Genomic DNA, 144,179 nt, shown 5'->3' with positions numbered 1-144,179 from the left:
ACTGTTGCACTTGCTGCCGTCGCTGCCACTGCCGCTGTTCGTCGCACGTCGCTGGTCGCCGACAGACACAGACGCGAGCAAGTCGCGTTGAGCAGTTCGGCGCAGCAGCAAACTCACCACAGCAGCTGCGGCAGCTGCGACGCCGGCAGAGAGCAGCGCACAGTTTGCTCGGCTTAATTAGACAATGTATGCGACGCTGACTGCGCCGCAAGCGTCGCTGTAAGTAGTTTTCATTTCTTTTTTTTTTTTGCTTCGAGTGAGCGAGAGTGTCTGTCTCTCGCTCTCTCACTGCACACGTGTGCGTGTGTGTCTGTGTTGAATTCACTCCAAACCGGTTTCTGTCTTCGCTCTTTTTAAGGCTTGCTGCTGTCTGTCCGTCCGTAGGCCGGCTGGAGCCTTGCCTGGCAGGATAACACGCATCAAATGCCACTACGCAGCCTCACATTATTTTTTTTTTCTTTTACATACTTACATATGTCTGTATATATGTTTGCTATCTATGTATTTATTTATTTTTATATTTCTTCTTTTTTTTTTTGCGCTTTCGTGTCCTTTGCGGTGGCCATAAACCAAAAGAGCAACGCCAACGAAAATTGCGTCGTCGTTAATGCTCTGGCCTGGCCCCGTATGTCTGTGTGTTTGCTTAGTGGGTGGCGGGGGGCTGGTCTTGGGTCTCGCAGGAGCACTTGGGCTTTAAAAAGACAGCATAACAGATTCTCTCTGTGTATGTGTGTGTGTGTGTGTGTGTGTGTGTGTGTTTGCCCACGACGCTTGCTTTATGTCGGCCACTGTAACTGGAGCAGCAATGCCAAAAATCTCGAAGAATGAATTTGTTCAAGACAAATGCCCACAGCTGATGTAAGCAGTTGGATGTTTATGTAAGAATGTACATAAATTTTCATTTTCTTTTATTTTCTACATATTTTTAAAGACAATTAATCAATGTTAGGCATTTACATTTATTACATAAATGGTATTTATACTGTTGTATTTAGCAAATTGTATATTAATAATATAAAAGCAGTTGTTAAACAGCAAAAAGAACAGTAAGTTTAATTGGTAACTACTCAAACTAAAGACTTAACAAGTAAATAACTTAAATAAACAAATTTCAAACTAATGAAAATGTTGTTTTATTTTTTGTAATATAAATAAGCAAGCTAGTTTTCTATATTCTAAAAGAAAATTAAAAACTTATAAAAATTATTGCTCAAATAATCACGAAAATTGTATAATGATTATTATTTAAATTAAGCTATTTCTTTTTTTCACAAACAATAAATAAATGACATACAAATATTTAAACTAAAAATTAAATAGTTGCCATAAAAAATAAAGAAATAGAGCAAGGCTAAAATAAAAGAACTTTCAATATTTAGATATATATTGTAGTAAAATGTTAAAAATGTAACAAAACTAAATAGTTTTATTTCTATATTTTATAAATTTGTAGACATTTTATATTTTATACTTGAGTGTGCTACAAAAAGTTACAAATTTCTGGCGACAAATTGAAAAATTGCTGTTGCAAATATGCAAGCGTTGAATTTCCAATTAATTTTTGCCAAGCGAGATTAAACAAATAAAGTGAATTTAGCCATTTAGAAAAATGAAGCGAAACATGCGGCAAGTAAATAAATGAAATGGTGTCATTAATGTTAAAAACAAAGTACATACAACAAACAAATAAAGCAAACAAGCAGACAGACTGAGAGACAGACTGACAGACGGACAGACAGATGGAGTCCAAAAATCAAATATGTATGCAGGCGAGAGGAGACGCTTTGGGGTCTGGAGCAGAAGCGTAAAGCATAGCACACATTAGAGAGCTACTAGCTGAGCTGAGCTGAGCTGCCGCAGCCGGCGTAGGGGAGCTGGAGAGAGAGAAATGCTTTTGTGAATGCCTTATCACACTATCGTGTGGCGGTCGCCGCCGCCGTCGTCGTCGCTGCCAGAACGTATGTAATGAATAAAATATGCAATAAGCATAAAGAGGGAGCCGAGAATATGCAAATTCGTTAACGACTGTGACTGAGGACTGCGACTGAGAGTTGAAAGCGATTGCGATTGCGACTGTGATGTGTCTGTGACTGCGACTGCGACTGCGACAGCGACGACGACGACGACGAAGAGACTCTCGACGTGGCGGTCTTGAGGTGTGAGCGAGTGAGATGGCAATAGAGCAACGCCCACTGTGCCGACGACCATTTTACATTGCGGCGCAGCCCAGTGGCATGGGCGGCAGAACGAGAGAGAGCGAGCGGCAGAGAGAGAGAGCGCGAAGCATTTGGGCTTGCCAATGCGTCGACGCAGTGAGAGAGCGCGCGCCGTCGACGTCGGCAGCATGCGACGCTGCTCGCACTCGCAGTGTGGTGAGTTTCAATTCCAACATTGTCAACTGTCTCACAGACGCGCACACATAGACACACGTCTGTGTGTGTGTGTGCGTGTGTGTGTGTGGGCAACAACAACAATGCGCACGATCGCTTTGTGGGCGGAGCTTGTCGCTTGTGCTCGCGTGTGCGAGCGAGACGCAAACAAAGCGCCGCAAACTCAAAGAGCGACAATCCTTACGCATCCTGCATTTTGTCACTCACACACACACACACGCGCGCACACACACATGGCGAGTGAAATGTTTATGTGACAGCAGGAGCCAAGTCAGCGGGCAGGCAGGACTCAAATCATTTTACGCAGTATCCTTGCCACACGCAGCTCCTGCTCCTGTCGTTTTATATTCGTTTTGTTTTATTTCATTTTGCTGTTGGCTTTATTTCTATTTTGGCGCCAAACATGACGCTCCCAAGCATTTACGTGTGGCTGTGTCTGTGTGAGTGTGTGTGTGTGAGTAATAAAAAAATATACAAAACTCAAATTGATGACAGGATCAAATGCTCAATTTAAGCGTAGGCAGCGGCATTATATGGCGCAGACTTTTATTGACAACAAATGCATTTATTAAATTATATAAACAATTTAATTTTTTTTTTAAGCTATAGCTAACAAAATGGCAGCAGTAAATAATACTAAGCTGTGTATGCAAAATAATTTGCTGTTATTTATTATTTGAAATTACATAAAACTAACAAAAATATTATCTATTGTTTATATATAGTTCATTTTACTTATAGTTATTTTTAATAATTATTTTCAAAGCTAAAATGAATTAATATAATCAAACTTATAAGCAAAGGTTGCAAATTGAAATTTATACAAAGCAATAAATATTATATAAAGCATTTCATTTGTTAAATTAGAACATTTCGTTTACTAGGCACTTTAACAGTTATTTGTTTTCAACAGTTTGTCAGGTAACAAAAAATAAACATTAATATTTCTTGCAAATATTTGTTGTATTAGTTTTGAAAATAAACATAAACTAATGAAAAGCACAAAAATATTAAACAAATATTAAAAAAATATATATATATATATGCATTTCTTTTTATAGCTTTTTTTCTTTAATAGTTTTTGGGCATTGTTTTGAGTTAACAGAAAATAAACATTAATATTTCTTGCAAGTATTCGCATATAAATAATATTAAACAAATATTTAAAAAATCATATGCTTTTGCTTTATTTAATGCATTGCTAGTTTATTATTTAGAGATTTAAGTATTGATTTTTGTATTACTATTTGCAATTGAAAATACGCCTATTAAATGAATTATTTAACATATTAGGGCACAACTAAGTTGTATTTGTAAAAGTGTTGCCTTTGGTTTATGAAATACATTGCTCGATTGTTAGGCAGCCTTACAGTTTTGGCAGCACTGCTGGCTGCTGGCTGCTGACTACAAAATGGCGGCTCAAATGCAGCTGCGCCGCTTGGAGAAACGCAAGCCACGAATATGAGAAAACGCAAACGCGCAAGTAAATGCTAAAAGAATGAGCTGCAAAATGAACTGTAAAATGTGCCACAATATGCAATTGTTGATAATGAGGCATGTGGCGCGTATCTGTGGCCGCGTATCCTGTGCGCTGGCGCCTGCGCCTCGCTGCGCTAATTAGTCGAAGCTGAAATGCGAATGGCAATGGGCATGGGCATGGGCATGGGCATGGAATGATCTTTGCATATGAGTTGTATTTGCTCAAGTTTGCATTAAATTTTTGGAGGCGCTGCACAGGCGGCGGCAATTAATTTGGAGGCGCAACAAGCGTTGAAAGCGTTGCAATGATGTGTAACGGGCCTGGGCCTGGAGTTGCGGTTGCAACTTGTCTCAAGGCGGTAACTGTACGGGTAGAAAGCGAGGCAGAGCAGACGCCGGGCCCAGTGGCATGCGGGGGGAGTTGCGTGTATGCAGAAGAGGGCAACGTTGTTTTCCCACCTTGCTGCTGTTGCTGCTGCTGCTGCTGCTGCTGTTGCTGGTGAATGGCTTTTTGGATGTGCGTGCGTGACAATCTCGCCGCCCTCCGTTGTTTTGGTCTTTTCCAGTTGCATCATTCAAGCATGACAATAATACACAAAAACCAGGCAGAAGACACAGACCACACTATTTTGTTGCTGTTGCTGTTGTTGTTGTTGTTGCTGTTGGCCAGACACTAGGCACAAACAAATTGTTGTAATTATGTTCGGTTGCGTTTCGCTTGTCGCTTCCCTATGTCATAATGTCGGTGTTTGTCTCCCGTTCTTCTTCTTGTTGTTGTTGCTGTTGTTATTGTTGTTGTTGTTGTTGTTGTTGCTATGGCCTGCAATTATGGTAAAAGTTGCATGAAACAAATGGCAACAACAATGCGCAACGTTTCATTTTCAGTTATGAATTGAATATAATTTCGTTATTGTTTTCGCAATTGAAAACTGTTGAGCAGCCCAAAAACAAAAACAAGCGAATAAAACAACAATAAATTGTTGAAAGTGTAGCAAGTCGCACTCGTTAATACACTAGAGCGAGCGTGGCGCACTCGTTACTTTAGAGCTGCCTAAGCAAACGCATTAGCAAATGCAAAGATTTTGTTCCACTCGTTGCTGTTACGTCTGCTAAGCTTACTCGCTGATGTTACTCGCTACAGCTGCTCGGAACTATTAGTTCTGTTACATGTTCAATTCGTTGGTATTACTTGCTTGCAGCTATAAATAAATTCAACTCGTTGCTGTTACGCCTGCTAAGCTTACTCGCTGATGTTACTCGCTACAGCTGCTCAGAGCTATTAGTTACTTTGCATGTTTAATTCGCTCGTATTACTTATAAATAAATACATTTTGTACTATTTATTGCATGTACTCGCTGAGTTAGCAACGAGAGTAATCAACAATAAAATAAACAAATTGCTTACAATTTAAATTCGCAGCGAGTATTTGTCTCAATTACAAATTAACGTAAAATGTATAAATAATTCTGCTCGCTCGGCAATTGTTTCTAGTTGCGGCACAACTGACGAGTGTAGCATGTGGCATAGCTGATATGCACATGCAACGTGCAACGTGCAACGGCTTTGCCACAGCGACATGCAACAAGCAGCAGCGACGCTGCCTTTGGGCTCAATACATTGGCCACGCATCTCTAGTCTAACCAATGGCAACTGTCGCTGCTGTTGCTGCTGCTGCTGCTGCTGCTGATGTTGTTGTTGTTGTTGTTGTTGTTGTTGTTGCTGCTGGTCAGGCACCCTTCGATGGGCTATTTTTATGATTATTAAACTGTCGCTGTGAGTCTTCAAAACGGCAACGAAGCGAGGAGATAATTATGAGATGCGCGTTGAGCTGTTTTGACCTGCAATTGCAGCAGTCGCTGCCCAAGTCGCATGAACAGCAAAAAGATTGTTAAAGCTTTCTATTTGGTTGCTGGAGTGGGAGTGGGAGTGGCAGCTTGGTCACAAGTGAAATGCAATTTAGCGTAAGTGGCTCTAGACGGCGACAATTGTCGTTAGCCCACTCGAGAGCCTGTGACCTGTGTGCGTGCCACATCATGACCCCATGTATTTCTTTATTTGCCCTCAAGGGTTCCAAGCTAGGGGATGGGGATGGGGTTGCTTACATATGCAAGTTCCGTTAACGCTTCCGCTTTGAGGCAGGCCCGAAACACCCAAAATGTCAACCAGGTCAGTCCACCCACCAACCCAACCACCCACTCACGTTTAAACTCTTGATGCCTGCGCTGCGTCCTTTGGCTGCATTGAGTGTCGAGTGTGTTGCTTGAGTGGCTCAGCACTTAACGCTCTAGGCTGCTGCTGCCTCTGAGCCTGAGCCTGAGCCTGAGCCTTGGCTCTCTAATGTGCTAATAATAATCATGGCAGTCAGTCAGTCCGCCTCGTCCGTCCCTCTAGCTCACATCAAATGGCATGTTAAATTTTCGTGCACCCGGAAATATTTTCCACTCGTTGCCAATGCAGGCAGCCACGGCGCATTATTAGCTCTCATTTAGGTAAATCCCATTACAACAGCAACAGCAACAGCAACAAAAAAAGCAAAATTCAAGCCAAGAAATTTTACAACACAATTTTATATGCACAAGCTCTTCTCATTGCTCACACTCTCGATTCTCGATTTGAATTTGCCGTTTGGTTGGCTCTGCTTCGAGGGTGTTTGAGTCGCCGCTGCCGCCTGCTCCGCTCCTTGCCTTTGCTAATGGCTGCTAACTGGCAACTGCTGGGCCTGCTGGTGGTGTTAATGCAAAGCCTTTTAACCACCCGGGCGGGCAAAGTCAGCAGCAGCAGCAGCAGCACCAGCAGCAGCATTCAAAGTTACTTGATTTCTCATTTTTCAAATATTTCACTGCTAACAACAACGCAAATTTTTAAAGCAATTGCAGCTCACAAATCTGCAGCGCTGTTCATTTTAAAGATTTAAATTGCAGCTAAGTTTATGCTATGCTTAAAGCTAATACTAATTACAATTAAAAATTAATATTAGAGTTACTTTAGTTAGCTTAAGATTGCTGCAGCAACAAAAATTGCCTGCAGCTTTAATATTTTATGCATAATTTGCTCAAAAAGTAATGCAATTGTTTAAATATTTATTTTTTTTATGCTCGTATTAGAAAAAAATTCACAATTTTAAATATTGCAGCGATTTGGAAAATTAAGGCAAATCAAAAATGTTTAATTATTTATTATTTTAAGCTCGTATTGTTGCTAGAAACAAAGTTGCATTATTTCATTTTGCAGCGATTTGGAAAATTTAAGCAAATCAAAAATTTCAAAATTTTGAAACTTGAGCGCAGTTTTATTTGAAAGCATAAAAAGTCATAAAACTCGCAGCTATGGCGTAATTTGGCTAATTTAGAGCTTAACAAAGTTTTGATATGTCACAGAATGCTGCTGTTTTATTTTACGCTTTTGTTTATAACTACATCAAATAATTTTTGAAAGATTGCATGTTTATACTCATTTGATTGCTATTTGCCACGCCCACTTAAAATGGCATAGCACAGCAAATTTAGATTTTTTTGTGCTAAGTTATAGCTGGTGAAAGTTGAAAATGTAGTAACAAGTTTGTGGGCAGTTTTGCTTATTTTGCTATAACTTTGCCAAAATAATTTTTAAACAATTGAAATAGCAATGAGCAGTGTGTTGAACAGTATTATGCGTATAAAGGCGCATAACACTTTATAAAGCGATTTTTTTAAGCTGAGTTAAAGTTAGCTGCACATAAAGCGAAAATAAAATATCAAACATTAAGCCAAGAATAGGCGATTCCTAAATGTTTTGCTGTTGTCACTAGTTTATATTAAGTTTATGGTTTAGTTTATATATTTTGCAAGGCATATGCATTTATATAAATATATAACTTATAATTTTTATAGCCCATCTAGCAACTGTAGACAGTTTGATTTTAGGCTGTGATAAGTTTGTCTTAGTCTTGGCCACTTGGCTGCAAACTGCGTGTACAGTTGTGTGTGTGTGTGTGTGTGGCTTGCCACATGTGCGTAGAGTGCGCTTAAAGCGGCGCGGGGGGCGTGGCATGTTGTGGTTGCAACAAAATTGCATATTAGATTCTTAGGGCAAACCTGAAATTGTGCAGTTCGCAGCCATAATTATTTTTACGGCACATTGCGCTACAGCCTGAAAGAAAGAGAAAGAGTGAGTGTGTGAGCGAGAGCGGGTTGCAATCTCGATGCGGCCAAAGGGGCGCATGCACAGCATAGAAAATAATAATAAAAATAATTATGCATATGCCACCGTTGTGGCAACATTGTTGTTGTTGTTGCTATTGCTGTTGCTGTTGTCGTCGTCGTCTGCTAATTTAGATGAGCATGCTCGACAGTAATTTGCATGCCAGTTGCAGTTGCAGTTGCAGCACTCTCGGTCTCCCAGTTCAGCGAGAGGTTCCCAAGCCCAAGCCCAAGCCCAAGCCAGCACCCTTCACTGTGTGTAGCCGTCCAAACAGCCATGAGCAGTGGCACTTGGCTTTTGCCTCTCTATGACTGTCACAGCGTTGACAAAGCCGCCTCCATGTGTCGTCCTCCTTGTTGTTGTTGCTACTGCTGCTGCTGCTGCTGTTGTTGAGGCTTTTGTGCATATGTCGTTGTTGTCTTCTAGTTGTTGTTGCCGCTGGCTGTGCCATGTCATTCACACACAAAGTGTGTGGCTCTGAGCTAAAATGGCATACACTTGCACACTTTGCTTTGATTCGCCCTCAATGACTGCGTTGACAGTCGCTGCAGTCGCTCAGTCGCTCAGTCGGTCGCTGGCTGATGCAGCCAAAGGCGTGCCACTAATTGAGGCTACAACCAACTGCCGCAGCAGCAGCAGCAGCAGCAGCAGTTGCTGTCACTACGATATGACTGCAGGCACAACTGTACTCAATGTTTTAACCTCAGGTCAAAGCGTTTGCGCTTTTCAATATGCGCAAATCTAACGCTCAAGCGACTCAAGTGCAACTGCCTTTGCCCATTTGTTGTTGTTGTTGTTGTTGTTGTTGCCCGTACAGCAAATGTCTATTAAGAGATTAAAGTGCCACAGCTGCTGCTGCTGCTCCGATCTCGGTTTGAATTTTAAAGCCGCTGCTGCAATTTAAGTGAAAACATTGCTTGGGTTTCAATTTCTTTTATTTTATTTTAATTTACATCAATATCAATGTATCAATTACAGCAATACAATATATAATATATTCTATATTTTTATTAAAACTTAAGCGTAGTAAATTTGTTAAACCGCAACGCTTTATTTTTTATTGTTGCAACATTTATTTTTCTTTAAATATTTCTTATTTTTTTTTTAACTTAATTTGACATTTGGAAATTTAAGTTTGAATGCTTTGCTTTCATTAAATGCTTGATTTAAATTTAAAATTATCGAACTCATTTTACTTTAATTTTTTTATTTTTTATTGTTGCGCATTTATATTTATAACTTGATTTTTTTTTAAACTAAAATTGGCATTTAAATTTGAGTTCTTACTTTCATTATATAAATGTTTGATTTCTATTCTAAAATGATGTAACTCAGTTATATAAATTTTTATGCTTGAAAGTCAAATATTTTATTAATTTTAAACAATAATTTAAATCAAAGTGTATAAAAATAAATTCAGTATCGCTTAAGTTCAAGACAAGCTTGAAATTGGTTTTAGTTTAAGAAATTGGAATTCTATGCTAGTTGACCTAACTAATATGTATTATTATTATTTATTATTTATTAAAGTTGTTGTCTCTCTCTCTCTCTCTCTCTCTATGAACTAAACGCAGCTACTAGTCAAAGCTATTAGGCACTCAATTAAAGCAACAACAATAACAAAAGCAAGCATTGAATAAAAGTTTTTTTTATCTCTGATTGAGTTATGTGTGCACTACTAAATTGTTGGCATTAAAGGGGCGTGCGTGGGTGGGGGCGTAAAGTGGGTGGCAGCTGGGGGAGGGGGTGGGGGATTATGGCTACTAAGCGTGCGCTTGGGATTGGCTGTCACCTAGCACAAAGAAAAGAAAAGCAACGAAAGAGAAACTAAAAAAGTACAAATTCTTGACAACAACAACAACAACAGCAACTAAAAAGTAGCAAAGCGAACAAAATAGAGAGAAAAAGAGTGCAAGAAAAAAATTGCAAACGACAGCAGCAACAAATCATGGCTGGTGGCAGCAACAGCAGCAGCAGCGGCGGGTGCAACGTCAACAAACGGAAGCCATGCCAAAGCCAAACACACACACACACACACATGGCACACACACACATGCACTTATGTTGTGCCTGGCTGCAATCAAACTGTAAACTATAGAGCAGACGCCATTGCTCTGATGTGTGTAGAGCGAATTTTACCGCCCAAAGTGCTGGCAGCAACGCCAACGACCAAAGCATACACGTATGTGTGTGTACCGTGTGTGTGTGTGTGTGTGCCACGGTCTGGGGCGACAGCTTTTTATGCCACTCAGCCGCCTCATTGTTGCTAGTTTCGTGTTTTTTGTGTTGCTGTTGCTGTTGCCTGCGTTGAAAGCGTTACAATGGCGTGAAATAATATGCAAAATACTTTTACACATGTATAGGTAAGTGCACCACACACATACACACATGTGTGTGTGCACTCCAATAGCGACAACGACAACGACAACGACGCCGGGTGACGAGTGGTGTTGATCGCCGCACGGTTGCTAATTAGGCCACTTAGAGCTCAGGCCAACAGCCAAGCGTGTGCTGCTGGCTGACTGTGCTGCTTGTGGGTGGTGGGCTGGTGTGTGTTTGCTGCAGCAACGGTGCACTTTTTACAGGAAATCACAAGCACACACAAGGCGGGTCTAAGCAGCAGCTAAAGGGGTTGCCCAAACTCATAATCATAATAATAATAAAAAAAAAAAACAAAACCCAAACTCAACTTCAACGTCCACCATTATTGCCTAGTGCCATGTAAGTGTGTCTGTGTGCGTGTTTATGTGTGTGTGTGTGCTTACGTGTGAAGGAGGTCAATGCATTGGCACTAGCCACTTTAACAGCAATGAGCAACAAAAGCTAGAAACGCAGCTCAAGCTTCAACTTAAGCTTAAGTAAAACAAATAGATTTTATTTATTAATTTATTTACAAAAATAATTACAAATTTAGTTACAAAAAAAATATTTAATTTTAAATTTAAAAGTATTTAAAAATTAAGTTTTTGTTTTTAAATTAAAGCTTATTGAAGTGTTAAGCAGCTGCAACATTTGTTGCAAGCATTGGGGAAAACCCAATCAGCTCTGGCTAGTACTAATTGTTAATAGTTAAAATAAATCACTTAGTAATAAAATCAGAGGCCGCTGTGTTGATAACAGAATAAAGTTTGTTGTAATCACTGAATAATTAGATGTTAAGTGATAAAGGTGCAAAATTTCGAGTGTGCCTAGAACTGAGAAATTTAGTTGACTCAACAAAGCTGAGCAGTCAATTTCCTCTTTAACTTATTTAATCATAAACATGACAGCTAACATTATTCGGCGTTTAGTCAACGATGGCATATTTTTTAACAGTAGTCTATTTGTATAAATAAACTTGATAAACTGCTGGAAACCAGTTAAAGCCTTGCAAAGCAAATAATAATAATTTTCAACAGATTCAAAACTTTTCTTTTGGTTCGAGTTTTGTGAAGAGCAAACACAAGCGCCATATTCCGGAATCGGACGAACAAGAGATGTATAAAGTAATTTAGTTGTGTAAGGGTCATCAAATTCTTTAGCACATCGAGAACTTGAATTGCCTTACTGACAGTTAGAGAAGCATGCTTGTCAAACTTTAGCTTATTATGGAGTAGCATACCTAAGTCCTTTACTTCTGCTAATCTATTCAGAGGCAACGCTCATCAAAAGCTAAGGCTAGCAAATTTTTGTATAATGAAATATTATATTTAATTATTAATGCTTCAAATTGTAGCTTTATTATTTTTTTTATTTGCATTTAATTTTCAGCAAATTATTAAAGTTACGTGTAAACTTTTAATCTGAATTTCTTTTGATTACTGCTTTATAGTTTATTTTAAATTAAGCAGCTTTATTTTTATTTCTTGCACTTATACGTTAAGAAAAAAATGATCAATGAATAAATTATTAGTAACTCTTTTGAAGTTTAATTTTTATTTGAACCCATTTAACGAAATGTTAAAGTGCAAAAATAAATTTCGCTTTCATACAATTTAGTCTCGATTATTTATTATTTTAATCAGACTATTCATAGGCTTTACATGACTTTTTCAATTAATTTAATGCAAATTATTTATTTATAGCATATTTTTGCTTTTTATATATAACAATTGAACGACAGCTGCTAATAACCTAATTAAGCAGCTATTGGCATCAAAAGCAAGTGACATAGATGGCTATTAATTTAGAGAGAGACACAGAGAGAGCGAGAGAGAGAGAGAGAGAGAGTGAGGATCGAGGGAGGCAGCCTTAGTTTTGAATGAAGAAAAGGGTTCGGGTTAAGCTTGCGGCGCTGCTACTTGCGCAAATGAATGAAATTCAAGCACAGGATATGCGGCGCTCTTTGATCCGCAAATTTGAGCAATATCGCATCATGGCTGCTGGCTCAAGAGTCAAGGAGAAGGAGCGAGGAGCGCAGCGCCAAGGAGAGCGCCGCGGTTAGCTTAGACAACAAGGCAAAAGATCTGAGACTAGCGACAACAGCAAAGATTCGTGTGTAACCTGAGAAGCGTCAAAAAAGGATAATGCACACACACATACAGCAACACACACACACACACACATACATGCATTGCATGTGTGTGCATAACAGGATAACAGAACTGGAACAGTTCGTTCAACTTGGTTGGGAGTCAAAGCTAATGAGCTTGCTAATCAAGTTGCAAAGCTGTGTGTGCCACGCCCACAAATGCAGCAAAGCAAAAGTGGCAAGTAACTTGATTTATTTCAATATTAGCTTTAATGTTTGATTATTCAAAATGAGCGTCGATATATTATTAAATAAGCAGAAGAAATGCAAACAAAGCAAGAACAATCTCAATCTCTTTCTTTTTATTCATAAAATTGTTTAAGTGACAGCAGTAAAGTAAAATTATATAAAGCATTTAATTAACATTTATTTTTTTTTGTTGCTGAGTTTGAATCTAAAAGCTAGTTTTAGTACTTTAAATGAATTGCAATCAAATCTTTTAAATGTTTAAGCTTGTTCCTTAAAATTGAGAAAATACTTAACTTAACTTTCGAGCTCACTATTCGAAATCAATATTAAAGAACTATATTATTTATTATTATTAACAAGGTCAATTATTATACAAACTAATATAATAACTGAAGATGGTGAGTGCTACCTGCATATATGTTATATATAGTTCATTTAATTTTCTTTTAATCAAATATTACAATTATTTTGCAAATAAAAACTAACAAATAATTCAAAGTCAAAGTCGAAGTTACTAAAAGTTATTAGTAGCTACCTCTTAGACTTGATAAGTGCGAACTTCAGGCACTTGCATAATTTCTGGTTAGTTGGCTGTGATTTAATAATATGAGATTATTATTTTAATGAGTAAGCAATAAATTGATAAATTTGCAGCGTGAAATTTACATATAAATTGTATAAACTTACGCATCGCTTTATTATTTAGATTTTAATTAATTTTAGAGCATAAAGAATTAAATAAATTTATATAGAAAATGCTTTAATTTTTGACGAAAGCAAAATAAATCAAGAAATTTGAAAATTGATTGTGCATTAGCCCCAAAGCTTAAGTTGATAACTTGTTAATCACAATTGTAATTAGTTGGCCAAGCGAGCGAGAGCTGAGGGCAAAGTTATGGGCATGGATTAGCGATAACTCTTGAGGTTGCTTGTTTCGATGGATTTGTGGCATGGAGCAAGTTACGAGCTGCTGTGGGGCGCGTACGGATGACGTGACCCTGCTGATCGGCATAAATTGGCGACAGTTGAGCAGCGTAGGGGGCGTGGCGGGGCTGGGCGTTTGCCTCTATGTATGTCAATTAAGGTTCAGCAGCCGCTGATTTATGCAATTGCCCAAAAGGCAGGAGGAGCTGCTTAAATCGAAGTTAGAGGCTGTCGGCGGGGCCACTTCCTTCCGTTACGCCAAGAGCAACCAAACCAAGAGCAACATTATGGAGAAGCAGCAGCAGCAGAGGAAGGCTGTAGGCAGCCAAAATATGTTTTTTGGACACTGGCTATACCCGCTAATTGGCGGACGTTGCGTACGACAACGAATCGTGCCCCAAAAACAGCAACAGCAACAACAGAAACAACAACAGCAGCAACATTAACAACAATGAGGCTTGATAATAACTTCTTCAACGAGCGCCATGAAGTGAAATTATTCGGGTAAACATGCACGCTAATTACAAAGCCTCAAACGACGAACAACCTGCCATGTAGCCCAAAAAAAAAAAACAAACAAGCTGAAAAAAACGAGCGCAGAATAAGAAAAAAAAATGATATAATATTTTATGAATCAATTCACAAGAGCGCCAAGTGGACCACCGTCGCTGTTGCTGTCATCGCTGACGCCGCCGCCGTCGCCGCTGCTGCCGCTGCCGCTGCCGTCGCTGCAGCCAAGACGAAGATGAAGATGGAGCTCTGTGGAAGCTCCAGACGGCAGGCAGGCACACGAATATCGCCAACGACGTCGTCGCCATCATCGCCGTCGTCGTCGTCGTGCAGTTAGCGAATGAGCCACTTAAAGAGCCACAAATAATAATAACGACTTTAACGACAAGCAGCAGCAGCAGCAGCAGCCGCAGCAGCAGCAGATCGGCTAACCCCACACACCGCAGCACGCACACATGCTGAGCATACACTGAGCAAAACTATGAGCAAGTACAGTCATAGAGCTATTAACATGCAACATATTTCGTATGCTGATTTACAAATTTATTTAAGAATTATTTTCATTCAAAACTCAAACATTAATAAAAAAAATATGTATTTATTTATATATATAACAAAGCAAAATGTATGAATTTTAGTTTATATTTTTTGATAATAACAAATTTTGTTTCAATAATTTATTTCAGAATTATTGTAGTTTATGTTTAAAGGATTTGTCATAGATATATATATTATTTACAATATTTAATTATTATACAAACTAAAACTAAAAAAATGTCACAGTGTATAAAAAAATATATTGACATATTTGTTATATATATTTTTTTTGTAAGTAAATAACGAATTAACGATTTTGAATTTGCAAAAATACTTTTCAGCTATTTTGTTTTTAAATTTTAATTCAGCAGTAATTTTATTTTATTTGTTATACTTAATTATTTCAAATTAAGTATTTGCACTGACTGCAAACATTTCGTGCAGTGTATGCTGCCGGCTACGGCCAGAACTGAGCAACTGGGCAACTGGACGACCGGCAGCGACTGGACAACTGGGCGGGAGGTTAGCGGGAGCTGCAATCAACAAAGTTGAAGCTTTGCGTCCGCCCGCTTATGACTAAAGTAAAGTTCTGTTCATTTTGTATATTTTTTGTTTTATTTTTGTTCTTTTTCTTTTTGATTATGAGCATAACGATGTTCGTTGCCGGCTGCGGCTGCGGCTGCTGCTGGTGCTGCCGCCACCGTCGATGATGATGATAATGATAATGAAAATAATGATAATGCTGATGTTGATGATGTGGCAAAAGCTGTGAGGGACGTGCCCAGTTGGCAATGCCGCGCCTTAACAAGCTTAAACGAACAGGTTTATTATGATATCGGTTATTGGCTGCTCGAGAGGCTGCTCACAGTGCTGCTCAAACTGTAAGGCGAGCCTGCGAAAGTCATTAACAACAAAAGCAGCAAAGCGATAAACACAAGTGGCACAAGCGCCACAAAATCGTGCAGCTATAGCACATAATTAAAACTGATCGCTAGACACATCGAGAGATCTCGAGAGATTGAGAATCCACACTGAGCGATAAGCGAGACACCAAAAGCGCTCAAATCACACTAGTCGCATTAAATGGCATTTCATTTAATAGAAATACAATAAAACAAGTGAAAAGTTTTATAAATAATTCTGCTACATTGAGCTTTAAATATAAATATTAGTCAGCATTAATATTATACGTATAATATATATATATATATTCAACATTAACTTGATCGCTAGGTATAGCGAGATTTTTAGATTGAGAATTCACTGAGCGATAAGCGAGACAGAAACTGCGCTCAAATCGCATTAAATGGCATTTAATTTAATAGAAATAAATTCTTAGCTAATAAAACAAGTGAAAAGTTTAATAAATAATTCTGCTATAGTGAGCTTTATATATAAATATTAGCCAGCATTAATATTATAAGTAGTAATAGCTTTAAAAAATATTTTTTAAATGAACAAAATTACCAAAAGTATTTAATTTTAATAAAGCTAAATCTTTCCTTTTAAAGGTAAACATAAGCTTTAATTTTGTTTGTTTTTATATGCATACAAATTAAACATTTAATTTAAAAATATTTAATATAAATACTAGCGCATACTCTTTGCGCTTTAATATGTTTAAAATATAAATTATTAAATTTAAGTTTAAATAATGTAACGTATATTTAAATTCTTATGCAATCAAATTGAAATTGAATGAAATTGAAAAATAATTCAAATGCATATGTTGTTCGATTTTATTGATTAAATAAATATTTATTACGCTGTGTAATAAATAAAAATATTTTCGCTCACTCGCTCGCGCTTTAGTTCAAATATTTAGCTGTGTGCTTAAAATATAAAGCGTTTGGTTTAACAGCTCGTGGCTCATATTGAAGTCGAATTCGAAAATTGTTGCAGTTGATTAAACATTACACCTGCACTTGATATGCGGCTGTCAACAAATATTTGCAACATCGTCACCTGCCCAAACACGCTCAAAGTTGCCGCGAGGCAGCAGCAGCAGCAGCAGCGACATTCTCGCACCTTTACACACACACACACACACACAGAGACGGTTGCATAATCATTTGCATAATCGCTCAAATCAAGCGTAAGACTTTGGCAAGTGTTTGGCGGAGCTTTAAGTGCAATTTGCTTGGGCTGCCCAATCAAAGCCAAAGCCAAAATCCAAATCCAAATCCCAAATTTGCTGCTCGTAAAAATTGCTGTGCGTCATTTAACGAGCTGTGGCCCCAATCTGTGTCATGCTCTGTGGCACGTTCTCTCTCTCTCTCCCTCTCTCTCTCTATCTCTAGCGGGCAATAGACTCATCACATCCGCGCCTAATAAAAAACACGCACGCACTGTCGACACCCGAAGCATGCGTCAGCTTGTTGCAGCATCCGCTTGTCGTTGCCCCACCCCCACCACCCCTCTAGCCGCTGCTCATCTAATCAAAAATCAACGATCAACACACGCGCTGCTTCCATGTAGGTCCAAACTTATTTAGCTGTCCCCCTTCCCTTTGGGCTACGCCACTGCCTTGGGGATTGCACTTTACTTTGGCTGCTGCTGCTGTTTGGAGCTTTGCGTGTTTGCTCATTTGTAACACCTAACGGTTGATTTCTCTAATCGTTTATTTGAAACAATATTATTAACATAAGCTACTTAACTGCCGCTGCTGCTGCTTCTCTGTCGTGCCACAAGCTTTGTCTGTTGCATGTTCTCTAATCAAGATTCATTGAGAATTAACCCATTTTCCACTTTCAAAACGTTTGTGCATTATCATACTTAATTGAAGGCTAGTGTGTGTGTGTGTCTCTGTGTGTGTGTGTGTGCTCTGCTGCTTCTTCTGCTCATTTATAATTTGCATAATTATTTGCTGCAGCTTTAGCTTGCATTTCCAATACTAATTATTTATTTACTTAATGTCAGCAGCACGAAATACAATTTAAATATAAATTAAGCATATAAAATTTGTTTAAAAATCAGGTTAAAAAATAAATTAAATATGTGCACTTTCTTTAAAAAATAAATATATGTATTTTATATACAATTTAATGCCCTCAACGTTTATTAAATATTTAAAATAAGTTGACTATATTGCAATATGCAAATATTTTATTAGGCTTCATTTCTGTTGTTCATTTAAATTATATTTCAATACAAAAATACTTGTATGAATATAAAGTAAATTTATAATTTTTAAGGAATTTATATATTATATTTTATATTAACAAATACTAAAACTAATTTGAATGAATCCAAATTTTGTTGCAAGCTTTTGCTTTTGCTAATTTTAAGACGTGCAGACCACCCGCACTTTCGAAATACACAAAAAGCTAAGAAAATTGTCAACAATGTTGTTGTTGTTGCTGTTGCTGCTGTTGAAACAATCGACGAATTTTAAGCAATGTGCAGTGGCCAGCGGCGGCATGTGGCAACTAGCTGGCAACTTGCAACAAGCGGCGACGGCGGCGGCGTCAGTGGGGTGTCTATTGAGCAGCATTGGACTCAAGCAAGAAGCGGAATTGTTGATGTGAACAGCGAGCCTAGAGTGAGCGACGGAGCAGCAGCAGCAGCAGTTCGCCCACCCACGCCGTCAACGGGGCGTATGAAAAACAATTTTCGAGCGGGCTTCAGTGCAGTGCGAGGGGCAGCAACAACAGCAAGTTGAACAAACAGCCATTGTAGTTGTTGTTGCTGTTGTTGCTGTTGTCTTTCAACATTTTGACTTGTTGTGATTATGGCGGGCCCCGTCATCATCGTCATTGTCGTCCGCTCGTTTGTTGATTTCATAATCTCTTCCGTTGGCTGTTGCTGCTTGCTGTTGTTGTTGTTGCTGTTATTGTAGATTTGTGGGTGACCGCGCACTCTCTAAAAACGTCAATCACTCAATTAAACTTAATTATAATTGCGAAGCGATGATGGCGGGCGGGCAGTTTGTTGAATAAATTCAGAAAAGAGCTAAGAAAAAAAACAAAAAATAAAAACTGTGGGCTGTAGTTGAAGCTTAAGGGTGAACTGTGGATCGACTTGTCAGGCGACGACTTGCAGCACTTCTCGCTCTCTGGCTCTCTACGTTGAGATTTCAAGAAATTCGCAGAAAATTGTAAATGCACGACAATGATGATGATGATGGCGATGGCGATGGCGATCGCCTCCACTTTGGTTTCAAATTTTTGTTTTTGTTTTTTGTTCATTGCTCGTTTGGTTTGTCTGCTAGTTGACTCGTGTGTATGTGTGTGTGTTTTGATTGCTCTGGCCTGAGAAAATGAAAGAGCAGCAGCTCAACATGCGCGCTTGTCGCGTTATGCAAAATGCTGCCAACAACAACAGCAGCAGCAGCAGCAGCAGCAGCAACAGCACGCCAGCAATCTGTGCTGTGCCCACCCAGAAGATGCAACACTGGCCACTGACCACTTGGAGACAGTTCACAAGTCCACAACGTACTTTCACCCAAGCTCAAGCACTTCAAGCGTAACATTGCTGCTGTTGTTGTTGCTGTCGCTGGCTACGCTTGTGATCTTTCACACACTGTGACAAAACGTCTCAAACTGTCGCTGGGCTGTTCGGTTCGGGGGGTGGCTTCTCATTATGTAAAGCGGCTGTGGGCGTCAACTGCAGTCGGCCACTGGAGCGATAAGCTCACAACTAGCCACTGAAGCGAACTTGCCTTGTACGCTTGTCACATATTTTTACGCTTTTGCGATTTGTTGCTACAGTTGCTGTTGCAAAAGTAGGCACATATATAATTAGGGGCGACTCTGTTGCCATTCGCAAGACAAACGGTTGTGCAATTTGAAATTGTAATTGCAACAACAGCAAAAGCAGCAGAGGATGAGGCAACAATATGTCTAAAGACATATTGAAATACATTCAATCAATTCAATCAAAGCAATACTTAAGTTACGAAAAGTGGAAGCAACAATTGCGAGAAAGTAGCAACTATCTTCGTCGTTGCAGACTTTGCAACACTTTTGCCAGATTTTGAAATTGACTAGATTGATGAATTCGATTTAGAATTAGCAAAAAATTAAATGAGCGTCAAAACTCATGTGAAGAGCTAAACAAAAAAAGCTCACAGAGCAGTGAAATTATTCATCAAATGAAGGCAATTTGCCATATTATACATATATATTGATTTATTACTTTAGCAATATATTTAGCTGCAAACCAACACAATATTTTGCATATATATTGTAGACTTTATGTATTTTATTTAACATGATGTAATTCTTCTGCTTAAGCCTCTATACTTAATTATTATAGCTGGAACTATTTTTTGGCATATCAAATTGGTATTTGTCTTTATCTGCAGTAAATCTATGAAATATTTATGCATATTATTTTTTATAAACTTTACTAAATTGTTAAATTATTAAGCTGCACATTTTGATGCTCGAGCGCTTGCTAAATGAAAATCAAAATTAGCAACAATTGGCAGCATGTGCAACCTTTTATATTTATAGCAGCCTAACACAAACATTTGTTGCCACATGTGGCAAGTGTGCGCTTATCAGCGCCGCTACTGCCGCTGCTGCTGCTGCTGCTGATGAACGCCGTCGATAGCTGCCGCAGAACATTTGTGGCTAATGGCGTGCGGCAGTCAATGCCGCTGATAAGTTACAGTTATGGCTGAAGATACGAAGAGCTAAAGCCAATTGACTCATTAGTCTGAGCAAGTTGTCAAAATATTTACAGAGCGGTGCGAGGTTGAGGGCGATGGCGAGGGGAGTTTGCCACCCACGCCAGGCAGCGCATTTGTTGCATGACTTCGAGAGCTGGCAAACTGGCAAACTGACAAACTGACAAAAGAGGCCGCCGGCTGGCCATTGAGATTTAATTGCAGCAACGGCAGTTGAGCAATAAAATTTATGACCTACAAATAATAGGTCTTGTTCAACGAGACAACGGCCTACCAACCACCCAACCACCCACCACCCGACACAGTCAACTGCAATGTCAATCGAATGCAATGGGCTTTGATGAATGGCAGGCCGACAATCGTCGTCGTCGTCGTCGTCGTCGTCGTCGTCGTCGTCGACGTCGTTGAGCTCGATGTGCGGCAATTACGCGTAAAGTGCCACAGTGGGGTAAACAAGCAGCAGCAGCAGCCAGAACAATGTGGGGCAGGGGTAGCTGCTGCACACAAGCGCCACCTGTGAGCTGTTTTCACAGACACACACACACACACACACTCAATCGCTTGCTGCAGCTGCAGCTGCCCCTAAGCTAAGCTGATTGCTGCCTTAAGTCTTTGTTTTTCTTATTGTCGAGGGAGTGAGCTCCGATGATGATGATCATCATCCATCCATCCAGCCAGCCAGCCAGGTAGTCCTTGCTCTCTTCTCTTTTAATGGGCCCAAACACGATTACGTTTTTATTGTTCCTCGACCTGCACCCGTACACACAATTTTAAATGCCAAACATTGTGTGCTCGGCTCGGCTTTGTCCTAACGCTGCTGCAATTGTAATCGATAGTTTTTCGCAATTGAACTCATTGGGAAATTGAGAGCGCAGATAAGCGAAACATACACACACAGCACACACACAAAGCCAAAAGCAAAACAACAACAAATAATAAAACATAAAACGCACAAAAACGAGCATTTTTCGTTTGAAATCAAATGCGAATAGAGAGGGCTGTCTGCAATTAAATCTACTTGACTGCATCGGTTCCAATTGAAAACTATACTAGCTGCTTGCCCCACCACCACCACCAGCACCAGCACCACCATCAGCAGCAGCAGCAGTTGCACAACCCCCACCTACGCGTTTAGCCATCAAGATCAATTGAACGGCAGCTGCTGAAATACCAAAAAAAAAATATTAATAATAATTACGAAAATCTTATGTTGAGCACTGCAAGCAAAACTTAAGATTAGTTTGGAATAAACTTTAAGAGTTTTTTAAATTGTAGCTCAAAATTTGTAGATAATGCTTAATTGATGATTTGACTATTATAAATATAAAATATTGCAATTGCTAATGATTGCAATTTATTTATTTTTTTTATTTAATGTCAACTATGAACAGTCGACGCAAAAAAAGAAAATGAAAATGACAAAAAATATCTAAAAATCCATTTAAAAGTATTTAAAGCTGTTAAGCTTATTTGATAGTTGGTAATTGTAATCATTTCTTATGCATTTATTTATTAACTTAATTATTAAACAACAATTATTTAATAACTAAGGCTGATTGTTCTAGCTGAGTAATCATTACTAATTAAATTATTTGTATAATTTGCAATTATTTTGCGAAGTTTTGCTTATGTTTTTCGATTATTTTCAAATTTATTTGCGTAATTATTTTTTAGCAAGCAGCCAAGATACGAAAACAAACTTCAAATCTTTTAGCTGCAATTTTTTTAGATTCAAAAACTTGCTTGTTATTTTTGTTTACTCTTAGCAAAGGCTTTAAAATTGTTGCATTTGCTACTAACTAAAGAATTTCTTAGCTAAAACCTAATTTGTTTTGCTGCTGCTGCTGCTGCTAGCAATAAATTTGGAGAGCTCTGTGTGCGATTGTCAAACTGAGACTTAGAGTTTAATCTGTGGACCACTTGAGCTGCTGAGTCGAGGGCTGCACCACACCCAGGCCAGGCAATAAAGGCGAGCGTTCCCACAGTGCGCTGTGCCCTGGCGCTACGTGTTGCCATCATCAGGTGAATGGAGCGGGGGCAGCAGCAGCCACAGCCACAGCCACAGCCACAGCAGCAATGTGGCAAGTAGCATTTGGACAAAGTCAAGCCTTTGATAAAAATTCAAATGCTGTGGGGGCAAAGTGGAGCAGGCGGCAGAGCTGTGATTCTATTAGCAATTCCAGAGAAATCGTCGCATACATCTCGCCAAAACCGTTATGGGGACCAGCTCGAGACCGAGAGCGAGAGCGAGAGCTGAGTGGAGTGTCATCAAAGGGCAGCGCCACTTGGCGGTCGTTCCGAGCCGTCAGCGCGCTAAGCGCTTCAACGAAAACAGTAGCGCCGCCGCCGCCTCCGACGCTGACGCTGACGCCGACGCCGACGCCAGCGAAAACAAATGCGAAAGTTCAAAGCCTAATGCGAAAAATTCGCAGAAATCTGTCATCGCCTTGTCAACGCGGCGTCATCAGCCAGCCAGAGAACCAGCCAAAGAGCCAGCAGGAAGCTGAGACCCAAAAGCCCTAAACAGCGCTCCACTTGCCCCTTTAGCGCTGAGCTGCAAGTGTGGCGCGTAGCTGTTGCAGCAACAAGACAAGCAAAAATATTGTTCCATCAAAAATCAGTGGCAGCGACAGCCACAGCGACTGAGGCTGCGATCATATCAAAAACAGCGCAAATTTCCTGCCAGCGCCACTACCGAGATAAAGCAAAATACACAAGTTGGGTGGAGGGGGGCGTGGGAGGATTGGGCGGAGCAGTTGCCTGGCGGCTGCCACTGACGTCCCATCAGCAATGTCGTCGCTGCTGCTTGTCTTTGCCTGCATTTTATTTTATAAAAAACAACAATTCATTGTGTCCTTGAAACAAACAACATCAAAATTGTCTATAAATTAATTTGCTATTATTTCAAACTATTAGTTTGCCAGTTGTGCTGTTTGTTATTTAATAACTTTATTTCTTTAGCTATTGCATTTATTTACAATAAATAAAGAGCAGCCTTAGTTATAAACAAATGCATGAATTAAAATAAATATCAATTTACAAAGATAGACAAATTGAATAAATGAAAATAAATCGAGAACAAACTGCTGCAAGTTCTAATTTATATACATATATATATCTATATAGTTGTAAATGCATCGCTTTAATGTAATTATTGTAACAAATATGTGCACATAATAAACAAATGAATGTATATAAAGTTACAACTTTTTAGTGCAAAAAAGCAATCGAATGCAATTAAATAATATAGTTTAAAAAAGTATTAATTGTTTGTATTTAGTTACAAAATAGCTTAGAATTATTTTAGTAATTTAAATTAATTTTAGTAAGCCTTAAAACTTTAAACGAATATTAAATGCATTTTTACCATATCAATAGCTAATGCTAATATACAAAATTATTTTTACTAAACTTAGCTGACCAATAAAATTATAAAATATAATTGTATTTTGTTACAATATAGCTTATAATTATTTTAGTATTATTTATAACATTAACTTTAATAATATATATTTTTATATATTAAATTTAATCAATTATTTTTTTACTAAACAAAGCTTAAAGAGCTTACTTTATTCATTAATTTAAAGCAAATATAAAATCTCTATAAATGTTTTGAATGCTAAAATTAAGCAATAGTTATTAAACAAAACTGTAGCAATTTTTAGTAATTATTTGAGAGCATTAATTTAATTTGAAACAAACATTTTGTGGTTGCTGCTTGGCTCCAAATATTCAAACAAAATTTTCGATTCAACTGACTAAAGATTTATTTGTAATTACTTTGACTAAACTCAATTGAATTGCGTTTGTTGCTATAAATAATGAAATTGCAATTAATTGAATAAATAATTAATTTAAGTGCTTAAAGAGTGTGCATAAACCGCATTGAGAGCAGCAGAGCGTAGCGACTCTTTTTTGACAAGTTGTCAAAAGGCAAAAAAATGTTTGAATTTGTTTTATTTATTGTGCTTTGTTGTTGTTGTTGCTGTTGCTGCTGTGGCCTGTTGCATGTCATTTGAGGAATACGCTTGCCGCTATTAAAACTTCAAAAGGCGAATCGCAACTGGGCGCAGAGCATTTAGCGCCAAAATTCCGCAAGAAGAACAAACGTCAAGAGAGTGGGAGAGACAAAAGGCAGGTAGCTGGCTGGCTTGCCACCGAGTGGGGCAAAAGCTCTGAGTCAGCCAAATGCCACAAATTGTTGTCGTTAGATTTTTGTGCGCTTAATTGCCGCAATTAGCGTGGGGGCGCTTTGTAGTGATGCCACGCTGCAAGTGCAAATGGGCCGCTAAATTTATGTTGCCTGCCCCAAAAAAAAAAAAAGAAAGAAATGAAAAAAATAAAACTCAAAAGTGCCCAAAATTAATTTAGCAAAATGGCAGCCCCTAAGAGAAGCAGAGCGCGCAAGAGATTGGAAGCTCAGCTTGTGTTCACACGAGTGCCAAAAATGTGGCCAAGAGCCCGAGAGTTGAAAGCTGAAAGCTGCAACAACAACTGGCAACTGGCTGTCAATATAATTTGCGTCTGGCGCTGGGGCATGCAACCGCTGAGGCGACTGTCGTGGCCGATCAATATCAAATGCGTCCATGGCATTGCGAATCAATTGCCAGCTTCAAGTTGAGAGATCTCCGGCTGCATTTTGGGAGCAACAAGCAGTCCGTCCAGCCGTCCGTTCGTAAACGGTAACTGGCTGCAGTCTCGTTCCGCTGAACAGTCGTCGATCAAAGACTAAATCGCGGCATGCCACAGGACAGACGACAATGCTGCAAGCTCAGCCGCAGTCGCAGCCGCAGTCTCCGCTCTGGTTGCTACCTTTGGCTAGCTTGCAGCAAAGCGATGAAGACGACGTTTTGCTTTTTTGGCGACACTGACAAGCCGCGCTGACAGCCACACAGCCATGCCACAGTGGCAACTGTCGTTGGTGCCAGCGACAAGGGTAAGCAGCTAACCATATAAGTTGCATTTGGCTTGGGCTTGGGCCTTGGGCCTTGGGCCTGGGGCTCGCTTGTATTCAAATGCAGCTCAAACTGTAGTTGCCCGCAGCCCCGCCGCGTCCCGCTGCTCGTGGCGCTTACAAGTTGATCGATGAATGGGCATTCGCTTCGTTGGGCCCCTGGAAACAAGCGGCGGCGCCGCTGCCGTTGCGAATTCAAGCGCCGCTTTTGAGCTGGGGGCTCACACAATGCCCCAGACAACACACACAGAGCGAGATGGGAGCGAGCGTGCGAATGAGATAGCGTGCTCCTGAGCTGCTTGTAAGTCGAGCTAAGCCAGTCAAACGACTCAATACTCTTTGCTCGAGCTGCAGCTTGGTCAGCAGCATTAAGTGTTGGCATTAGGCAAAGGATTAGCAGCACTTAATGATGTTCGTTACAGTTATAGTTGCTTTGTTTTTGTTATTATATTTTATGCCTGCATTTAAGTTGGCTGAACTTAAAGCAAAGTAAGCGTATCAAATTGTCTGTATAGCAAAACTTTGCGCGCAGTTGCTTTTTGCTTGCTCCTGATCCAGCGCCAAGGTTAAGCTTTGATCACAATTTGTATGCGCTACCAAAATATATAGTTGATTATTTAATAATATAACTAGTTATAGGTTTATAAGCAGCTTATATTATTTAATTAAATGCAACGTATGCAAATGCGCAAACATTTTGTAGCCTGAAGAAAACAAACAAATGTATTAATTACTGCTATAAATAATAAAGATTATTAATCTTTCTTTAAAGCGAAATCATAGCATTAATAGCTAAATTAATAGTTCTACTTAATATTTATGAAATAAATAAATGTAGCTTTAAATTGTTAGCTCAAAGTTATAAATTTGACATGCATATTTTCTATTTAATTATTAACTGCAACTCTTTAGTGGATAGCAGCTGAATATAAAATAATAATTAGGGCTCTAATTCTAATTCTAATGTGTGCGCCCATTAGTTGCGTTCGCTGCTATAAATTAGAAACTATTTAGAAACTAAATGTAGCGCATCACATTTGGTTGACTGACCGAAACCCTTTTGGGTTATTTTTATTTATTTGTATTTTGTTGGTTTAGCATTTGCTAAATGAAATGCAGCCCATAGTCATGTCCACTTTGTTTGCCTCCAAATGACAGCTGATTGCTCTCTCTCTCTCGTTCGCTCTCGCTTGCACTTGGTGTGGAGTGCGGGATTCGGTTTCGGTTTCGGTTTCTTGAGTTTCTCAGGTTTTGTGTACGCCGGCGCCTTTAATTGGCATTTGAATGATGTGCACACGCCGCACCGCGCGGCCTTGCGCGGCTTAGAGCCGAAACGTGAAGCCGCCGCGGGGCAGCAAGAGCGAGAGCGAGAGCGAGCCTGTGTGATCCTCTCAAGGCTTATCACTGAGCGCGCCCAGCGACTCAGCGCTGGCGTCTTATCAAACTTGTCGATCGGCTCTCTGGGGCTGGAGGCTTATCTGATGCTCGTTTTGGATAAACGCATCATTATTACTGTCGCCGCAACGGCGACGCCACTCGACGCTGCTGCTCGTCGTTGCAAGTTCGTTGCAAATGGAGCGCCAAATAAAAAAAATAAAAAAAAGGGTTAACCAGTCGGTGGTCGATTGCTGCTTGTGTTTTCAGTTGTTCTCTGTTGTTGTTGTTGTTGTTGTTGTTATCATTCGATCTCAATCGCTGCTAATTAATTTCTAGGCTATTTCAGTTAATTTACATACACAAAACAAATGCTCGAACATGCACCCGCGTACAACGGACAACAGCCAATGGCCAGCCAACGGCCAAGCTGCCACCAGCTGCCAGTTCATGCCACATGAGCGACGCGACGCGACGCGACGCTTGCAACACACGCATAATGCGTAGGCGACGCTGCCGCTGCTGTTGACGCTGTGGCAGCTTAGCTGACTGCGCTTAATTTTGCTTAATTAAAGCAAATGTGAGCAGCAGGGGTTGGCCCTTGCCCAAGCCAAGCCGTGGGCGCAAGGGCGGTTCATGCTCCGGCTCTGGCTCTGGCTGTAGCTCTGGGGCAGTCAGTCAGTCACTGCTCAAAGTGGCGGAAAAGCGTTGCAATTGACAATGCCACGAAACGTTGCAAAGGGGCACGGGCACACACAATGCCAACGACAGCGACAGCGGCATCGGCATTTGATTTCCGTGTCATTAAACAGGCAGCAAATGCTTGCCACAAAAATCGCACTAAACGTTGCACCAACCAACAAATGCGCAACGACCATGCGAAAAATTCTAGTTATACCCACTACCAAATTAGATCTGTTCCATTTAGCTATTCGGTATAGAATTTTGTTGCTGTTAAATTGCGAGAAGAATTACTAATCAATTAAATTATTTTGCATTGCGACTATTTTCCTAAAATAATTTAATTGATTATTAATTCTAATCCAAAAATAATTTAATTGATTAGTAATTCTAATCGCAATTTAACATATAATATAATAATAGTTCGCTTGTGAAAAATGTATGTTTATTTAATGATTACGATTGCAAAAAATCAGAAATAATCTAAAATTACCACAAAGCTTTAAAAATAATCAGAAATAATCAAAAATAATCTTGTTTGGCAGTTAGATTATTTTAGATTATTTATATTTGTTTAAACAGTTAAAGTTACTACTTTACTACTAGACTTGATTATAATTTTGCATAACTTTTGGACCATAAGCAAATAAATTTACCAACTCTTATAAGCAGATAGTATATTTAAGTATAAATATAATAATATAAATATGAACATATACCATACACTTCAAGCTTTAACTTAAATCAAGCATCTTGTAGTCTGATTTAAATAAAAGTAAGCAATCTTATTAGTGAAACTAAATTAAATGCAAGCTTATGGCTTTTGCTGCTATAGCTTAATATATAAAACAAACAATTTATTGTATATAAAATATTATTCTGTTAGCGTATAATAAGTAAGAAATAAAATGATCAGACCAAAGATAATATAAATATCTTAGCTTGAACTCAATATTTATTTTAGGCATTGGCAAAATCCCAACAGATTGCAATCTTAGTATTTAACATTTTATATATTTAGTTTGTGTAATAATGGAATGTAGCTACATTTTATAATAACAAAATATAAATAAAGTTGCTCAAAAGTATTTGATTATAAATTTTGCAAGCTGCGTTTGTTATTCTTTTTTGTTGCTCTACGGACAAAGTGTATATTAAGTTGGCAGCTTGCTAAAAATACAGCTTAGTTTGCTAAGAAACTCAACAAAACTTTGGCAATTGTTGTTGCACGCTCAGCTTACAACACTTGCCACACAATGTGGCAAGAAGGCAAAGGCAAAGGCAAAGAAGTCAAATGCGTATCAAATGCAAGGCAAAAATATTATTCATTTCATTGTCGAATAACATTTTGCCGCTCGAGACAATTTGCGATAAAAACTTAATAAATAAATTGACTTTATGGCTAAGAGAGAGAGCGAGAAAGAGAGAGAGAGTGACTGAGCTTACAGCGTGCCGCTTGCCATGACCGTGTCCTTGTTTAATGCCGCTCGTCCTGCCGCTTGTGCCTTTTGTGTTTGCCACAAATAAAACCATAAATAAAACGCAAACGACGGTCCAGGCGCAAAATGTATTCATGAGTAATTGTCACGCGGCAAGCATGCCAAAGGGGGGAGGGGAGTGGGTGGATGGGTGGGTGGGTGGACACACAATTCAAGTGTTTTGGCTGTTTTCACAACAGCATGCGGCTGGTGGTGCGATGCGATGCTTGGCAATGGGATGTGAGCCTGGTCGTTTGGACGGACGGAAGCTATCGGCTGAGCGGAAGCAACGGCTGCAGTTGGCGTTGCGCCACGTGATCGGAAGGAAGCGCAACTTGCGAATTGATACATCCGATGCAGACACACATGAAGTTACATTTTGACTACGCTACAGATACGCAGATACAATATCTTTAACGTTTTGACAGCCACTCCTTGCCGCGCCTGACAACCAAATTGTCAGCTAATCTAATGTCCCCAGTGTGTGTGTATGTGTGACGCTGACTTTTCACTTTTCACATTATGCGCATCCGTTTAAGCCAACCCTGCCCCTCCCCTACGCGCTCTTAAGTTGCCCACAATACGCCAAATTAGCGCTGTATGTTGCCACAGTTTGTAAGCAACTGCAGCTCATTGCAGTTTTGCAGCCCAGACTCAGTCTCTCTCTCGTCTGTTCGTCTGTTCGTGTGTGTGTGTGTGTGTGTCTTACTTTTATCTTTTAGTTTCGCTCGCTCGCTGGGCTGTGGGTAAAAACAAAAGCAGCTAAAGCAAATGTTTGACTGGCGCCACTTGGAATAACTTGACGACATCGCTGGACGCGAACTGCCGCCTGGACTTGGAGACTTTGGGTATGTTGTTGTCTCACAATAAAGAGACGAGATCCAATCCGAAAAAATCGAACGAGTGCACACTTAAATGCAAAAGGACATGAAAAGAAACACGACTTAAGGATTGCCTTAGCCGCAGTTGAATTTTTATTTCTTTTTGTTGTTTTGCCTTCGATTTGTTTTTGCTTTTATTTCTGTGCGTTTTTTTTTCTTTTTTTGCATTTTGTTGGCTGCCAACGCGCTTTTGTTTTAGAGCTCAGTTTTGTTTGTTTGTCTGTTGTTGTTGTTGTTGTTGTTGTCGTTGCTGTTCTTGGGCATTGAAGGCGGCCGCAAGAGCCGCCGCCGTTGGTCGTTTGATCAGAAGCCGCCGCAAGCAGCTTCAACAACTACGTCTCCAAGTTATGCGCCCGTGCCTGTGTGTCCGTGTCCATGTCCAACTCCATGTCCAGTGCCTTTTGTCCGTGTGTGTGTGTGTGTGTGTGTGTGTGTGCAGCGACGGCTACTTGAGGCGCCATCAGGCGGCGGCGGCAGCAGCAGCAGCAGCATCGTTGTCCTCCTATACGAAAAATATGCTTGCTCGTCCGTCTGTTTGTTTTCAGCGGGTTTTGCAGCTTTTGCTTTCGGTATGGGATTTTTAGCGACGCTGGCGCTAAGCAGCGACGCAACGCAGGCCAATTGGCGTCAGGCCTTTATACCTTTAACTGCGCGATGGATGGGCTGCGTGTGTGCTTATGCTTGTGTGTTTTGAGTTTACAGCAACAACAGTAAATCAAGCAGCCGCCAGCAGCAGCAGCAGCAGCCACAGCTTCGACAGCAGCAGCAGCATCGTCAGCGTCGGCAGCAAAAACCTATTCGGTGGTCTCCAACTGGCGGCGGCATATTTCTTGTTTTCATTTTGGCAATTTATTATATTTTTTCTTGCTTGCGATTATTATTATGTTTTATTAGCCTGGCATGCGTGTCTGTGTCTGCCTGCTGCTATGTATGCGTGTGTAAGTGTGTATGTGTGTGCTTGTGGGTGGCATGGGTATTTTTTTGCATTAAAAGGCTTTACCAGCTAGCAGGCAATGCGAGCTGGCAAAATTATTAAATGAAATCAAAATTACAACATATTTATATGAATATTTGTTTATTGCTCATCAATTGCACAAATATACATACATGCGCATGTATTGTATTGATTGTGAATAAAACATTATAATAAAAGCGCAGCAACTGTGTTTAACATATGTAAACGCAGCTTAGCACTGTTAGCTTAACAGAATTGTTCATATGGACACACAGCTTGATCGAAAGAGAGAGAGAGAGCTAGCAGTGCAAATGCAGTGTTAGAGCTAGAACAGCTGTTAATTATACGACAGTTTTGATAGCGCTGCGCAGTAAACACTCGCATAGTTTTGAATGCACTTGACTGCACATGAAAAAAGCACAACAATGCATTTTATTGCGTTATTTGCATAATATTTCAACTTTTAGTGCACTTTAATGCTGCCGCCTATACTAGTTAAGTATTTTTATATATATTAATCAAACAAAAACTTAGCTACAGCCACTTTAAGTCTAATTTAAAGCGCCTGGCATAAAAATAAACTGCTGTCGGGCTTACAAGCCGCACACATGGGGCCACATGCTGTGTGTGGTAGTACGTTTGATAATTTGCCCAATTGCCGCCAGGATGCATGCAACAGCAGTAGCAATTAGAAACTTGACACACGTACACAGCAAACTGAAATTCATAGCTTAAGCTGAACTAAGCAGCTCCAAGCGGCATAAAGGAAGCGCAGGACCTGTGCACACACACACACACACACACGCACGGACACAGGCATATACATAGACGAAGCTAGAATCAGGTCAAGTGCTGCTCCAAGGCTTCGGCAGTGGTTGAAGCTGTAGCGACAGCAACATCTCGGTGCAAATTTCCAGCCCCATTTGACAAGTGTGCCCATTAGGCAATGACAAAAACAAAGTGCACACACACACACACACACACACACATGGACATGGACACTCATACATGGAGCTAAGACAACATTAAGTGGTTGATACAGCAACAACAAACACAACAACAAGCATGACAAACAACCATGACATGGCTTGAAAGTTTGACAAGCGCTGTCCGGCAAGGAAGCAACGCCCACTGGCTGAAAAATGAAAATCCTCAAGCAAGCAGCGACTGTGGCAGGGGCCTGAGACTGAGACTGGGGGTGGTAGCTCTGTGCTTGAAGCTAGCCTGCAGCTGAGCCCAGTGCCACTGTCACATGTTTACATTCAATTAGAAGTTTTGGCGCTGGACGGCAGCGACTTGGCCTGGCCTGGCCTGGCCTGGCCTGGCCTAGCTTGGCTTGGCTTGGCTTGGCTCGGCTTGTTTGCCAAGGCAGCTGGAAAACTGGAGCAGCTGCTGTTGGCCAAGTGGGTGGCCCGAGTGCAATGAACCAAGCTGCTGCTGACTGCCCATTGCCGAATTGAGATATTAGCCGTGGCCAGCCTCGACTCTGGTTGCGGCTCCGTCGCTGTGGCTGTTGCTGTTGCAATTTGGACAACACTCATTCATTAACTTGGACTGCAATTGCATTCAATTTGGTGGCAAGCCAGACAGCCGATCAACTGCAACTGCCTGCTGGCTCCAGAGCTAAACCACAGTTGTTGATGAGATCTCTCGCGCGCTCCCTCTCACTCTCTCGCTCTCGCTCTCTCTCTCTCTCTCTCTCTCTCTGCCAACAACTAGACGTCGTCGTTGGCTTGACCAACGCTTAAAGTAAAACGTCCAAGACACGAACCACACCAAAATCGATATGACTCGATTAACGTGGCTGGACCATCAACGTCGCCGTCGCCGTCGCCGTCGCCATCGTTGTCCACTCCGTCTGCAGTGTCTGCAGCTTGGTCGGTCGGTCGGTTGGTGGTGCTATTGATGGCCTGTTGCTGTTTACTCTGCTCCGCTTGTGGGCACCAAAAGCTCTCGTTGGTGGCGCCACATGGGCAGCTGCAAGAGTTGCAAACAAAACAAAAACACGATCTGTAAGTTTTTAAACAATTTATTCAAAATATAAAAATATAACAATAACTAAAATAATTGAAAGTATACAAAAATATATATAATTTACTAAATTGCTTGGCAATAAATAATTTTAAAAAATAAATATAAATAAAAAAAGTAATCGAAAACAATATATAATAAATAAATTAGATTAATTTATGAAATGAATAACAAATAAAATAAATAATTCAACTCAATATGTTTTGAATAAACTAAATAATTAATAGAATGGAACGACTTTAAGCTATATATGACTATAATATAAGATCTTCGACTGCTCTAACGTTTTGGATAACTTTGCAGGTGAACCTCGTCTGTGTGGTGAGGCACAGGCCAGATCGCAAGCTGCAGACGGAGACGCAGACGCAGACCAAAGATTGAGGCACTGTGTGGCAGCTACTTCTACTTCGCGTGGTCGCGTTCATCATTTTGGTGTCTTGTTTTGTGGGTTTTCATTGCTTTTTGTTGCTGCACTTAAATAGCTGGGCGGAACTTGATGAGATGATGGGCAATTATCTGCGGGAGGTCCGCACACAGAGACGCTCGTAGTAACCAAAAAAAAAAAAAGAGCAGAAGAACAACAACAACGAAATATGTCTTACAACGTTTTGGAGGCCTCAGATGGGATGGGATGGGATGGGATGGTCGGCAATGTGATTTTGCGCATGCGCGCCAGCTTCAGCGCCATCGCCATCAACGCCTCAACACAGACGCAGAAAGTGTGTGCGCGAAGGAGTGAGAGGGAGAGCTGGACTGCAAGCAGTGCAAGAGGCGTCCAACATGTGCGAAAGAAACGCAAGCAAATCAAATGTGCAACAAAATGAAATGAAACGAAACGAAACGAAACGAGACAAGTGCAGTTTGGGAGCAACAACAACAACGGCAGCCAATCATTGCCTCAAGGCCAATTTGGGGAATGGGGCATGCGTAGAAATATTTTGCGAACACGACGTTGATCACGACGACGACGACGACGACGACGCAGCAGCTCAAGCTGCAACTGCAGCTCAGCTTGCCCCACGAGCAGCAGCAGCAACAACAACAACAACTGCGGCAACAGCCATCGTGTGGCGTCGGTGGCGGCTCTGACGGCGGCTAACCAAACACGATGAGGCGTTGTTGGCGTCATGAAACTACAAGCAGCCCACGGTGCAATTGACGCTGCAAGCAACTTGGGGCACGTCGACGGCGGCGGCGACGCTGGGGCGACAGACAGACGACGACGACGACGACGCTACACGCTGGCATTCGATAATTGCTTTAGAAAGTATGCGGCTCTCGCTTCGATTGGCTGGCCTGGGCCCATTACAGAATGCTGCGACCAGTGACTGCCAAACAGTGACTGCCACTCACTGAATGTGACTGCGACTGCGAATTCAGTTGCTGCCAATTAATTAACTATTGTGCAGACAGAACGAACTGCGAGCTGTGAGAAATGATTTCATTTCGCCAGCGTCTGCTAATTACTTTTGTATACGAAGCACTCAGAGTTGGTAGCTTGGTCCAAAAGCTGCTTCAAATTATTGCGAATAAGCAACAATTGTGTATTAAGCATTAACTGCTAAGCCTAAAAGATCAATCATAACATTAGAAACTAAACTTAGAAGTCCCACAGTTGTAATAACAAAACTTCTGCTTAAATTATGCATATCAAATGATTTATTTATTTACAATACAGTACAATAATGTAGCCAGAGCAACTTTTTTTTATATTTATTTATAATTTATCTGTTTTTGTCTATTCTACTTATCTTGTATTTAATTTTGTAACATTAATATTAGCAGCAAATTTATTAACTTAAAGTAATGCAGAACTAAAGTTTGGCTTGACCCAACAGATATTAATAAGAATACAACTTATTAAACTAAAGTTAAATGTAGTCTAACTTTAAATTTGAAACAATTTCGGTGTCAATCAAAAAAGTTTTTATTTGATTAATTTTTTTATTAATCTTTTATTTATTGTAATTTAGTTGCCTAAGGAAATTTTTTTTTTATGTGAGTGCTTATAAATTCTAAAATAGTTTTCTAATAAAATGTTTTTATTTATTTATTACATTTAGCTTGTTTTATATTTTTTTATTTATTTAATGTCAACTATAAACAATTGTCAATAAAAGAAAATGATTACAAAAAATATATAAAATTACGTTTTTGTTTTTAAATTTGATAAGCTAAAAGATGGGAGTTTTAAACAGACCCAAAATTCGTTGCAAGGATTGGAGAAAACCCAATCAGGTTTGGGTTTGTGTTAATTATTAATAGTTATTGTATTTCTTAGTTAGATAATTTCTTATTTAAATTTATACGTCACATTTTCATTTTATTTAATATATTATAGCTTATTACTTATATATTATATGTATTTCACAATTAATTGCATTCATTTTTATGTTAGCACTTTTAAGTTTTAGCATATATTTTCAACTTAAGTATTGCTCATTTGCATTTAAAACAAAAAACATTTGCACAGATTTTTGGCCTTTGGCAACGATTTTGTTTGTTTTTAATTTGATTTAATTCCAATTCAGGTAATTGACAAATCAAATGAAAGTAAATGCAGCTAAGTAGGCAATTGAGAGATCTTTCAGCTGAGCAACATTGAAGGGGCATGCTGCAAGTTTAAGTGCGGCTTAGTTGGACTTATCTGCGGCATCTGTGCGGCGGCGGCCACTCAGGACTCTTAAACTCAATTAGTGCACGCTAAACAAACAAAAATTAACAAACAAGGAACAGCAACAGCAACAACAACAATAAGCGGAGAATAACAAAGCCAACGCCACTTGGGCAAACACTGGCTATGGCTAAGGCTATAGTTGCGACTATGGGCTTACGGCCAAGCCCTTTAGGATGTCAACCCGAGAAGAGAAAGGCACAGAGAGAGAGAGAGAGAGAGAGAGAGAGAGAGAGAGAAATGGCAAATGTCGAATGGTAATGGGAATGGGAAGCGGTAACCGGCAACGTTGCGGTCTTCAGTAGTCCGTTGTTGCAGCCGGAAACAGTCGAGCTATATGATGGCGTTGCCACCGATGCATACATCCTAGAGACGTCGCAAACGTACGTCCGTCCGTCTGTCCGCCTGTCTGTCCGTCCGACTGTCAAGACCATTCATCACTTTTGCAGCGACTACTACCTCAAGTGTGTGATTGCTATCAACAGCTTGATTTTAATTTTTGCACAAAACAAAGCCATGCAACTCGCTCGCTCTCGCTCTCTCTCTCTCTCTCTCTTGCTCTTGCGCTCTCTGTCTTTTCACTTCCTTGGGCTGCAGTGAAGCGGCTAAGCCGGCGCATAGTTCTGCAGCTAGCTGGAAAAATCAGTAGGAAATGGAAATGCATGCGGCATAGTTGCTGTTGCTGTTGCACAAAAGGATTCAGGCCTGCCCCGAGCAGGATGAGCAGGTATAATTACTTTTGTGCCATTATGCGATTAGTTTATAGGCCAATAACTCTCTATGCCTTTCCAGCTTGATAACATAATTCATGCGCTGCAAGAAAACAAAAGCGACTGAGACGGCAGCAACTGTAAGTGCAACAACAAAAGATTCGCTAGCTTTAGATTTAATCAAATGAATTTCAACCAAAAGCATAAATAATTCTACAACAATGCGTGGCAAATCGCTGCTCATCAATAAAAACCAATCAAAACTGGCTTAAGCTATAGCTGTGTGTGTGTGTGTCTATGTGTGTGTGTGCGTGTTGCGGGTGTTGCTGCCACCTGCAACTTGCTGCACTGCTTTATATTTTCACGCTCATAAAATAAATGTCAAGCATAAACCGTAACTAAACTTGCTAACGCTAACAAATTACGAAATAAACGCCAAATCGCCATGAACACACACACACACAGCTACATATGCATGTGTGTGTATTTGTATAGATAACTATTTAGATTGGCGCTTTAGATAGCGGTAAACGTGCAACCGGAACAACAATTGGCAATGGCAATGGAAATGGAAATCAAAATGCGCAAATCATATGTACGCATGTATGTGTGTGTGTGTGTGTGTGTGTGTGAGCAGAGTAGATGAGGAAATTCTTATGAAACCGCAGTGGCGTAGCAGAAGAATGTTTTTAGAGGGGTGGGTGAGAAGAAAATATAATGTAAGCAGCACAAATAAATTTATGCAAAGAATCTTATTGATAAAAATAAATTCATATATATATATTGTGCTACAACTATTATAGAACATAAATATATATAGTATAAGTTATAAATATATTTGTAGATAAGGTAATATTTTTTTAAATTCCAATTTATTCAGATATGTATTTTTGTTTTCCTTAAATTAGTAATAAGAATTTGTAAAAATGTATAGCGCCTTATTTACATCTTTATTCATCACTTATATATAAAAAAAATTAAATAAATAGATACTTAAAGAAAATATAAAAAAATTTATACATGTACTGTAAAAAACGTAAATGCCAAAGCTAAAATAAATATCTATATGTATGCATATAAATAATTATATAAAAGTAAAGTTAATTAGAGCAGCATAAGAAACTAAAATTGTAAAGTAAAATTAATTGTGAAGCGTAAGCAAGTCAAATTTAAATAAAAGCCTAAGAAGAAACTTAAATGAATTATGAAAAACTAACTTAATCGCTATAAAGTTGATTGTAGAAGCAAAATATATGTTATATACAAGACGTAAATGATACGATTTACCTGCATACAATACAATCAATGTACTTATGTTTCATTATTAGCTTTACTTTTATAAAAATAAACTTAAAAATAGATGCAAATAAATAATAAGTATCAACAAACAGCTAAATGAAAATAAGAAAATATTAAAAATAAGCCTCTATATAGGAAAGCAATTAGTTTATTAGCCGATTGCTAATTTATAATGTATCGAAAAAATACTAAAAAAAATATTTGGAATTTATATTCATTTGCACTCCTAAAAGTGTGCTACAAAATTTGTTATATGAAGAATGCCTGCAGGAGTCGAACTTATTTAAATTATACTATATATATATTATGTAAAATGTATGCGATAAATGAAGTTGCAAGTTAAGCTATTAAAGTTAAGCCTTAGCTTTAAGTAAGTGAACTTAATGCCGACGTTTGTGGCTGGCTGGCTGGCTGACTGATTGAGCTGTGGCAAGTGTAGTGTAGTGCAGTGTAGCGTAGTGTAGTGTAAGTTAGTCACAACCACCGGGCAGGCGGACAGGCGGTCACCCTTATATGTGCTCACTTGCCCGCACATGCCACATGCCACATCCCGTCGCATACGAAATGTAAATATTTAATTTTGAAACAGTGTAGCTAAAGGGATTTGAAACGCGCGTGGACAGCAGCGAGCACCCAAGTGCTCATCCTGCCTATAGCAATTGTTCTGCTGCTCAACTGATTGTTGTTGTTGTTGTGAAATCAACGGAACCCGCAGCATTCGTTACGGTCCATTCCATGTCCTGTCCCGTCCCGTCCCGTCCTGTGCCGTCCCGGCGCTGGCCCTTTTACTTTTCTTATACAATAATTCCTTTGGCTTTTTTTTTCAATTCTTTTTTGGTTTCGGGTCTTTGCTTGAATCTCTTCTCCTTTTTTTTCTTGTTGTTTGACTTGACCGGCAAGTGGCACGTGTGTCCGTGTGTGTGTGTCCTTGCCACAAGTCTGGCTACATTACAACATTTTGCATGCCGCTTAAAGGCAAACACCCAAGCCACCCACTCAGCCACCCAACAAACGACATGTGCGCCAGTTTTCTTCTTTTTTTTCATTTTATTTTGTATTTTTATTGCAATTTAATATCAAGATAAGCAAACTATAAAAGATGCTAAATACTTTGCTACCCCAAGCGTCCATCTCAATTTCAACTGCGGGCACTCCCCGGGGCGTGCTTCAGCGCTCTATGTGGTCCACCCCCCGCTTCTGTCATTCTCAAACTGTAAACGGTGTTGCCTCGATCTTTGTTTCAAATTGTGCAACTTTTTAATCGATTGATTGTGTTTAGTTTTTTATGCGGGACCTGCCCCCACCCCAGTCCTTTTGTGCTACTTTTGCTTCTTATTGTTAGTTGCTTGGATAAGCATCGCCAATTGTAAATTGGATGCGTGCTCTGCCTTAAACAAAACATTTTACTGCTTCATACTTAGTTAACAGACATTTAATAGCAAGCAACAAATTTTACTAAAATTTAGTTCAGTTTTGTTTGCTTCAAACAACAACAATATTTAACAAATTATATATTATTTAAAAAAAAAATGCAAACATTGCATATATAAAATGCAATGCAGCTGCATTAAATTAAAAAACAATATGAAACAAACAAATATGAATTCAAAAATACTTATTATATTCATTATTATAAAATGATAGCTAACAATTAGAATAACAAATTTGAACAATATTAATGCTTAACAGGAAAGTTTTTGCATATTTTATTTACTACTAAAAACAATCAACAGATTTTTACATTTTGATTTGAATTTTCATAAGACTCTTGCTCTTGTTTTTCAAATAAAATACAAATTTTGTTAACATTTTTAATAACAAAAATTAGCAATAGTAAAAGTTTAAGATAGGTGTTGCTTGCTGATTTGTATATAAAAATGTATTTATTTTTATAAACCTATAGCACAATTATTAATAAAAGTTTATGCTTTACAGGTTGCCCACCAAAATTATATCTGGGATCAGCACTTGTCTCTATTTGTTCTGGATTTGAGCTCAAAGAGTAAATGGAAAGTCAAGCCAAAAAACTAAAATATTAATTGTGCCATTTTTAGTTTCAGCCAAGTGCAAAATCAATGCAAGTTATGCTGCTGGCAGAAACTTGCTGCGGCGGCGGCGTCGGCCACTTGGTGTGGCATCTATGTTGCTGTTGCATGTTGCCCCTGCTTGGCATTTGGCTCAGAATCCAGCTGCGTGTAATCTTAACCACAATCAAATGTTAAACAAAATGCCTCCGGCCGCCAGCGCAGCGGGTGCTTGTGGAATAACAATAACAGCAGCAGCAACAAAAGTGACAATAGCAGCAGCAGCAACAACAACAGCAACAACAACAGCAACAAGAGCAGCAGCAACAATAAGGGCGACAGGTCACACCTCTTGCTCGATTCTTTCAGCGCAGCTAGGCTAATGTCTATGCAAATGGCTTCGGATGGGGGGGTGGTGGGTGGGGGGTTTGGGAGGAAGCACGGCGCGCATTTAGTTAATTTTGCATGCGGCTGCCACAACGACAACAATTTAATTTCCAAAAGCCATAAAAATGAAAATACAAATTTCAATTGTCTGCATGCGTGAGAAAAGTAGAGAGAGAGAGAGAAGGGCGGGGGTGGGGGTGTGGTGTGTGGAGTGTGGGGAGGGTAGTGAAGAGCAGTTAACGCTGCCAATGACAGTGACACTGACAGTGTCATCAGCGCCAGTCGCTGCGTCTTGCCAACCCCAGTGGCTTTAAAAGTGTGTGTGGGGGGGTGGGGGAATTGCTGTTGGGTGGCAACAGCATCGCATCCTGTTGACGCCTGCGACTGGCTGCTGGCTTTTTGGCTGCCAACGTAAAGTTCGCTTTTTTTTTAACGTCTTTTTGACTATTCATGCCCCCCGCCACCACCAACGCCGCCTCTTCGAAAGCAGTTGCAACCCTCTCGCGCATAAATCACGAGACAAACTCGTCGCATGCAAAATTCTCGCTGCCACCCACACACACACACCAACACACACACACACACACAGACAGATAAAGTGTAGCTTGACTTTGTGCCTGGGCAATTGAGTTGATTTTGATTTTTTTTTTGCACTTTGCTTTGGCAACACCCAGCGAATTGAAATGCAATTTGCTTTGAGTGCCGCATAAAAGTCGCATAAGCAAATTTTGTGCCTAAGTGCTGGCTGGGTTGGTGGCTGGATGGTGTGGGTGGTGCGGCTTGCCAATCAAAGGCTTAGGCTCTTAGCCACTAATCATCAGGCATCAGCTCTCAAGTGTTGAACTTGCGCGTGTGGCAGCGACAAGCTGGAAAATTCTAATCCCATTGCCATTCCCAACGCCCGACCGACCGCCCGCCTGCCCGCAGCTATCAGACTTTAAGTATATATGTATATATTGACAGACAATCAAGCACTTGAGAAATCAAAGTCAAGCCACAAGTTATCACAGCTTTTCATTATGAAGCATTTAAGCTTCATCGTCGGTAACCCTAAGCCGCTTTTTGTGGTTGCAACAGCCAACGAGGGTTGTCTTGTTTTTTTTTTTTCGTTGTGTTTTGTTGTCTCTCGTTCTCAAATTAAATTAGTTGCTTAATATGCAGCGAGCGTTTGCGTTTCATTTGCTTTGCGGCTAGAAAATCAACGTGGAAAATTAGGCAAACAAACAAAAAGCTTGTCGATGTCGACCGCATCGACAAAATACTGCTGCTGCTTTTTACTTTCGGCCTGGCCAGTCACAGCCCAAAGCCCAAGGCAAGCGTCAGACACACGACCGAAACGACCAACCACCCAAACCACTCCAGCCACCCACTAGGCTTAGCCTCTAATGAGACGCATTACATACGCAGCAGCGGCTTGGGCTCTGGTCTCTGGTCTCTGAGATTTCTGACATCATTATCCACATTGAAACTAATCGCATCGCTTGCTCTCTCCTTCGCTCCTTCAATCGAGAGCTCAAGTAACCGTTGTCTCGATGGGGGAGCAGCTATCCCTTTTGTTAATTTCGATGTAAACATTCGATACAACGAATTGACCAGCGGCAAACAAATATTTGGCATTTTGGCTCTTGAGCTGCATCTCAAATCGCTGGAGAAAACAATTTCTCTCTGCTTGAGCCGTAGCATTCATTGCTAATTTCCAAAGCGTATTCAATCAACAATTGCAAACAACAATAAGCCATATGCTCTCTGTTTCTCTTTCTCCCAAGATTGTCTTTGATTTCACTGCAAATTGCCTAGAAAACGAAATTGATTTGCCATATATCATTTATTTGCTATTTCAATTTCAATAATTATTTACGTTTTCGAATAAATCTCTCATATAAATATCTCTACTAACAATTTATATGCTCCAATTCTAATCCAAGCAAATGAGCTGCAAGTGCATTATGCATTCTTTAATTAGCTCACTTATTATTATATTAGATCATGATGAACAGCATGACTGAATGCATTCTTATCAACTCAACTGGAGACGTCCATGGGCAGCAGCCGGCGGTAACCAACAGCTCCAAGATGCTAGCTAGCTGGCCAAGGAGCAGCAGCTGGACGCACAGACAGGACCTACACCTCAATAGAGCAAGCAACTTGGCTGCTACTTAAATTTATTTAACATTTATTTTCATTTAACACAAATGATTGTAAAGTATTTTGATTTTCAAAGTTGTTTTAAATCTTTGTAGCTGTAACAATAATTTGTACAAACAAATTTTATGTTTCAATGCTTATATATTTATATTTTAATGCTTAACAAAATGTAATTTATTTCAAAATTAAGCTTGTAAATTTATAATTATATTATATTTACTTCTTCAGACTTTCTTTTAGCCAACAAAACTTTGTTAAAACAAAAATTGTATTAGTAGTTGTTATTATTTATTAACAGTTGTTAGTGCTTGATCTAGAGCATCATTTGCCATGATCCTTATCCTGTTGCTGCAAAGGACATCAGCGTTAATTAGAGCTATCCTGCATAGTAAATTGGACATATCCTGGCGTATTTTAAAAGTTTTTAGTTCGCCACACTCACAGGACGAGGCTCTATCGATGCAAATTCTAATGATGCAACATTGTTGCATGCAACAGTTAACAGTTGCACAATCGTCTGACTATTGGCCAAGTTATGACTTAAAAACTTATGCCGCAGGCTTGAGCTGTCTTAATTTCAAGCTTTGGGCAGCTATAACTCAGCGAAAGGATGTACGATTGAAATGTTTTATTTTACTTTCTGTGGGCGTGGTAATAACAATTTAAATGAGTAAAAAAATGTATGATTTTAAATGATTTAAGCAAAGTTACACACAAAAGAGTAAACAGAGCCAAATATTTGCTAGCTTTGATAAGCTCTAACTCAACAAAAGGATGTGCGACTTCAAAGTTTTATGGCTTAATATACTTATGAGAAGCCTTTTAATTAAACTGCATTTGAAAGTAAGAAATTAAGGCATAAAATTGAAAGTTTTAGAATCCAAAATGAAAGCAACACTTTAAGTTAACAGTTGCATAATCGAGAGATTATTGGCCAAGCTATGACTTTAAAACAAATGCAGCAGACTTTACATTTTCAACTTTGAAAACTTAATAAATAATAATTAAAATGCAATTATATTCATCTAAAATGTACAAATCAAAACAGTTTAATCATACAGTTAGTTAATAAACTAAAGCTTATATGAAATCTGCAATTGATTTCTATAACATTTTTAGCTATAAGTACTTAGTCGTTATATAAGTTAAGCTGTAATTCTGAACAATTCTTTATCAATAGTTGCCCATAGTTAGTACGTAACTGTTGGTTGGTTGGTGAATTGACAAACGAATCGTATAATTGCCGTATGGCATAAGAATATACAAAACAATGCATGCAATGTATTGTATGAAGCATAAAGTTTTTGAAAGCCAACAGCTGGCCACAAATTGACCTTAGACAGTTGTCGGATAGTCGGTTAGAGTCGCTGGTCTGGTAGGGAGATTGGTTGTTGGATAGTTGTCGGTCGGTCGGTTGGTCGGTTGGTCGCTTTGCTGGCAACGTCATATGCAAATATTTTGAGCCGCATGTTGAACTGGTCAACCACAAGATGAAATGCGGTAGGAAAGCAACCACACAATAAATGGGCATAAATTACAAAACATGATGAAGCCGCCATGGAGCAATGGAGCGATGGAGCGATGAAGCGTTGAGGCTAGGCCCCGACCCAACTGGGCAGGCAACGAAGGATGTGAGAGATGTGATTGTGATGGCCAGTTTTGAAAATTGATAATTTCTTTGTAAGCCAATGGACTCTGGGGCTGTGGCTCTGGCTCTGACCAACTCCAAGGCATAGGCCTGACTGACTGTGTGGCGCCGGCGAGTGCGGCGTTGCCACTTGAATTTTTGATTTAACAAATGCTCATTTGTAAAACGGTCCTTCCCAAACAGTAGGAGCCCACAACACTGAGCCAAAATTCAAATGGGCTACAACAACAACAGCAATCAGTGTGTAGACAAGCCAAGGCACAGCAGCAGCAGCAGCAACAGCAGCAGCAGCGGCAACAAGATGTTTTGGTTTTGAAAAAGTGAATTGGGGAATGGGCAACGCTTAGAGACAGATAGATAGAGAGAGAGCGAGAAAGAGAGAGAGACTGTGCTGTGGTTGCTGCTGCTGCTGCTCGAACCGACAAAACTTTTGCACAACTCACAACACAAACTGGGCAACAATAATAATGTCACGTTTATCGTGTGCAGCTAATTACTAACAAAAAGATAGTTTGTAATCCTACACAGTTGAAGTTGGCCAACTTGGCCAAGTCAGCCAGTCAGCCAGGCCGAAAGCTAACCGAGCGTGGCCAAAAGTGCCCCCAGGACAAGCAAACAACCAACCAAAACAACAGCAACTGTTGCTGCTGCCGCTGAGGAGCAACAGTAGCCGCTTGTCTATGTTGTCCAAGTCTTGTGTGCTGCCCCCAGGGGGGTGCTGTAGTGGGTGGGTGGTGCATGTGCACCAAAAGATCTTTTGGGGCAGCCAAGTTTTCGAGCATTAGCACACGCCTGAATTTCTTGGCTAAACACAAGTAAGTACTTGGGCTAACAAACACACACACACACACACACACACACACACAGATAGAGAGAGAAAACTAAGTTTTAACTTTATGCAAATCAGCGCAAAGTTTAAGCCGCTTGCTTATTGGCCAACAGCTGTGATTTGTATAAACAAGTTGATTCTTCTTTTATTTCGTATTTCATAGTTTGTATATAAATATATATTTTGTATATAATATGCTATATAAATGTTAACAATGCATATAAATCGTTGTCATAGTAGGCAATATAAAATATATATATTCATTTATTTATATTTAATGTTTAAGAGCAACTCGATTCGTTTACATGTGCGTTTATTTTTGCGAATATCAACAACAGTGCTGCAACTTTTAATTGTTGCAAATATTTATGGCCCCTGCTAAGCAAGCAAAACAGCCGCAAATATTTGGCCTAAAGTAAATGTTACGTTAGTTTGAAATTTTGGCAGCATAAGTCCAATAATTTTACAATTTTTAATTGACAATGACAAAATGTTAGAAAAAAAGTTACAGCAAACAAAATTAAATACAAACTATTTACATATAGATTGGTCTAAAATACATTTCATTTCAAATATATATATATATATATATCAAAGCTGTTAAATAACTATAATAAGTAAATAATGTTTAAATTATAAATATTTTCGCTTTTGTTCAAATACAACTATTGAAAATTATTACAAGAAGTTATTACAATTATTATTTTTAACAGCATCAACTATTTGTAGACATTTGTACATACATATATTAAAATATTTGTTTTGTATCACAATCAAAAATAATTAACAAGCATTTGACATAATTATATTGCGAATTAGTTTTCACTTATTTGTAATTGTAGTCATAAGTAATTGAAAATATTTATAACGCTTATTTGCCAAAAAGAATTTCATTGATTAACAATTTGAATTGCAACTTAACAGCTATGATATATATATATATATGGTATATATGTGTGTGTATGTGTGGTGTATATAAATATATATATATGTGTATGTATATGTGTGTATATTGAGCAAACAATGTTTTTCTCACTCAGCTGAACTTTCATCCTTTTAAACTAATATCGCTTTGCAATTGAGACTCAAACGTACAAACAACCAACAACAATAACAAACAAGTGTGTGTGTGTGTGTGTGTGTGTTGTGTGGACGGCTCACTGTGGCGTCATCGTTAGGCTTGGACTAAACGAGAGCAGATCTGCCTGGTCAGGTTTGTCGCGCGTCGCATGGTAGGCCTCACGCTCGCGATCCGGAAACTTGGTGGGCAGGTTGGGTGAATGCAGATTGACCTTGGCCTCAAAGCGCACACCAGCCACCTCCACCTCATAGTGTCCGGACAGCACGTACTCATTGCTTACGGGCAGCTCATTGCCCTGTGCATCGATATTGCGCACAAATCCCAGGCAGACCTGCTTCTCAAACGTATAGCCATAGCCAGTGGTTGTGGTCATGCCCACATAGACGCCATCGCGATAAATCGGCTCACCGCCCCAGCACCACATGTCCACCTCATGATCGTGATCGTTCAACAGCAGCTGCACATACATCCGACGAACGCCCTCCTCCCGCTGCTTCAGCAGCGCACTGCGGCCAATGAAGTCAATCGGTTTCTATACCCAGACACAGCAGACAGAAAACAGAAAGTTAAGACAATAAGCAGCCAAGCAGTCAAGCAGCCAAGCAACGTGCTTAACTTACATTGAACTTGACGCGCCAGCTACGCCCGCACTCCAGCGGCGTGGTAAACGTATCCAGATCCTGCCCCCAGAATGCATAGAACTTCTCAATGCGCAACGCGCGCGTTGCATAGTAACCTGCCAAAGGCGATTAAACGAGATTAAGCAAACACACTTGTCTTTAAATAAATATATATATATATATATATCTATATATATTCACCTGCATGCTGTATGTTGAACTTCTGACCCGCCTGGTAGAGACGCTCGTAGACATGAAGGGCATACTCATTGGGTATATAGAGCACGTAGCCCAGCTCGCCAGTGTGCGTTATGTTTAGCACGCGTATGCCATCGGCCAGGCCCACATCCAGCTCCTGTTTGAAACACACAAAAGTTTTAGTTGACTATTTCACAATTTGATTGAACTCTGATTTCAATTGGTTACACTTTTCCCAACAATTGTAAGCCTGTTATAGTTAGTTTTGTTTAAAATTTAAATTAGCATGGAAAGTGCTTGAGATTTGAAGCTTAATACGAACTGCAAATAAAATTTATAAACTTATACTAAATGTTTCAGTAAGAATTGAAAAAGGAAATTTTCAGAAGCAGCTTGCAAATTTCACAATTAATTATAGTAGAGAATACAAAATAAATATGTTGAATTTTGAGAATAACTCACTTAATATGATTAATTATTAATGCTAAAATAGAGTTAAATGTATTTGAATTGTCAAAGTAATGCAAGCAAAAGCATAAATAACTAATAAGCTATAGCTGTTAGTTTGTTTACAATAAATTAAATGATTTTTGCGAATTATTAAATGATAAATATTGACGCTTCTGCTTGCTTACTCTTAGCTTAGATTCTTAGAAGAAGCATTGATAACATACAAAGTATTTGAAACAATGTAATATTAAATATTGCAAACTGCCTTGGGTAATAAAAAAAATAAACATTAACTTTCCTATTTTCTTGATTTAAAGCTTGTCTTATTTTCTAACGTATTTTTGCACAATTGGAATGGAAAGTGCAAATATAATATTTTGAGTATTTACAGTTTGGACTAGGAAAAGCTTGCGGCATAATTTTCAACTGTGCAGCGATTTAATGAATATAGTATGAATTTGTGGCAAGAACTGTGCTGTGCTAATATTTTTGCCCCTATGGGGTAACGCTCAGTCTAGAAGGACTAAGTTTACTTGGGCAGCTCAGCGACAGTTAGCAGTGATCCAACTCTCCAGCAGATGGCCGACTATGACTAGGGACGCTCACCTTGTACGTAAAGAAGGGAAAGCTCTTGGGTGTGAGATCAGTGTCTGTGAGCTCCGAGAGCAGGATGCGCGAATAGGGTCCGAGTATGCAGATGGCCGTATACATTGATGTCACATCCGCCACATTGACCTTGGGGCGCAGATGCGCTGGCATATGCTTGCGTATCCAGCACATGGATCTCGTCTGTTGTATGGTGGGCGCAATCATCATATAGCTGTTAGATATGAAATATATTTTAGTTTAAATTTATATACGCATATGCATAAGCTGAAAGGACTCACTGACGCTCAGACAGACGCGCTAGCGAGCAATCGTTTTCATAGCCGCCATTGTGATTCTGCATGCCCGTGTGTATAATGGAGCCCACGGCAACGTCCACATCATTGGAGCAGAGATACTGCAGCAGCTCAACCACCTCATTGCCCTTGGACCAAAAGTCGTACTTGGTGAACGAGCTGTAGTCGGCAATGCCTATGCGCTCGCGGCACGCCTTGTACTCCGCGGCCACATGGTCAAACCAGGGCGGCTTGCCAAAGGTGCGCGTCTGAGCGATGCGAAAACGCGGCAGTCCAAACTCATCTGCAAGCAAAGGAAGCATTAGCAATGAATAACGGCTCAGTTTTTAAGCACAACCCTCACCCTGTTTGTCGTGCAGATCAAAGTAGTTGGGTCGCTCGTAGCCCATGGACTGGCCAAATACAGCGCCCGCCTCTTTCAACTGCGGATAGATGGGCGACATGCGCAGATTGCGTCCTGTTTGAAACTCTTCGAACGGATAGTTGATTTCAAAGTGTTTGCCGGGCGCCTCCTTGCAGCGATCGCGCAGAAATTTGCGATTATTGTGCAGGCCCAGAAAGCGATTGATGTCAAGAATATGCAAATCCAAATAGGTGGAGCCTTTCGTAATGAGATCGGTGAGCACGCGTCCAATGCCGCCTGAAGCGGACACGCCCATCGTCTTGTTGCCCGCGGCCACATAATAGTTTTGAATTTCGGGCGCCTCGCCCAAAATCCATTTGCAGTCGGGCGAGAAGACCTGCAGCGAGTTGGTCAAGCGATCCAGCGAAGCCTCGCGAAACGAGGGCGCACGCTGCAGCAGCGCATCGAGCAGCTCGTGAAAGTGATCCCAGTCCGGTGGATATTGTCGCGCCTCCTGCGAGAGCGGCACAATGCCATCTTCGTAGACCATCTTGGCCTCGCGCTCGTAGCCGCCGGCAAGTATGTGTCCCTCGCATTCGCGAAAGAATATGCGTCCGTCAAAGTCGCGCACAAAGGGCGTGTTGGGATCCAGATCTGCTATGGGCTTTGTGTGCAGATAATGATGCTCCACCGCCTTGAGCGGCACCTTCACCACCGGCTTGGACAGCGTGCCCACCTCGCGCGCCCAAAAGCCAGTGCAATTGACAAAGTAATCGCAGTCCAAATCGCCCGCTGTCGTCTCCACGCGCGCCACTTTGCCATGTTCCGTGTGTATTTTCTTTACCGCACAGTGATCGATAACACGCACGCCCAGGCGACGGGCCTCATCTATAAAGGTCAAACATACCTGGCGCGGATCGCATACACCGTCCTCGGGTATCCACAGGCCACCCTCAATGCCCTCCAGCGAGATGAGCGGACAGCGCTGTTGGCATTGCTCTGGCGTTAAAATCTCACAGTTCATGCCCCAGGCCACTGCCAGCGATTTCATGCGATGAAACGAAGTCATGCGATCAAAGTTGCGCGCTAGATTCAGGCTGCCCACCTGACGAAAGCCTGTGGGCAGTCCACGTTGCGTTAGCTTCTTGATCAGATCTATGGAGTATTCTGCCAGCTTAAGCTCCGTATAGCTCGGCTCGAAACGCCCAGCCAAGCCACATGCGCTCCACGGCAGCTCACCGCCCACGCCGTCCTGCTCAATGAGCAGCGTTTCACCGCCCCAGCCGGCCAGGCCCAGATGATAGGCTACGGATGCGCCTGTTATGCCGCCGCCGCATACCACAACACTTGCCTTGCTCGGCAGCTGCACAGTGGGCTGCTCATCGGGCTCCACGGCCTGTTGTGGCTGGAACTTACGCTTTCTCAACACCTGCTCATCGGCCGCATCCTGAGCGGTCGACACCAGACGACAGCCCAGCTGGCGACGTGCTATGGCTCCGCAGCTGGCGGCATGCTGGCATGCAACGCCGCGGAGTAGTTTATGCATTCTTATGGCCTCCGCTTTGCTGCTTTAATTCGCGTGCTTATTTTTTATTTTGGCCAATTGCGAAAGTCGCTTATTTACTTTATTTATTTAACACTGCTTCTTTTGCTCACTGCTTATTTGCATATGGCCGTATATCGAGCAGTGTTATCGATAATCCGCCACAACAGCTGTTGCTGCTAGCGCAAGATGGCGCTCGCGAGTCAGCTGACTTAGTGGGATTTGAAAATGAAATGCGCGCGCCATTTAAATCAATTATGCAATTTATTTATACGCTATGTAAATATAATTTGTTCACAACTGTTATATAATTATTTCATTTTGCATTTTGTTTTCATTTATTTGTTTTGTTTTTCCGTTTCATTGTTTTTGATTTTAAAGCAGCAATAATGCTCTCAACAATTATCTTTATCAATCAATTAATTAATCATTACTGTATAATTCACACTGTTTTGGTTTTCTTAACTTCTTTTTCATTTTCATTTTCATTTTCATGTAATTGTAATTTGGTTTAACTACAGCTACATAGACGACATATGTGTGTAGATGTACGCTGGGTTTGCCTTAGATCTTATGAGTTTAGAAATGTTAACAAATGTACAGACTTATATTGTTATTACAATAATTATTATTATATATGCATTGAAATGTTTAACAGGATTTTGGAGCAAAAACAAAACGCAAGACGGCATTGCTTTGTTTTGGCTAAGGAAACCAACTTCTTTCCGCTAAGGAAACGCCAAGAAGAAAAAGTTTCAAAAAGTAAGTAAAAAACAAAAAACTTGTTACAATTACAGCTTAAATTACTTAAAAACGGCGTTCACTAAAATTCGTCTTGATCTCGCTTACTATATGTGTCGATTAAATTTTAGTTTTATATATTTGTTTTTAAATCGTATATAGCAATGCTGCTCCTTGGAGTAAATCTGTTAAGTAAGAAAGAGTGCTAAAACGTCTAAACACTTTTTGAAGTTTGATTCTTTTTTTTTTTTTTTGAATTTTTCTTTTGCATTTTGTATTACATACGTTTCTTTTATTTTATATTATCATATATATATATACCATTTTGTGTTTAATTGTATTTTGTTTATATTCAATAAGAAATATAATTATTATTTGTTTATATTTATGTAAGTATGTAAATACCTGCCCAAGTGCTTGACGCATTTATTTGGTAATTCTCAGTTATGATCTCATACAATATAATGTTTTGGTGTATTTAAAAACTATTTTGGCCTTATAGTTGAGACACTACACTACAAACTACACTACACTCTACTTGCTGAAACATTTCGATTCGTGGCACCCTACAAGACGAAAAAAAACACAGTCAAAACACTTGTTATAAATACAGACCGACACGGCTTAAACAATTGATTTGCTTATGACTTGTGGTAATTCAAATTGTATGCTTGGCGCCTACTTATTAAGTTTAATATTAATCGTATATATATAATAATTATATACAAAGGTTACAGCGCTTGAAAGGCTGTATGAACTAATTACGGTGTTGGTTGTTAACTTGTTTCAAAAATTGCATGCATTTTACTAATAATGCTTTATTCATTGAGCGTAGTTTTGTTATGTGCAACAATTTGTGACTATATATGTATATCTCATGTATATAACTGTGGAGGGAACTGCGGAAAAACCTGCACGCTTCTGCTTCTTCTTCTTCGGGTTGTTGAAGTGAAAAGAGAGTTTAGTATACAAATGCTTAAGTGGAATGTGATTTAGCAAGTATTTTTATATTAAGTGCAACTTACAACTTTTTGGCTGCATGCGTTAGAAAGAGCAAACTAGCTAGTTAGAGCGAGAAAGAGATAGTGCGTGTGTGTGGGGGGAACTGTTGATTGCTGGTGGGGGGCGCGTGGTTGAAGAGCGGGGGCGAGGTAAACATTTTTTTTCTGTACAGCTGCAGTTACTCTATATAGACTATATATGCAAAATATTTGCTTTTAACAACATTTGCGAAAATGCATCTAACTTCGGGATATTGCTAATGTTTTTTCTCTTCACATATATATATATGTATATGTTTCTATGTGTGTGTGTGTGTGTTTGTTTTATTTGCATCTGCACAGCAGAGAGATAAAATTTCTTATGAATTTTGAATATTTTTTGTCGTTTGTTTAGTACGTATGTAAGTATTTGTGTTTAATTTGAATTTATTTAAATGCTACTCTTCATTAAATATATAATTTGTTTATGCTATTATATGGCTGTGCTCACTTTACTGCTTTACGCAATTTATTAACTATTATTTGTTTATATACATAATTCATCATTTGTCCATGCAAATGTCAATGTTGTTCTTGTTCTTGTTGTTGTATTGTTTGTTATGTTTGTTTATGTATAAAAAGAGCGCAATATCATTAACGTCTAACAAATTGATTTCATTTAAATGCAGTTATTGACCTGAACATTTGTTATTAATTATTAAATTGGTGTTCAATATATGTTTATGCCTATATATGCTTTGCTTTTATGTACTATATGTCTTGTATATATATATATATATCTATATATTTGTTTGATTTTGTTTATAGTATTTGTAGGTATATTGTTTGTTAGGTTAAAATAGTTTAAACAATTGTATGCAGAGTTTATGGCTTTATGCTTATTTTTTTCTCATTAACATTATATCGTGTGTGTATATATATATATATATATATATATATGTTTGATTTGATTTTTAAAATGCAATTAGGCGTATTTTGTGTAAAATGCTCACTACAATATTTGTTTGTTTGTTTGTTTCTTTGTTTGTTTGCAGCTGTTTGTGCTTTATTTGTATTTTGTATTTTGTTTCTTTATGTTCTCTCTTAGCTTTCTTTAGATTTCTGACGTCACAAAAATTACGAACTTTCAACGCTTTTGTTGTTGTTGTTGTTGTTTGCTGTCTCGCAACGGATTTTCAAATAATAAACAAATTCAATTATGCGCTGGTGCAACTGGTAAAATGATAAATGAAAATTTCGTTTTCTAAATTTACGTTTAATCGAAGTTCTTACAATTAGTACAATGCGCAGTCGAGGAAGGGGGGAGTTGCTTGTTTGGTGGGGGGAGGGGCGTAGGGCAGGCGCTGTTGGCATTTGTGCATAAATAAATAATTCAAGCTTAAATGTTAACTTAACAAGACTTAAATGCAAAACATAAATTTATGCTTAATAGTTGGTTACAATTAAAAATAATAAAAAAAAAACGTTATTACAGCTTAAAATATATATATATTGATATTGTATATATAATGTTATATACGTTTTTTTTTGTTAATTACAATGTAACAATAGACAACAACACGGAGCAAAGTTTGTTTGTTTGATTGGTAAGACGAGCAGCTGCAACAAATTGCTGCAACTTCAATGGCTGACTATATATATAATGGTTCTGGTTCTGGCAACTGCAACAAATATACAAAACAAGGCGACACAGGGCGAATCAATGTGTGTGTTTGCATGTGTGTGTGTGTTTCTGTGTGTGTTTGTGTGCATTTGCATGAGGCACGGCTTTTTGTCTGTTCTGGGCTGCAAAATTACAACATTGGTGTATTGCATTTACATTTGCACTTAATTAAACAAATGATTCACCAAATTGGCGGCAATATAAATATTTCAAAGTACACTAACATGGCTTTTTGGCTACTAAAGGTCAAGGGTTCAAGGTTGGGCAGTTGGCTTACCAATTGCTAATTGCTTAAGGGACCGCGTTTCGAATTCGAATTTTTACAATGGAAAATTAATTAGCGAGTTCGAAACTTAAATTTGAGCTGCCAATTTGATTTTTGTTTAAAAACATTAAATATTATAATAAATTACAGCATCGAAACTTAATTATTTGTGCTTTTTTATAAAATTACAAAAAATGAAGCGATGCGGCGGTCCCTGGACATGCAACATAGAGTACGGGGCGCTTGAATTTTGCGGTTTTTTGGAGGGGAACAAGTACGTATTTTGTAATTTCTTATTATTTAGAAAAATCCGCATTGTTAGCTGGACGACGAGCGCTGCTGCTTGCTGCTGTTGGTCTAACGCGTGCGTCTTCTACGCACAACGCTCTGCTTGCTGCCATCGCTGCTGTTGTTCTGCTGCTGCTGTTGCTGCTGCTCGTTGCCAACTTGTCGCGGGCTGGGCAATTTTTATGACGTCTCTAAAAATCATACTTTGAAAGTCTTTTCACGCCGCTGTTGCTGCTGCTGTTGTTGCTGCTGCTGCTGCTGCTGCTGATGGTGACTGCGATGCGTTTGACCATTGGCTGCCAGCACGCTCATGGAGCCGGCACTGCATAGCGCTTGAACATCCTCGCAGGCATAGCTGGCAATGCGATGATCGCTGCGCGAACGCTCGCGATCGTGTGTGCGATGATGTGGCTGCTGCTGCTGCTGCTCGCTGACAACAACAGTTGCTGCTGCTGCTGCTGCAGCGGCGGCTCCATTGCGTTTGGCTGCTGCTTGCTGCGAGCGACGATTGCCCAGACGCTTTAGCTCATAGTCGCGTGCATCGGCAACATCGAAGGTAGCAGCACGTTGCTGTTTGCTATGACGATGTTGCTGCTGCTGCTGCTGTGCTTCGAATTGCTGCGGGCAGTACTCATCGTATTCATGCTCATCGCAAATGTTTGCATTGCAAGGCTGCTGCTGCTGCTGTTGATGATGATGTTGTTGTTGTTGTTGTTGCTGCTGCTGCTGTTGTTGCTGCTGCTGCGAGCGATGCTTTTTGGGTGGCAGTGTAGGCAGCGCTTGTTGTGTGTTGTTGGTTGAGGCTGCCGCCGTCGCTGCATGCAGCGCCGTTGATGCTGTGGCCGAGGCGCAGCTTGTGCCGCGCCGCACAATATCAACGCCGCCGCCGCAGCAGGCGCACTCCTACAATTCCGTTACCGAATACAAATCGTTGTTGATGTGAGCGACCGAGACGCCCGCTGCAGCAGCAGCGCTGCCAGCGCTAGCGCCACGTTTGAGCGAGCGATAGAACAGCGCTTGCTGCTGCTGCTCAATGAGCAACTGTTGCTGTTGTTGCTGCTGCTGCTGATGCTTGCTGCCATGATAGTTGTTGTTATGCTGATGTTGTCGCTGCTGCTGCTGTTGCTGGTAGTACGCTGCCTGCTGCTGCTGCTGCTGCTGCTGATGATAGTTGCTGTCGTAGCTGTGCTGCTTCTTCATGCTGCTGAGCATGGGCTGCGCTCCATACGCTTGCTGCTCAGCATGGCTGCGCGCATTGTCGAGCGTCTCGGCGCGTCGGGGTCGCTCACGTTCTCGCTCGCGTTCGCGCTCACGCTCGCGCTCTCGCTCACGCACGCGCTCGCTCTCGTAGCCAAAGCTTGCCGCTTGCTGCTGCCGCAGACTTGCCGACTTGGGTGGCAGCGTCTGCATGTGATTTGCATTGCTGACGTCGCGCGAGTTCTTGTGACGATTCTTGGGCGGCAACGATGGCGGCTGCTGCTGCTGTTGCTGCTGAGCGGAGATCTGCAGCTTTGCTGTTGCATGCGGACGCTGCAGCGAGCGATACTGACCCAAGTTGGCAGCGCAAAGCGGCTGCGAGCTAATCTTGGACTGCGCCGTGTTGCTTGTGGGCGATTGCACGGGTATTTCGGGCAGCGGCTGACTCACAATGCGCGGCAGACGCGGCGCTGCTTGTGGTGGTGCTGCTGCTGCTGGCGTTGACTGCGCTGCTGCTGCTGTTGGCGGCGGATAAACAGCGCTACTGTCAATGCTATAAACAGCCGATGGGGGCAATATGTGCGTTGTCGGTGGATGATGATGTTGCTGCTGCTGCTGCTGTTGTTGTTGTTGCTGCTGCAGCTGTTGCAGCGCCAGCAGCTGCTGCTGCTGTTGTTGCTGCAGTGCCAGCAGCTGCTGCTGCTCCTTGGCATAGCTGCTGCCGACGCCAGTGGTGCCTGGAATTTCGGTAAATGTATTGACTATCTTTGGTTTGGGTGGCGGCGGCGGCGGCGCAGGTTGTGGCAGCTGCTGCTGCTGCTGCTGTTGATGTTGTATTGCTGGCTGCTGCTGCTGCTGGTGCTGCATTTGCATGGGCAACTGTTGCTGCTGCTGTGAGGGCGGCGGCGGTGGCGGCGGCTGCGCCACTGAGCTCGCCGCATTGGTCACCAGCATGTCCGTGGAGCCGCTGGCGTAGACTTGGGGTATGCAGTCCGGCTGCTGGCAATAATCCTTGGAGACGGTGGCTATCGAGGGCGCCTTGGCGCTGCGCAGATTGGGCGAGGGCGAGGCGCCTTTGAGCGAGCCGCCGTAGCGTCCGACGTGGCGCAGCGTGGCGCATTTGTTGGCTGTGGCGGCGGCCACGATGTTGAGATTGTTGTTGCCACGCACCGCTTTGGGTCCGATGCTGATGTACTTGGGGTCGAAGCGATTGAAGCTGTTGTTGCTGACGTCACGCGGATCGCGATCATCGCTCAGGCCGTCGCCGTCCAGGCCGTTGCCCTGCGATTTGCATAGAGCATTGGCCGTCTGAGCGGACAGCACGGAGCGTATGGAGCTGCCCGTGGAGCGTGGCAATGTGGCGGATGCAAATATGTTCTTCAAGGTGCTGCTGCTGCTGCTGTGATGTTGCTGATGCTGCAGCTGCTGTTGTTGCTGCTGCTGCTGCTGCTGCAGCTGCAGTTGTTGTTGCTGCTGCTGCTGATTGATGTTGCTGCTGTGCTGCGTGTTGTTGCTATTGCCTGCATACGTGCTGCAGGCAAGCGAATCTCAGTAAAAGTCGTTCGATTCGAGCGTCTTACATTGCTTGCTAAGCGTCGCGTATTTGCCATTGTTGGGCCCCGGCAAATAGGCCGAGGATTGCTGATGATGCGACGGCAATCGTCCGAGCGTATGATGGCCGGATCTGCAATCAAGCAAGTAATTGTTATTAATAATTGTTCCAGACCAATTAGCAGCAATTATTCAGTTAAGAGCAGAGAGCACAGCTCAAGCTGAAGCTGAAGCTTAAGCCAACCAGCAGCATTAGGGGTATTCAGCTAGAAAATTTACTTTTTGTTTTTAATGCTCGGATGGCCTCAAAATGTTCAATTCAAAATGTTTAGCTTCATTAATTTCATTTTTCAATTGCAATAGTGCAAAAATTTGAATTCAAATAAATGTGCGCCAATTTTATTTGCTTAAATATTGAAATTGAACTGAATTTTATTTTTTTGTGTAACTTTTTTCCCAATTATTATTTTATATTGTACTCTCAAACAAATTTAAGATTCTATTGCTAATAATTAAAAACATGAGTTCAGAATTTTTTAAAGCGTTTAATAAGCAAAGACGCTCAGTCAATATTTTAATGTGAGCAACGAAAATTTACGCGCAATTAAATAATAAGACTAACTAAGCTAAGAATTAATTATGGCAATTTTGAAGCCGCTGCAGAGTTTGATAGAAGTTGAGCTTAATTTAAGTAAATAAAGTGGCGCTGATTGAAAGACTTGAAGTTGGGGATATAGCAAGAGATCGAAGCTTGACTACCACTAATGTTATGGCTGCTTTAAGGGCGTAGTGGGTACAGTTAAAGTTGTAGTTATAGTTATAGTTATAGTTATAAGTCTTGTTGTCCTGGTGAGTAATTAATTTAGTTAGGAATTTGAACAGTTACTATGGCTAACAGTGAATGCGTGTGTGTGTGTGTGTGTGTCTCATGCAGTGTAGGTGGGCGTGGTCGTGGGCAGAGGGCACACAGCAACAACAACAAAACAAAAGCCAAAAGTTTATAAAAAATAAATTACACAGGACAAATGAAACAGGAAGAAGTGACTACAAACTAAGTAGAGGGAAGTGGACTGGGCTGGGATGGGGATGGGGAAATCAAAGTTGAACAAATGAGGTAAAAAGAAAAGAATCATCATGCCTTGTGCCATGCACCAAATCATAGCCGGGCGGTGGCGACGGCGAGCGTCGTCCACCCGCAGTGGAACGCGAGCCCATCGAAGACGCCGCCGCCGACGCCACTGCCGTCGAGTTAGTTCTATGCTGTGTATTGTAGTTGTGGTGGTGGTGGTGGTGGTGTTGTTGTTGTTGTTGTTGTTGTAGTTGGTTGTATGTTGATGTGGATGATGATGGTGATGCCAACCCTTGTCGCAGTCCCGCCGTGCCATTCCGATAGGGACCAACGCCATTGGTGCCGGCCAAGCTGCTGCCACTGGGCAGCGTGCCCGTGTGTCCGCCAGCGCCAACTGCAGCGCCCACGCCGCCGCCGCCTTGCTGATGATGCAAGAGCGTGCGATTGATGGTGCCCGTGCTCATGGGCGCTGTAGGCGAAATGCTGGCGCTGGGCGCATTCGAGGCTGAGAAAAGCGGCGCCGTCTCCGATTTGTCGCCATCCATTGGCGGCCTGCAAATGCCCAAGCATTAATATAATATAAAATATATTTGCTAGCTACCCAATTACCGCTTGCTCAAATAAATCCACGCATGCGAATCAGCATAGACCAGAATGGTCAACAAAAAGGATGTAAGCAGCCCGGCGACCATCATCAGACTCAGGCCCAGCAAGCCGCCGCCGCAAAGTCCCTGCAGCGCCTCCGAGTAGTGTCGATCAATGGCGCGTCCATCGAGCGTGGCCGACAGAGTTGTCAGATTCTGCATCGTTGTCTGCAGATCGTTGTCCATGGCCTTGAGTGTGCGTGATATGTCGATGCGTGGATACGTCTCCTCGCTCATGCTGCTCCCAGAAAGAAAAAGCACAGAAATTAGTTGAATTTATTTCGCTCAGTTAGCGAGTGCGACAGTTAATTAGCCACGCCCACAGCATTAAGCGTTCAAGTCTGGCTAAGAGTTGATTTTTTATTGATTGAATATTTAATATTCAAACTAATTTATTTGGCTGGCAAGCTTAATTGACAAATGAAAAATTCATAAACAAATTTAGTGCATGATTTAATTATAAGAAGTTAACTGTCACATTGATAGCCCTAATTAGTTATATCAATATAGTAAATAAATAAATAATTGTCAGCTAAACTAATTCAAGCCATTCAAATAGCTGCTGCTTGATGAATTGTCTTGAAATATTTGGCTATTTAATAATTCTAATTGCAAACTGCAATACTTGAAGCAAATTGGAAATTAATTTAAGCTAAATAAGTGCACACAATTCATTTTATACAAATTAAAGCTTAAATTCATTTTTGGCATATTCTATGCGCTGCAAAGTTATCGATCCTATTGCATCCCTGTTTTTAAGTTTCTCTGTCATCTCTAATAAAAAACTAGGGGAAATTAAACCGTGAATAATTCCTAAGTTATGTATGTGTATTCTGAAATTTTCGGCATCGCTCGAAAATATGACTAGGCATTTTTTTGATTTATTTCAGAGTTTTAAATATTTTTTAATTGCTTAAAATAGTTTTTTTTTTCGTTTTGCGAGGGAGGAAATAAATCTAAATAAAATAAAAGCGTTCGGGTTTGGATATAGGAGCAGCTATATACCAAATTAGGTTGCTCTAGCTCTTATAGTTGTGAGACAGTAGATTAATACGACGGACGGAGGGCAGAGGCAATGGCTTAATAATTTTTCGACTAGTTGTCGTGCTGATCAAAATATATACTTTGTTAGGGGTCTGCACGCTCATTTTGGGCTAGTTACATACATTTGCACAACTTCATGACACCCTTTTTTTACAAAAATGTCAAAGTGTATAAAAAGTGGTTAAGTTGCTGGAAATGCGAAGAACGCAACAGATATAAATAAACAATAAGTCTTATTATTTTTATCACTATGCCTAACTTGCTATGTTTTGTACTATATATACTATATCTGTATATTGCTATATAAATATTTTAATTTTGCTATGCTTAAATAATTCAAAATATTCTAATAAATGCAGCTAACATTTTAAACAATAATCTATTCTGTTATACAATTTAATAGACTTTTTGCTGTTTGGCTTATGTGAAGCTGCAACTGTTGCTTGCATTGGGCGTTGCTAAACTGCTGTCGCCCACTGTCTGCCACTTACCGCTGCATGACATCGACGCTCTCCCTGGCGCGCTCCACCAAGTCGCGCGATTCGTTCAGACGCAATATGAAGCGATTCCGCAGCGTGCCACAGTTGAGGAAATAGACATAGGGACTGCGCTGTAGTTGCCACAAAATAAAAGAGAAATTAATCATTTAAAGCTTGGCTGAAGATTACGACTGCGACGGGCTTACCATGCCCACTTGGCGGCACATGTACTCGTGTGGGCGCATGCAAAAGTCGCCGGCAGCAACGCTGGTGGCCAAGTAGACGCCGGCGAGCAGCCAGCAGATGATGATGCAGAACAGTCCAGAGACCGAGAAGAAGATCAGCGTGCAGCGGGAGCGACGAGCGACGCCAATGACCAGCACCAGGCACAGGAAGAGCAGCAGTGTGAGGAATGCCAAAGTCGCCGGCCAGCGTATCGACTCGCAGAGCTCGCCCAGCTGGAATGAGTGAGAGAGCGAGTTATTTTTAGTTGAAACGTCTGCAGCAACGCCTTTGCCGCTCTTCCACTCACATGCAGAATGCCCATGAGCGAAGTCTCGTTCTCGCTGCCCTTGGTCTTCATAAAGTAGAGCACCATGTTGTCCAGCGAGGTGACCGCTCGCGACGTATTCTCCCGCACCAGACGCGACGTCTCGATGAGCAGCATCACCGCCGTCTGATTGTACTGCGCCTTCTCCACCTGGTTGACCACATTGTGCGAGGCCATCTTCGTTTCCAGATCATGCTTGATGTTCTCCGTCTGCCAAGAAAAGATTCAAATTTTAGTATAATTAGATAAACTACATATTTGCAACTTATATAAACAATAAAATTACTATTACTATGCCGCCAAGTGTTGATGTTGTTATTTTATAAACAGGCCATAGAAATTTTCATTATTTTCATTTTCTCATTTATAGCTACAGCACTTAATTCAAATTATATATAAATGAACTAGCTTCGACTTTAAATTGTATTGAGTTTTCAAAAAGGGACAAACTTGTCTTAACATTATTTAAGAGCATTACTGTACTCTAAAGTTCTTATTTATTTTATATAGCAAAGTAATTTTTCTGTATATAAAAACCTGCTCAATAGCAATATGAATTTAAAAAACAATTTTTTATAATTTTGTATTTTTCATAGTTATATTTTACACTATTTTGAGCTGCGCCCACGTTTTAATTTGTAGCTCAAGCATTACAGTCTTATTTAGTTGCTGATTTAGGTCAAATTAAATTTATAAAATTGGTCAAGCTTTGACTTGTATTGAAATGAATTTAAAGTTTCATATAAATTCACATTTCGTCTAAATTTACAATCCCTGCATGCAATTTAAAGCATATAAAATTTTAAATTAAAACAAAACTTAAATTAAAGCAGCAGCGACTTAAAGTTAATAATAAATTGCATAAAGCTTTAACAAAATAAATCATTTAGGCATTTTCGCTTAAATTGCATACTAATTAACTTATTGCTGAAAGCAAATTTAAAACAAATGTTCGGCCAAATGTAATCGACGCTAGTTTTGTGGATATTCAAACAAACAAAATCCGATTCAAAATGCATAAAGCTTTTCGCATGTGTGTGCATTGGCAGAAAGAAATTCTCTACAACAACAACAACAGCTATAAATTCCAACTAATTCGTCAAGGCTTAAAGCAGTTCAAATGAAAGCCAAACAAGCAGCCCCGCTTGGGTTTGTTAAAATGTTCATTGAAATGTTAGCCAAAGGGGTTAAGTTGGAGTTTGGCGCTTTGGCAGTGTCCATTACTATAACTGTAACCAGTGCTGAGTCACAGCAGGTGTATGTGTGTGTGTGTGTGTGTGTGTGTGTGGGTGAGTTCAGTTCAAAAGTTAATGACCAAAATGGGTAAAAGGGGGAAATCCCCTATAAGGCAAAGACAACGGGGCAGAGACTGATAGACTGAGTGCCGAGTTGCCTGCCACAGACAGACGGGACAGACAGACGAACGGGCGGACATGCATTGCTGGCAAAACAGGAACAAAGGATAAAAACGTTGCACACACATACACACACATATGCATAAATATAGTTCGTACGTTTGCTGTTGCTGCTGCTTTTTTTTGAACTCAAACTCTACTCTTCATTTGCTTTCTGGCTGCAGCGTAATGCTTTTGCTTCCGCACTTATCCTTATGCAAGGATATAAGCACACACATACACACATGCAACTAAAAGTGCGGCTGATAGCAGCGCAGCAGACACAAAATAAGTTGCAAGTGGGGGTCATGCATGCGCCTAAAAGCCGACTACACACACACACACACGCACACACACACACACATGCGTGTCAGGATAATTAATAGCGTTTTGCTTAAGAGCCTAAGCCATCTGTTTCACCCAACTCGCTCTGCCCTCTGCCCTCCCCTTCGCCTTTTAGCTTTGACTAACTTTTGTAGTCTCTGCTTTTCTCTCTTAACCTTTTGCCTTATCGGCTGCTTTTATGTTTACACACACACGCATAAACTCTCGCATGTGTGTGTGTGTGTTTAGCTTTATATATAAATATATTTCAGCTCAGCTTTGTTGCCTTGCCAACTATTTAAGTCTCGCTCTCGCTCTTATCTAAAGCTGGATTATTATTGATTTATAAAATTTATATATATATTGCTAACTTTAAGCCTGAATGCTCAGCTCTCAGCTTTGAGTTGCATTATAAACATTTTCTGCTAGCATAAATACTTTAGCTGCAACTTTTCCCTTTTGTTTACTTGCCTGGCATTAAATTTAATTTGATTCAAAGCCAAAGCAAAACTTACTTTGGCATTAACTACACTGAACGCTTTCAATAAACGAAAGAAAATACTACGCAATTTTATATTGAGTAACAAAATAAAAAGCATAAATCATATTAAATTAATTTTTTAGAAACTAAACAATTTGAAGTACAACTCAATTTGAAGTATTGTTTTAGAAAATAAAATTTAACACAGCAGTTCGTATAACATAAAATTTAATACAAAAAAAATTGATTTTAATATTGAGATATTATTAAAAAAATGTAGCAAATTTGTAGAAAATTAAAATTACTATTCGCTTGCAAGAATATGCAAAAATATTTTGGTAATTTACTATAGGATTTCATATTGATTGCTTAGCATTTTTAATTTGCAACTATTTTATTTTTAAAAAATATTTTAAAGATTTTTAAGAGATAGAAAAAGAATAAAATAACACTGAACCTGTCGGTCAGTTTTATATTGAGCGAATTAAACAATTCAATATAAATAAATAGTATTAATTAGTATTAGTCTTTGATTTATTTAAGAGTAATACTTGCTATAGTTATTGTTTTTATCTATTTAAATGAACTCGTCATTAAAACTACTCCCAGTTATCATAAAATTCATGAGCAGCACAAAGTTTGTGGCGCTTTGTATGCCAAGTATATGGCCAAAGCATATTTATACATAATTGCGGCTTAAGTTTGCGATATATATACAGTATAGCATAAGAATAAGCATAATGCTGAGTAATTGGTTAGATGCAGGGCCACTCACCTGTCGTTTCAGATTGAGCACAAGAGTCTCCACGTGCTTGCCGGAGCCGAAGGCTTGCAGCAGTCCATTGTGGAAGTCATCGTTGCCATATAAGCCTGCAAACAAACAAAAAATGAAAAATGAGAAAAACAAACAATGAGACGTTGAGAAAAAAACATAAATTAATGCAAAATTGTTGTAAACTGCATGTGGCGCGATCTACATTGTGCGTCTCGCAACAATTTGTGGCATGCTTTTGTAATTTGATTGGCGGCACATTTAGTTCTTTTTTAATTATTTTTTAAGTCAATTAAGCGCGCTAATTAAATTATTATTTTTTTGTTTTTGTTACGGCTAGGATGTGTGTTTGGATGGGGGGGGGAGGAGGAGCGGATTATGACTCAATTTGACTTTTGAGGCCGTTACCTTTGGCCCGCTTTGCGCGTAGAATAAAAGTTTATGCTATCTAATGTTATTGATAATATTTATATTAAGTGTTCAGAATTATAAAGCAATTAGAGTTTTTAGAGCATAACATTGCCATTGGACAAATATAGAATGCAACACAGGATTTGCTAGCTGCGTTTGTTATCAATACTATCGATAATATTGCGAGTACATGCTGTAGATTATAATTCAATTAAACTTTATTTAGACATACATAGCAAGTGTTTGTTATCGATACTATCGATATAAATATAAGCGAACATTATGATTGAATTTGACTTATGAGAGCGTTACTTTTGAACTGACATATATACAATGGCGTAGAATAAGTGTTTGTTATCGATACTACGACTACTATCGATCAAATTGAAATCACATATTGAGGCTTATGATTGAATTTGACCAACGAGTGCATTATTTTTGCCCTGACATACATACATATGTAGCATGTATTAGCGTAAAAATGTATGTTATCGATACTATCGATAAGATTTATAGCAAATAATTACTTATTTGAAGCACATAAATGGGCCTTTCGCTACATATATACTTGATACTATCAAAGCTCGCGATGATCATCAGCATGAACACCCATAAATCCAATCCAAATACGTGCCAAAGCGCAACCGGCACACGTAATGAAGCAGTGCAACAAACGAACGGACGGACGGACGGACACAAAGTCAACATCATGATGTTGTGCCCGCCAAGCTAGTAAGTCCACTTTTGGCTAATTGCCAAGTTAAACACGCGACGGCGACGTGCTTTGGCTTTGGCCTGTGTGTGCTTTTTTTTTTTTTGTTGGGGCGTGGTCTCTCATTTCAGGCTGGTGTAGTGGGTTCAATGCGGAATAGCGCAGAGAGAGTTCAATGCACTTACCTAGTCCAATGGCCGCGCAGGTCATCAGCGTTATGATGACCAGCGAGCAGCTTTGACAACGCTGAGCGCTCGGCTTGCGCTGCTTGCGATCGCAGCATCTTGTCAGCAGATATAGAAGCAATCCCAGCAGCGATAATATAAGCAGGCCAGCGGGTATGGAGGCGAGTATGCCCAGGCTCTGTAAAAAGACAGAAAAATAAGTTAGTTGCAGTTTCAAAATATATAGAAAAATCTTTGGAAATTAGTGGTAGTGCCAAAGCTAAAGTAATTCGAGTCTTAAGCTCGCTGTTATCGATACTATCGATGCTGTAAATTAGACTTTTAGGGCAATTACATTTGCCACTTTAATATACATACAAAGAAAGTGTTTGTTATAGATACTATCGATAAAATCTAAATAATATAGAGAGCATTATAATTGAATTTGACTGATGAGGGCGTTACTTTTGAGCTGACAAATATAGAATGCAACAAAGTAAAGCTGAGTGAATTTCACTTTAGAATTATTTTATATTTTATTTGTGTAGTAGCAATGCTAAAATAATTCAACTCTTAAGCGCAATGTTGGCTAAAAATTAAAGTTTGCTACTTATAATATTTAAGAGCAGCATTACTTTTAGATAACAAATGTGTAAATAGCTAAAGAAATCTTAAAATCTTGTTACAGCTTCAATTTATCAATCGCGCGCGCTTTCATTGATAAAAACATTAAAATAGTTATTGTCATAGTAAAATCGCTTAAGGTAACTTTCAACTCGTATAATAGTTAAAACGCACAAGCAGCACTCAATGTGAATTCTCGATTCATATGCAGAGAGACGACTTTAATTTCATTTCAGGCTGGCAAAGTAGGCGAGAGAGCAGCAGTTTAAACTCGTCAAACTTTTAATTGAATAACTTGCAGCTCGTTTTTCAGCTGTTTGAGTTCTTCTTTAACTTTTACCTCTCCTCCTGCACATCCTCGTTGTCCTGCGCGTTGTTGTTGGCAAGGACAATAACGAGAAACCGTAGACGAAAAGGCAATGCGTAAAAAACTACGTTGGCCAAAGTTAAAATTCTTAATTTTTTCCACCCACCCACCACCCACCCCACGCACTGGCTGGTTGGGCTGGCTGGCTGGCAAAATTTAATTGGATTGGCAACACTACGGCGCAAAGTTCTGCATACAGTTGTCCTGGGTAACGTGCGCCCAGCCAAAAGAGAGAAAAGGCAACAACAAACTGCAAAGTGTAGCTGAGTAAATTTCACATTGACAGCCATTAGAATTATTATCAAAAAAAAATAGAAATAATAAGAAGCGACTTATTTGATCAAATTAATAGGCAAGGGCTACGAAAAAATTAGCTGCACAATTTAACTGCAAAAAGTTTACAGAGGCTGTAAAAATGTTTTTCTAATTAAATTTAATTCATATTTGTTTGCAAATAATTAAATAAAAAGAATGCAGGCAATGAAAGCTTTAAATTGAACTGACATGAATTAATTTGCTTTAATATAGTTTAAGTACAAATTACAGCAAAGAGTGCCTAAAGTTTAAATTAAATAAAGTTGCAGTTCAAAAGCAAAAAATTTCTTTACAAATAGTTAAGAAAATTAAAATTTCTAAGCAATGAGCGCCTAAAAATTAAATGAAATAAAGTTTGAACAAGAAAGTGCGCCTAAGACTTAAATTAAAATTGTTCAAACTTTGTGTAATGTACATAAATTATTACAAAAGCTAGCTAAACAAAAAGAGCAACAACATGTTTTATAAATATTTTAAAATGTAATATGTAATTTCAACCTTCGGCTGCGAAAATTCGAGCAGTTTAGCAAATATTTATTGTATAAGTGACAGACGGTAAAATCAGATAAATTACCTAAACACAGACACGCACACATACATGAGTGTATGAGTGTGTGTGTGTGTGTGTGTGTGCCGCTCGAGTTACAAAACGTTGCAGTTATTGGATACCAAAAGCAGCGAGAAATATAAAAAAAGGGAGAAACGTCTGGCAATGACTCAGCAGCGATCGATCCCCAACTTAGAAGCAACAATAACAACAGCAAGACAAACAAGCCAAGTTAGTTGTTATTTGAGCAGTCAATCAAGTGTGCATGTGTGTGTGTGTGTGTCTGGACGCTGGCGAGTGTCCTTTAAGTCAGCTGAACAGCTAAACAGCAGTTGGCCTTTTTTTCTTCTTCTTGTTTGCTATTTATTATTTATATGTATATATAGCTAGCCCGAGTACGTGCAACATGCAAATAATCATTAAAACTATGCGAACGACGCCTGCTTATTGTTCTTGCCACTTGCGCGACGCTTGCGTGTCCTCGCAGCAGTTGAATGACACTTGAGCTGCCAGGGCTGCAGCGCTAGGCACACCTTTTGGAACATATTACATTTGCATTTACAACAAAATATAATTTCCACCCAGTCCCCAGCACGAGTGGAGCACGTAGTGCCCTTTTTTTTGCCTTTTGCCTTTGCTTTTGTTGCGGCGCTAAAAATGGCAAATGACAGCCGTTGCCAAGGCAGCGACGCCGTTAAATTGAATTAAATCAAAGCAAATTGCCATCAACATCAGCAGCAGCAGCAGCAGCAACAGCAGCAGTAATTTTAGTAGCTAAACTAACATAGAGCATGCCTCTGTTTTTGCTCTCGCTCTATTTCCTTCTACACGCTCAAGCAGCAGCAGCAGCAGCAGCAGCAGTAGCAATATTGTTTACCCTTGCCACACAGCAGCAGCAACATCATTCAATTGAGCATATTTAGTTGCACGCTAACTAACTATTATTTGTTGGCTTCGGAGCCGAGCAGCTCAATCAGCAATTTGATTTGCTGCAAACATTTTATTTGCTTTAAGCATCAACTGCCAATTAACAACGTTCGAGCCATAAACAAATAACAATTAGCTATCAAAATACTATAGTCAGCTCATAAAAAAAATGCAGTTAAAAATGAAATGTAATAATAAAATAATAAAAATAATAATAAAAAATGTAAGCTTACATTGTATAACTAATATATGCAAATAAGCAACAAGCACTGCTATTATTATTATGTATTAATTATTAGTAAGCATTGCTTAAACAATTATTATAAAAATGACTCAAAATTCAAACGAAAATGTTTTAAATTAATAATTAAATTTTTTACCATTTTTTAATAATTGTTGTTTAACAATTAACTATTTTATATGCGCAAACTAAATGTCAAAACTCAAAATGCAACAACGTATTAAATTTAGTTAACCATTTGCTTTTATACTTTGAGTTTATGCTCAAATTAATAAAAAATTATAATTAACTATTTCATATAAACAAATTTACAAACTTGTAGACCTTGTCGCGTACTTAATGTTTCAACAACTTTAAAGCTTTAAAGCCTTGAGTTGTAGGCTAAGCTAAAATATATTTTAGGTTTAAATTGTTAAGCAATTAATCTATGCTTAAAATTATTATTGAGCGTGCGTTTAAATATGCATAACAAAATAAATTGCAACATCATTTTGCAGCAAGTTAAAAATGCAATCAAAGCAGTTTATCTACTGCTTGCACTGCTTGTGCTTTGCTTTCTATTTATTCACTGTCAACTGCAATTTGTTTCAATATCCATTTGCTATTCTCCTGCGTTGGGAAAGTTTCCCAACTGACTGAGCTGAACTTGCCCGAAGAGACGCAGAAACTTTCATAATTGAAATGCAACATGGAGAAGGAGAACCCCAAGCTGTGTCTATGGATGTTGTGGGCGCAGCAGCAGCGTCTGTCTCTCTCTCTCGAGTATGTCAACTGTTTGGCCTGACTGCTAACCAAGCATAGCCAAAAAACAGAAAAAATTAGAACGTAACGTAGGCCAAATGGAAAAACCAGTTTCCCAAGCAAATGCCCTTAACCAAAATACAGCAAGAAGCAGCAACAACAGTTATGAGCATAAGTATGCGCACACACAGCTAGAGAACTGTCTATATATGAAATATGTTTATGAATATCAAAGCTGGCCTTAGACAACTCATGCCATAAGCATTAATACAGAGTGAGGGAGGGCGCGGGGTGGGGCTGGGACAGACACGCCGCTTCCGGGGCAAGTTGCAACTGCAATCAGCAATTGCTATGCATAGCGATGATATTTGCAGGCGTTGATTATAGCAAACTGAATCAGCACACAGTGTGAAGTGTGATAAAATAAAAATTGCAGTCAGCCATGTTGCCAGCCATGTGGCATGCAGTTTGGCTGGGCTGGCTGCAACGGAAGCCTCATTGTCTGGCCACAGGAAGCAGCAAAGCATATTGGAAAAACTAACGTCGAAGCAAAAGTTAAGGCTTGACCATCGACTTGGCTTGGCAGACAGCTCAATGAATAAATAACAAAAGCAACAGCAACAACAACAAATCATAGGCAAATTATTGTTAGCCCAGAGGAAGTAAAGGAAGCAGCAACAGAATGTGGCAGTGTTAGAGCGAGAAGGCGATAGAGTGTGTGTGTGTGCCCATAGGGAACTGGATTATATTTAAGTTTTGGGGGCTGTTGCTGCGCCGCGCGTTCCAAACATTTCATATGCAAATCACGTTACGTGACGCAGTAGCAACAGCCATAAGCAAAAACAATAACAAAAGAATAAACAACGCTGAATAACAATTGCGCAATTGCTAGGAGAAGTGCCAGAGATCTCGCCATACACATATATATATGTATATATATATATATATATATATTGTTAATGCATTTGCATATGCATAACAAACAGCATGCAATTTATTTTTGTTTATAATAAAGTTAAGCATGTTGCCAACTATATAAAGCATAAACTTTAAATATGTTTAAGTTTATGTTTGTCTAGGCTTTAAAATTTAAGTATTAGCTAGAAGAGATTTTGGCTGTACGTTAATAAACTATTTGGTTTTAAAGTCTTGTGACTTCTTTTTATAAATTATTTTTTGCAATAATTTTAAATTAATTTAAATCATTTTTTAACTTATTTATTTCATACATTTTTTCAATTAGAAAAATATATATATATATGCAATTTAAGCTGCAGCTGTTTATCAAATTTATATAAATGTTTGCATGAATTTTTGCAATTAATTTACTAAGCAGCTGCTTAAATGAAATTAAGCCTTTAAAAATAATATATTTTTTTTAAATAACAAATATTATTTAATAGCTGAGCACATTTAGTTGTATTTGCTTTATTTATATTTATATAAAAAATGAAACAATAAATAATTGCAATGCTTCGAAACTATTTTTGGTAACAGAAAATTTGTAAACAAATGTTTCGAGTATAGAATAGAGAGCCACGCCCATGGCTTATGCCTAACGGCAATTCGTCATCATTTCCTGACACTTACAACATTGCAAATGTAATCAACTGAATTGAAATCAAATCAACAGCTGAATTTGCTGTAATTATCTCTCGATCTTTAGCCAACTGACATACATATGATGTGGCCTGTTCGTAGTTCCATCCAATGTGCCAATTAACCGAGCAAACATCAGATGATCGGACGAAAGTCAATTATGTGGATTGTGTTTGTTTTTGTTGTAGCCAAAGGCGGAGATCATTAAAACGCTAAACGCATAAACAAATATCAAGCAAAGAAAAAGAGCCAAGCACACAAATGTGTGTGTTTCTGCTTTGGGGGCAACAGAAAAACAGAAATCTCTGATGTATACAACGCCCACGCTTAGCTTTCACACCACATAAAAGAGCAAGACCAAATACCAGACGCGGCCACCAGAAATAGTAAACCAGGCAGCCCAAAAAGTTGTTAATTCTCCATTGGGGACGCCCACAAGAAGATCTTGGCGAGGCAACGAAATCGAAACCAAAGCAATTCTGAACTTGAACTCAGTTTCTCTCTACACCTCTTAAGCTCTTGTTTTGTTGGCTGACTCACACTTATGTGTGGGCAACGGACGCAGCAGGAGAGCAGCAGAGAAACCTGAGTTTGAGTCTGAGTTTGAGCACTGCAGTTAATTTCCAATTGGAGATTTTTAGTAACTCTCGGGGCGCTGCTGCTCTCATGTGTGTGTGGTCGAGTTAACAAGTTTTTATTTTTTTGGTTTTATTTTGACTGCCTTGTGCATAGAATTTCAAATATGCCAGGCGCCCTTATATAAAACTTTGACTTTGTTTATTTGCTTTTTATGAGCGTGGAAATCAAAACGAAATTAGAGCAGAGCAGAGCAGACGGATCGAGCGAAATAAAATAAACATGCGGCTGATTCGTCGCTTCCAAAGTCGAAGCAAACTCCAGTGCAGGCCAAAGGAGATAAACAACAACAACAACAGCAAGCAGCAGATCGAGCTATGACTGATACGCTATATCTGCAAACATATGTATATATCTGCTGCTGCTGCTTCGTTGCAGCAGCTGTAAGACACATGCAAAGTGATTGGAAAAGCAAAACTTTTTTTCTTTTTTATGATGTGATGCGAGCCCTAAATGCGACAGCTACAGATACAAATGTATCTGCAAGCTGTATTTTGTATCTGGCAAATGCGAGGGCAGCTGCCACACAATCCGCTGTTGCTACATTTCACAATGTGGCAGCAGCCGCAGCCGGAAAACTATCTGCCACTAGCTTGAGTGAGTGCGAGCAGCGTCTGCTACATGAGGGTGCAACAACAGAACAGTACGCGTTGCAAGCAACTTGCGGCTTGCAACAGAAACCCAAAATGAAAGTCAGCCACTCAACAATTGACAGCCAGACAGACCGACCGACAGACAGACAAAAAGACAAACGAACGAACAGACAGAAACAGCACAGAGAGCCTGATAATTTGCTACGGATATACAGGAACAGACAGACAGACAGACTGAGATATATATATATATATATCTGAGCTAGCTCTCCCTCTCTCTCTTTCTCAACAGCTGGCCGCGTCTGGGGAAATGCCGAGGGTTGCACAAACTGTTTGCATGCCCCTGGCAATAGTTTTTCAGCTGCAGCGAATGAGTCAGAATCAGTTTATTTAGTTTTCAAAAGTTAAAATATGTAATTTTGAATTAAATTAATATTTACGCTAACTAAATTTTATTTCAGATAAATGATTTTATTTAAAAGCATATTTTATTATATGCATACACTTTGCTTTTGACTTTGCGCTTTTTTAAACCAAATATTTATTTAAAATTTGTAGATTTTTGCTGCCTTTTTAATTACTCAACTAGCTTATACACTTTGCATTTAAGCTCGTGTTCTCATAATCATTTTTTAACTTTATAATATGTTTAATATGTTTAATATTAAATTTATTGCAAATCTTTAGCTTTGCTTACTCAACTATTCTATACACTTTGCTTTTAATTTCGAGCTCTCTCTTAATTGGATTTAAAGCAATGCTGCCCCAATATTGAATTTTCCTTAATTTTGCATCCCGTATATATTGCTATTTATAACAATAGACAACAACTATAAGTGCAGAGGCTCATCTATTATAAAGTGCAATGCGTATGGCCCACTCTCAAATGAATCAATCATTTCAATTTGGCACATGCGGGCGCAACAACTCGTTCAAACTATTTCAAATGCTTTCAAAATGCCCGAAAATCCAACGATAGCGAATAGAATAAATAAAATTCTAGTTCCCCTTGGACGAGAAGAGTGGAATGGATTGTTCTCGGCTCGCTGCTGCACCCGCACGCTTTGCATAGTGCGTCATCACCTTGAGCGCGCCATGCAAGAGGAAGCGACGGGGTGGAGGTGTAATTTTTATTGTTTTTGTTGTCTAGTGTCGCTAGAGCTATTTTGAAGGTTAAATTCATCATTATGAACAGCAGCTTGCAGCTTGGCCCACGGGGCGAGCACACCCCCCACAAGTGTACGAGTGGGCAAGACAAACGACAAGCGTTGATTAAATGCAATTTCTTCAATTTGCATCCAAAGTCTGTGTGCGACATATGGATGGGATTTAAAGTCGGAAGAGGATGATGAGACGCCCTTACACACACATAAAGGAAAATGACAATTAAATAAATCTTTTGCGACTTTCAATAAGTTAAAGCACGAATATTCCAAATTTCTTCCATTCCAATCTCTATTGAGCTGGCGAATATTTAAGATTTGTTGTTTTGTATATTGATTCTATAGGTGAATTTGCTGCTTTCTTGGGAAATTCTAAATGTATATGCTTCATAATATATATTATGCTATTTTTATCATTATAGACTCGCGCTATATTGTCATAATTCTACAGTTGTAGTCATTAAATATAAGCAATAATGCAACTAAATTAAAAACAAAGACTTGGGACTTCCATTCTTCGTTTTGACTTCATTCCATTCTCCGTTCTGACTTCATTCCGTTCTTCGTTCTGGACATGAACTAAGTATAAACGAAAAATGCTCAAATTTCTTTCTTCGGACAAAACTGTATACAGTTAAGTTGGGCTGCATTTGATTTAATATAAATAATATATAAAAACAAAGAACATTTCTTGGAAAAATGAATGCCAACTATGATTATATATGCTATTTTTATTAACTATATATCCTGAAGCAAAGATCTTTGACCTACAATTCCTTACACTCTTACCCTCGCTCACTCTGCTTTTGCTTCTTTTGGTGATTACTACTTGCTTAAGCTTTAGCTTTTGTGCTTTTTTGAATGGCCAGAGAGCGTTGGTGAGTCAATAAGCGGATTAACTTAGTGGGCTCATTTGCCAGTCGAGCGCAAAAACGAAATTGGCTTAAATGTTCGCCCATTGGCAGTTTTTTCTCTCACTCTTCTTCTCTCTCTGTCTCTCTCTCTTCCTCTATCTATCTGTTGTGTACGTATGTTGTAATCCGTAATGTGATGTATGCGCTTCGCCGGCTCAACTAGCTCGGTTCAGTTGCAGTGCAGCCACCTGTATTCTGCCCGCTGCTCCTGCTTCTTCTTTATCCTCTTCTTTTACCCAGCACTTGGACTCTTTTGCTGACGCGCGTCATATATATTGGTAGTAGTAGTAGTTGTTGCTATACGACGCCCAGTGCATTGCGCCAGCTGACCTACATCCGTAGTCAAGACACACACACACACTCACACACAAAAAGAGTTCAAATTAAAACCGAACCGAGGCGGCAACGAGTTCGCTGCTGCGGCTGCGGCGGCTCCGCCTGACCTCAATACAAAGCCAAAGCCATGCAGCGGCTGCTTCTGCTCCTGCTCTTGCTCCTATATATATTTTTTTTACTCTTTTTTTCTTCTTTTGGCTAATTTTAATCAAATTCAGCAGCTGTTGAAGAACTTTTTAGTCAATTGCATTGATATCCAACTGACGCACACACACACACACACACACACACACACACACATTATGCGTCAATGCTGTTGCCGTTGGGGCGTCGTCCTTGCGCTACGTGTGCAGCATGCCCCATTGGGTGGCAGGGTGTGTGTGTGTGGCACTGCTGGGAGTGCTTTGGCTGGATAATTGATGTTGACGTCGGTGCGGCCTTGTACAAAATGGCGCTGACGTTGCTGTCAAACTTTTGAGCACATGTACCTACGCCTGCCTACTCTCATTATTATCAAACAGCATGAGAGCGAGCATGAGAGCGAGCGAGAGCGCGAGATAACCTCGAGGGCATAGGACACAGACAAAGGCTGCATATAAGTGGGCACATATTGCCGGATATTGCTGCTTAGTTGGGTATGCCTAGGTACTACCAAGTGATAGCCAAAGCGATAAGATTTGGGTTTGGCCTGTGCATTGATCTTGCTCCCCCCAACCCCCGGCCCACGGCCACGCCGCTCAGTTGCGTTCAAAACGCAAAGCAAACAAAAAAATAAAAAGCATAAGAATGAAGCAAAAGGCGGAAGTGTCGTTGCCTACAAAAGCAAAGACGCTAACGGCAACATTAACGCTGACTGCGACGGCGACTGCGGCAGCAGCTGAGGTGTAGTAGCAGCAGTGTAGTTAAGAATCTGGGCACATGCAGCGCGCACATGGCAAACCAAGCGCCGCCTTGGAACGTTGTGGAAATGAAACGTGAAAAAAAGGGCTCGACAGAGCCAGCCGCAGACAACAAAAGGCGTAAACACAAGCCAACGAAGAGGTTTTCGAAATTTATCATCCAACCAACATCCCAACGTCATCATCGTCAGCATTAAATGCAATTGCAGCTAAGCCAAAGCAGCAACAGCAACAGCCAGAGACTGAGTCAAAGAGAGAGCACGCAAGCAAGCAAGAGCGAGAGCGTGAAGTGCGTGAGAGCGCGCGCACAACAACAAAGGCACACAAAGCACTTAGAGAAACTATTAGAAATAAATCAAATTTGTGTAGGAAAGTAAAAAATAAATAAACAAAACTTCAAATGCAAATGCAAGAGCGGCACTTCAACTTTTTTTTTGTTATGCTGCTGCTGCTTCTTCTTGCTCGTTTAGCTGCATTTCCCGGGAGCAGCACTTGAGCCACTTCGGCTAACAACTACGCCAAAAAAAAAAAGAAGTGCTGCTTAACATTCCAATATAACACTTAAAATAAGAGTAAATAAAAAAGAAGAACGCTTAACACTTTCAACTTGACTGTGTCTGTGTGTGTATGTGTGCATCCTAATGGGATTGCATGTGCTGGAACTTAGCATAGTAGTATTAGTAGTAGTAGTACTCACCTCTAGGTAAACAGCATTATCCGGATTGAAGGTGTCATTAACCCGACGAAATGTATAATTCACATGCGGTATTGAATGCAGAATTTTAACGAGTATGCTCGGCTGTTCCATTTTTATGCTCCTTTTCGCTCACACTCTCTTAGGCACGGCACACACTCTCTTTGCGGGCCTCTGGCTTGCTGGCTGCAGCAGAAGCTTGTTGGTTGGGTAATTGTCGTTGTGTTCGTTGTCGTGTATTTTGGAATAAATTCCTTTCCTTTCCTTGCCGTTGCTTGTGTGCCGTTATATTTGTTATTATTTTCGTCAGTGTGCGTGTGTGTATGTGTGGCTGTGTGTGTATGATTGGGGGTGTCTGTCTGTGTATGTGTGTGCGTGTGACTGCTTCGCTGCTTTTGACGTCACAACGCCGCTGCTGGCTGCTCTGCTCTGCTCTGCGACGACGGCGTCTCGTTTCAACGCGAATTCAACTCGAGAGTTTTAGCTAGCACATTACACTCACACACTGTGCTGTAAATAAAGGCAAAAAGGAACACACATTTAGTTTTACGCACGCACGACTTACAAACTCACGAGAACACACACACACACACAAAGAGAGCGAGAGCGTAAGCGAGAGAGCGCCTGCTGCGGGGGTGTTAATGTGCGTTTGCTTTACACGCTGTGCCAAATTCCAAATTGTAGCGCAACGCAACGCATGCTCTCCTGTCTGGACACTACAATAGCTCGCGCTCTCGCTCTCTCATTCTTTCTCTCTCGCTTTCGCTCTATGCTAGCCGCTTAACGGCTGCCATCCTGTACGTGCGTATTCTGTATATGTGTGTGTGTGTGTGTGTGTGTGTGTGCGATCCCTGCGCTAAATTTTCACTTTCACTTTTCACACACACCCAAAAATAAAAAACAACAAAAACAGCAGGCAGGCCAACAAAAAAAAAAAAAAACAACAAAACACACAACTGTATGCGCTAGTATCTAAGATTAATTTATAATAGCCTCTGCAGTCAATTTCAGTCAAAGCCACTATTTATGAATTTTGTTTTGATTGCGCTTTACCGCTCACCACGCGCTCAGCGTAAAAAAAAAAAGAAAAAATATTACATTTGGTAGCTTGCAAAAAATCAAATTTATTGTGCGCTTATCAATGCCGTTATATTATATTTGTTTAACTGCCGGGTCAACAAGGGTGCACAATTCTTATATAAAAATTATTAATTTAATTGTTGTTGCCGCTGCAGTTGACGCACGTAGGTTATGAATTTAATTGAGTTTTTAGTATATTCCGTTTCTTTTTTTTTTTTTGCTCTGTTTACCGACACACGTTGTAACGGGCCACGGGGCGTTGTTTCATTTACCGTTTCGTTTCGTTTCGCAACTAGCCGTTGTTGCCGCGACTGCGGTTCAAATGCGAATGAAAATGAATTTGAAAAACCTGCGCAGCGTTTTCCTCCGCCTGCCAGAGCCCAAGCCCAAGCACCAAGCACACAACACACACACAAGAAGAAAAATGAAGTTCTAAGCGGCGACTGCGACGCCGACGCCGACAGCGAGAAGAACGAAAACGACAACGAAACTCGTATGCGCTACCCGAGATGCCGCAGCCAAAGCGCATGCAACAAAGCAATGGCAAATGCCATTCAACTAAGTGGCAAAAACTATCATCTTAACAAGCAGACAATTTATAACGCATCTATATCTGCATAGCCTAAGTTATTGCCAGTTTTTATAGAATTTCCCGACAATTTTCAGCTCCATGTATTGGTGTTGGCTTCGATTTCATTAAGCGCATGCAGGCAGTGAGTGTGGCTGGGTTTTTTTTTTCTTCATCTAGCGTTGTGTTCTCTCTTAGGGAAGAAGGCGAAGGCGGCTTTGAGCAGCAGCGGCAGAGTTTAGGTTAAGGGAATTTTGAATGCAACTTGAAGCAGGCCTCTTGTTACTTGGCTTTTCAGCTGAGTTTTCATTTTTTAGCTTTTCTTTCTTTCGTTTAATATGTGTGCCACTTTTATCATAGTCAGCGATAAAACGAGTTTTCCATACAGTCAACAACGGCAACAGCAGCAAGAACAACAACAACTAACGAGAATAACCGCTTTAAAACACTTTACTAGTTTTGCTGACTGGCGCGGACTACGGTGACAACCAAGGCGCATATCTAGGGACACACACACACACACATGCATAGATATAAATGCACTACATATATATATGTATATACATATATATCTATAGCCATGCATGTAATCTGAGCAAGCATTGGCAACGCAACATATTCTTAAGCTGGCGTCAGCGTGTTTTATCGCCGGCAAGCAGCAAATGGAAACGAATACAAAAATTAGTAATAAATATTTGTTCAATGGCGGTGACTAGTCGTTGTTGTTGTTATTGCTTTTCTTGTTGTCATTACACATATCTTGTTTCATGAATCAAAAAGCGCGCTACGGGCGTTGTCGGCAACAAATATATATACATACATATATAAAAATAAGCAAACACACGTCTAGCACAAGGGCTGCCTTAGTGGGGGTAGTGGGGGGTTACGAGCGGTTACGAATTCTGGGCACTTTATCAGCACATCTACATGTGAAAAGTAAATAAGAAACAAACAACAACAAAAAAAGAAGAGATACATGTGGAGTGAATGTGCATTGCAAGAGCCACAAACTGGACTTGAACTTGTCCGCCACACACACACACACACCCACACATACAAGCTACATAGTTGCAGCTTAGTTAGAAGCGTCTATTTAAGCCTTTCAGAAAATGCACTTCACACAAACACACACACATACAGTTGCACGTTTTGGCGGCGCTTTAATGTTTTCAGTGTTTTAATCAAAATAATTTACATACTTTACAAGCAATTGCACAACGAATTTAATGTGTCTGCGTTACGCTCGTTTGCTGGCAACATTAACATTTATTTCACCTTGTTTTTCCATTATTATTATTCGTTATATTATTATTATTTAAACGCCCGACCGCGACACACGTCCGCCCAGCTCCACCGTAAAAAAACAATAACTGTTGTTATCGCCGCCTCAGCCTCTCTCTTTCTTTGGTGCGAGCAACGCAAGTGTGAGAGCGAAAGATCCGATGGTTGCAATTGATATTGTTGTGGATGATACTTGCGTAACAAGGTAAACACGTATTATCCAAAATGCCCGCTAAGTGGCGATGATGCTAAAACGGTGACTCGCTTAATTGGTAAGCTTGCCAAACTGTAGCCCGCTAAAAGTAGTAGGAGTAGCATAGCAGCTTTAAAATAGCTAACTTGAGCCCAACACTGCTTGTGACCCGCTAAAAAGAGCTAACATGCCCAGCGCTGTTTGTTGTGTTGATAATATTGAAAACATTGCCAAACGCTTTTTGATTGGAAAAAATAAATTATAATAATTTTCTGCGAAATTAACTAGAAGAAGCACAGCGGCAACATGGAGTCGGACGATGAAAACTTTGAGCCGACGCCGAAAAAAATAAAGCGCGATTGGCTCAATAGCTATTGCTATTCCAACAAGGTCATGGACATGATGAAAAAGATGGGCTACGAGGATGACAAAGGTCTGGGCAAGAGCAAACAAGGTCGCCTCGAGCCGGTCATAGCAGTGCAACAGGATGGCCGTCGTGGCTTTGGCCTCAAGATCGACACCACACAGTGGGCGACCGACAAATGGGATCCGAACATGGAAAAGATAGAAATACCCGAGACCGTGGAATGGCTGGTCAATCGGGGTGAGACGTGCGACAACTGGACGCTGCAGCAGCTGCAGGAGCAGATAATGAGCGGCGATCGCAAACTCACGCTGGACGATGAGACACTGTTCTGTGATCCTGTGATCTTGCACACGATTCTCTGCGCCAAGACCGTGTTCGATGATTTGAACGATGCAGAGAAACGTCGAGCACGTGCACGCTGCAATCCCTTCGAGACCATACGTGGTTCCATATTTCAAAATCGGGCTGCTGTCAAAATGGCCAACATTGATTCCATGTGCGATTTTATGTTCACACAGCCCAAGGATCCGGCTGGTCACTCGCTGCTCAGGGAGCATGATTTGCTCTATTTTGCCGACATGTGCGCGGGTAAGTCGCTTATCCGAGCTTAGCGCGTTGCTTAGTTGTCTCACACACAGGAAGTACAGTAAACACTGCCTGTGCTAACAACCAAAGCATAGATCTGATAATTACAGTAATATGGCTGCAATATTTATGCATGAGTATAAGTGATCCTTGTATGAAATTCTAATAGTTGTAATTATAGTTTGTAGTCCATAGATTTAGTATTAATTGTATATTTGAATAACTTTTAGCGTATGCATATAATAAAATGTAAAAATTTCAGCAAAAAGCTAAGAAAATGCAGAATATTGGCGCTTAGCTCATTTTCTGCGATTGATTGATTAAAAACAATTGAAAACAGTAAACTAATCAAATATTTATGCTGCACCCACCGCTGATAAGCAAAATTAACTGATAAGAGCAACTAATGACACATGTATACATATATCTTGCAGGTCCTGGTGGCTTCTCGGAATACGTGCTCTACTGCAAGTCCTGGCAGGCCAAGGGCTTTGGCTTTACGCTGCGCGGCGCGAACGACTTCAAGCTGGACAAGTTCTTTGCTGCCTCGCCGGAGAGCTTCGATGCCTACTATGGCGTCAAGGAAGATGGCAATATATACGATGCAGACAATCAGCAATCGTTGAATGACTATATACGCCGACATACGCCACATGGCGTGCACTTTGCCATGGCCGATGGCGGCTTCAGCGTCGAGGGGCAGGAGAATATACAGGAGATACTCTCGAAGCGTTTGTACCTTTGCCAGTTTCTCATGGCCATGAAGATATTGCGCGAGCATGGCAGCTTCGTTTGCAAGCTGTTCGATGTCTTCACGCCCTTCAGCGTGGGTCTGGTGTACCTGATGTACAAGAGCTTTAGGCAAATTTCCATAATCAAGCCGAACAGCAGTCGGCCAGCCAATTCGGAGCGCTATATTGTCTGCAAGCATAAGCTGCGCCAGACGCAGGTCGTGGTCGATTACATGAGCCACATCAATGAGCTGCTGGAGGCGAGCGCTAACAGCGACATGGATGTGCTAGAGTTGATCAGCGCGCAGGCGATGCGTGAGGATGAGCAGTTTATGGATTATATCATAAAATCGAACAATGCCATAGGCAATAAGCAGATTGTCGGACTGCGCAAGATTGCAGCGTTTGCCCATGATACCGAGCTGAAGGAGACTTGCCAGGCCGAGGTGCGCGCGCAGTGCTTGGAGCGCTGGCACTTGCCGGATAAGCTGCGCCAGGCGCCGGAGGTGAAGACGACGGAGCGCCTGTTGGCCGAGCTGCTGCAGGATTGGTTTAAGGAGCGCAATTGGCTGCAGCTGCCGGCGCTGGAGCTGCTCAGCGAGCAAACACTCAAGGCCAATATACAGAACGTGGCCGACTGGCACTTTATGCCCATTGGACGTGGCGAGCTCAATGGCTGCACGCTGTTTCTCTGCAAGAGTCGTGGCCACCTGCTGCGCTATAGCGAGCATCGCAAATGGGATTTGGTCAACTCCGGCAGCTTCAATGTGCCGGCGCGCTCGCTGTTCTTTGGCGAGATCGTCTACGAGCAATGCGGCGAGGGCAAAACATCGCAGTCCGTGCCCGCGCTGCATATTATGGATGCCATTTGCTTGGGCGGCATCGATGTGCGGCGTCGTCCCTATCTAGAGCGCGTGGCCATGTGCATCAAGTTTGCCCACAGCGTGAACAAGCCATTCAAACGCGATTGCAACTACGGCGCCATACGCGCCAAGCCGCTCTATCGGCTGGAGCATCTGAGCGCGTTCTTCAACCGCATGCGGCGCTATGTGCTCAAGGATAACTCACAGCGCTATGGCTATATGATGGATAGTCAGAAGTTCTTTGTACCTGGCGGCATTATGCTGTTCTGTGAGCTCACCTCCAATTATGTGACGGCCTTTTCACGCTCGCGCCAGCAGATTTATTACTTCAATACCACCACCAAAACCTCGCTGTATAAGGATCAGATACAGTCCTCGGAGGTGTTTGCTTCCTTTAAATATTGCTACTCACGTCGCCTGGTCTGGAAATGGACGTCCACGCTGCAGGTGGACGAGAGTGCCAGCGAGGAGCTTCCAAAGATTTTGTATCGCAGCGAGTTTGAGAACTTCATACAGCGTCGACTGCATCCGCAGCCGCAGCCACAGCCGCATTAGTTGTAATACTCCATTATTTTAGACACCACCCACCCACCAACCACCACCCACACACTCATGCACACTCACACTTAAGTTAATTCACAGCTTGCTGTTAACTCGTTTAAATTTTAAGTTCACATTGTATGCAGGCTTGATAGCATTGCAAGCCGTACAATGCGCAGTGCTGATAACAGCGCGTTAACATTTTAATGTAGACATCACAGTCACGCTAACGTGCTGTTATCAGCATTAACAGACTATTTTTTTTTTTTATTTTTACAATTTATTTGTAACGCTCATACATACACCCAATCAAAAACACACACACACAACATGCATGCAAACTATTTGTTGTTCAAATCTGTTGAGCAATGCTGTTATATCTTAACTGTTAACGTATTAACTATAATAAGTTTGACTCGCACACACACATATATACTGAACGCAATATCTTTATTGAGTAATTTTCCATAGTGAAATGTTATATTTTAAGTAAAACTAAATGTCATGTTATTCTTCAATTGGTTGTTAGACAAAATATGTTAACCAAAATTACGTTTAAATCTTAACTAATAGACCTCTTGTACTTTTTGGTACAGTAACTAAATTTTAAACATTAAATTGTTTGTCAAAATATATAGAGCAATGTGTGAGCTAACATAAGCAATTTTTAAAACTAAACTAAAAAAGCCTTGTATTTCTTCTTTTTTTTTTTTTTGGTAACTTAATTAATTAGACCCTTGTAATTTTTGACAGCGTCTACATGTTTGTTAAAATCTTAAATTAATTTGCTTAAAATGATATACAGCTTTATATAAAAAATATATAATTATAGTGTGTCTGTAAATAAACAAAATATTTAAATGCAAGAAATTTCTGACATTGAAGTTCCACTTTAAATTCGTATTTTGTGATATTCTGACTTATAGTTTGTTTTTTTTTTTTTATATATATAAGTATATAGCGTACAGTTACCGTACTTTACTGCGTACTGTTTATCGCAGTAAATGTAAGTTCTTGACATATTGGTGCACTACCTCCTTTTTATAGGGCTTGAGAGCAATACAGGTGGGTATATTTTCCGGCTGCTCTATCCATAGCTTATGCTCAATATCATTCTCTTCGAGCTTCTCGCTTAACTTGAGCAGCGCCCCCTCATTCTTGACCTCGAGCACCACCTTGTGCATGTGATCCATATCCTCCAGATAAGTTTTCGTGTCTGCATCTGTGGCAAACATGCTCATCGTAGCTGCCGTGGCATGACAACATTGGGCTATAACAGCACCCAACGGCCAATTGAGCGTGGTGCGCAAATCACCGCGCAATACTATATACTGCACTATATTGGTCATTTGGTGAGTTTTATTTACGTTTTTGCAAATTGAATACACAAATTAATAATTTTCGCAAACTGCAAAAGCTTCAACAGCTGTTTTTCTGTCTAGGTCTCGATTAAGAGTGACCAGAGTTAATTATGCATTTAAAATGTGTGCCCATTGCTGGCATTCCTGTTTGGGCAGTCTGGCAGCACTGTGGTGCTTGTATATTAATTTGAATTCAAGTGGCCTGGTCACACTACGCTGTAGTATGCTAAATTGTATTTAAATACTTTTGCATGGCCTGGTAACACTGCGCGCCAGCTTGAATTTGAATTCATATTTTGAATGTAAGCCCTAACTGCAAGTTTATAGTATCTGTTTGTTCGACTGAAAAAAGAAAAACTAAATTTATTCCTGCAGCATTATAAATCATACAATGCGCTAGCTTTAAAGTTGTATAGCCAAAACTCTTTAGTTTGTGCTGTCTGTCAGCTGGTCCTGGGGATATCCTCGCAACTGCATAGTTTATATGCTGGGGGCTGAACTTGAAGTGCACTTTGGCGCGCATAGTGTCCATGACACGCGCACGTAATTAACGTGCCATTTAAGGGTTAGATTATCCATAAATAATTGCAAAATGCCGTTACACTCTACACAAGAACGACAGTGGACTGCAACTGCAGCAGATTGATGATGGCCAAGCAAATAGTTTTTCCCAGACATAAGTGAGAGAGAGAGAGAGAGAGAGAGAGAGAGAGACAGGCAAATATATGGAGTGTGGAGAGCTTGGGATCGAGGGCAGTCTGTGCACTAACGCTGTTTGGGGGGAGGGTTGGGAGTTGGTTGGTAGTGTAAAAACTTTGCTAATTGCTTTTTTGCCACATTGGCCAAAAACGCTGGCGACGACAACAGCGCTAAAGGGCAGCAAGTGATGAGGAGTGGTCCGCGGAGTGGACAAGGGGCTTTGGAGTAGGTAATGTTTATGGCAACAGCTTCCAATAAAAAAAGTAAATGTCATTTACTGCATGAAACTGTAAATGAGCTATGGCCTGTTTGGACTAAAGTTACAATTATTTAAATAATATAATTTATATTTTAGCGCAGACAGAGGCTTTAATTTGTTGTTGTCGCCTTTCGACTTTTAGTAGTACAGGGTATTTGAGAATTGCTGCTGCTCCTAGGTGCAATCATAACCCAAAAATCATTTGTCTTTTGACTATAAGTTGTGCATTTTATTGTGGCAGCCTCTAAAGCGCCAAGTCAGCAAAAGAATTAATTACAATTTGAATAGATAGTTTCATTTGTGGTGTGGGGAGCGGATTGCGTGGTTGTTCCATAAATTTCTGCACTCGGTGCTCGCTCTAGATTGTCAAAACAAATTTGCCAAATGTGGCATTCATTCGTTATGAGATTAGGGCATGGGCCCATGTCCACGCTCCCCAAAGGTTCGGCGCGTGAGAGCCTCAGCTGCCAGGACAATGGCCATGTGAATGAGGACACACACACAGACTCTCCCAACTCCCAACTCCCAACCGAATGCAAATGTCATTTTGTGGTCATTCGTCTGAATAAACGAAATTAAATGCTAAGAAAAATGCGAGCAAAGAGTTTGAATGGCAGCCCAAACTAGCTGACCACGCCTTCCAACCATCACCATTCACTCCAGGGAGCACACATCAAATTTGGGTTTGACTGCAAAACGCATCGATCTGTATTGAATTTTGTATTGTTGCTATTTTTGCTGGCCTTAGCCATTAATCAAAAATACAACTGATAAGCATAAGGGGTCTCCTTACTGGTCAACCCCTTTGTCATGCGTTTTATCAGTACCTGGCAGCTGGCATATTTTTGAAAGAAATCCATTTGGTAATTGTTTTGCTTAGCTGGCTAATTGCTTAAGTCAATTAGAGATTAAAGCAACGCTATTACGACTGTCAAAATTCAGGGCTATATTCAAAATATTCCATTGATAATTGTTATATTTTTTGAGGCTTCCAATATTTTGTACTTAACCTCACTGTTGTCAAGTCAAGTAGAGCACTTATTAGATATTACGTGAACTTAAACTAAAGATAGCGCTTAGTGTTACGAGACCTTACATTTGGGATAAGCAAGATAGTCAGCTCCTGGGGGTCAGGTTGATTGAGGTCATTTGCTGGGGTTAGACAGTCGCTTCGTATTAGGCCAACTGTCATCCAGAACGGGGGCTGTTAATAAGGAGGGTTGTGTGTGTGTGTGTCTCTAGATTCGATTAGCACAACGAGCATGTCTGCGTGTGTGTGGTAAAACTCGATGAGTTTTATTAGTAAATAATGGCAAATCATTTGGCAGTTGACACCCGGCGAAAATAAGCACAAAAGCAAAACGTCAAGGCAAAAGTAACACTGCTGCTAATGAGCAACATTAATGAGCGCTATTTTTCACTGAAAGCACAATCAGTGTGGGTGTATGTGAGACAGAGAAAGCAACAGAGCGAGAGAGAGAGAGAGAGAGAGAGAGAGAGAGTGCGTGGGTAGTGACCAAGTCTCTGGGGTATTTAAACGTGCAGCGTGTAGCAATGACAGCAGGTGCACACACACACACACACACACACACATGTAGTCGCCCACTTTGTTTAAGCCATGCTGTCATTGTGGCTATGAAAATTTAATACGACTGCCTAAAAGTAAGTCAAGACCTTTGTAATTAAATTAAGCATTTAGTCTAACTTTGTTTGGTTTAGTAATTAAAAATGACATTTCGTATAATTGCAGCAGTATTAAAATTGAAGTTTAAAAAAAACGGCTGAAAGCTGTAAAAGGCAAACTGAAGTGAGCTACGTTGCGAACTACTGATCGTTAAGTTCAAATGAACTGCTTGCCTTCGATAATTTTATTTATCGAGTTCGGTGTCGTGAATTTTGTCCGTCCACGCATGTTGCTTGTGTATTTTATTCTGTTGTGTATTTAATGTGTGTTAAAAAGAGTTAATTTATAAGCAGGCATACGTGCATGTTAGTTTGCAATAATAATAATGTCAATTATGTTGTTAAATTGAGTTCTTTGTGTTTGTGCACTTTGCGCTTGTTGGCTTAGGTCATGTGCACCGCCGATCTGCAATTTGCTCTTTCTCTATCTTTCGCTCTCTCTTTTTTTTTTGTTACCGTTGTAAATGTTACAAATTATATTGTGCGTTTTTTTATCATTTTTACTTCTGTTTTATTGCGTGTGCTTTGCAATAAGCCTTAGTACTTTCTGTCTCGCTCGCACATGCTGAGCCTGCCTAGAGCACTGTGTTCTCTCAAAATGATGACTATGGCTTTCTAAACAAGATGTATGCTTGTATATATTTAATTAATATTAAAAGCAACCGTTCACATTTCTAAATCACCAAAAGCAGTAGGCAGCAATTGAAATTTTTAAAATCAACGCGCAATTAGCAAACATGAAAAACACTTGACGCTGCCTGCAGCAGTAAAAACACACACACACACACAGAGAGAGAGAAGCGTAGATGTGTTTACATATACACGCACAGGAACTCGTTGCGTTGTCAGCTTGGTTAATAAGTTACTTTCGAGATACTTTATTACTTCCTTGCTTACAAGCGACAGTTGGCAGGCGTGTGGGTGGGTGGGGGGTTGTGGTGGTGCTAGCGAATTCTATAAAAAATATATATACAAAAAGCAGCAGTAGTAACCAAAGGGTTGCCAGACTGTCTTTCATTAGACACCCACACACACACATACATATGTATGTATATAAAGAAATAGCTGCATGTGTGTTTACAGTTTTTTAATTTATGCGATTTTTGACTGCGCGTGTAAATTACTTACTTGACTGACAGTGGGCAGGGGCGTAGTGCGTAGGGCGGGGTGCGTTGAGTGCGTGGGGGCTGTACACGCGCACACAAGTAGGCAATAGTTGTTGCTCATGTGTGCGTTGAATTTTTATTGCTACTTTTACTTGTGGCACTCAAACATTTGACAACAATTCCAATTGACTTGACGATATACATATAAAGAAATTTAATGCAATATTAGCGTATTTAAATATAACATAATATTTAAATACATATTTAATATTTAAATGCAAATTTTCGATTGGTTAGTTTTACAGTATGACGCATTTAATGCTAAAATATTTCTTTAAAAATTATAAAATAATCAAAATATATTTTATAGAGTATTTTGAATGGTAGCAAGAGAATCTCGTTCGTAGAATTTTTTTTGTTACTTATGTAAATGAAATCAATGCTTGTTGTGCGTAGGTGTGTGTGTGTGTGTGTGTGTGTGGGCAGGCGTAGGCGTATGCATGTTTACATATGTGTGTGTGTGTGTGTCAAAAGAATAGAATTTTTCATTTTAAATTATACACCCAACGACAAATCGTTTGTGTGTATATATGTGTGTGTGTGTGTGTGCTGAAAGAAAACTTTTGCTTGTGTAACTTTTGAGTGAAGTCTGCACACACACATACATGCATACATATATATCTATATAACCCTTAGCCCAGCCTCAAAAACTCGTAACATGTGTACGCCCTTTGGCACTCGTTTGTTTTTTGTTTTTTTTTTTTGTTAGCCAGGCCAAAACGCTGTCGAACCACATTAAAGGTAACTATGCAAATATTTTTGCGGCTCACACGAACAAACAAAAGTCAGAGCAAACCCTTTTTGCTCGACCACACACATGGACACACACAAACACACACAGGCACACACACATATGTACATATCGGGGTTTTATAGTAGTTGCAGTTAGCCTCGAACGTTTAACAACCAAAAATATGCCAAGCTGGTCAATAACAAAACTACTTTTGAACACACACACACACACACACACACTTAGATCACAAAGCAAAGCAAAGCGGGGCCTTAACCCTCGCTTGCCTGCCAACTTTAACCCCTTTGCGCGTTTACTAATTGTGTACGCTTTTAGTTTTTGGCAATCACTTAACTTATTTTTCAGCTCTCTCTCTCTCTCTCTCTCTCTCTCGTTCTCTGAGTCTCACTCGCTTTGGAATGTCTAATGAAGCCACATAAATCAAGTGAGCGCGTAACCAAAAAGCAAAAGACCTAAAGCAATGCAGGCCCACAAAAGTCTCGCTATTCTATAGCCCCCAACCCCCCTACCCACCCCACACTACTGTGCTTTTAATTTTAACTTGACCAGTTAGCCCACCCCGCTTAGCGCCCGTTGGGTAAGCATTGGTGTCGCCACACTAATTGAAATTAAAAACGTTGACAAAAAAAAAAAAAACGAAGAGAATAATTCGATTTGCACTTGACTTATGCAAATATTTACAATAATTAATTAATATATAAAATATTTGTAAATGATTTTAATTCAATTATGATAATTTTGTATAAGCTATATATGCAATATTATTGTCGATCATGTTAGCCAATTGCTCAAAAAATAAATTTATTCCGCAAGTTGCAAATTGTTAAAAAAAATTCGAAATGCTTTGCATACAAAATAAAAGTGTTTTAATTTAAATAAATCCACTCTGAATATGCAAAAACCTAAAACTTTATTTCAAAGTAAACAACTTTTTTAAGTTTATGCTTTATTTGTATTTGAATTATTTATTTCTTGTAATATTAAAAAAAAAAATGACAATGATCACATAAAATATTTTGTTGTAAATTACAGAATTCTTTTTTGTTATACAATACATATTACATATATGTATAATTTATATAATATACGCATATATTTATATTTATAGGTTATGTTTCATTTTTGTTTTGCAATTTTTTTTTTTGTAATTTATTTTTTTTCATATATTAATAAATACAATAATTTTTGTAAGCCTGCTATTTTTTTGTTGTTGTTTATTTTTATTTGTTTTTAAAATTCGTCTAAATTTCCATTGCGGATTTTCAATTTTCGTATTTGTAAGAGTGTGTGTGTGTGTATTTTTTTTAACGCTTTACGCCATTTTTGGTTGCTATACGTTATATAGTATATATACGTAATAGCATACAAAAAAAGAAAAAAAATCCGACTACTGTTACTTAAGTATTACATTACATTTTTTTGTTTATAATATATTGCACTGAAATATTTTTTCAATAGTTATTTTTTAACTTATGTTGCACGATACATTTATGTATATATATATTATTTAATTTAACATTAAAACTTAGATTGCCCAGTTATATGCTTGTGTGTGTGTGTGTGTGTGTATATGTGCTTGGGTGTGTGTGTGAGTGTGTGTGTGGGTCTCTAATTATAACTGTAGTCAAGTTTGTATGTCTAGCATGCATTTAAGTTTTTATTTTTTATTTTTGAGCCTCAGTTCGACTCTTGTGTTTACGCGCTAAAATGTTTTTAATTTTAAAGAAAAAAAAACACTTTATTTAATTTTAATATTAGTATTATTAATAATAGTGTTGATTATATTTGCATGTTTACTCCGTTGGTGTTAGACCTTTCTTCTTGTCGTACAAACTAAGTATGAACTAATCTTTGCTGCCATTAGCTTATATATTTTTCATTTGTTGTCAGTTTAAATACAAAAATTGACCAGACATTAACACCAAACAAATGTCCTACTTTATACGAGATGCTAGTTTAGTATTTAATACAGCTAAAATAAAAAAAATGGGGAGTTCTTTATGTAAAGCGCACATTAACTCGTGTTTCGTATTATGCTAAACTATTTTCCCATAGTTTCTCATTTGTTAATATTTAATAGTTTTTATATTTATACACTTTTTGGTTGTTTTTTTTTTTTTTTATTAACACGAAAAGCCTAGGACCTAAACGTGAAACAGCTCAATTCTACGCTTATATTCGAATAAAGAATTATTCATTAATTTATATTCATAAAAAAAAAAATGTTGTAGTGTATTTGAACAAAGGACTTGCTATAAAAAGAACTTTAAAAGTACAAAATATGATTTGAGCTATTTATAAACAAAGTGAATCAATTCAAAATCAATTCGAAACATAACGACTCCAATCGAAACTAGAAACTATAATGAATCCAGTGTGTATACTTACGAAGACAGACATTTACATATACAATGCGTTAGTGTATACATTTGAATGCAATGATTCGAATCATATGATTCGCTGCTTGCGAGTTATGCCTAAGCGCTGCATAATATGTTGCCAATAATGAATGCCAGATGATTCATATGACTCAAATGATTCATATGATTCATATGACTCGAATGATTCAATCACGCTACAGCTCTCTCTATATACATAGACGCGCCGCTTAAATAGGCGTCGGCATTAGCTTGCCATATTCCTGATGCATGCTCGGCTTCACCGAGTTGTAGACAGGTCGTCCTGCATCCTCGGGCAGAGCATACACATCCGGTGGCACACACAACGACTGCAGCTTCGATATATACGAGTCAAAGTGCTCGTGTGGATGTGCATGCGGATGACTGTGCGGATAGCCGCCCGGATGATGCACCGTATACGCATGATGATGCGGCGGCGGCGGCGGTGGGGCACCACCCCCATTGCCGGCAGGTCCTGGACCACCACCGCCCTGATGACCATACATGGGCGCAGCGTTGCTGCCAACGACGGCTGCTGTCGCTGACGGCGGCGGCGGTGGTGGCGGCAATAGCGTGGAGTAAGCAGCTGCTGCTGCATGCTCGACGCCGCCGCCGCCGCCGCCGCCGCCACCGACGATGCAGTTATTGTCCATGGCGGACTGCAGGCCAACGCTTGTGGCGGTCGCTGACGGCGGCGGCGGTGGTGGCGGCGGCAGACGCACATGCTCCAGCAATGTGATGACATTATTGCGCAAGCTCTCATAGTAATTGTTCAGATTGGCATTGGCGGGCGCAGCGCCGACGTCAGCGCTAACATGTGGCGTAAGCTCAGCGCTGCTGCCGCTGTTGTTGTTGTTGTTGTTGTTGCTGACGACGACAGCAGCGGTGCTGGTGGTGGAGCTGACGCTGGCGAAAGGTGATTGTCCGCTAGGCGAAGCCAGGCGATGTTGCTGCTGCTGCTGTTGTTGCTGTTGCTGCTGCTGCTGCTGTTGATGATGTGCGCTTAGTGGAGAAGCTTCCTGTGTGCGAAAGAGAGATAGAGAGAGAGAGAGAGTATAAGCGCAATGCAATTGTTAGTTTGAGTGCTGCCTGGTCATTGGCTGTCATATATGTACATATGTCTATATATACACATGTTGCTCTGCTATATATGCATTGATTCATTGATACATTGTACTTCAATATATTTTATGTATATATATAAATATATAAACGCCTGTCAACAATTCAAAGTTCCAATAAGAACGCGCTGGCAAAAAAAACGTGAAACAAACAGTTATACCACGAATCAACAGCCAGCAGCAACGACGACTGCACACACACACACACGCATACACGCACACACGAGTGTAAGTGTGAGCGTGAGAGTGAGAGAGCGAGCGCCAACGCCAACGCCTACTCTCGACTGTTGCTGCAGCTCCCTTTTGAATTTTTTTCTTCTGCTCTGCGCTTGCTAACATTTTTTTTCGTGTGTGCGCCGACTGCGCTGCCGACTGCGACGCTGTAGCACAGTTTTGGCATTTTTAGGAGCTAGCTGCGCTTTGCGATTTGCTGTGGCACATCGTATAAATTTTGGTGCCGACAAACGAATCGTTGACAGAGCTTTGATGTGGGGGCAGCTGCGCATGACCACATACATGTCTCTCTCTATGTGTGTGTGTGTGTGTGTGTGTGTGTGTGTGTGTATAGGGAACCAGCCCATGCTTATTACTCCCCGGGGTAGGGCGTACTTCTTTTTTTTTTGCTTTTATTTTCTATTTTTTTGCTTTCTGTTTTGCTGCTTTTAGGGGTGTTCTCTAGTCTGTCGCTCTCTGCGCTGATTCGTCGCTCGATGCAAGTCGCTTCGCTGCTTGCTGCATATGCAACGCCTGTCGATTGGCTGCTGCGCGCGCCATTTTGTTTATAGCTGCAATAATTCATTGGCCCGAAAAATGCCCCGAAAAAATTAAACTCTACTATTTTCGTTTTAAATAAAGTGTTAACGTTTGTTAGTTGTAGCCCAGGCCCATAACTTTGACCGCCGCGCGTTAATTTAAATATAATAAAAGTTTCTTCTTCTTTTTCTTTTACTCGTTGTTGTTGTTGTTGTTGTTTTTAACTGGGGGTAGACGTCGCCTAAGTTTTGCTTTTGAGTTAAGAACACACGCCGACGACGGCAAAGTTTTTGCTGCCTGTTCGACTTAAGCGCCGACTTTTGCTTGATTTCCCATGTTTTTCTTTTTTTCTCTGCTCTCTACTTTCAAACTGTGTACACTTTTTGTTTTTGACTTTCTTTGTTGTTTTCGCTTTACACTCGCTTTATTATTGCTTTGGTTTGGAGTTTAGAGACGTCCTTGAAAACTGTGCTGTGGCCACAGCGAAACTTAGAGCAGCGAGCAGCGAGACGAGCGCGAGTTGCTCAGGTGCCAGAAACAAAAAACAAAGTATAATAATAATAATAATAATAATAATACAAAAAAATAACATAAACTTTAGTTGCAACTTTCGCCTGCCATTTGTTCTACTCAATTATCAATTATGCACGCTTAGCCTAGTTGACAAGTATGCCGCTAAGTTTTGACTTGAAATATTTAAGAAAAGTTAATTTATGCTCACATTTAGCTTAAGCTGTAAACATTTTTTTGGTCTAACTAAAGTTAAAATTTATTTTCTATAACTTTAATATATTTTCTTTTATCGTCGACTGTTCATAGTTGACATTAAATAAATAAATTTATACATTTGATACTTTGGTAATATGCTCAAATTTTAAGCTCAAATGCAATTTTGAAATTAACATTATGAGTGCAAAATAATGTTTTGAATATTTGCATGAAACCCAATGCATATACATATATAGCAATATTTAGTGATTTAGTGGTAAATAGTGTTAATAAAATTACTCAAAATTTGTTGCAATCAACGAACCTGAGCCTACGTACCCGATCGCTGGTGCTCAGTTGTGATTCCATTGCATTGATATCCGATTTGAGACGCATCATTTGAGATTCGACGCGTGCGTTCTCTCGCTGTAGTTCCGATATTTCCGCTTCGAGGGTATTGAGATCATCGCTGCCAGCGGCATTGCTGCCAGTGACGGTAACATTGACATTACCGCTAGCTGATTTATCGCTGGCAACGCTGCTGCTGTTGCTGTTGTTCATGCCAGGCGGCAAAGGTACGCCCACGCCCACGCCCACACCAACGCCCACTCCGCTCATGACAATGTCCAAGCCACCGGCGCCTTATAAATAGATAGATAATAGTTTGTGTTAGTTGTGGATGCCAAGCTAAGCAGCTGCTTTGATTATTGCCAAAAGCTTAGCTCGATTTTATAAAAGAAAGAAAAGCTCTTCACCGTTGACTTTTGTGCGCGTGTGCTAGCAACTTAATTGTAGCTTACGTGTGTGTATGTGTGTGTGTGTGTGTGTGTGTGTGTGTGTGTCTGTTTTATGTGTATGTGTGCGTGTGTGTGTGAGATAGCAGATAACACAGCTTACCTTGTTTTTATGATTTGCAATTGTTTTTGTGTAACTTTTGTTGTTGTTCTTGCTGTAGTAGTTGTTGTTGTTGTTGTTGCTGTTTGTTTGTTTGCTTATTTATTTACATTTTACATTTATTTATTTATATATATTTTTCTGCTTCTATTTACAGTAGATACTCGGCACCGATACAAAACGTCGCGTAATCTAAAAGCAAACGCCGGAACGCAAAAAACGCATGAAACGAAACGGAAACAAGTGGAAAGAAACATTCAATTAAAATTAGAAAACAAATTAGCAAACACACACACATACACTCGAGTGTGTATGTGTGTGTGTAATTGCATTTAGTTTTTTTTCTTTTTTCATTATTATCGATAACTATCGTGTATCGGGCATCGTTCATGTTATGTACCGGGTTTGACGGCCATTTTGTTTTCGTTTTGCGGCCCCACAACGCGTAAGTTGCCAAAATTATAAAAAACACAAACTTAAAAAAGCCAAAAGTTTTTTTTTTTTTTTGTATATATTTTAGTATTTTTTTTTTTTTTTTTGTTAGCACACGCACACAAAAATTCCAACCGAAAAATCGACAGAGCGTTAGTTTCTTTTTGAAATAAAGCGCAACAAATTAAATATACTATATATATATATTTATAAAAATATATTCTTTCTTGTTGCTTAGTTTACTTCATTTATTTTTTTTAATATTTTTTTATGCCTTTTGGGCATAGTAACCAACAAGCCCAGTTCATAACAGAAAACACGCTAGATATACGAATATTTTATACATAGCCATATGCATATATCTTCATTTCTTAGATAGTTTTAACTATAGACAACTAGTTTACCTGTATAGCCCTTGGGATAAACCATTGTAACCTCATCGAATTTGGGCTTCTTAATGCTCTGACCGCCAACTGTGGTGCAGGCTATAGAGAAAGGAAAGAAATAGTTGGAAATAATTATAAACATGACGAAAATTGAGTCAAAATTATAAAGAATTTTTTTGCAAAGATTTTCGAGTTGAAGATTGATTTTCAATATAAAATATTTTTTTATATTAATACAATACAAAGTTATAGGCTATAGAAAAAAGAAATAAATAGTTAGAAATAATTATAAACATGACGAAAATGGAATTCAAATTATAAATAGAGCATATTTTCGAGTCAAAGACTTTCAAAAAATATTATTTGATTGGTTTTCAATTTAGAATATTTTTTATATTAATACATGCATAAGACATCTAAAAAATTTAAAAATAAATTTAAAAAGCATTAAAAATATTAAATAAATATTATTTTATATGAGCTACAAATTATTAATTGAATTAAATTTTTAGACTCACCATCGAATTTCATGGCTGTGGCAGCGGCAACGGCCGCCTTATGTTGCTCCACTGTGCCGCCGGCTTCGAGCACACGCATCTTATTGCGATTGGCAATGGGACAGCCCGATGCACTACAGAAAGCAATGGAATTGTGAAACAATATTAAAGCTATTTGGTGTTCGACTTACCTTCTGTGGGAAAGGAACTTGCCGGTGGAGTGGCCAGAGCCATCGCAGCCGGGTATGGGACAGCGCAGCGGCTCCGAGTCCTGACCATCGCGTGGCTTGCTCTTGGGCTTATTGGCGCGCGGACAGCCGGAGAGACTGCGATGCGACGAGTAGTTGCCGGTCACATGGCCGGAGCCATCGCAGCCAGGCGTGGGGCACTTTAGCTCCTGCGAATGCGACTGCAGATGATTGCGATCCGAGCGTGAACAGCCCGTCAAGCTGAAGAGAAGAGCAAGGGATTAGCAAAAAGTAACTGCTGTTGGCCAAGAGATAAGCGCTACGACTTGCCGACCACAAAAGCTTTAAAGTCTTATTAAATTTTACTCTAAGACAGACAAGACTGGCTGGCTGGCTAGGTGGGTGGGTCGGTGTTTTGGTGGGTTGAGTGGTGTTTTATAGGTAGTGAGTTTGGTTTTTATGGGCGCACTGTGTCCACACATGTGACTGAATATAAATATTAAAACGCACAGTGGTGCGCAGTGGAGTGAACAATAAATTAAATGTAACAAACAATTTGTTTTTTAATTTAATTTGCAAATGCAACAAATTGAATTGCAAAATTACCTAAAAAAAAATGTATTTAGCTGAGGTTTATTTTTATACCTTTTTTGTCTGTAAAAGAACAAATTTTGCTTTTAAATATAAATTTGTAGCGCACAAAATAAACAAAACTTAAATTAAATTTAACTTAAATTAAAAATTATTTTTTTTTTTACTGCACAAAAGCCGAATATATTTTTTTTAATAAATTAAATTAAATATTTGTTTTTATTTTTTAACTGATAAACTTGTTTTTATGCTGTCTAAATATTTTTGAATCAACTATTGCATACAAAGTAAAACTTTATTTTTAAATTTAAATGTTATTTTTCGCTCTTTTCAACCACTGTGGCAAGTGTCGAGTGGCACGTGCCTGCGCTACGCTGGACAGTTGCTGTGACTGATGAGCTGTGACTAGCTCCCCACCCACCCCACACACACACACAAGAGAGAATAATTGCATATTACATTAGCTGGAGCTTACCCATCTTTGGACTTGTCATGCTGCGGTATATGCTGCGGCGGTGGCATGGAGTAGCAGGTGGCAGGACTGGGCGAGTAGCCGCCGGAGACGGGCGTCGGATAGCCGCCGGGACCGACGGCTGTTGCATACGGATTGCTGCATTGATAGGCAGCGGGTCCGTAGCCATGATAACCAGCTGGCGGATAATCAGACTGCACCACCATGCCATAGCCCGGATGCGGTGAGTAGCCTGAAGCCACAAAATGTTGCAATTAAATGAATAAAATAGATTTGGCTTGCAGCGCTTACCGCTGGGATCTCTGTAGGTTTCGATGTAGTGAGAGCCGCCGCTGTCCGGCGTAGACTCGCGACTGTATGGCCGTGGACCGCTGATGTGACCCACTAGACCGAAGCCCAGCGGACGTGGTGGCCCGCTAAAGTCCACGGGCTCCATTTGCGGCGAGCGTGGCGGTCCGTTAGGTCCGAGCGTTCCAGGCGCACCGCTGCCAAAGCCCTGGCCGTGACCCACCACTAAACCACCGTCTGCACCGTACTGTGGGCTCGTGATGATGCTACCGGAAGGGAGGAAAGAATCATGGACATAAGTTAAGATTTTAGCTATAAATGAAATTAAATATATTTAATATTTAAATACTTGCTTAATGCTAGCTTAATTACTTATAATTATTTGTTAGTTTAAATTTTAGCAACGCTTTGATGCTGCAATTACTTTTGGTAATTGCACTAATTACCTAATTATTTGTTAACCATGTAGCTTAAATACAAACTAAGCGAAAAAACGAAATAATTGCAAAAAAACGAAAAGTAATTGCAAGTAATTAAGCAAGTAATTAAACACAAATAACAAGCTTTAAAGCAATTCAAGTGCAGCGTTTGTGTGTGTGTGTGTATGTGTGTGTATTGCCTTTGTGTGTGTTGCTGCTGCTGTTGTTGTTGTTGTGAGTCTCACCTGTGCGGCAAACGCGTCACGCTCAAGTCCAGCGTCTGGCCCTGCGGACTCGGCACTTGCGGACTGGCAATGTTTGGACTGGCGCCCGGCTGTGGACTGCCATTGCCCATGCGCTGATTGTATTGCTGATGCGATGCAGGCGAATTGAAACCATGCGGACTGGCCGCTGTGGTCACAGCGGTGGCGCCACCCGACAGATCCACAGCAGGCGGCGGCACGCCCACATTTGGTGTAGGCGAAATGCTTTGCTTTGTCAGCGGCTGTTGTTGTTGCTGCTGCTGCTGTTGCTGTTGCTGATGATGTTGCTGCTGCTGTTGTTGTTGTTGCTGCTGCTGCTGTTGCTGCTGCTGTTGATTTTGATAGGCGGCTGCTGCAGCGGCTGCCTGCGCTGCAGCCATTTTGACGGATAGATTTATGGCAGAGAAGCCCGGCGGCAATGGACCCATGGTTGGATCATAATGATACATGGGGCGCGGATAAATTGGACCAGCGCCATTCGCCAGCTCGTCGTGCTCGGCCTTGGCCATTAGCAGCTGCTGCTCCTGCAGATATTTCTGCTGCTGCACCTGCAAGTCATCGGCGCTCTGTGGCAAGTAGTGATACATGTTGGCCGGCGCGCTTGGCTGTCGCTGTGGCACATTGCTGCTGCAGCAGTTGGGATCGTAGCGCTCGAAGCTGCTGCTGCTGCCGCCGCCGCCGCCGACCGCCGCCGCCGCCAATTGCATCGTGAGACCTACACAGCAAACACTGGCGCCAACGGCGTATGGCGTGTGGATGTGGGTGTGGCTGCTGTGCATGGGCGTGCTCATAGGCGCTGCGCTGTGCTGGCGACAATTCGCTGTTGCTGCTGGCAGCGCTGGCCAACAATTGCTGCTGCTGCTGCTGTTGTTGCTGCTGCTCGGCGGCAGCTGCAGCGGCAGCAGCAGCATCGCTGGCTGCTAAACTGTGAGCATAACGCATTTGCTCGTATTGCTGCTGACGCTCATCTGCCTGCTGCTGTTGATGTTGCTGCTGCTGCTGCTGCTGCTGCTGTTGTTGTTGTTGTTGCTGCTGCTCTTGGGCTGCATGATAGCTGGCTGCTTCATTGGCTGCATCCGCAGTGGGCAATTGGCTGTTGCCTTCGATAAACGGACCACGTTGCTGATGCAGCGTATGTTGCTGCTGATGCTGCTGCTGCTGCTGCTGATGTTGTTGCTGCTGTTGATGTTGCTGCTGCTGCTGTTGGTGTTGCTGCGCATGTGGCTGTGGACTTTGCAAGCCAACAAAGCGACTCAAGTGCGGCTCTGTGGCAACTACAATTGGACTGCTGTTGCTATTGTTGTTGTTGTTGTTGCTCGTATTATTATTGTTGTTGTTGCTGCTGTTGTTGCTGGCGCTGGCATTGCCGGCAGCATCATTGCTTAGATAAGAGTGCATGGGGCTTTTGTTATATTCACTTTTGATGCTAGCCACGGGACTGTATTCCGTTTTAATAATGGGCATGGTTTTATTATTATTACTGTTGTTGTTGTTGTTGTTGTTATTACTGTTATTGTTGTTGTTGATGCAGCTGTTGTTGTTGTTATTTAAAAAGTGCGTTGTGCTAAGCTTGAGCTTGTCCAGCGCATTCAGCTCCTTTTCATGTTTATCCAGTTCCGTGGCGCAGCCTACGCATTGAGAGAGAGAAAGAGATAAAGTGTTGTGTGTGAGAGAGAGAGAGAGAGAGAGAGAGAGAGAGAGAAAGAGAGAGTAAGCAAGTGCAAGAGCTAGCAAGCAAATAAGTTACAGATCGTTTAAAGAGCGAGCGTAAGTGAGAGAGAGAGAGAGAGAGAGAGAGAGAGAGAGTGGGAGAGTGAGAGAGAGCGCGCACAGACCTGCTTGTGCTGCTGCTGCTGCTGTTTCGCCTATGTTATCGCTATCGTTATCGCTTATCGGGCTCGCCTCTTGGCGCACTATTGGCCGACGATTCGCCGCACGGCGTACGGCACGCGGACAGCCCGAGAGACTGCGATGGACACTGCGATGCGGTTGCACGTGGCCACGTCCGTTGCAGCCAGGCGTGGGGCATTTCAATATCTGTTCATGCAGTGCCAGCACTGCGACCATAGAAGCAAATTTTTGTAATCAATTATTTCTAAGCTTATATTTTTTATTGTTCTAATTTCGGCGAGCCGCTAACTAAATACACTACAATTCACATAAAACACACACAGGCAGCGAAAAACGGAAGAGATCAGTTCCAGTTGCAAAGATAAGAAGAGGCAGAACAGAACAGATGAGTTTGAGAAATTTTCTAATTGTTGTTAAGTAAAGAGATCCAAGTTTGATTGGATCGACAGGAAAAGAGAAGAAAAGAAGAGCTCGACAGAAAGCGAGAAACGTCACAGTAAGAGAAAGAGTCGTGAAAAAGCAAAAAAGAAGAAGAGCAGAAGCTCAAGTCGAGGCATTTCGAAAGTTTTCAAGAGCTAAAAAGTCATCGAAATGAGAGAAATGAAATGAGAGAAATCGAGAAATGTCGACAGATGCACAAGTCTTTCAAGAATTCTTCTTCTTTTAGAGAAAAGTTACATTAAGAAAAGAGCCATAGAAAAGAATAGAAAGAAAAGGATGAGTTAGACAGAAACTCGACTCAAACGGACAACAACAAATAATGTCGAATAGAAGAAGAAGACAAGAAGTTTTGAACTATTTGGCATTTGATACTCTTTTGAGACGTTTGCAATATAAGAATATTAAGACAGAAATGAATATATAGAGAAAAGAGATGCTACACACTGTTGAGTAGACACACACACACACACACATATAGACTGACCTACATAGACCTACAACATGCGATTAGAAACTGTGGGCACTAAGTGAAAAGACGGATATAGGAAGAGAAAGAGACTGAGGAAGAAACAGAGTGAGCCAACCTCAGAGTAAAATACAGTATTAGTTTAGAGAGAGAGACAGAGATAGAGAGTACACAACTACATAGGCAATGCGCTAAAAATTGATATTGATAAACAATTTGGCACTTACATTCTGTGGTGACTTTATCGCGTTTGGGACAACCCGACAAACTAAAAGCCCCAAAAAGAATTATTTAGGAAGAGAGAGAAGAGAGAGCAGAAGATTGCGTGTGTGTATCAGTGAGAAAAGCAGCAAATGTATCGTATGTATGTGTGTGTGTGTCTCTGTGGTACCTTCTGTGATGCGAATAGAGTCCTGTGACATGTCCTTGGCCAGTGCAATGCGGCGTTGGGCATTTGGCTCCATCTACAAGTAACCAAGTGGCAATCAGAATATTGAAATCGAAAAACTAAAGCTAGCTAAAGTAACAAACACACACAGACACACACACACGTTCACGCCTACGCATGTGGCAAGTTTAAAATCAGAAAAGAACAAAAAATTTGTGACAAGACTGTGAGCGAAAGGCAGCAAGGATTTTCTAATTAATTATGTGAATGGCAGCAGCAGTAGCAATTGTTTGAATGTTGCTGAGGGGGTTGAAGCAGCAGCAGCAACTTGACAGCGACAACATACGCATACTCAAAAAAAGAGAAAGACTTGAAAATAAAACAACAACAACAACAGCAACGGGGACGAGACAGCGACAACGAGAACTGTAGGAAAATTCTTTTGCCTAAATAATTAATTAAAATTTGATGGAAAACAGCTTTGCATTATGTATTTACTTTAAAAAGCATACATGACAGTGATGTTGTTTTTGCCAGCCACAGCGGCAGCAACAGCAGCAGCAGCAGCAATGGTTGCTGCTTATGTAAAAAAGAACGCTTCATCAAATATCACGTCTAAAGTGCTTGGCCTTCTAAGCACAAATTCTAGCAAAGATAACACACACACGCACGCACACACACACACACACACACCTGGCACTTTAACCCTTTACTGCCGTTGCTGTTGCTGCTGCTGCTGCAGACAGTGGTGTTGTTGTTGTTGCTGTTGTTGCTGGCAGTTTAATGAAATATTTTTCGTAAATATTTTACACACATACGTGCGTGTATGCGTGTGTGTGTGTGTGTCTATTACGTGGCCGTTCAAAATGTCAAACTGCAAGCAAAAACTTTCGAGTCTAATTAGAATTTAATTAAAATAAAGCAACTAGATGCAACACACACAGACACACACACACACAAGGGTTAAGCCTAATAAGCTACACTAAACTAACGTAAGCAGCAACAACAACGTAACACGCTAATGACTTATTACGTGCTTTTGTCTCAAGTTTTGTGTCAACTATTTAAAAAGTCATTCAAATTATATGAATACCAAAGCTCTCTCCCTCTCTTTCACACTTTGTGTGTGCGTCTCTCTCGCTCTCTCTCTCTCTGTCTTTTGTGCGCTTAAGCATATTAATGCCTACATAATGACAAAATAAATATGCAAAAGTGGTTTTTAGACAAAACGTGCTCATATTGCTTTATATCTAATCATTGCTAACCCTCACACACACACACACACACACACACACACACACACACACAAAGACAGACAGTGTGCGTGTCTGTTTGTCTGTCTATGTGTGTGCTTAGTTTTCATAAATTGTACAACAAATGCGCTAAAAATTAGTGCATAAACCATAAAGAGGCACTCGACTTTTACTCTCTTGTCATAAGTCTACAAGTTGCTCTTCCATCGGCACGTGTGTGTGTGTGTGTGTGTGTTACGTATGTGTGTGTACTTTAGAGATGAGAGCATATGCTGCGCTTTTGTTTTAATTACATTCATTAATTATTATAACTAGTTAATAAATAACTATAAATAAAAATGGTCAATAATAATAAAATAAAAAAATAGTAAAAAATTAGTTAGAAAATAATACTAATAATAATAATAATACTAATACATAATGCTTCCAAGATTAAAGCAAATTGCACGAATATATTAATATTTAAAAAATAAGAATATTACATTAATTTTTAAGCTAAAAATTATGCTTAAAATATTTTCATTAAAAAAATATTGCTTATAAAATTATAGAATTTAATAATAATGATACTCAAATTTATAAAATTCCTATTATAAAATCAATATTTTATTATTAACAAAAATGTATGTATTTTTTATATAATGAAAACAAATTGTAATTTAAAGCTAAAAAAATATTGTTGCCAAAAAATGTACAACACATAATGTTGGGCTAGCTAACAAAAAAATATTAAATAAAGTAGAATAAACTTGTTCAACTAAATTATGCTCAAAGGTAAAATTTATATTCAAAAGGCTAACACAACAATTTTGCATAATATTTTAGTATGTTTATAATAAAAAATAACTATATTAATATATATATATATATAATTTATTGTAGTATTTATACAATTAAATTCAACGCTAAGCAATTAAAAACAAATTGCCATAAAGTAGGCAAGGCTAGAGCTCTAAATTTATCACGCGATATTCTTAGCAATTAAATATGTAAATATTAAATACAATTGCAGCGCAGGGCTACACAACTGTCATCTCTAAAGCGTGTGTGTGTGTGTGGGGCTTACAAGCCATTAGTTGTTGCCTTGTCGCTGTCAACCCTCAGCCTAATCCTTTGCCAAAAAAGCGGCACAGAATTGCTTAATGTCTTTTTTTAGCTACGCAGCGGGCGGGGTCTGAGGGGGTGGGGGGGCAACGCACTAATAATAATAATAATAATAATATTATAAAGCATAATGTTTGCTTTATTAAGTGTGGGGGTAAACTCTCTCTCTCTCTCTCTCTCTGGCTCGCTCTCGCTGTTGATATTTAATTTGTGTGTGTTTTTTTTTTTGCCAATTTGTTTAGACTTAAACTCAATGCAACAAGAAGTAATGCAAGCCGATAAATGTTGACGATAAACAAAACTTGGGCTAGCAGCAGTAGCAGCAGCAGTTCGAGCTGCTGCTTCAAATAGTTTTGCTATTTTTTATGGTATTTTTATTGGTTTGGTTTGGTTTGATTGATTTGATTGGATTTGATTTGATTTGATTTGTGTGTTTCTAGTAACAACAACGACAACAACTTACCGCGATGTTGACTGCCCGGCGAGTAGCTGGGCGTAGGCGTGGCAGCAATTGTTGCTGCTGCTGCAGGAGTGGGTGTGGTTGCTGCTGCTGCTGTTGTGGGCGGTGTTGCTACCAGCGGCACGCCGACAACACCTTCGCGCGCTATATCCTGCATCACTGAGGCAGCTCGACTGCCAATGCCTGCTGGCTGAAGTATTGTATATTGCTTGGCATCAATTAGCTTGCTGCTGCACTTGTCGCCCACAGTGGGCGTGGCGCCCATGTCAAAGCTGCCAAGCTGCTGCTGCTGTTGCTGCTGTTGACTCGCAGCTGCTGCTGCTGCTTGATAGCCATAGTAGGCCTCAGCTGCATTGTAGGCTGCACTGTTTGTATATTGAGCATGAGCGTAAGCTTGAGCTTGAGCCTGGGCATGAGCATGAGCCGCCGCTGCCGCTGCTGCCAGCTGTCCGTTGCGCTTGATGATGTCTATGGGCGGCTTGAAGGCCGAGCTGGCAAATGCTGCAGCTGCAGCGGCGGCGGCGGCGGCGGCAGCAGCAGCATCCACTAGCGTTGCATCCTTTTTGCTATGCGACGTCATCTGCTGATGCAGCAGATGGGGATGTGGATGCGGATGGGGATGCGGATGCGGATGCGGATGCGGATGATGTCCCACTGCATTCAGACGCGCCTGATCGTTCTCCTTTTGTCTGTGGAAACGTAGCAGAAGTGTGTGTGTATTTGAGTGTGCATACGAATTATTTTGCTGGTGGCCATTAGCAACATCATACTTTTGCTTATCCTCAAAGAGATTCTGAAACGCCGGCGGATTCTCATCCTCCTGCTCCTGCAAGCGATACAGATTGGTGCGCGCATCGGGCCAGCTGCCCGATAGAGATTTAAGTGCCGCTTGCGTTTCGCGTATCAAAGTTTCATCGTCCTGATCGTTGCCATCGCCAACAGCTGCAGCAACTGTTGCTGTCGCTTTGCTGGCTGCTGCTGCTGCTGCTGGCGGACTGTCGCTCGTCTTGGCCACGCCCAGTGACAATTGACGTTTCTTTTGTGGCAGCGCATTGTTATTTGTTATGCTATTGTTATTATTATTATTGTTGTTGTTATTATTATTGTTGTTGTTGTTGCTTAGCTCATCATCGCGACTGCAACGTTTGCGTCTTTTGATTGCTGTCTCTTGCTCATTGCAACCATTGCTGTTGCTATTGTTGCTGCTGCTGTCTATCAAGGGCGTCTCCTTGCTCAGCGGCCGCTTCGACAGCGCCATGTTCGTTGCAGTGTATCTGGGGTACGCTAATCAAAAACACAAGAGTCGCCTTAACAGTTGAGCTTAATTACCTTTGGCAGCAATTTATTAATTAAATAATCAATGTATTGTATATTTACTAACAGTTTGACAGTCAAACTACTTACTGCACTAAGTGTATTGCTTGTTGTTTTGTTGTTCAATTTTGCTTTTGTGTGTTTTGTGTTTGCGGCTGATAAAGTGAAACTTGAAGCAAGTTGCATGCAAAGTGTTGAATAAAAAGCGCTACAAAGTATGCTATATAAATTTTGCATTTTAAATAAAGCAACAGAACTAACAAAAGATCAAGCAAATTAAAATAATAAAAAACGTAACTAAAATTATAAAAATTGTTTATTAATTAGTTTATTATTATTAATAGCTTCGACCAACTATTTGCATTGTCTATATTTTTCTTAGTAGTTTGTTTTTTTTTTATTTTTTTTAAGTCTTTACAATATTCAAAAAATTTAATTTTACATTTTGTCTACCTGCGCTAATTTTTTATTTTGTTTCTATGCTTTAAAGTTTATTTATTGTCTTTTGTTTACAAGCTAGCGAGACATTTGTTTATTAACTCACTCACATACAAACAAAGACTAACCAGGTACAAATGTTTGTTTGCTTTTTAACACGCGAAACTGTTTAGTAAATAATATAAAAATAATATACAAATATATTAGCAAATGCTTAAAAAAAACTTTTTTTTTTGAAATATATGAACTTAAATTTGAACACTTAAAAAAACTTGTTATACATTTAGAATTAAAATTTGTCATAGGCATAGCATAAGTTTATTTAAACTTAATTTGATTATATTATAAGTAAGCTGCACTTAAAATAATTTTGTTTGAAAAAGAAAATATTTATTCAAAAATAATTGTATATAGACAGAATTGGCTTTATATAAACAACAGACTTGTGTGTGCGACATACATACATATATAAACACTATATATACATAAATGTTATGGCGTGTAGTTGAGTAGATCGTACACTATTTTAAATGAATTTTTAATTTAAATTTAAAATATTTTTCAATGTAATTTATTCTTGTTGCATTGAATTTCGTTTGTTTGCTTTTCATTTTTTTTTTTCTTTTTTTGTTTGGTTTGCCTGCAAAACTAACAAATATATATATGTACTGTATATATATATATATATATATATATATATCTCACTTGGGGCGCTGCTAGGGGACGGGGGGACTTGCTAAGAGTTAGTTGTAGTGTTAGAGCTTAAAGCTATTTAAAAATTTTATTTGATATGCATAAATTATTTGGGCTTTGATTTATAAATATAAACTTTACCTATTTGCAGTGAATTTGTTTTCAATTGAGTTGGGCTTGCTCAGTTTAGTTTTGCTTTTAGTTTATATAGATTTTTAGTTTTAGTTTGACATGTTGCACTTTGCACAGAATTTTATTTGATTATAATTTGTTGCATTTTGCACTTTGCACTTGGAACGCACGAAAACCAACAAAAAAAAAAAAATAGAATTGTTGCAAAAACAAAAAAAAAAAAAATAAACGTTCAGAAGTTATTGTTGCACGCACTTGTGTTGCAGCAAAAGGTTGCAAATGTTGTTGTCGCTGGCCGCGCTGGCGTATACGCAATAAACAATTAACGCGCGCAAAACGACTTTGACTTTGTTTTGTTTTGTGTGTGTTGAGAGTCGCGCAAAAAATTGTTCGGGGCACACAACTTGAGCGCAACTTTATTTTAGTTTTAGCCACACGTCGCGCGTAGTTTGGGGCACCAAAAAAAAGTTTTGTGTTTTTCAACAAAGTTTGCTGTTTGTTTGTGCTTGTTCTCGTTGTTGTTGTTGTTGTTGTTTGTTTGTTGTTGTTGCTGCAGTTCTTGTTGTTTGTTTGTTTGTTTGTTTGTGTCGCGAGGCAAATTGCAATAAACTCTTATGCGCCCGCCGCTATTTCAACTTGGCCGCGTGTAGTCCGGACGTCCAAAAGCCGACTGCTCGCCTGCGTTTGGGGTAATAAAATTTTACATTGCGCCAGCCGACGACGGCGTCGCAGTCGCAGTCGCGAAGCAGCTTGCTGAGCACAACTGAAACGTGTGTGTGGGGGGTGGGGGAGGGTGGCAAGCAATTGCTAGTGCTGCTTGTTCTTCGCTTTCGCCTTCGCCTTTTTGCCTAACGCAGACCGACAAAACGTGCGTCTCTACCTGTTCTAAGTTCACTGCTAACTGACAGTTTTACCAAAGTTCGACAACTTTCCTGGCGCTATTGCAGCCCCCGAAAAATGAAGCACACACACACACACACACACGTACACAAACGAACACACACACAGCGCAGAGCCCAGCGTCGCGTTGCTGCCGACGTCGCTGTTCGCACGACACGAATCATTTTTCGGAGTAAACACGAGCGCGCTGGCAGCGGCTTTGGCGCTTACCCCACACAGCGGCGTAGCACAGTTTGCGCTGCTGCTGCCGGTGCCGCCGCTGCTGCTGCTGCTGCTCGTATAACAGTCGCCCGTATATCAGCGCCGGCGCACTGCACGCCAGCGCCAGCAGCGACGTCGGCACTCGCACTCGCTTTAATCCGAAAACTTGCAGGCAGCAGCAGCTTCTCATTCGTTTCTCATTCGCCTTACGCTTCGTCGTGGCAGCGCTGCTCAGTCGCTGCCGACGGCAACGACAGCAGCTGTATTTCATCTTTCAGCTCGATCACTCGTCGCTGCTGCTTTTGAGTGTGTGTGTGTGTGTGTGTTTTTTTTTTAAATTCCAATTGGCAGTCTAATTGGCATTTGGGCTATGCTCTCTTATCAGCTGACTAACGGTAAAAAACACATACACAGCCACTTTAGCCAAAGTGCGTTTTATCAAACACTTTCTTGCTATCAGCCAGCCAGCCAGCCAGCCCAGCCAGTCTGCATTTTGAATCAGACTCTCTGATTCATTAACTTATTCCAAAGTCTGGCATATGGCCAATGTGCTAACCCAGTTAAGACTTGTGGAATTTCGTTCTGATTTGCCCAAAGTCAAGATTTAGATTTAGTTAAAGGCGTTGCAAGATTAAAAATTTAAATAATTCAAAAAGAGCTAACATATATAAAGTTGCAAATTAAATTGTAAATTATTAAAAATTGCCAGCAATCAATCAATTGCTAATTTCCAAATAAGTTCGAGCTGGTACAGTTTATCAGCTTTATGTCTCTATTTAACTCTGAAATTTAATAGCAGCGACTCAGTTTGTCTAGCTGATTAAAAATATATTTATTATATTACGAGATATACTTCATTATTTGTTATTTCAATTTTATTTTAAATATTAAACATTATATTTCGAAAGTTTAAAGTTTCAGTTCAGATTTCCATTACGCAGTAGGAAAAATAATGTACAAAAACTTACTCAACTTTGATATGCACTTTTCAATTTATTACTAACAATATTTAAATTAAACAATTTGATTTCGTAATTTTAAAGGTACGCTCAAGACTTGAAGAAAGTCAGAAAATATGTTCTTGACACTAATTCCAACACCTTGGGTACAAATAATTTGTTTAATAAGTTTGAGAGATTTTTTTTTCGAAGGTGGATTTATTTTTACAACTTTAAAATATCCATTTTCATTTTTGTGGTAATCTAAAATTTATTAAACATTTTAATTTTTATTTTTAGTTTGTTGATTGACAATCATTTACATACAATTGTTAATATTTAATTTTTCATAGCAACATCAATTAATAAAATTCAGAGCTAGAAAAATTATCTAAAATTGAATTTAAATATTTACATATTTTATTTAAAGTGACTTTTGTCAAAACTTTAAACTGTGACTTTAAGAAATGCAAATGCAAAAGAAATATTTAATGAAGTAACCAAATATTGGCGACGACTGAAGCAGACTTCATGTAGTAGTTGCAATTAATATGCTGCTGCTGTGTGTGTGTATGTATGTGTGTGTGTGTGTGTGTGAGAGTGTGTGCTCGACCGTAATTAAAATAATTAAATGCGAAAAAAGTAATCACAAGATTGAAAAGTAATTTACACATGTAAGCAAACACCAAGCCATAGACAAAGAGAGAGCGAGGGAGAGAGAGAGAGCGAGAGCGTGTGGGGGGTGGGGTACGCACATGCAGCTTGAGCAAATAGCAGGACAAACAAAGCCCGCAGGATACGTGAAGCAGACTGGTTCAAAAGGAAAAAATTATATATAGAGCGAGAAAGAGAGAAGCTAAGAAAACTCAGTGCAAGAAAATTGCCAAGGCAAATGGAAAAGTCAACATGAGTAGCGTCACGCGAGTAGGCAGAGTCGTGGGCAGCAGGGGGCGGGGGGCAGGCTGCCAACAAGAAAACAGGCTAGAGCAAGGATTAGCAAGGATGCTGCTGTCGCTGTCTCTGTGTGTGTGTGTGTGTGTGTGTGTAAACGCAAAAACGCAAATGATTTCTCTTATTGCGACGCGGTCGCGGTTTTTGGTCTAGGCAGCGACTGTGGCCGGGGTGGGGTGTGGTGTGTGGTGCATGTCAAAGGCTTGCGCGAGGCCAAGAGTAAATTTTTAGGCAAGGAAGACAAAGCTGTTGGCGTTGTCTGGTCCAGGCACACAGCAAGAATTAAGTGGCAGCGCAGCTTTGGCTCGCGAGGGGAGCGGGGGAACACGCAAATTTTTAGCTATTGCCTGTGGTTCCAGCTTGGGAGTTTGGCGGGGAGCAGACACCGCCACACAGGCAACGAAATGATTGACAGCGCATAATTAAATTAATTGAGTAATCCACTGGGCGCGCAAAAAAGGGGTGAGGGCTGCATGGCGGAAGGGGGCTGGGGGCGGCTTATGGCTGAAGGGGTTGCAGACATTTTTGTTGTGCGGTGACGAGAAATTCCCTGATGTGTGTGTGTGTGTGTGTGTGTGTGTGTTACGCACTTTTCCTATTTTCCATTTACGCTTTTTCCGCTTTTTATATATATCAAAATCTGCGCTGCCACGTTCTGCTCTGCATAATGAAGTAACTGCAAGCCCACCCCACCCCGCCCCACCACTTTCAAGCTTTACTTACAGGCAACAGCAGCTGTGCGTCGAGAGAAAAAATAAGAAAATAAAGAAATGTTAAGCAAGTAAGAAAGCAAATGTCGCTGTTGCCGCAAATGTCGCTGTTGCCGCAAATGTCGCTGGAGTTACGAAAAAATTTGATTGACTTGCATAAACTCGACGACAATATACACTTTGGACAGCAGATTTCAAACTATAGCCACGACTACAATATACACTTTGAATAGAAACTTAAAGCACTACTTTGTATCTAGACTAGAACAGAAACTTTACTTTCTTGACTGCATGTTCGACTGCAATATACACTTTGGACACATATTTGAAGCAAAGTAACTTAGAGCTACTTTGTATTTCGAGTATTTCGTATTTCGAGGGCAGCAGCCTAAGCCTCTAGCTGTATGTGCTCAACTACAATATACACTTTGCGAAGAAATTAAAAATATTATGCACAACTATAATATGAACTTTGTGAAGAACACTTTGTGATAAGATAATAAGAAGATAATAAGAAGAAACCCTAAGCTGTATACACGACTACAATAAACCGCAGCCTAAAAACTTTAGAGTTACTTAGGCTTTCGAGCATTTACTGGAATTCATATAGCCCTAGAAGATTTTGCTGTCGACTAGCTCTAAAACGGGATAAAAGAATCAAACTTAGTTCAATGCTTGGCTCAACTTGAGTACTCGCTTTTTAGCAATAACAAAGTGTATACAAATAGACCACAGACGTGGTTAGGTTAAAGCTTAAATGAGTGCAGGGGCATGTGGCATGAGGCATGAGGCACGGCCTCTTTGTCTTTAGCTATCGCATTGCTCAAGACGCCCAGCATCTCTCTCTCTGGCGGTTAAGCAGCTAAAATCAGCCACAGTCAACAGTAGTGGCAACAGCTAGAGTGTGGTGGGGGGTGGAGTGGGGTGGGGGCAGCTGTTGTTACCACAGTTTGAGGCATTATGTCTGTGCGGCGTCATTGCCGCCTGGCGCTTTATTAAAATTAGTAAAAAACAAAGCGACAGCCAGCAAAATGCAAAAAGAAAATTGTGAAAGGGCTGCCAGCCAGAGAGTTGGTGGGGATGGTATTTTCCTTGCTTGGTTTCGGTTTTTTTTTTTGGTTTTCCTTTCTCTTTTTTTTTTGGTTGACAAGTGCTGCCGGCAGGCAATTGTTTACGAGTGTATTGCAAATTAAGTAGGGCTTAAATTTTACAAGCATTTCGCCTTTAAGAGTTAAGTGCTTTTCGCTTACGAACAAATCCAGGCACAAGTCCCTAGCACCCGCCCCCGGTTCAGCTCCAGCCAACGACACTTTGCTGGATTTAAGATTTGATTGCGTCCTGGCATTCGCTTCTGACACGCAGTTGACATGGCTTGCATTCATTGTCTGGGCTTAGCACTTGGCCTGCGTTGAGTTGTTTTGATTACAAGCGAGCCAAGAGAGACAGAGACAGCAAGAGAGTGAGAGTGACTAAAGTACGGGCATTGCATTAACTTATCAGCAAAACTTAAAACTCTCTCGCTCTCCCACTCTAAGTTGATTCGATTAGCCTGTTTGCCAAAACTTTTCTGACACAGTAGACTTGGAAGTTATAATAGTTTTTGAAATGCTTTACAGCTTTCAACTGTCGACCAGCTTAAGCAGTTGTTGATCACTTATTATTATCAGAGTCCAGGATTAACAGCTGTCAGTTCAAAAATAAAATTAAAAGTAAGCAGAGCAGCTAAATTTGATTTTCAATGCTTAGAGCAGCGAAAAATATTTTAAATAAATTCAAGATTAAAATATTAAATATAATATTTAAAACACGTTTTAACACTTTTTTAATTTCATTTCAAATACTATAAAACTTATCTAATGCAAAATGAGAGTGCTTCGAGCTTTAAATGATTAAATAATTTTAATTGAATAACAAAATTCAATATAATACCAATTTAACTAAAAAAATATTTTGAAAAATTCTTAAGCTATTAGAACCAATGAAATAAATAATAAAAATAAAATATAAGTATTTTTAAAGACAAGTAGTCATTCAACCTGTTAGAATAATTTTTTATTATTTTGTATCAAATGGCAACGTTGAATGCAATTAAAAAAGAGTTAAAAACTAATTAAAAATTATATAAAAGCACTGAAATTCGTATGTTTGCCATGGAAATCAAATTTTAAATTACAATTTGCGTTATCTATAAAATTAAAAATCAACGAATTTCTATAAAGAGCAAACTTATATGAGATTTAAGCTAAAGACAAAAATCTTTTAATAGCATGCAGCTGCTAAGAAATGCCATTTGGAGAAACCAAAAGAGAGAGTGAGAAGGGGAGAGTGGAGTGGAGTAAGCGTGACGCCAGCCATAATGAAGTTCCTTTTTAGCTGCTGTTTGTTGTTGTTAATAAATGAAATGCGTGGTCAGATTGGAGTCTGAGGTTTCTTTATTTTTTCCTTCTTCTGCTGCTTCTTCTTTATTTTTCGGTGTAACTGCAAACCGCTGACTTTATTCAAATGGCAGCCACAAGGCTTCCTTTTGCGGTTATCTGCCCTCTCTTTCTTTTACTCTTGCATGCTCTCAGTCTTTGGCTGCTACGTGCACTTGTCGCAACTCGCGAAGGAGTTACGTTGGCTCTGCATCTAGACTGAGACACCAGCGTCATGGTGACTGCTGACTGGTCCAGGGGGAGGGGGAGTAGCGGTTCACATCGCAAGTCGCAAGTCTTTTTAATATTCCGCAAAGGCTCGTAGCTAATGCAAGCTGTCTCGCTCGCTCTAGCTATGGCATTTGTAATTACGCGTATAGGATGATGATTAACGCGCGTGTAAATACACTGTAAAAACATAGTGAAGATATATGGTATTAGTTTATTAGTAGTTGGCTTAGTTTGTAATTGTTTAATTATCAACAATACATCAGTTACTTATTTGAATGCAATATTCAATATAATTTTGTTTATTAACTTAAATTTATTAATTTTATTTTTTGAATTAATTTTATTTATTCGCTCTTCAGTTTCTTGAACGCATTGTAATACTTATTGAATATTTGTTGCTCATTTTGCTTATTGAACATTTTATTTTGTTTATTAAAATTGCATTCTTATCTGTTTTCTTAGTTTAGTTATTTATTTATTAGTTACTTCTATAACCATTTATTTCTTTTATTATTCAGTTTCATTTAGTTTGCACTTACTTCAATTACAATATCAAATTTGAAACTGAAACCTAATTTCTTTGTGTGTAGAGCGCTCTGCCTTGACAGACAGTGACAGCTTACGCGTAGTAGAGCAAAGCGTGGAAAGAGAGCAGAGAGTGAGAGTGGTTTGGTGTTTCTTTCTGCGTCTTCTTCTTCTTCTGCTTCAAGCAAAGCTAATGAGTCTGCATGTGGAAGCGCGTTTGCAGATTTTGCAATTTTTCGCTGCTGTATTCTTTGCAATTAGTTTGACGCTCTCTTCCGCGCGCTCTCTTTCTCTCTCTCTCTCTCTCACACATTCTCTTTCTCTTGCTCAGTTATGAAATTAGCAAAAACGCATTTTTATGTAAATGTTGGCAAAAGGCAAATCGCAAATGCTTTTGAGCTCACAAATATACATACATATGTATGTATATAAATATGCCGTTACTTCTGATGCTGCTGCGGCTGCTGGGACTGTTGGCAGCGCAGTCAACGTCGTTTGGCTGGCTTTCACTTTGTCTTGCGTCCAGTTAGCGAGTTTTACTCTGTTTTTCAAGGACAAAAACTTTGTTTGGCTTTTGCCAAGCGACTCTCGTTAAAGCCTTTTGCCCAAAATAAAACTTTGCAAGCCAAGCAACTTCAGTGGACCCCCACCCACCCGCAACCCCTAGCGCTTGTTCGCGCTGCCGACGTCTCGACGGCGTTTTAATCAGTGCCGCAAAAGTGTGAAAGTGTTGCCCAAGCCAAAGTTGCAACAAACACACACACACACACACACATATAGACGGCAAGTAAGAAAGAGAACGCATATTTTTCATACTTTTGCAAGTTGTGTGTCTGCTGTGGTGTCTAGTTATTTAGTTCAAGGCTGGGGCGCTTTAATTACTACACACACACATGCACACCTGACGCTCAATTTACATAATTGCATATTAGCCAATTTGGAAATTATCAATGCGACAATAAACTCAAAACTGTTTCAAAGCAAATTTCAACGCAGCCCCCTCAACTTACTCCACCCATGTGCTCAGCTAAAACTCTCAGCTCAGCTTAGCAGCTGTGTAAAAGTCGCGCTGCTTGCTTCGTTGATTTAGTTCGAAACTAAAACACACTCGCACTCACACGCACTCGCGCTCTCGCTCTCGCTCTCTCTGTGTCTTGCGTTCGTTCGCTCTCTTGTGTGTGCATGAGCATGGCGTGGCTTATGCATATCAAAATATATCTATGTACTTTTAATTGCCAGCAATTAAAACTTAAACACTGTTCACACACACACACACACACACACACACACACGCATAGAAGCCTAGAGCACACACTTGTTTAGAGTTCTGTTGCTATTATTGGTGCGTGCCTTTGCTACATTTAGTGCGTTAAGTCACCAAGGTGCCAAGTGCTGCGCTCAAGCAGTATAAGAGTGTGAGTGCAAGTAGAAGACAGACAGCGACAGAGAGAGAACTAGACGCTTTACTACGCTGTGTGTGTGTGTGTGTGTGTGTGTGTGCAAGCAAACGAGCATGAGTGTAATATGAAAATTGCGTGGCTAACGCTCATACAAATGCAATTACAACACACACGCACACACACATCTTTGCATACAGTCACTTGAGCTTGGCGATAAATCAAGTGCACTCCATTTGATCTGCAATTGCATGTAAAGCACTAAAAACTACAAGGGGGGGGAGTGGCAAAAGTTTAACTAATCACCCGCAAATGTTTCTCACTGTGGCAGAGAAATGCATTTAAATATTTATAAACACTAAAGCCAGCCAATCTCAGTCAATTTGCTGCTGTTCTTCCGTCTGTATGAGCGACAATAACTCAGCGCCTATAAGAGTTAGAGCAATTAAATTTGGTCAATGCATACTACTATATATTTTACATATTAGTATATACTATATATTTGAAAATTGTTTACACCTTCAACGTTAATTGAATGCTTCAACTCTAGCATGTCTATATGAATTTTATGCTCAGAATTGCATAAGCAAAATATTGAAATTTAGTCTTTCAATTTGCCAAACAGCTCGAAATTTTCAAATTTAATTAGTTAGTGACTAATTAGAAGCGCTGTAGTATAAAAATTCCTTTAAATATTTGTAGACCATTGAAAGTCTGTAGAAATTTTCAATGTTAATTTAAAAATGTAAAATTGAATTAGCTAAGATTTATTTTCATGTCGATCTCATCAGCTTTGCTCCACTGTTCTATAGCACTCTTATAATTCGAGTACTTCAAATATATTCACACGATTGTGTGATTGTCATTACGACACACTCATAAAAGTTAAAATGTCATTAATAACTAAGCAGCGCTTGTTCGGCCAATGTCCACCCTCTCCTTGGGTTTTTCCCTATCCGGCGTACCTTCATTACCCGGCAAAAGTCACACACACACACATACAAAAGCACAAAGTTGACGCTGTATGGAGGTCAAAATAAAAAAAAAAAAAATGTAAAGAATAAAAAAATAAATGGAAAAAAAGAAATTCGTCCTTGTCGCGCCTCATGCTAATTAAATTCAATTAAACGACAATCAAACAATGTCAAGCGGAAGTTAAGCGGGCGAACGCGAACGCGAACGCAAACGCGACCGCGAATAGGATTCAAAATTTGTATACGGATATCGCGGTTCAGGGTATGGGTAACGGTAATGCTAACGGTATAAGTATAACACCCGCTTAGGTTATGGCTGGGGGGGTATGGGAACTGAGAACCTGTCGCTAAAACGCTGTAACATACGCCCACGTTATTATTCCGGAATATACGGTCAACAAAAAAAGAAAAAAAAATTGGAAATTGGTTTTGTGAAATGTGAAAAGTGAAAGCTGTAGCATAACATTTGAGTAATTGTTTTTTTTTTTGTTATTATAATTTTTTTTAACTGGAGTCTATGTAAATATTCAATTGGTTTGCTTGCTTTAGAGCCAAAGCTGCTATTGTTTATTTATTTCATTTGAAAAATTACAATATATTATAATAATTTAATTAAAATAAATTAAAAGGAATAAAAATTCTCTGTTAAGTAATATTACAAGAAATATTTGTAATAAATTGCAATAAATATTTAAAATAAATTAAAAAGCATAAAAATTCTGTGTTAAGAAACATTCTACATTGCTGTTGGTTAACACCACTCTGTTAAATTAACATATATGACATTTTTGCTTGTTTTTAGCTTTATTTAGTGCTTTATTTTAGTGCATTTTTTATTATAATTTTTACTGCAAACATTAAATTTTATTTAAAGCCAGTTTAACATTTATTTTAACATTAAGTTGATAGAGCATTTAATAAGTCCACACTTCAATATTTCAAGCACTGTCGCAAGTCAAATTTTTTATTATTATTTTTTATTTATTTTAGCTTTGCTTTGCCTGCGACTGCGACTGCGACTTGTCGTCCTTTATTTTTTTTCTTCGTTTGTCGTTTGTCAGCTGTCTGTTAATTGTTGTTGTCTGTTTATCGGCGCATGCTGTCAAGTTTTGCTTTTCGACAACATTTGACACGCGATAGCTGCAGCCCAACCCCCCAACCCTCCAAGCCCAGCACACCCCCCTGGTTACCAATTTTTAAAGCAGCTACTGGCGACTGCATTTAATTTAAAAAATAAAATCAAGGCTTGCCGTTTGAAATGTTAATGAGTGGCAAAGCTTAAGCAGCCCAGATAGGCGTTAAGGCGTGGCATTTAACCTGTTGACAACCATGTGTGTGTGTGTGTCTAAGCTGCTTTGGCTTTTAAGGTCAGACCTTTTCAAGCGCATTTCATTAACGCTGAACTGGCAACTTAACAAACTTTGCTTGCAGCCAAAACACCTTTTTTATTTTTTTTTTTTCACCCTTTTGTTTTTTTACTTTTTGTTGTATTTTTTATGCAAGCGCAAGTTTGTTACGTGAATATATTTTTTAATGCGTATGCCTGGCCTGATGAAGTGAATCAAATTGTTGAGCGGCGAGGCTCAGTGTGGTCCACAAAATTTTGTGCTCCATAACCGCAGACCCGTAACCGTAGTAGTCGCCGCATCCGTAGTCCGGATCCGTGTAATTGCATTTTTATTACTTTTGGCCAGCAGCCGCAGCCGCCGCCGCAGCAGCTCCAGCGACAGTTTGTTAAGTGCACAAGCGTCTAAATGAGTAGCGGGCTTGGGTGGGGTGAGGTGGGGGGTGTAAACGCAAGGGTTGCAGCTGCTCGAAAAATTCATCATCAAAGGTGTAAAAACTTTTAATATGTTTAATTTTCTACCTATTTTCTTGTTATATTTTCTTTTTTTTTATAGACTACAGTTCATTTAACGAGCCGTCGTGGGCGTGGCAGTTAGCTAGCTAGATTTAGTTATAAGCAAAGCTAAATACAAACATTTACTCAAGGCAAGGCAAAAAAAAAAGAGCACGACACCAGCTGCGTAACTGGGCAGGCGGTGGGTGGGTGGGGCATTGTGGGCTTTGCCACTTTTGAATAATTTTAACCCAAATAAAAAATGATGTGAATTCGTAATTAGGCATAAGGCAAGGCAGAGACGACAGGCAGACACAGCCAGGATAGAGGGCAAAAAATGTTTCAAAATCAGCGTCGTTTGTTCAGCCAAGAAAATTGTCCCAGAACCTTCCCCAAACCGCTGACCCACCCATCCACCCATCCACTTTTACTATCGCTGCTACTTTTGTAGCCATAATATTTTTTTATTCGCTTTTTTAAGAAATTTAAGAACACCTTTAGCCATACAGTTGCTTCACGTTTTTTTTACTATTCAGTTTATTAATATTATTTTTATATTTTATATACATTATTCGATTTTTTTTTAAACAAATTTTAGATTTTTATAAGCCACAAAATATTGCTTAGTTATTTAATTTTATTAACAAATTTTAAAAAGATTAAAACTTTTTATATTGGAAAACTTTTAGTGCACAATTTATTTGGATTTTTAATTAATTTTTAGCTGCAATTTAAAAATTTCTTTTAAGCTTTTAGTGTTAAAAATTTTGAGGCCTCAATTTTCAAAAACCCCAAAAATGTTTCAAATTTTTATGTTAGTAGTTTCCCGCAACAGAGATCGACTCATAGCTTAATAGCCGCTCCAAAGGGTATGGCAACAATAATAAAAATAAAACCTGAGCCAGTGAACGTAAAAAATGAAAACAGTACTGAAAAAACAAAAAATGCGAGTGTTACTTGAGCTGTTGGCGTTATGATGATGGCTAAATGCCACGACTGTCTGAGGCCGCCTGGGAATTGTGCTAGCGGTAAAAGAGGGTGGGGTGGGGTTGGGTGGTGTGATGAGGTGCGGCTGTTAACTGGCATTGGGACACTGGCCCACGGCTAAGGCCTGGACTAGTTAAAATGCAAGGATTTCTGGACGCGCTGTCTAAGCATAACAGCCACGCACTCCGCCCTTCGGTCCAACGCCACATCAGCGACCCTTTGCTTGTCGCATTTCGAGTTGGAGCATTGACAAATTGATATTTGCATTTAAATTGAAAATTTACATTTGTGCGATGATCGAGACTTTGGCCTTGGCCAAGGCACCAACCCCGCGGCCCACTGTGCTTGTGGTCACAGTGGTGTAATTCACATTAAATACAGCATTTTTCTTATTTCTCCACCGCACTGTTCCCCTCTCTCTCCCTCTCTCCCGTGTGTTTGTTTGATTTCCATATTGCGCCCCTCAACGACAATTGGACGTCTCTGTTGCTTTGACATTCGACATTAATACGCGCCCGGACTTTGACGGTAGATTCGTGGCCAGGACTTGCACAATTTGCATTATGAAATAACATTTCGTTTTTTTTTTATATTTTATTATATTCTGCTTTGCTTACATTCATCTTGAGCTCATTGCGTATGCTGAATTTTAAGCTGGGGGCAGTGGCTGGGTGGTTGGTTCGAAGCCACACAAAGCACTCGTTAGTTTTTCCACGCCTTGGACATTGTTTTTAAGCAAGTTCTCCAACCCCCAGCCCCCAGCCCCCTCTCAAAAAAAATAGCAGAATCTGTATGCTGATTACGCACTTGTGTGTAAGCTTATGTCTCTTCATGTCTCTCACTCTCTATCTGGAGACTTAGCTCAGGTGCATAGCAATCAATCAGTTCAACTAACAATCTGCATGTTTTATATAGAAAATGAACCAATAAGTTAACCCTTAAACTCATCTCACACTCACTCCCTTCACTCTAAATACTTATGGGCTATAATTTTCATATTATTATTTTATATTTAGCAAATTTTTAATCATAATTTGAGCAACAAATAATTGTTACATTATTTCGACATTAATATAATCTTAAAAACATTTACAGTATCCATAGAATTAAAAACAAATTATCAAAAATTATTTAATAATATTTGAAAATCTTTATTAAATTTTCTTTGCTCAAGCGATGTGCACTTAAATCATTTGGAGCATAATATATTTTAATATTATTATATTACATTAAAAGCTGTGTTTTACAACATTAGACAAATTGTTATAAAGTTGTGTTACTCTGCACCTAAAAACATTTTATTTAGTGATTGAAATATGGAAATTTAAAATGACGCGTAAGCCTTTAATGCTCTAAAAACAATTGTGCTTAAATCAGAAGTTTTCGTTTAGCTAAAACGATTTAGTTCCCACGGTCAGTGTCTGTCCACCAGCAGTCAAAACAAAATATTGGAAGCGACGATCTCGTTCAGCAGCAGCGAAGAGCGATCAAGCGAAAGCAGCGCTGCTATTTCGCTTACTCACTGCATAGAGCCACTTTGTCACGTCAGCAGTCAAGCTAAGACTGAGGGCAGTCCAGCTCCTCATACTTAATTTATACCTGAAACACCCACACCATGATACAATAATTGTTCTACCATGACCCACACCACCCACCACATCATACGATGCACATTGAGCGACGCTCTAAGCAGCAAAGCGGCGACGCTCTCGTTCAGAACGATCGAGAGCGCATACGAGCGAGCGCAGCGCTGCTCTCTCGTTAACAAGCACATCGACTTATTCGTGCTAGTGGATTACACCCTTCGTTTGAGTACTTCAGGTCGGCTTCAGTCGCTCTCGCTCACACCATATACAAAACGAACACAGCGAGAGCGAGCAAGTAGAAAAAACGAAGAAGGAACCAAAGAGCTCAATCCGCTACCTTATATTATTCTACCATGACCTAATTGGCTTATGTATAAGTATAAGACTTTTGACAGTCGCTCTGAAGTGCTCGCTCTCTCAGCTTCTATTCTTTCACTTAGATCAATGTGTGAGCCTGGCAGGTATTAAGTCCCGTAGGCCACGCGGGTCAGTTCTGAATAAAACCAGTAGTGAACAAATAATTCCAATATGCTTACTTACGATCAAATAATGTTTAAACTTTATGAATAATCTGACAGTGAGCCAAAAAACTAAATGAATGTGAATGCAAATAAGTGTTAATGCTGAAAATTGTTTACTTGGACATCTACTAAATGCTATTATGCTTTTTGCTTCTTGTAGCATATTTACCTTAACCATGATATTGCTTATACTTCGGATCGTTATAGGATCATTTGTCTAAACTAGTTTTCGATTTGCGCATTCTACTTGAAGCTAAAGGTGATATAATTTTTTTGATCAAGTTAGTCTATACTGATGTAACATATACATACATACATCTTATTTCTTTACTTTGATTTCTAATTTCAATACATAAATACCTAAATACTATAGGTCAAATGCCCCCTTATTCTGTTATAAATTAATTACGATACTACTTTAATGCTTATGCATAAATTTTGCTTGGCTACTTGTAAGTCTCTTGGACTTACGTCATCATTAAATAAAGTTTTCTTTTAAGTTACAATTTTATTTGTAAGTTTTTCTATTCTTCATATAAGAATCGCTTCAGTTGCAATAGTCAATACAATATTGCCCATTGTATCACGTGCTCTCAGTGCTGTGAACATAACTGTGCTTTTATCAGCAAATGTTTTTGCTAAGCAGTTTGCTGCTCATGGAAAGTTTCCATGCAGTCAAAACAGAACACACCCGCGCAACGTACGGTAAACGCTCTCTAAGCAATGGCAGCGGCGCAGCAGCAGCAGCGAAGAGCGATCGAGCGCATTCAAACGAAAGCAGCGCTGCTCTCTCGCTAGCAAGCATGAAAGTTTAGAATTGTTGCTCGCGCTCTCTGTGCGATTGGCGCTCTCCCCTTTTCTTATTGCACTCTCCCTTTTTCTTATTGCGCAGTGATCAATGTAAATCAGTTGTGCATTGCCTGCTAAAGTTGAAACAAACGATGAAGAAGTGAGCGGCATAAGAATAATGAAAGTGTTTATCGAAATTAATATTAGGGCAATATGAGTATGTGAAGTATATTGCAGTTCAATCAGTTCAACTTACCTTATATTTTATATGCCATTCTACTATGGAAAATAAAGCAAAAAGGCAACTGCAAGCAATCAACTAAGTTAACTTCATTCTCACTCCCACTCTCTTTACTCTTTGCCTCTTTACGCGTCCGCTCATAAATACTTAGGGCTACAATTTTCCTTATATATTGAAGTTTTTAGTACATTATTAAACATAATTTAAGCAATGATAATATTTGAAAGTTATGTTTCAACTTTTTGAGTATAAAAAGTTACAAATGTTAGGCATGCAAATTTTGATATTTGGCTCAAATAAATTGCAAAGTGTATTCCAAGTTCGTTGTTTGCCAGAATAAAAGCAAGAAAAAGTATAGATGACATTTTTGATTTGAGACACAGTTGATTTTTTGATTATTTGCTTGAACAGACACTTGAGCATATTCATAAATTTTGGAGTTTGTTTAAACAAAAAGAGCTGCTCTTGCTCTCTCTTTGTTTCTCTGATTTTCTATTTGCCTAAGTGGTTCGCAAGGAGCTACTCGGTAGTGAGTTTGGTGCTGGTCAGGCGGCAAGTTGGAAAGTATGTTGCTTGATTGGATGCCATGGTATGCGGGTAACCCCCACTGCCCACTCCCCCCACCCCACACTCTGGCTTGCACCCTTCTGTCCCGTTTGACGTATGAGAACGTTGACGTAAAAAAGGGCTGCCCAGCCAAAAAACAAAACCAGAACCCAAAAGAATGCTATGCATATGTGTGTGTATGTGTGTGTAGATGCGGGTGCCAATATCTGGCAGCACATCTAGCCACATGTGTGTGTGTGTGTGAGTTGCCTGCGGGTCACGCTTGCCTCTTGTGCTTAATGGTTGATAATATGTCAAAGTTGCCCAATAAAATTATGAAAAGCTACATGGGACAACAAACTCTGCCCGCAAAGACAAATAATTCATGCCATTAAAACCTAAATTTTGCCAATATCTTTATTAATAGTATATATATATATTGAAATCAAGCACAATTGCTCAAACTCAGATCCCACCCCAGACGAAACCCAAATCGCCAGCCGCAAAATCTCAGCGAAATGAATATAAATGCGTTCGCTAAAATGAAACGATTGATTTTCATTCCCTCCCTCAACTCTCCCACCCACCCCTCCTAACACTAGAAAGCTGCGGCTTTTGTCTCGCGGACGTTTTCTGCAAGCAACTTTGTTTATGCAAAAAAATAAAATAAAATATGTATATATATATATATATTTGTATAGAGCGCAAAAAAAGCAGCAGCTACTAAAATAGAAATATTTTTTATATATTTATGGCAAAAGTATATGTCGAGAATAGCAGACAAACCAACTACTATATACACTTTTGCTGGGCATGCTCATAAATTTAATAATTAATAATTCGATTTGATTTTAACCAAAAAAAAATGCAATAACATATCAATATACTCCCCAATAGATGGCGCATGCAATCAATAAGTTTGGGATTTAATTTGTATGGCTTTGAAATATTTAAAAAAATGTAAGCTTGCAATTTTCTTTGATTAAATAATAAAAATTCTTAATAAAGCATTACATTTTTATTTTGTATATACAAGACAGCAAAGAACTCTTATTATAATAAATAAATTACTTCTAGAATTATTTAAAAAAAAAATTGTGAAATTACAACTAGCTAGAATATATAATATAAATATTAAATCAATTCAAGCAAATAATAATAAGATAATCACAATTGCACTATATATAAATAGATGAGCTCTTATTTTCTTAGTTTTCTCGTTACATGTTTACTGCTTAACTTAAGCACACCCTTCGTTTGGTTAACTCCACAGCAAAGTGCATTAGAAAAATGTTGATTTTTTATGCTTTTGCGTTACGGTTTGTTTGCTTGCGGCCGTGGTCGTTGCTGTGGGCTGTCATAGTGGTCTCTGCCACGCCCACACACACACACAAATACTCCCCACCATCGCCTGCTGACCATTCATGTGTGTCAAAATGGCAAAGAAGGAAAAAAATTGAATTTTGAATTTCGTATTCAAATGTTCCCAAACGCAGACAAGACGTCGCACATGCGTTAATATTTCCGGGCGTAATGTCAGCCGGCCATAAAAATTGTATAAAAAACGCATACATAGATTTTTTATATTTTTGGCAAATTGTCACGCATTGAATTATTTTGTTTGGCAAAATAAATACAAATATAAAGTGCAAAAAAAAAAGAAGAGAAAATATATAAAATAAAATTTGCATTTTATTCAATTTTTTGTCCTTGGCATGGCCACTCGCATTGTCCTGGTTATTTACGAGTTTGTTAAGTGCGCACATTCGACGCCCCGCCGCCTTTAACCTCTGACCCCACACCCACAGCGCCGCCAGTCAGGACTCAACTCCTGCTGTGCCTATCCCCCGTGCCCCGGGGTCAGCTGCTGAGCAGCCTCAGCTCTCAATTCCGCACGCTCCATTGAGCCAGACCCAGTGCCCATAACCCAGACTCTGATTCTGACTCTGAGCTTCAGCAATTTGTTGTTGCCCGACTAGCAATTGTTATGGCGGCTATATAAAACGCTATTGTTAAACATGCGACGCAAGCTCAAATCTCAAATCAATGCTAATCACAACATTTTTGCTCTATAGCTTTTTATTATGTGTGTTTGTATATTAACAACAACAACAACAATATAATTACAAGATTTACTGACTTTAAATAATATCAAATTTATGCGATTTTTGGTAGCTGAAATATATTTTATAGTTAATTATAGCAGCAATAATTGCAGGCAATAAATTTTTTAAAAATTATGTTGTCGTTTATAAAGATAAACACTTGATAGTAAAATTAGTATTATTGGCTTTTAGCATGAAGTAATAATAATAATAATATTTATTTTATTGCACATTTAATACAAATGCGCTTAAGAATAATAAATAATGTGTAAAAATAGTTGAATATATTTTTTTTGTATATTTACTTACAATCTATCTAATAATAAGTAAGTTTTATGACTACTGGAATGTCAGAATTTTTACATGTAGGGAATATTTACAGTTTGAGGTTAGCTACCACTTCATGGGTGGCCTAAAGTGAAGGTCGAGAAGGTGATGTAGGTTGCTGTATCGATCAATTCTCTGCTGGTATTTTCAGGCTTTACCTTTTAAACTCTTCGGTTACATTGGCAATTCCAAGGTGCTATGTCTATGTTCATAGTTTAATATGAGCAAAGTTATTGAAGTGGATGTTTTTATATTTTAAATTACTGTTGGAATATTTTTGATGTATTTTAGCGTAAAGCTTTGCATATTAATACTAAATTTTTGTTTTGTTGTTGTTCGGTGCTTTACATATTTTAAATATATGAATACTCAACTTTTGCTCTACTGCGATTCTTGCCTATACAAATAATTATTAACATTATTAAAAATTTGTTCAATTTTGGTTTTTCAATTATTAAGAGAACAGTGAGCAGTGCAAACTGTTTATAAATTTGACATTTTTTTATTGCAAGTTAATTAATTAATGCATATATAATGCTAACGTTTATTAATGTTTTAATGAGTGTTGTAAATTAACATTTGCAGTCAAACTAAAAGCAACTTAAGCCTTTCACTTTATCTGAAAATATATTTCTATTAATTGAATTCCGATTTATTTAGACCCAAGCTAAAGGCTTAAGCTTAATAATTTTAATTATATATTATATTATTATTTTTTAATACTTAAGCAGTTAATAATATAATTTGAATTAATTTGGCGCCAAACGAATTATAATAAATGTTAATCAGTGAATATTTTCAAAATCTTTTTTTACTTGAAAAATCGACACCTAAAACTTAAATTTAATATAGAATAAAATATGCTATAAATAATAGAATATAGCGTGCTTATATACAAATTAATTCATTTTTTTTATATCAAAAAAACAGCCATGTAAAGTTTATTAATATTTTAATGATTTACAACACAAATTAACAAAGCTAACAAAGTAAATCAGAAAATTAACGCAAGTACTTGCTCATGGTCACAGCAGCTGATCGAGTAGTACGCGTTGATCCAGAGCCAACAGACTTTCCACTTGCCACTTTACGCACATTAACGTTACTGGCTGACGTTTCAGCAGTGGCTGTTGCATCTTTAGTACCACTTACAGTTTTCTTCTTGCGACTAACATTGACTATAACATTTGCATCCAGACTAACATCCAGTTCAACATCAAATTCATAGGTTTTGTGCGCAGGCGCCTGTGGATTGAGCTGGCTAATGATGGTGGTCTTGCCGGCCAGAGCTGGACTAAGCAATTTGGCTGTTAGAGCAGGCTCCGGCTTCAGATTTGCTTGATTGTTTGGGCCTAATGCCTTTGGCGTAGCTGCAGCGTTGGCAGCAATTTGTGAGCGTGTTGAAATTCTAGTTTGCGCAGCTAACTTGCTGCTTGGCTTGAGTGCTTCAAGCTGCTGCTCGTCTGCGCTAACATCCTGCAACAATTTATTATTTTTAGCTCTCCCACGCGCAGTTGCTTGCTTAGCAGCTGAACTGCTCTTATTGTTGCTGAGCTTGAAGTCCAAATCACCGCTGTTGGCCACTTTCATGCGCTTCAGCTCGTTGAGAAAGTAGCAGCGACATGCGTCGTAGTCTGGAGCTTCATTGTATGTCAGCTTGGCAACATACAGCATGAAATCAGCCAAGGCTGCTGGCACGTGCTTGGGCTGGAAAAGTGCCTGCAATGCTGCGCTCACATTCGCCATAAACGTTTCCTTAGCCTTTTGCACCTGCGCCGGCAACGCAAGCAGCTTGAGCTTAACCCAAGGCAACTCCACGCCCAACCATTCGATCAGATTGTAGCCCAGGATTTCCAAATCTGCACGTCGCGTTGGCACGCCCAAATGAGCATCACGCGCTATGTACTCAATGGTGCCATTGTGCATCTTCTTTGGATCGGGCTTAAAGGCGCCTTGAGTATAACGCGAAGCCAAACCAAAATCCACCAAGTACGCCTGGGCAGCGCCACCGCCTTGCCCCAAGCCGAGCAGCATGTTGGCTGCCTTGAGATCCGCATGCACATAGCCCTTGCTATGAATAAACTCATACGCGTCCAGCATTTGTATGGCCAGGCGATAGACAGTGGCTTCGGGTAGGCGCCTGCCATTCTGCTCAAAGAATTTGGCTATGTCGCTGCCATAGCGCGGCATAACCACAAACCGATGCTTCTGCTCATTTATGTCCACAGAGCCATGGGCCAGCACGTGAGGCATGCCCAGTGCTTTGATGCCGCGCTGCTGCTTGTACAGCTGAATGTCCTGCAATTTGGCATTTCGCAGATAGAAATGCATCTCGACAAAGAGCGGCCCATTCAGATGCGGCTCGCATTTGACGACAGCATCATAGTCAGCGTTCCCATTGCGACAGGCTGCATAGATTTCCCCAAAGCCACCAATGCCTATGGAGGCGCCAATGCGCCATTGTCCTTTCGCTTGATCCGTTAGCACAGTGCCCAGCTTTAGTTTCTCTGGCATCGCATACAACTTGCCCTTGGGCTTTGCTTTTGACTTTGCTGCAGCACGTGGCATTTTGCAGTTGCAATACAATTTAATTGTTTATAAATTTCAAAAACAGAATGTCTGACACAAATGCTGGCGTAAATTTAATGAATTGTTTAACTCGTTTCGGGCGTTTATTATTAACTAAAATATTTATGTCAAATTAACAAAAAAGTGTAGGCGAACTTGATGAAAATAACAAGACTTATTATTTTCGTAGCACATAAATGAATTTATTTATATATGTTTGCATTTTTAACAACTTGACTTGCTTTTGTTTGCTTAGAGATGACAGTGATAAAACTTAAAACTATCGATGCAAACAGCATCGTATTGCAATATCGATAACTATGAACAGAACTATTGAAAATTCTTGCGGCATGTGCTTGGCTTTAAGCTTTTGCACTTAAATTTTGCAGCAAGTTTCATTTGACATAAAGTATACGCCTCGTTGTCTGTCTGTCTGCCTAACTTTTTTATACACATTGCTCGCTTGCTGTCGCTAATTGTTGGCGCAAGTTTTTCGTTTTTTTATTGACTTAAGCGTGACTTGGCAAAACTGTTGCTGGGGCTGGGGGCTTCAAGGGGTTAACGTGACGACCTTGTTGCATGCCAATATTAATAATAACAATGGGCAATAAAGCCTATTAGAGACGGCACACATTTATTATTAATGAAATACATTGATTTCTGTGTTAGCCACCACCCCACACACCACCCACCCACCCACTCCACCCACTCACCTGTTCCTGTTGACTTGTCGACTTGTCGTTCTCTAATCAATGCAATGGCATCGCCAGCGACGGCAAAACGTTTGCCACAGCCTTTTGTGACTTTTGCCTTGCGTGTTGTCACGTTATAAAAAAAAATACAAAAATACAAAATATATATAGAAAATATAGCAATGATGCAGTAAACTATAAACGCCGCTGCCCCCCGCCTCTCACTTTAGCTGTTACCCTTTTGGCTCAAGCGGCCTGCAACGTCAACGTTTTTGTTGATCCCGCTGTTCACTGCCCCCCGCCCGACCTGCCCACCACTTGGGGCTTTGCCTTTGCTTTGGGCCATGTGCATGTTATTAATAAATCTTGAACCCTTTCGCGACTGTTTGACTGCTTCACTTGTTTGACTCTGTGTGCGTGTGTTTGTTAAAATTGCCTTCCTGTTGCGGAAACGGAAACGCATTGCCGACAAGACAGCGTTACATATACATAGGAACCGAGTAGTATAATCGATTAATTCAATATAGATTGAATTTATGACGCCAACAAATTGTTACCCAACCCCCCCTCAACCCCTCCGCTAACCCAATCAGCACAGCCCCTAAGCAAACAGCACGTTTAATTCTTTTAATTTCTATATTCTGACGCTTGTTTATGTTTGATTTGATTTGAGCTGCTGCTAATTAAAATTATAACTATATGACGCATGCTTAATATTAGTTTATAGTAAATAAACTCAATTAATTTGTAGATCAACATTAGCGAGCTAAAGCTTTATTTGAATTTTACTAGCAATCAGTTCTCAGCTGAAAACTAGACTATACTTTTGTTTTATTTATGCTCTGCAGCTGAAATTGTTTTTTGCTTTCAACGTCTTTATAGTTTACATTTTGTCTACAATTTTTATACATTTTTTTTTATAAGCAGAATGCTAATTATTCAATTATTAAAATTGAATTGCTGAATGAATTTATAATACACATTTTATTATTTAATTTCAATACTTTCTAATTATCAAATTAAACTCAAGTAAGCCATGGAATTGACTAATAAATAAATACTTGACTGAAAATTAGCTTATAGGCAAATTATTGACTAAAGAATATTTAAATGAATAAATAATTAACTAAGCAACAAAATAAGAAATTTAAATTTGCAATTGCTTAAAAGCCAAATACAGTTATTAAATAACAAACAATAAGATTAAGTATTTAATGATTATGAGCACAATTTGTAAACTTAGTGTTCGCCTTATGTAAATGTCTTAGCCTTGAAATAATAATTTAACACTAGTAAATATGAAAAATCGATGGCGCGGCAACTTTGACTCAAATATGAAATTGATAAAGTCGAAAAATAAAAGCAAAGGGCAAAGTCTTTTGGCAACTGGAGAACTGAACTTCAAGCTGTCGCCTAAACAACTGAAAAAAATAACAAGAAATTAACATTTAGTAACGCTACCTGCACATTTGGCAAGCAGACTTAGAGCGAGACAGACAGAGAGAGTGAGCGAAAGAGAGAGTTAAAGACAAGTTTGGCTTAGTGCCTAGAGTTAGGCCGTTGCACCTGCCCTACGACAATGAACTCTTTCAAGTAAAAACTTTAAGACAACAACAACAGTAATAATAATAATAATAAAAACAACAACAAAAGTAAATTTTGCAGACACACACACACACATAGGCTAAAAATTAAAGTAAAAGTCGCGCGCGCGTTGAAAGTTTTCTAAAATTTTGTTGCGCGTCGCAACTTTCGCCGCTTAAACTTTTTTGTTGTTGCTTTCTTGTTGTTTTTTTTTTAGGCAAAAGAGCAAACATAATTGAAAATTTGTTTAGACGAGTTTAGCGAGCGCTTTAAGCTTTGCGGCAGACTGATTAATTAATTGCTTGGCCAATGGTCAAGCGTAGGTGTTGACCAAGTAGCAAAGGGCGTGGGGCGGGGGAATTTACTTTATATGCAGTTCAATGAATAAATGTAGACGGCTGGGCTTTGATGGATTGCAAAAGAAATAGAAAAAAGATGATGAAGAAGAAGAAGCAGAGCATAGAAGGTATTTTATGTAATATATGTAGCCAAAGCATTTAAGCTTGCTGGGGGGTGGGGCTGGGTGGTCGTTGTGTTTCATGTGTGAGGCGCCGCCTCAACTGCACCTATGTAGTCGACTCTCTATATATTTTTATATATCCAAGCTGTATATACAGCTCTCGCTTTATATATATAGCACGCCTGGGTATCCTAGTTGCCTTGGCAGGCGTGAGGGAGACACCAAATGCAATTCTTTGTACTCACTCAGAGCGAGCGAAAGAGTCGAGTTGTGTGTGCGTGCGAGCGAGCGAGATAGCTGCAATGCGCCAAATGCGAAGCGGAGGCGCTCACGTTGGTGCTGCGGCTGCTGCTGCTGCTGTTGCTGTTGCTGCCTCGGCTTGGCTCCCAATTGGCGCTGCGTGGAGGCGGCGCCACATGCCACGTGCCCCCAACTAGCAAAAGCCAAGTGGGCTTGCCACACAAATTGCCAACGCATGCGCCGCCACAGCGAGCAGCTCACCCCAGCTCCGGCTTTATAACAGACGCCGACTCGTTCGAGTCCGAAAATTCTTGCTGTCTGTCGTCTACTTAATGCGACGCTTTCGGACTGCAGCGCTCAGTGCGGCAGCAGGCAGCGGCCGCTGTGGCAGGCTGCGAGTTTCCTTGCTACACAGCTATATATATTTTGTAGCATACTTTGCAGCGCTACAAATCATTTTTTTACGTTTCTGTTGGAGCAAAATTTAAAATTAACATTTATGCTCTGTAGCACGCATATTAACATAAATTTTATAGTAATTTATTTTTGTTAATATTCAAAAATATATATATGGCGTTTTCTTTTTGTTTATATAATCTGTCAAAATTTGTTGTGCACTGAAATTTGCTGCATAAACTACAATACAGAATTTTGATTTTGCTTTTAAAATTGCAGTACGCCTTACATTGAAGAAAAAAAAATAATTCATTAGCTAAAGCTCTTCGTATGTTTAAAATTAAGCTAGAATTAAGAACAGAAATATTTAATAATATATATATAAAAACTCGTGTCGTTTTAATTCGAATAATTTTCTACATAGTGCAAAAATATTTGTTAAAATTTTTTACTATTTTGTTTGCTGCATAAAAAAAATGTATAAATATTTACATTAATTATTTATTAATTCTTACAGCTCACTTTAATTTTGTGGCAGTTGTTAACAAACAATTTGAATTAAAAAATTTGCACTCTTTCTTTTTAGCTGCTGTTAATAAATAACTAACAAAAATACTATTTTAGGTTTTTAGAACAGCAGCATTGAAATAAAATAAACAAGCCAAAGTTTCTTAAAAAATATATATTTAATTAAATGCCTTGCTAAGCAGCTTAGATTTAGATTGAAAATACATTTATTTTTTTTTTTTTGCTTCGTTTTATATTTTTAGCTGTTTTTGCCTAAAATTGAAAAGTAAACAAGTTACCCCCGCTTAACGCGAAGCACAGCAAATAAGAAAGAATGAAAGCAAGCCGAAAAGAAAAAAAAAATCTCTCTCTAAAAATCAACAATGAAAATGAAAATGAAAATGAAAATATATTCCAATTGTATATTGTACTTACCAGGGGGATGAATAATTAGATTTCTCAGCACCACGGCCTAATTTCATTGTTTTTACAGTCATTTCGCTTGATTTTCTTTTGCACTTTTTTTGTCGTATTTTTTCTCGACTTGTTCATTTCTATTTTTATTTTCAGTTTTTTTTTTTGTGTTTTTCTTATTAAGTTGAGCGACAGTTGTTTTTATTATTTTTATTGTATTTTTGGGTGGTTTGGGTGGGTGGGTGGCTGGGGCGCTTGTTGTGTCTCATGTAAATCAGAAACTGACTAATGGCATGCGAAAAACAATAAAAGCCTTAAATGAAATAATGAGCCAATATAGAAATTTTCGTTGTGTTCCATCACTCCCCTAATAGCCCCTGCCCCTGCCCCTGCCCCTTCCCCTCCCCTCTACCTTTGGCTCTGCATTATGAAGCTGTCGCAAATCTTGCAATTTGCCAATACATATTTCAGTTCAATAGATAAGCCAAAGTTACCAGCACCCTCACTCAGCCCCACGCCACCCACAAAGACAACTCTTAATACTCAAAGCAACTCCCACCACCACCACCACCAGCACTTGTCCACTCTGCTTGGCACTCACTGTAGTGAGTGGACAGTGGCTGCTGCTTATCTGGTCAGTTTTCGTATTGATATTGATGTGGATGTGGCTTGGGTGTCTACAAATACACTGCAAGAAATTGTATTTTACAGAAATTATACAAAGAAAGTATTTAGCTTTTTATTTATTATTATTTAATTTTTATATATTATTTTTATTTATTACAAATCATGCATTCTATGTATTTATTTACAAATTCTCAGCTATGTTAATGCAGTTAAATTTGAATTACGTTTACAAATTGCATTACTTTTAATAATTCTTCTAATGTACAGTTCAAATATTTTTAATTTCTAGCGTACAATTCAAAGTTATTGAAATATATTTTATTAATACAATTTTTGAAACTAGTTAGATTATTTTCAATTCTTTTATAATTATTTGCACTTACTACTTTTTCAATTGTTTGAACAAACAAAAACATTAATTAAAGTAATTTTATTATTTGCAATCGCTATATATTAAATATTTATATAATTAACTGTCGACTAAGAATGATTAAGGTTCAAAGAAAATGATTACTAAAAAGTATTTAATATAAATCTAACTTAATAAAAATACCAATTATTATATGAAAACTATTTTTCCTTTACATTTTTTCAGTTGTTGTTGCAGTCATTCGTCCTTTGTGTGGCACACACTTGTTGCAAGGATTGCTAAAAATCCAAGCAGTTTGTGGGTAAGTCTAAGTTATTAATAGTTATAGCTTAAACTTATGCGATTTATTTATTAGTCGCTGTCTGCAGCATGAAGAGCGCAAATTGTTCAATTTTCGAAAGCGGCCAACTGTAGCGTATTTTCGCGTAGTGCATGCGTATTTTTAGTTTGAAAAGTGGCGCACACTTGGGGACTATTTTTAATGTGATTATCTTGTAGCGTGCATGTCGCTTGTCGCATGTCGAATGCTGCCAATACATATGTACATATATCCAACTATATGTGTCTATTATAGAAATCGCATGCGATAGAGAGAGCGAGAGGGAGCGACAGAGAGCGCAATGTTGTTGCCAATTGCTCATGTCTTGTTGGCTGCTGGCTTATCGGCAGGCAAAAGTAAGCGAGGGCCAAAGGAATTGACAGCAACAGCACGCACACATGACTGGACACAAGCGAAAGGACATGGGGGGGGGAGTGGGATAGCAAAACTCGGCGATGATTAAAATGATGATGTCAGCGCGCAGTCCAGGAAAACAATTCGACAAAAATATCTGTAGATAGAAGAAGAATTTCATGTTGCTGCTGCTGCTGCTGTTTTGATTTTTGGCAAGTGCTCGAGAGCTGAACTTTTCACTTGACCACTTGACAGTCAAGAGGGATGTCCTTTGGGAGTGTAGTCCTTGCAAAATCACGCACAGCACAAACGTCTCGCAACAAAACGAAGCCAATTCGTTGCTGTTGCTGGCACTTGGGCCATAAATTTATGACATTCATTAGAATGCCAGATTAAGAAATCTAAAGCAGCTGACGCCAAAAGCAACCCAAGTTGCCCCCCCCCAGCCCAGCAGCCCCACCCACTACCCCCTGCTGCTGGCAGCAACAGGCGCGTCAATCGGAATGCGCTTATTTAGTTATTGAAAGTGGCTTTAAGCCAAAAGTGGGCAGAACGCAGCTGTTGGCTTTTATATAAGCAGCTGAGGCTGCGACTGAGACTGTGACTGCGACTGAGAGAACTGGCGAGGACTTCATAATTAAGTATGCGGTTTAAGCGCGACACAGACACAGACACAGACAACTGGCCAGGTGGCAGCCACTGAGCTGGGTGGGTGGTTTGGGTGGTTGCTCGCGCTAGCTAAACACAACTGTCACAACGTGCGTTGTGCGCTGTGCCTTTGGGACAACTCGCGACAGGATTTATGTGCACGACAAACAAACGACCACCGCAGGACAAGAAAGCGCTTAAGAACTGCCACTCCAACAACAACAACTGACAACAACAGTTAGCAGACAGCGCAGGCTGCATGGTTAGCGCTACGACCACAATGTAAGTCTCAAGTCTCCAGTTGACTATCCCCAGTAGTCGACTCCTTCCATTGTCAGCAGCCGTGCTGACCTGCTGGTACAGTAGACACTCCATTGCGTGCATCACATTGAGTTAACATGCGCGTCAAACTACAAACAATTCAATTTTCTATTGTTTAATTCACAGCAACAGCACTGCAAGTTGCCACGCCCATTCTGCTGTCCACGCCTTTGTGCCTATGTGTCTAGCCTGCGCCACAGCACTCGATTCTACAATCTAGTGATCCAAGTTAAAACGCCACTGTAAGTATTTCATATTTTATTATTCATATGCTTTTTGATATGCTTAATTTAGTTAATTTACAGTATATAAGCTAAGGCTGGAGGAGGAGGGTGTGCTGCATTCCGAAGAGCTAACAAAGCCATCGGGACTGTCATTCATTCATTTTTATTTAATGTTCATTATTACTAATACCAGCAAGGTTTTTTTGCCTTGCTATATGGAATGTGTTCATTTTTAGCTTTAACATTTTATATAATTATAAATAAAATCAATTGTTCATAATAAATAGCTGTATCTGCAACAAAAACATTTCACTTCTTATTATTGGTGGGCTGGGCAGAAGGATATGCATTTTTGATATGATGGCCATCAAATCTATCGCACAATAAAATTGTTGAGCAAGTTCGCTGCTTAAGTCTTTTTTGTTTACATTTTGTATAGCCAAATTTCATCGTTTTTTAGCTCTTGCTACTTCGTTATCCTTCCGATCCAATCAGGACCTACATTTTCGAGTTCCTGGGCACCAAATCTATCGAACTGCATACCAGTTAAGATTGCACAAAAAAATTTCTTGAAAAAATTTGCAGAGGGTGAGTCGCAAAAAGTGACCCAAAAGCACAAAATGTCCTTTTTCTCGGAAACTGCAAGGACTACAAGGATGTCCTTTGGTGTCCAAGTAGTGCTCCTCGAGAGCTTTCAGAGCATACCACTCAAAAGACGAAAGTCCTTACAGGAGCTGAGAAAAACAGCATTTTGCGTATACAGAAAATAGGCTATATCTGCCGAATCCTTGTCAGAATCAGGACGAAATTAGTGCCAAACGATGACGTTTAAAAAGAACTATTAGTTGAGTAAAGCACAACCGTATTGTCCTTGTAGTTCCGGAGAATCTAAGGATTTTGTGTTTTTGGCCACTTTGCTTAGGCCCTGAGGCTAAAATTTTCTAAGCTAATGGACATTTAGATGAGCCCATAATTTTTTGATGCAGATCAATAGATTTTCGTCCTGTGAGTGCTAGGAATCCAAAATTTTGGAAATGTGACCTGATCCTGCCGAGATATGGACATTTTTCATTAGAGGATCGCCAGTGCTTTGCAGCGCTGCAAAGTATGCAACGGATTTTATCCCTGCGTGCATACAAAATGTAAACAAAAAAGACTTACGCAACGAACTTACTCAAAAATTTTATTGTGCGATCTTGAATATACTGATGTGCAATTCAATAGATTCGATATCCAGGAGCAGGAAAATGAAAGTCCTCTGCTGCAGTTCAAAGGATTACTATGGCGTATGACACTAAAGTTGAATGTGCTGTAAATAAAAATTAATTATAGCAAAGTTTGGTGCAATTCGAAGTCCTTTTGGTTGTTGAGTGTGCTTTCATCGTTTGACGTTAGTTCCATGCTGAGCCAGTAACAAGCGCTGCGGCTCTAGCTACTCGTCCTGTTCCAAAGAGAGAAGCAAAGCTTTAGTATATAGTTGGGCTACTGTTCATGATAGATATAAATGGCAGCGCTAGCATTTAAATATGAGCGTTAATAACTTAAATATGTGCTTAAAGTACCCAAGCGAACCGATATACAAGCACCAGCACCACCCCACCCAGAGACTTAAGTAACCATTGCCCGTTGGCGTTTGAGGCAAACCAAGTTATTTAGCCGCGCGAGGCATTGAATGAAAATGTCGCTGGTAACATTTGCTGCTGGCCGCGAAAGCAAAAGGACTTGGCTGCGTGCACAAATCGCAGCCGCACCCGCACCCCTGCCAACAGTTTGACTACGCGCTGTCCCGTCAACGACATTTGGGACACATTTACCAAAACATTTTACGTATTCAGCAGCTAAAAGTTTGCCAATGCGCTTCTTGTCGCTGCCATTGCTGGCAGGCAGTAGTACCCACTGGCCTATGAGCGCACCACACACCATACACCAGTCAGTTCTCTGCCCCCCACTGCTGCTGCTGCTGCTTGCTCTACGCTCTACGCTGTTGCTGTCAGTTAAGCACTGTTGGCATCGCTGTTTGCATTTCGCATTTGCTGTGTGTCTTCATAATGCGACGTCTTTGCCGCTGGGCGCAGCACCACCCACACCCCGCCACAATCCTCACAAGCAATCTATAGCCAAACACTTGTCTGTGTGTGTGTGTGTGTGTGTTCGTTTCGCTTTTGTTTGTTAAAGCGTCGCGTTTTTAAAGCTTCGCATAGGCCAGGCCAATGGCATTTTTAGCACAAATGACAGTCAAGCTCTCAATTAGCTACGCACGCAAAGCAACAAATACAGTAGACGCACGCTAATGAAGCCAACAGACGCACACACAGACACACACACACACGTTTTGCTCTAGGCACAAAGCTCGCTAACAAGGCTTGTTATTGTTTGTGTGTGTGTGTGCCAAACTGAAATATATGCAGATTTTTGCTACACACACACACACACACATACATATGCGTGCATGTAAATGAAATCGACACACAAATACGCGTAACGACCTCATTAGCATAATAACGGTAAGTAATGGAAGAAAAATGCCATTAAACAACACTTTATGACTTGCTTACGCACACACATGCAAATTTGATTTAAATGCGCGCGTGTGTGTGTGTGTGTGTGTGTGTGTGTGTGTTATTGTTATTGTTGTTGCCGCCTTTGCGCTCGCGTTCCGCTCTCACTCTCTAAAAATCTCTAGACTTAAGAGCTCTGCATAAAGCCATAAACATTAACTGATCAGTCAGCGCCCAACCACCCACCACCCCCACCCCACTCTTTGTTACACATGCAAATTGTGCCACTGCTTACAATTGCTATAAATTGAGCTAAGCTAATGGCATTTCAATAAACCGCGCTTTGTATGCTGCTACAACGAGAGAGTCTCAAGTATTCACATAAATTATAACGAGCTGTAGAGTTTGGCAACGAGAGTCTACTCGCTGCATAATTAGAAAGACATGCGTTGCGTAACTCACTATAAATCAACGAGTAGTTAAATTATGCGCATCAATTTGTCACTTTAAAAGCGTTTGCAAATATATAACGAGTAAGCACAGCAAGTATAACGAGTATTGCATAAAAAAAATAATTATGCTGTTAAATAATAAACTTGTATAAAGCAAAGATATAGAAAAAAGGCAGACATGGGTTAGTGAACATGCGCATAGATCATTCGAGTAGGCAAGCTTAGTAACGAGTAATATATAATCAATCGAGTAATATATGAAAACGTAATTAAATTGCCAAAGCTATAGAAACAAAAGAAAACATTAATTGGTTAAATGATGAATTAAAATTATAGCGAGTATTAATTGTAGCTCGTTTTAAATTAACAAGTAAGTACATTATGATTATCAGCTATAACGAGTAGTTCAAGCAAGATCAATGCTGCTGTTTTAAAGATAAATATAAAGATAAATGCTCATAGATTATAGCGAGTAGGCAAGCTTAGTAACGAGTAAAATATAAGTGCATAATATAAATCAAATCTTAATTAATGACTATAGCAACAAAAGAAAACATTAATTTAATGATAAATAAAAATTATAATTGTAGCTCGCTATAAGTTAACGAGTAAGCACATTATGATTAACAGCTATAAAGAGTAGTTCAAACAAGTTGAATGTTGAAAGCTAAATATATGAAGAAGAACAAAAGCTAGCATTAGTTAGTTTTCAACTTTCAATTCAAAGCTTTTCAATTCAATTACGCAGCTAATCCTCAATTGTCATCGGCTAATCGCTAAAGCAACAATTCAATCAAAGCCTTAAGCACTAAGCCCTGCCAGACTGGCTTAATTTTATGATTTTGTGCAGCTATTTTTTATATATTTAAGAAAGCTTTTTATTTAAATTTTTTGGCTGCTAAATTTATAGCATTTGTCCTTTTTTTTTTTTTTTGTTGCTTAGGCTGTTGTTTAATGTTTGTTTCAGGCTGCAAAAACATGTTTAAAATATGTTAAACGAGACTGGGCACGACCTCGAGCCCACACCCACACCCACACCCACTGCTGCCGGCAGATAAAAGGCCAAGTCTCCCCCCAGTCTACCCTTGGGGGTGGTACTTTAGCTCCATGTCCGCTCTCTCACTCTCGCTGGGGCCTTGTTTATTTAGGTCTGAGCTAATAAAAAGGCTTACCATCTCAATAAAAGTATTTAACACAAGCGTTTTACTACACTTGAGCATTTTTTTTTTTTTTTTACTTTGGTTTCGTGTCTTGCTTTTTTTTCTGTGCGTGCCATGAGAACTGAAAACATTTTTTCCTTGCTTTGGCCATTGTCGAGGGCTGGTTGGGGGTGGTGAGGAGGGGGTTGTTGTTTAAGGGTATCATCGGCAGCAGCGCAAATCCCTTAATCTATGGAAATGCTACGCAATTACCACGACAAGTTGAATGCCAAGCGCGTCATGTGATGCGTCCAGCGCCCCCTGGACTGACTCGACTGCCTCGACTGCCTCGAGTCGACTGACTGACTGACAGTCCTGACCCTTTGGCTGCCTTTTTTTTCTTCTTGTATTTTGCATTTTTTTTGCTGCTGCTGCTGTCTTCTCTCTTTCTTGGCAAGTGTTTACACAACCAGTTACAAAGTGCACAAGCCATTCGGCCAGCCACCAGGCTTGATCCTTAGTCCTTAGTCTTTAGTCCTGTCCCCCTTTCAGCCGGCTGTGGCACGTAGTAGGTGTAAGGGTGCCCCGGAGTGGCAACAAATCAAATTTGCATACCAAGTGAGCATTAACGGTATCAGTAGTCCAGTTGTCAGTCTCAGAATTCCGTAGCGCCAAAAGGGTTCAGTTCACTGATACCAGGGCAGCAATATATATATAGCAAATGCAGCAGCTTTAGTTACTAACTAGTTAGCACAGCAAAGCATTAAAACATTTATGTTATTCATAAGTGTAGCAAACTTGCATGAAATAAAGAAATTTATTAACACAATCATGACTTTAAGCATTTATGTATTATATATAAAATATCTGGTATTTATTTACTTCATTATTATTAACTATTATGCATATAAACTCTGTTAAGTAAATCTTAAAATTCCATTGACTTTAAGTCAGCAGCACTTAATAAATTAACCAAGTTTCAAGTTCCAAGCTAAAAGTCTCCGGCATCTAGTTAGCCTAGACTAACTGGATAAGCACACATTTCCACATTGAGCTCTAGCTCTCTAGAAATATTCAGTCACCTACAACGCTTAGTCGAAATAAAAACACATTTATTTAGTCTGAAAATTTCTAGTCGTGCATCAAATATTTTTCCAATTTTAATTTATATGCATTTCATTTTTTTCGCTTAATTATTGAACCACCAAATATGTTTAGATAAATGGATATATGCGCATATATCATGGCTATATAATCCAGTTGCGCGGGTGGTACCAACCTCAAGTTTGATTGCAGTTCGCACCTGACGTAATTTTTAACAATTGCTAATTGAACGTAAGTATGGATTGCATTTTGTTATATTTTATTTTATTAATTTGTTTGCACATTTAGTTAAAACGAAAGTTGCTCCGTTTACTTTTATTCAGCAGAAACAATAAAACCTGTCAACTGATAATAACACAAGTTACATTGTTATCTTCTTGCTAAATAACTATCGATACATAAATATATAATAATAATTGTATAAATTATATTTCCCACAGCATTTCAATTTACTCCAAAATAAGCTTTGAATAGCTCCAACAAATATTTCTAATCACGCATTCTAACATTTGGCTTTAGCTTTTAGACAATTATTATCTAGACACTGTTTTAAGCAATATTTAAAATGCTTTGCCTGCTACAATTTGATTTGAAAGATTTCAGAGCTAGCGAATTTTAATTTCGCAACTTTGGCAAATTTAAAATTCGAATCAAGCGAAATTCGTTTGGCGGTTGAATTTCAAAAGATTCCATAGCTAGCAAATACACAACTTGTGTCTGTTTCATTAGTTCTAGTTGGGTTATTAATCAATTAGCGTGAAGTGTGCTTTCGGTTTAGTTGTAGTTTATTAAATTCCAGCCGCATGTCAGTTGCAATTTGAAGCGAAAGATGAGAGCAAAGCGAGAAATGTGAAAGAATAACTATGCAACAATAATTGCAATTCACGCTAATTATGATTGATTGAGCAGAGTGCAGACTGAAGAGCGTAGAGAGAGAGTGGAGAGAGTGGAGAGAGTTCTTGCCTAGCTACCTCTACTAATTGCATAACTCTAAGTCCAAAGTTGCTGTCAATGTCGGCGCTAATGATGAACTGGAAATGTGATTGCCACAGCATTGGGACTAGCCTAGGCAGCAAACTGTGTAGCAGTGGGGGGTTGTGGAGTTAGTTGCGGTTGGCAAGCAAATAAAATTAAACAGTCGAGCAGTCGAGCCGCCAAGGAATTGCCATGAGCAAATAATTAAATAATAAACGAAATTTTCTACCCTCCAAGCAGCAGCAGCAGCAGCAGCAGCAGCAAAAAAATTATGAGTGCAAATAGAATTCATAAAATACGCTTTCATTTCTTGCTCGGCCTGGCAATTGGCAATTGGCAGCTGCCTAAGTGAATTGTTACTACCCAGACTCTGGACTTACCTGAGCACAATAACCACCCCACCCTTCCCTCTATTAAGACAAACTGCCAGAGCACTTGTAATTATGGCGCGTCTTTAGGTTTTGGGCTTCAGCTTTACGAGTTAAGAGGCACGCGTAGCTCAATAACAATAAATCGATTCAAGTACGCATAATCGGGCAATGTTATCCAATAATAAAAATAACAATGCCTAGCGCGGGGTGAGGTTACGACAATAAAAAAAAAGAGAAATAGAAATAGCAGCAGATTTAAATAGAATCGAATTGAATATGCACTGCCAAAAAGTTATTTCAACATATTATAAAAATATATATATATATAATATATTATTATGCACTTTAATGCATAAATTTTTTTTTGAATTTTTTAGATTCTAGTATGTATTTTAACATTTTTTTTGCTTTCATTTGATTTGATTGATTAATTTATCAATATACAAATTTTAATTGTTTTTTTTTTAATCATATTATATTTTATTTTGTTAGTATTTTAAATATTTATTTGTAATATTGTAGGCTTACTATTTGAAATTAAATAAAAATAAATAAAATTTCAGCTCAGTGCCCAAGTTATTAAACGTATGAAGCGACCCTCGCCTGAGCGCTGTGGGTAATTTCAATGCCTATTTGATTTCAATAAGTAGCAAATCAAGTGCATAACAATTTAGCGACACAAGAAGCTGTAAGCAGCATGAAAAGGCAGTAGCATTAGTAGTAGGAGTAGCAAGCAGCAACTTTTGGGAGTAGGAGCAACGCAGTAGTTAAAGCAATTGCGTGACCTGCCGTGACAGCCAAAAGCCAAAGCCAAAGCCAAAATCCACATCCGGCGCGGGCTATAACGAGCTACATTAAAGCCACTCACCTGTGCCGACGTTTGGCGCTGGAAGCTGTAAGCTGGAGCTGGAGACTGAGGCGCGACAGTTTGCCGACGTCGTCATCAACAAGAGATCAAGTTGCCATTGAGCCAAACGTTGATGATGACGACGATGATGGCAACGCACTCAAACGGAAATTGAATTGAGCAATTGTAAATGTGTGCAAGCAGTTACAGTTGCTCCCCCCACCCACGCCCATGCCCATGCCCATGCCCATAGCCACCCTTGAGTTTGTCAATTGCCGCAACATATCAAATGATTTGCTTCCAAATGATTTGATTTGAATTGACTCTGAAAGCCAAACCGAAGCTCATCCCCAAGCATAATATGCACTTGATTTTGTTGCTATTGTTAATATTTAGAGCGAGAGAGAGAGAGAGAGAGAGAGAGAGAGTGAGAGTGAGACGAGACATATTGTTGCCTGTGCCTGAATTTTGTTTAAGCCAAACGCGTAATGAATTTCATTTCAATTTAGCAAAACGTCAAGCCAATTTGTTAACAGCTTCAAGCTAAGAGAGAGAGAAAGAGAAAGAGCGAATGTGTGTGTGTGTGAGGCGTTGTTTATAGTGTTTGCGGTTAATTAATTCACATTTACACCTGTTGGCGGCAACATTGCAGACATTGCCCCACACACACATTTGCCACTTGCCACTTGCCACACGCCACACACTTTGACTTCATTCAATTCATTTCAAGCGCACACAGCTCACAGTTCATATGCCGCAAATTAACTCACACACACACATATGCAGAGTGTTGCCTACAACGCCTTTTTTTTTGCAAGCCTATGGCTATGGGCGTGGCAGCTGCGCTTAGCTGCTGACAGCGACTGTTGCTTTGGATTTAATGAACAGCAACAACAACAACAACCGCAACTAACTGACCAAAGCATAGCTCAAATGCTGCTTTAGTTATGACACTATCGCTATGAAAACTTTCGCAGCAAATTTTTCAATTTAGTCTTATACATTGAGCTTGGCTTTTTATAGAAATTTTTGTATTTCGACTAAATATATATTGCTCATCACTCATTAAACATTTTCTACAAAATTTACAATAATTTTGCATATTTAAGTTAAGCAAATATTTCTCTCAAAAACAAAAGAATCTTCTAAAATATTTTATAAAATGTACAATAATTTTGTATATTACTTGAATTTTCAAATTCAAAAATAGAAGCAGCCTTGTTATATTTTCAATGAAATGTTATAATTTTTGCATTTTTTCTTGTATTTTATTTTAAGCAATTCAAGCAACATAAAAACCTGCCAAAATATTCTATAAAATGTACAATAATTTTAAATTTTCAAGTTCAAAAATAACAGCTGCCTTTTTATATTTTCTACGAAATTTAATATAATTTTATCATTTTTATAATTGCAATTTATTTTAAGCAATTTAGCTAGTTAATCAAGCACTGAAGCTGTTGCCATAATTTTGCATTTTTTTAAATTCTTTTAATTTTAAGTTTTAGCTAAATTTTTAATTGCATAGCAAACGTTTTTTTTATTATTTGGTTATTAGTTTATATTATATTTAAATATAAAATGCTTAGCTAACGTTTGAGCTGCACACATCTCTAGCATATGTGCTCTTTTCCTCTCCCCCTCTCTCTCTCTTACTCTTTTTACACAGCAGGCATTAATTCCTGTCAACGTCATTAACAAAGCGAGTGGGAATGAGAGCCCACAGCACCTCAACACTTCACACACTGCCACACACACACACACACACACACACACACCACCCAACCCAGCAGCCCGCTCTGCCACTCCCACTCCCACTTCCACTCCCAGGCTAGCTCGAGCCTTTGGCCTTAGGTGCAGAGAGGCGCAACAGGCGTCAGGCGTTAATTACAAAATAAACTCTCATGTGCAGAGTCCAATGTGCTGACAAGTTGCAAGTGGCAGTGGCGCTGGCTGCTAAGGGTCAAAGGGGGGGCTTGGTGCTGGTGGTGTGGCAGGGCAATGTCATTAAGGCCTGCGAATGACCCGCCCAAAGCACACATTTGCGTCCAAAAGGCGTTCGCGTTCGCGTCGCTTGACCAAAATGCAAGAGCAGGTGCTGACCGTAGCTGGAGCCGTAGCCAGGACTAAGGACACACAAGCAGAGCGTGCCTGAATGTGCTTAAAGCACGCGCCTGCCACATATGTCTGTCCCCCCATCCCCACCCCCAGCCAACAGAAAAGAATCAAAGCTAAAGAGGCAGCTGGGTGGGCTGGGGGGTGTTGGGGGGAGGTCACCGCCATTTAACAGCGTGATTTACTGCGGTCAACGTGTGTGCCCCCGTATGTGTGTGTGTGTGGTCGCCAGCTGCGGCTTGTGCCCCTCGAAATGACCAACTCTCAATTTCAGCGCACTCAGCCAAACGGCATAATAATGTTTAATTTGAGGTAAATACGTTTTTGTTTATTTATTTTTTTATTCAGCTGCTGCTTGCTCTTCCTTTGGCCTCCACATGCTGAGCAAACACAGCAGGACTTTTTGGCAGGCAGTGCATTAAAATTGTTTGTGGCTGCCTCTAACTGTTTATGATTTGCATTCAGTTCGCAGTTTGATTATTGCAGCTCATCATTTTCATCATTCGCTTGCAGACTTTAAGCTCACACACACACATACAGTTTAACCGCAATGGGCACACACAGCTACAACAGTTGCTAATTGAAATTTGTAATACTCGCTCAATGTGTTTGCAACAACTGAAGCAACAACAACAACAATCGAGTCGCAGGACTCTTGTTTGCTTCGGAGCAAGCGTCTGGCTAGCCAATGGGCCACATAAAAGCGTAAACCATATAATAAAATAAAAATAAATAACAATAGCTGAGCATAAACAAAAGAATGGCTAAAGCTAAAGCACAGCATCGAATTTTTAATGCACTTTTGTTTACAAATTGTTATTAGCTAACATTTATTTATATTTTTGTTTTATTTATATTTTTATAAATACTATTTTTACATATAGAAACAATTTGCATTTCTAATTTTTAATTTATTATTCATATATTTTATGTAAATTAATATTGCCAAAACTTTTAAACTAAATTTTTAAATCAACTAATTTTGAATGAATTAATTGAATTTGCAAATCATTTACATTTTTAAAATTTTCTAATACATTTAAAAAATACTAATACATTTTTAGCCCAAGCGCAGCCTTTAGGCCAACAACTTTAGCTAAATGCAAGGCATACCACAAAAAAAAAGAGCAAGAAATGTAGCTGGGCAAAAATAAAAAAAAAGGAAAAGGAGACCTGGACCAAGAGCAACAGGACTCGCCGACATTGTCAGCAATTCTTTTGTGCGTTGCTGTGAAAAGGCTTCAAAAGCCCACAATGCATGGGACTTTTGGGCCATCCCAAAGGGCTGGCGACTGGCAACAGAGTAACAGGAACAGGAAGCGGATGTCGCGTTGGCCACTGTGCAACGCTCTCGCTCCCACTGCCGCCTATTCATTCTCTTAGCTGCAGCTGCTGGCGCCAGCTTTCGACAATAAACATCAGTCAGCAGCTGCTGCTCATATAAGTATGTGCGTGTGTGTGTGTTGTATGCAATTGTATTTAGTCATGCTTCATATACATATGTGAAGGTAACAACAATGGCTGATCACTGGCTGTCAATAAGCTTGTGGCAAGAGCCAAGAGCAGGAAGCATGAACAGCAGGCTTTGTTAATAATATAACAACAAATGCGTACAAGACAAAAGTTATCAAACTTAAAGTTTTCAGATTTTTTCAAAAGGCAACAATTATTGCACAAATTTAACGAACAAATTGAATATAATTATTAATTAAGCGCGCTGCTTTGAACTCTCCAATAGTTTACTTTATTTTCTGTTTATTTGCATTTTAATTGAATTGAATTTAAT

The 144,179-nt window shown here is 39.6% G+C and overlaps 6 protein-coding genes across 6 annotated transcripts; 1 reads left to right on the top strand and 5 right to left on the bottom strand.

Annotated features, from left to right (window-relative positions):
- Positions 1-45,376: 45,376 nt before the first annotated feature.
- LOC108607191 (pyruvate dehydrogenase phosphatase regulatory subunit, mitochondrial) lies at positions 45,377-49,663 on the bottom strand. The gene is made up of 6 exons (XM_017997850.1): positions 48,019-49,663; positions 47,661-47,958; positions 47,380-47,593; positions 46,327-46,480; positions 46,126-46,241; positions 45,377-46,037 (listed from the first exon to the last, which is right to left on the bottom strand). Exons 1-6 carry the CDS (start codon positions 49,562-49,564, stop codon positions 45,582-45,584), a joined length of 2,784 nt encoding a protein of 927 aa, XP_017853339.1. The 5' UTR covers positions 49,565-49,663; the 3' UTR covers positions 45,377-45,581.
- Positions 49,664-52,981: 3,318 nt separating this feature from the next.
- On the bottom strand, positions 52,982-77,851 carry LOC108606772 (AF4/FMR2 family member 4). The gene is given in 10 exon segments (XM_017997186.1): positions 52,982-56,400; positions 57,406-57,888; positions 57,946-58,218; positions 59,516-59,634; positions 59,710-59,961; positions 60,036-60,263; positions 63,028-63,122; positions 64,333-64,510; positions 74,911-75,412; positions 77,831-77,851. Coding segments are annotated over 9 exon segments (4,422 nt in total). The 5' UTR covers positions 75,022-75,412; positions 77,831-77,851; the 3' UTR covers positions 52,982-53,717.
- Positions 77,852-78,275: 424 nt separating this feature from the next.
- LOC108607260 (cap-specific mRNA (nucleoside-2'-O-)-methyltransferase 1) lies at positions 78,276-81,891 on the top strand. Its single transcript, XM_017997948.1, has 2 exons — positions 78,276-78,984; positions 79,416-81,891. The coding sequence occupies exons 1-2, from the start codon at positions 78,336-78,338 to the stop codon at positions 81,128-81,130; spliced, it is 2,364 nt and encodes a 787-aa protein (XP_017853437.1). The 5' UTR covers positions 78,276-78,335; the 3' UTR covers positions 81,131-81,891.
- A 130-nt stretch (positions 81,892-82,021) lies between these two features.
- Positions 82,022-82,552, bottom strand: LOC108606101 (putative peptidyl-tRNA hydrolase PTRHD1). Its single transcript, XM_017995946.1, has one exon. The coding sequence runs from the start codon at positions 82,462-82,464 to the stop codon at positions 82,108-82,110; it is 357 nt and encodes a 118-aa protein (XP_017851435.1). The 5' UTR covers positions 82,465-82,552; the 3' UTR covers positions 82,022-82,107.
- Positions 82,553-89,378: 6,826 nt separating this feature from the next.
- Positions 89,379-103,666, bottom strand: LOC108604973. Its single transcript, XM_017994543.2, is given in 14 exon segments — positions 89,379-90,452; positions 92,355-92,656; positions 93,746-93,826; positions 94,246-94,358; positions 94,416-94,673; positions 95,479-95,707; positions 95,767-96,029; positions 96,428-97,194; positions 97,196-97,297; positions 97,346-98,073; positions 98,344-98,502; positions 102,412-102,773; positions 102,933-103,097; positions 103,179-103,666. Coding segments are annotated over 14 exon segments (4,827 nt in total). The 3' UTR covers positions 89,379-89,642.
- A 20,442-nt stretch (positions 103,667-124,108) lies between these two features.
- Positions 124,109-125,756, bottom strand: LOC108605904 (nucleosomal histone kinase 1). Its single transcript, XM_017995718.1, has one exon. The coding sequence runs from the start codon at positions 125,734-125,736 to the stop codon at positions 124,171-124,173; it is 1,566 nt and encodes a 521-aa protein (XP_017851207.1). The 5' UTR covers positions 125,737-125,756; the 3' UTR covers positions 124,109-124,170.
- Positions 125,757-144,179: the final 18,423 nt, after the last annotated feature.

Source organism: Drosophila busckii, chromosome X (assembly GCF_011750605.1).
Source record: "Drosophila busckii strain San Diego stock center, stock number 13000-0081.31 chromosome X, ASM1175060v1, whole genome shotgun sequence".
Lineage (NCBI taxonomy): Eukaryota > Metazoa > Arthropoda > Insecta > Diptera > Drosophilidae > Drosophila > Drosophila busckii.
This window is presented reverse-complemented; position numbering and strand designations above follow the sequence as displayed.

Coding starts and splice junctions, on each gene's coding strand:
- LOC108605904 (XM_017995718.1), bottom strand. CDS start 125,736: ATGCCACGTGCTGCAGCAAAGTCAAAAGCAAAGCCCAAGGGCAAGTTG.
- LOC108606101 (XM_017995946.1), bottom strand. CDS start 82,464: ATGACCAATATAGTGCAGTATATAGTATTGCGCGGTGATTTGCGCACC.
- LOC108607260 (XM_017997948.1), top strand. CDS start 78,336: ATGGAGTCGGACGATGAAAACTTTGAGCCGACGCCGAAAAAAATAAAG. Junction 78,985..79,415: donor TTTTGCCGACATGTGCGCGG/GTAAGTCGCTTA, acceptor TATATCTTGCAG/GTCCTGGTGGCTTCTCGGAA.
- LOC108607191 (XM_017997850.1), bottom strand. CDS start 49,564: ATGCATAAACTACTCCGCGGCGTTGCATGCCAGCATGCCGCCAGCTGC. Junction 47,959..48,018: donor TGATCTGCACGACAAACAGG/GTGAGGGTTGTG, acceptor CTTTGCTTGCAG/ATGAGTTTGGACTGCCGCGT. Junction 47,594..47,660: donor GCGCGTCTGTCTGAGCGTCA/GTGAGTCCTTTC, acceptor CATATCTAACAG/CTATATGATGATTGCGCCCA.